We start from the raw sequence: 103,065 nt of genomic DNA on the forward strand, positions 1-103,065 counted from the left end.
GCTGGGAAAGCTTCCTCTGCAACCACAGCCGCTTCTTTTGCAAAATTTGAGGTCCTTAATAACACAAGAAATTAGTCCACCCCTTCAACAAATCCCTGCGTGATTGCAAGGAGCTGCGCTGTGTCTCTTGGGTAACAGGCACCATTTCCAACAACATATATTGTGCTTGCAGATCAGCCGCAGGTTTGTTCACTCTTATGCATTAATTACTGATTCCTCATGGGAATAGCTTTCACTCTGCAGACTGTTCAAACTGAGATTGGGTCGGGGTTTGTGTGTTCGAGCACAAATGGGCAACGAGCAGCCTGGCTGTCTCTTCTTCTGAAAGGTTTCTAGTATGTGCAGCTCTGGCTGTGACAGCAGGAACGTCACTGTTTTAACTCCATCTCGTATCAACAAGGCCCAACTGCTTCTGTGTGTGGTCCTCGGTGCAGAGACAGCGCAGAGAGCAGGGAGCCCCTTGCCTGGTGGGTTCTGGTTGATGAATGATTGTGGAGAAGCAGCTGCTGCCTCGGTGAGGATGCGTGCGCGCTTCCCACCTCTAATCCAGCTCTGCCGTCTCGCTGCAGCATCGCCATGGCACTCTGGTCCTCTCACTGGCATTAGAAGGAACAATCACGTTGCATTTTGCACATAAGGAGCATGGCAAATGGATTTGCCATCTTCATGGACTTTGTTTTTTAACAAAAGCAAAAACTACTAAAAATGTAATCACTTTACGCTGCTGCTTTTACAAGACAAAGCCGAGTGTCCTAGCGAACACTCAATCATTCACCTTTGTTCAGGCAGAGAGGGGATCGTTAGGACAGCAAATGCCATCAGGGAAATCCTTCTATTTGCTTTGTTCTTCGATAGACCCCGAGGTTGCAAGAGCATCCCATTAGTTACATGGGAACTAAGGGCTTCAATATTTGTTTGAGGCACAGGATGAAAAATGTGGCAGCACCTCTGGACCTGGGATGCTGTTTTCTGGAGTGAAAGACCTTGGTGCCCTGGCTAGAGGCAAACCTCCAAGAACAGGTAAAGCCGCTGAGAAACAGGCATTTCTGATGCTGCTTGTGAGGGGAAAATGACATAAGCAAGGCACTTGTATGAGCAGTATGGTGAGTTCCTGCAAAACCGCGGTGTAAATACGGTCAGACTGTTTGCTGCTGAACAGGCACACTCAAGCAATGCATCCCTCCCTGGGGGAGTTTTACAGCCTTCAAGCTACGGGAGAGCTGTAGCTCAGCTGTAGTTAACGTTGAGAAAACGGTAAAAGAGTGGTTACATCCTCTAAAATACACGTCTTGTGCTGGATTTCAATAGCATTTGCTGAGCTCCACAGAAGGCAGAAACGTGGGATAGTTGTCCATCCTTGGGGATATTTCAGAGAGATACAGCTGCTCTAAACCACAGTGTTCTTACAAAAGCCCACCTGGTTCCTGTAGCAGCGTGGGGAGGAAAGTGCTGCCAGTTTTTAAGTGTTTTTCCAAAATCTACCCGCTAGCGGGCAGCAGGGCGAGAGGCTGTTTATGGGAGAAATGAGATGTCACCTGAGAACTGCAAGAGAGGGATCGTTTGTCTTAAAAACATTTAATGTGATGTGCAACAGTTGTGGCCCAGAAGAAAACTGCAGATGCTTCATCCTGATCCTGTGCAATAACCAGCTGAAACCTCTATCCCAGCAGGAAACCTGTGTGCGAGCTGATGGTTTTCTCCTGCAGCCTTAAAGCCCAGGTAGCTCCCACAGTGGAGCAGAAGTGACTTGCCCAGTATTTCAGTTGGTGTTTGTGGCAGAAGTGGGATGCGGTGTGATCCCCCCTCCCCGCAGCGTTTCCCACAGGGCAGGAAAGGTTGCAAGGTGAAGCCCCAAATGTCGCCAGGTGCCCGGCGCTTACCGCTGTGTGCTCACAGCTTTTCCACCGCTTCCTCATGCCACCGGCTCGTGCAGGCAGATTTTGGAGGGGAACCAGGAGCAGCGATGCTGCCCCCAGACAGGTTCAGCAGCTCTGCCACCCCAGGCTGAGTTTTTGCACGCCCCTGTGTGCCTGCATGTGTGCACACACGGGCTCCACCACCCCAGGCTGAGCTTTTACACGCCCTTGTGTGCCTGCATGTGTGCGCACACGGGCTGGAAGGACGTTGGTTTAACAGACCATGGGGCTGCTTTAACTCCTCCTCAGCCCTGCAGCAGCAGGACAGCCCTAGAGAAGTCTGTGCTTATCCTATGGGATACTCCAGTGCTTGCTGCTGCCCTGGGAAGCCCGGGCTCCGCTGCCTGGTGCGTGCATCGCTGACAGGGTGGTCTGCGCTGCCAGCAGCACCCAGGCAGCGCCAGGGCTCAGCAGAGGCAGTGGGTACCCCAGTTCAGCCTGGCTGAAGGCAGCTGAGCAGAAAGAGTGGCATGGCCTTGTTTCTGTGCCTGTCTCAGCTGGGTTGCATGGGTGTAGCCTGGCATTTCCCAGCCAGTCGTTTCTCCAGAGGACCACGAGGTGGAAGCATTTTCCAAAAACTCCTGTGATGGACCCCAAAGCACGGGCACGACCTGCCTCTAGTGTGAGCAGGGGGGACAGGACCGCCAAGTTGCTGCGGGGTGGCTGTACCCTGGAGAAAAGAGCTGAGAAGGGATCCAGTAGGAGCACAGGTCACAGGGGTAAAAGACCCTTCTCCAGGAAAAGGCTCCTGCAATTATCCGTGATGTTAGTTGCCCGCTACCCAGGGAAAAATGTCTTGTATTCAGCACCTCAGAGACAGAAACGCAGGAGCACACACTGCACAGGGCCGTGCACCATGCTCTGGCCCCCCCATGCCTGCTCCATGCAGATGGCCCGCCCGGTAGTTATTTGTGTGTAACTCCTGGACCCCAGGTGCTGAGCCCAGACATCCTGGAGAGATGACTGCGTTCCTCTTTTTCCTCCTCTAAACAGAACTCTTGGACACCTGGGTTTGCGGCAGCTCAGTGCAGCCCACTCCCCTTTCCCGAGAGGGCCAACGTTGGTATCCAGATGCCTCCCCACACACCACGTCCTGCTGCTCAGAGCCAAAAAGTCCAACCAGTGGCCCCGAGGCTGCGAGCCCAGCAGGACCTGCCTCTGCCTGCCTGGGAGGACCAGTGCTTCCCTGTGGGCTCGGCAGTGGCCAGGTAACACAGCCAGGAGCAGCGCTGGCCACTTGGCATGGCATGGCACTCAGCCCTTGTTCCTCATGCTTGACTGGGGCTCGGGGTGCTGAGTCACGGCCGATCAGCTGTGCCTTATCTAGCCGGGTGAGCAGACAGCTGCTCGGTCCGCTCAGCCCTCCCAGCCGGGCAGGAATCACTGGCATGCGGCTGAATGCCAGGCACCAGCCTGCTGGAAGGTTGTCTCAGCCCATGGGAGATGCCGGCTGGTGCTTCCCAGCCAAGAGAGCTCAGCCCCTGTCAGCCAGGCTCCAGCACAAAGCGGGCTGGGGACAGAGCCCCATAAATACCATTCCTTACCACCATCCCTACCACCATCAGCCTATCAATGGTACTGCGCTCATTTCCCTGAAATATTTTATAAGTGAGGCACGGAGAGGAAAAAGGACTTGACAGCAGTGAAACATCACCCAGGTTCACCTCTGCTGTGGAGAGCTCCTGTTCAGTGCTCCGCTCCACCACACCATCCTACCAACCTCGGGCAAGTCCCTTCACCTCTTCACCAGTCGGACATTTCCTTGATAGCTGTGGAGGGGTTAAATATGATGAAATCCAGGGAGGAGATCGTATCTAGAGCCAGCTAAATGGGTACTGCACTCCTTTTACAGATGATCCCACAGTCAGGAGGTGCTTGGCTTCCAGATGTTTGGGGCAGGGGGAGGAGGAGGTTACAGCAGCACCAACTTCTAGGCAGGACCCACATTCCTTGGCTGGCTCCGCTCCACCCCCAGCTCCAGAGCAGAGAAGTAGTTTGGTCCAGCATCCCTGTATGTGACAGAATAAATGTGCAGAGTCCAGCTCAGTATGTAAAAATGCCTTGACGTTTAGCCTTCCCCTGTGTTTGTTTACTAAGTAAACAGCTAAAAATAAGTTGGTTATACCCAAGGGGCTTTTGAGTGGCACTAAACCAAGAGACTGAAGGCTGTATGCTGGGTAACAGAACTGGTATTTTGCTCTCACTCTCAGTTCTACATCAAAGTAGTTTTATGGACTTTATTCCTGACTTGACTCAGCATGAGCACAGGGAGGATCAGCCTCATCATCTGCAAATGCAGATCTCTTCTGTGGTGCTAATTGATTTAATCTGTGAGAAAACAAGAGCGCAGATTTATCCAGAACAGTCCTGCCTTAAACCTGTATTTTGCTTTTTTTTTTTTTTTTTTTTCTCCCCTGGACGTGCCTTACGTAGTCAAAAGTAGTGGCACCAGTGGCTGGCCTACAGGAATGCCTGTGCTGGCAGATGGTGGGTGGGTGCTGGACCTCCCCAGGGCATGGCACGGGGGAGGAGAGCGGCAAAGCACAGCACTGGGGTTACTGTGATTTCTGAAACCTCTTGAGGGCTGTGCTGCCAGTGCACCCTTACAAGGTCATGCATGTACCATCCCACCCAGCACTTCAGCCCGCTCCGCCTGGCAGAGGAGATGTCGAGCCCTTTGAAGTCCTGCTGTGAGGCCTCTTAGATGCTGCTGGAGCCTGGGGAGAGGTGGGCTCTCTGCCTGTATGGAGGGGCTTTAGATGGCCAAGTGCAGCCTCCAGCCCTAAGGCATCCTGCTCTGGTTCAGAGCGTTTAGGTTGTATGAAGCACCATGACTAGATTGAGCCTCCAGAGTCCCTTTTCTGAGCTTCAGGATTTGGAAAGGCTTCTGGTCAAGTTATATGGTACGCAAGGATGGTACACGATGGAACGACCCCGTGCTTTTCCCCAGAGCTAGGAACGACTGCAAAGACAGTGTTTCCCTACAGCTATAGGCAGAGCGTCAACAGTGCTGGGAGCCCTTTGGTGATGCTGTGGACGGGATGCTGAGGTGAGGAGCCCTGGCTCCCAGTCTGCTGTGGAGACACCGGGGATTTCGCTACACTGTGGAGGCTCAGCGCTCAGAAAACTAGACCAACCGAGGGCAAGATCAGGCCAAGACCAGTAGAGTGTGCTGGGCTGTGACCACCCCATCCACAGAGCACTCAGCACCTGTCAGAATGGATTTTGAGCCTCTTCCAGCCAGAAGTCAGCAAGAAAGTTTCTCCGCAGCATGTCAGGGAAGACAATTTCAGGCTGTGTTTATAGCACAGGTGTGCAGCATGCGAGCAGAAGAGGGAACTCAACATGCCATTAGAGACGTATTGGCTGGGGAATTACAGTGCTAATAAAATAATAGGTGTATTCAGCTAGGAAGAGGCTTGTGCTGTAGATTCTCCCCAGAGACTGCTGGTGGTTTTCTCCTGGGCAGATGCCTTCAGCACCAGTTAAAGCACGTTCTGGGCCACCCCCTGAAAGCCCTTCCCCAGTGGGGGAAAGCAGCCCATCTCCCCTCCCCTGCACAGCCTGGAGCAGGACCTGTGCTGTGCCTGCACAGTGCTGTATGCTGTCCCTGGGGTGCCTGGGGTTTTCCCTGGGGTGCAGGCTGTCCTGCAAGGCTTTGCCACTGAGTCTTACCTCCAAAAATTTCTCTCTGCCCATCACAACCTTTGCTGCTGATGCATGTATGTTTGCTAGCTGGGAAGGAGGGGACAAGGTCCTTGTCTGCCCTGCCTGTGCCAGCCAGTTTTGTTTTTGCCCAGGGAAGAAGCAGCACAAAGCAGCATGCAAATGTTTATTGTGGAGGCAGACGACTGGAGCAGTGTTGTATTCGAGTGCACGTTTCCATAAAGCCTGCTGGGATGAAGACAGGAGCTGACACTGAGGCGCACGGACTTGCAGGAGCTCGCACAGCCCCTCAGGGGCGGCAGGGAAGAGGGAGCGAGCCCAGGGGTCCTGTGGTGCCACTGCTGCCTCGTCACTGACCACGCTGCGGTTCACACCCTGTGCCCGCGGTGTTGGTGGGTGCCCTTCCAGCAGCCCCCAGCCCAGAGCTGGGAGAATTTTGGGGATGCTGTTGCTGCAGCACCCTGCCCCGGCAGCTCCCCCTCTGATCATGGGAGCTGTCATCCTCCTGACCTGCCCAAGAGGAAGGACTTGCACACAGCAAGTGGCAGCTGTGTATGAGATTTTCCTCTTTTTAGCTAACTCTGCTGCCATCTGCTCCAATTCCCTAATTATAACAGCAGAGGTGGGGGATGTCAGACTGGTTAGCAGGCGGTGTGGGGTGAACATCAGCTCCAGCAGCCTCGATAGATCCATGTGGGCCGGAGAGGCTCCCAGACACCGCAGGCTTGGCTGGCACAAGTGCTGGCATATGCATGAAGGTGGGACTGCACCCACTCCACTCCCAGCTAAGCCAAGTATCTTTCTTGGGCATATCCCCACCATTCCTGCCCTCTCAGGGATGCTTTGCCCTGTGCTCCACCGTGCATGTGTCTGCCACTGCAGTTCAAGCCCTTTCTTGGCTCTCTTTTTTGGAAATGTTCTCGCATTTATCATCCCTCTAATGCCTGCTGAAGTTTCTGCCTGCATCAGTGTTTTGGGAAGCCAAAGCTGGGTTGGATTCCTCATTTGGGCTGAAAATAGCTAACAGACTGTGAGGCAAGCAGCAAATCCTGGCTTAGCATCCTGACGCTGTCATAGCCAGCAGTGAGGAAGTCCCTTTCTGGTGCCACCCAAGCTGTTCCTGCTGAATAGTGCCAGCCCGCTGCCACGGCTCCTCCCTTTCCATCCATCCATCCATGTGGCCAAAGGCTCAGAAGAGTCCTTATCCTCCAGCCAGACCTCCTGCACTGCCTAGGCCAAAGGATTGCATCCTGCTAATAGGGGTCTTACTGGTTTGGGCTGGAAAACCATGTCTGATGCTCTGTTCTTCATCACAGGGTATTTCTTGTATGGCGGGTCTCAGTCCGAGCAGGGACTCCCACTTTCTGTCAGCAGGAAAGCACCAGACACTTTGCTGGTGTTCCTGGTGTAGGCTGGCAAAGAGAAGAGTCTGGTGTGTTACGTTTGCCTGGGCACATTCTCCTACAGTACTTTAACCCTGATGCTCCTTGCTCCCAAGAGGAAGCAGAGATTTAAGCCCTTGGTGCACTTACTCACCTCTTTCCAGTGGAGAGGACTGACTGTTCAGCCTACAGCTCACCCCGTGAACTGCCTTGGAAAGGGGAAGCTTGTCAGTGAGTCACTCAGAGACAGATGGATTGTTCTCTGAAAAAATAACTTATCTCATCCCCACACTTGCTTCACACAGGGTGATGAGGGACAAGGTCCGCTCACAGGAGCAAACTCCTTTGGGGACGGCGTTCTGTTACTTTTGAACTGCAGCGCCGGCGCCTGGGCTCCTCTCGGCAGAGCTGATGTGCTTTAACCCCTGTGAGGCAACTGCTGAACCCAGCTGGAAACCTTCAAGCGGAGCAATCTTGCTCAGTTTCTCCAGGTCCCATGGCGGCATGAAGATCACTGTTGTTAGGGGGTGTCAGCCCTGGTTCTGCGTGCCAGCCTCACCTTTGCGTTGAGGCTTCCTCTCTCTGCTGTGTAACAGAGAGGAGGGTGCACACAGCCGTGAGTGAAATGCCAAAAACAAAGGCCAAACTCACCTTCCAGTGATACCACTGGCAGGGCAATGGATGCTTTTGTTCCAGAGCTGCTTGCCAGGGGGAGAAGTTTTGGTATCCGTCGTATTTCATGCATTTTTCTGCTTTGCCCATTGTGCTGCTAGAGTTTTGTACGCTTATAGTAGAATTGTGGAGGAAATACTTTGTGTATAATCCTTAATTTTTTATAATTTGGCAGCTCCTGGTTGCTAAGTGCATGAATCTCTGGTGTGGATTGGTGGATATGTTGTTATGGCGATGCTCCATGGGCAAAATTGAGAGGAGATGCTGCTGGATTCAGCGGTTTGCAATTGGCCTGATGGTTGCCATGGTCAGCCATGCTTTGGCCAACTGTACGCTGTGGATGGTGACTTTATTTTGTCGTGCAGCATGATGGCTTATACAGTGATTTACACTGAGTTTAGTTTCAGGGTGGTTGGTGTTCACAGAGAGTCAATTCTTGTGTGGGACAAGAGTAGACTGCATGTCATCGGGGCTCGGTTATATATGTTGTTGGAGGTTTGCAGTGAGACTTTGAGGAACTCCCTCAGCTCTGGGAACAAGCACTTGTCTGCATCAGCAAGGATATCTGAACTTGCCTCCATTTCTCCTGCTCTTCAGTTCACCGGCCAGTAAAACAGGAATAATTATATTCCTGTTGTCTTGCCCATTTACATTTTTGGAGTCAGTGGAGTTGCAGGCGCCCACCAGAGATGTAACTTGAGGGGAGGGGGTTATTAAATGAGGGTGATCTACAGCTATTGCATCCCTTGTTTGCACCGTGCACAGGCACAGGCACACACTGAGCCTTGTGATGCAGCAGCAGCCACCCTCCCAGTAACAGCAGTGGGTGCATTTGGCCTCTCCAGCACTCTCCGGGAGCAATCCTGACACACCAGGCTGGGCAGTTAAGCACGGGGCCCATTTGCCAGTTTTCCTTGACTTAGCAGCCAGCCTTTTCACTAAAGCGCTCGGACTGTTGCTGAAATGCAGCGCTGGTCTCCGGGCAATGATTTCCACATGCCTGCATGTGCACAAGGGAGAACGGTCCATGAGCTTGGGAGGCATTGAACAAATTTTCTTTCCATGACTCGGTGCCTGCATTACTATTGAATGTCAGGGCAGTGGGGAAGGGAACTGCTGCCTGGATGCAGTGACTGTAAAATATTCCCTGCAGACCTACACAGAGCCGCTTGCCTTAGAGCAGCACACATGCATGTCCATGTGAGTTTAATAGTGGAGAAAACGTGCCTGCGAGCTGCTGGGGATCTGGAGGGATCTGCAACTCAGGCGCTGCTCTGTGTGGCAGGGGAATGCAGGCAGAGGAGCTGCAGGAAGAAAACAGGTGAACCCCCCCTGGAGCTGACCTGCGTTTCCTTAAGAAGTGAAGCACATTCGCGTTGCTGCTGTTTCTCTAATGCCCCAGTCTCAGCTGTCAGGTTTAATATACTTCCTACATTTACTGGGATTGCCAGGACTCTTATGTGTGAGCGCTGGGTGCAGACTGGAGCCCCGGATCTCTCTCTAGGGAGACAGAGATGCCTATGGGGTCGACAGACCAGTGTTCAGAGGTCCGTACCTTTCTTAGCTGGCTCTTCCTGGGCTTGGCTCTTCATTGCATTTTGACATCTTTGTCCCATTCAGCTCCCTGCTAAGCACATCCACATGACTCCCACTTCAGTTTTAACTCCAGTCAAAGGATTTCATTTAGAGACTGCCATCACCTCTGCTCAGCTTTTTGCTCTTAAGACTAAACACCTGAGCTGCCTTGGTTTCCTCCTAAGGCCGGTCTGCCAGCCCTCTGCTTGTCCCCCACAAGCTCTGGGCACTCTCCCTCCTCTCCCCATAAGCAGGTGCCGAACTGGATGGAGTGTCCCCGCTGGGGCCTCACCATGTGAGGGAAGAGATGGAGGATTTAATGTGTCTGGCCAGGAGCCACGCCGGGAGCATGCCTGGGGCAGGGCGCAGTTTTACAAGACAGGCACTGCCTGGGCTCTAGCTCCGTGTCAGCCCATACGGTGCTCCCGTAGCCCTCTTCTCAGGCAGGTTTGCACAGGGACAAGGGGTGCACAGTGGAGTCTCACACCCTGCATTTGCCCGTGCATGGGCTGTGGGGCTGGAACTGCTGCTCCCATTGCCCCGAGGCTGTGCTGACTTCTCGGCATCCCTGGTCCCTCTCTTACATCTCTGCAGTGGTGTTTGCTGACAAGGAAGGTTCTGGAGAGGAGCAGCCCAAGCAAACCCCTTGGGTCTGTGATTAAAATGCTGCTCAGGATGCTGCAGCCTTCCCTGCTGCTCCTGAAAATCATTCCAGCCTGCATGCCACTTGCAGCCTGTGAAACAGAGGTACCGTTCTTGCCTTGCTTAGCAAAGGAGCCCAGCTCAGCAGCTCTGGCTGCTCTCTCTCTGGGGGTAGCTTTTCAGGAGGGGTGAAGAGGGTGAGTGATCTCCTGGTGTACAGCAGAAGCAGGATTGCTTCTACCTGGAGGAAGTCCTAGGACTGTGCCGACGGCATGAACAGCTCAGAGCCATCAGCGCGGGTTATACACATGGCAGCCCTGCTCGGCCGCAGCACCGCGCCAGCTGTGCCCCTCTGGATGGAGACAGACGTGAGCGTGCCTGACTCTGCTGGCTGCAGCCTTCTCTCCTTCACACCTCCCCCTTCCTTCCTCTCTCCAGCCAAATGCACAGCTGGGCTGAGGTGCTGTTTGCAGGAAGGTGACAGCAGACGGGCCCCGGGGTGAGGAAGCACAGCCTGTGTATCTTCAAAAGATGCAATTTATATCAAAGGGGAGAGCAACTGTGGGCTGCAGCCCAGCACGCCCCTGGCAAGGGGACCAGGCCAGGGACACACTAGGAATTGCACAACTGGAGTAGTAGGAGGAGAAGGATTTGTTGAACAAAGTCTCCCCCACCATGAGCTGAGGTGATCACAACAATGGACTTACACAAAGTCTTGTAGCTTCCCAGCCAGACCCATTTTTTTAATGAAATACTCCTAACTACAATGAGCCCATTTTCACACCTGATTTCCCCTGGAACTCCATGAGGCTATGTGATTTCACTGTGACAATACAAAAGCGAAAAAGCAACCCCAGAACCCAAAGTAATTTTAGAACAAATTCACAAAAACCAAGCATGCCTGCCTCTTGCTCATCCATTAAGTTGGCATGTTTGAAAAACACCCTGCAGGCACTGCCTTGCAAACGCACTGCTCGGTATTGCAGAGGCATCCGTTGGTGGGTGCCAAGTTCAACAGCGGCGACCTCAGCCCATGTTGCCCTTCACAGAGCACACATTAAGGGACAGTTTGCTTTGGGCTATTATTGGTGGAACGGACCCAGCCCCGCTACACAGTGTAGAGTCTCATTAGCACCACATCAGTCTGCCAGGGAGATGTACTGCGTTCTTGTCCCACGTGCTGGTGAACATCCACCACACCATAATGCAGCTCCCCTCCCATCCAGTCTTTGAACATGCATGTCTAGGAATCCCTGCTGGCTGCAGCAGCTGGGTGCTTTCCCTCTCCACATCCTCCTCCCAAAGCCATCCCTGTCACGCTTACAGCAATCCCTTCCTCAGCATGTTGATTATTGTAATTTATGTTTATGAGGAATGTTATGCGCCAATAAGCAGCCTGTCTGACGCTGCCACCGAGCTAATGTCTCCGTCCACTAATTGCTTGTAACGTTCTTTTCCCTCGCACCTCGCTTTCTTTTAGAGCTGGTTTGTCTGTCCGTCTCCAGTTTGGGGGCTTCCTCTCCTTAATTAGCCAGAGCTTTTGCTGGGGATCTCCTTTTTTTTTCTGTCTTAAGATGGACTTGCAGTGCCAGGTGGTCTCATGGCTGTGGTATGGAGCATGTGGCAGCAGTTGTTATGCCAAGGGCTGCACTGGGCTGGGAATGGCACAGAAGTGTTTGAGACATCTCCCCCTCCGGAGATATCCCCCCTTTAAATAGAGGAGACGGGTGAGCGTGGAAGTCAGAGGCATGCCAGCGCCTGGCTGGACTGCTGGGCTGCAGGAAACGTTCCAGTTTCTGCAGCCAGTGGCATCAAGGGAGCGTGATGGCTATCGTCACATGGAGCTGCCGCTGACTTTGCAGCCCACATGACCAGGTACTCATTGACCAGGGGTTAGGGGAGGGCAGTCGTTCACGTGAGCCAAGAGCCAGCCTGCGCATCGTGCCTCTGGGTCCTATCCTTTGCTGCTCCTCCCTGAGCCCTGCAGAGCAAAGGATGCGAATCTCCGTGATGCGGGTGGGAAACAAGCTGCTCGGGGCAGCAAGAAACAAGCTGCTTGCCCTGTGTCACATCAGTCATCGCACCCCAACCGGGGCAACGTGCCTCAAGCTTGAACTCCGCATCTGCTTCTGGAGGGGCAGTTCCAGTTCCCAGCCTGTGGTTCAGCCCTGGGTGCTCAGATGGCTCTGAGCTCCTGTGCTCACTAAACAAACTGATGGAAGTGCTGGCGTCGAATGTTTTACCCCACTCACAGAGCAGACAAGCATTACTAAGGGCTTCAGGTCTCAGCAGGGTGTTGCCATGGGGCAGGCTAAAGTGAACAAACAAAATGGATCCTGGTAAAACATCCCTTTCCTCCATGGGGGCTCAGCTTTTACACTTCTGCAATGCCATCTGTGAACCTCTTCCCTGTTCCTTGAAGCGTCTCCCAGCAAGCTCGATGGTTCTAATATAAGATATGAGAGTCAGCAAGTCCCCCGAAACTCCCACACTGAAAAAGGAAAAGGGAAAAGGGAGTGCTGTCAGCAGCAGAACTCGGGAGGCCTGAATGTGTATGTTCTGGACAGTCTTCTTTGTGGAATCTCAGGTATCTGGAAAGGAGAAGATCCTGTATGCTTCCCTGCGATAGGATTTTCCCCCAGAGAGCTTGCACCCCCTTTCCTCCTCCTCACCAGCTCTGCTGCATCCTCTGGGTTCACGCTCTCCGTACTCTGTGTAGATGGATGTTGTTCCTTCCCTGGCCAGGTCTCCTGCTGGCCTCCCTCTGCCTTCCCCCGCCACTTAAACCTCCCGCACATCCCCCAGATTTAGGCATAATACCCGCTAATTGCAAAACCTCTACTGACAGGAGGGATGCTCTGTAGAGGGAAGACAAGGATTAATATAGCTGGGGATATAAGAAATTAATTAGTTTCAGACAGACAATGTTGGCACCTCCAGTCAGCCTGATTTATTTCCACGGCTGGTCTATTTTTGGCAAACTGAGAATGTTTGGCTAAATATAAGAAGAGAAATAGCTGGAACGGGTGGCAAAGCTGCTGCTAAATACATAACGCCACCGGGGTGACGGAGGCTGAAATTCCCGAGGCGTTCGGGTCCCGGGCGCGCCCCCGGTCCCACGAGAGCCCGCAGGACAGCGGGAAGCGCCGCGGGGGGCACGGGGCGCCGGGGCGGGATCCGTGCGGGGGGGTGCGCGCCCCCGCCCGCAGCGCCCCCCGCCCGCAGCCCCCGCCGCGCTCCCGGCCGTCCCGGCGCGGCCCCGCCGGGGCTCCTTATCCCGGGGCTGCGGCGGGGAGGAGCCAGCGCCGCACCGAGCGGAGCGCCGGCACCGCGCCGGGTCCCGCACCGCGCCCGCACCGCTCCAGCCCCTTCCGGCGGCAGCACCGGCCCCGCTTCTCCCCCGGCAGCGGCAGCGGCGCCGCGCCCGCCCCGTGCCCGGTGCGGCCCCGCAGCACCGCCCCTGCCCTGCCCGGGACCCGGCGTGGCGGCGGCAGGAAGGAGGAAGGAGGGAGAGCGACCTGCGCGGCGGCCGGTGAGTGCGGGCTGCGCACCGCGGCGGGCCGGGACCCCCGCCGGGACCCCCGCCGCCTTTGGGACGCTTTGGGCAGGAGTGCCCGGGGAGGGGATGGCTGAAGTTGGACGGGCGGCGAGGGAGGGCTCGCTCTGCGCCAAGCACAGCGAGAAATAATACCTGCCTGCGCCCCGGCGGAGGAGATCCCTGCGCCTGCTTTGCTCCTAAACGTAGTTCAGGGAGCCCTGGGCAGTCCTTCGCTCGCTGCTGACTTCTCCAGCACCAGACACCCCGGCATGGTCTCCCTGTGAAGGACCTGCAGGGGGTCTTCTGTCTGCAGTGTGAAAGTTGGGGGGCTTGCAGGGGGGCTGACACGCGGGGTCGGTCTGTCTGGGGGGTTTCCCCTGCTCAGGCTGGAGTCCTGCTGCTGGATGGCCGGCAGCATGGCATTCTCCTTGCGCTGCGTTTTTTTGCAGCTGGCTGTATCAGCTGCATCTCTCCCAACACGCCTGTTGCTCCGACAGTTTCCCAGGGGCGTGAAGAACTCACCCCAGAGAACACCTGTCCTGGCAGGGAGCTCCCCAGGCCGCCCGCGGAGAGCTGCTCTCCCTGCCGCCCCAGCACTAGCTCCTGCCCAGCCGGGCTTTAATAACTTGGCTCTTCTCTCCATGAAAACAAACCGGGATGAGCATGCTGGCTGGTGGGCACAATGGTGGCATTAGCTGTGAAAAGAAGAAAAGCATCAGGGTCAGGCCTGGGGCTGCTGGCGTTGGGTTTTTTAGTGCTCAGCATCAAGCGAATGAATGGTGCGATGTGTGCGTGCTGAGGATCGGAGAAGGCGCCTGGAGGGGAAGCGCTTTGCTCAGGCGGCAGGCAGAAAGTTAGTGCCTCTGGATGAGATCTGTGAAAGGGCAAGTGCCTTCGGACAGGACCTTCTTCCTGCAAGGAAACAGGATTAATTTCCTCCTCAGTGGTAATGGGGCAGCGTGTAGATCTGCAACATGTGCTAACACACAGAGCTGAAATGTGGTGAACGCAAGCAGAGTCTTGTTTTCCAGCCTCACGAGGCATTGACAGGGCATCTGGGTCACCCCGTCTGTGGAGAGGTCACGAAAACCAGTTCCCACGATCCTGAAAAGATTCCCTTTATGCAGGCACCAGCCCATTAGATAATTGGTCAGTTGGTGTCAGCGGGAACACATCAGTGGTGGCGCGCTGAGATCCCAAATTGCTTTTGTAGTCGAGAGCATCCTCTCCTCCCTGGAGAAGGTACAAGTACGTCGATGGGATGTGACGTGATGTGTCCAAGAGCCTGACGTAAAGAAGGAGCAGAGGCAGGAACAGAAGGGAGGGCACCTGGTTCACCAGCTGGCACCTTGCCCGTGAAACTTCATCTCTGTGTGTATATCTGAGGCATTCCACTCGCTGTTTACTGGTTTTCAGACTCTCTTTGTCATGTCAGGGGACTTCTGTGCAAGTTTCGGTGCCCGTTCTCTGGGTGGGACCACTTTGGACGATAGATTTCATAAATTTGTTTCCAAGGGCCCAGACTTATTCACTAATGCAGGAACGTATTGGGACCTTGTCCAGATGAGGGCAATTAGTAAATGACCAGTGGAACAACCTCTCCAGCAATGGCTGGGAGTTCCTCCTGTCTTATCCTGCTTGGAAAAGAGAGGAAATTTTGTAACTCAAGAGCAGGACTCTCGAGATCTGACCCTGTCCCTGGCCTTGCTATGGATTCTGTCTGACCTTGGACATGCCACCGTATCCCCATGTCTGAGTTCCCCCATCTGTTAACACTTGACCTTGCTTTGTTCTCTGAGATTTGCTCCCTGAGATCTATAGAGCTTTGGGATGCTGGCAGAGATAGGCGTGGAAGCACGAAAATCCTTGTCTCAATGCTGTGAGGGCCCCTTTCACTAAACAAGCAGTCTTTGTGGTCCCCTGAATGGACCCTTCAGACAGGCTTCACTGGCAAGCGAGTGACAAAGAGCGAAGTGATGGTGTCACGTATTTGTATGTTACAGGTGACTGAAATGCAGCTGACATGCCCGGCTGCCTTTTACTGGCTTCCAAACTAGCTGCTTTAAATCTTTAGCTGCTGCCTTGCGTGTGCATTTATTGCCATTGTTGCCGTCTCGTTTATCACAGGCACGGGCTGGGGTTCAGCCCTGCTGTGCCAAGAGCACGGGGGCAGGAGGAGACCGTTTTTACCTTCTGCTGCTGGCACGGTAGCTAGGCAAGATAGATGAAGGCAGCTGCATTTTGCGTACGGGAAGGTGAAGAGACAAAATGGCTTTTTCAGGGTGCTACAGGGAGCCTGTAGCCTGTGGTCGCGCGGGGAGTTGAGTTTTGACCTCCCAAGTCCATGAGGATCCCTCAGTTCTCTCTGTCCTGCGCCCTGCCACTTGGTGAGACGGGAACCTGTATATATGCACTTTCCCTATGTCCTGTATGCATTAAAATATCCACATTGCAGTTTCCACTGGGACCATCCCCTTGGTCTGGCCTTGTGGAGAGAAATGAATGTTTGGTCAATCCTTGTAAACCCTGAGACATTCCTCTGGCTTCCATACAGACCTGAGGTTTGGGCCAGGAGGTCTGAGAATTTCCAGAAAATCTGGGACACATGTTTGGAGTCATGTCCAAATAGTAGTAAGAGTTTCCAGGAGAGTTTATATTCAATAAGAGCCTCCCAAACTCTCCGTCCATGCTCAGGGAAATTGAGGCAAACTTAAAGCAGTTTCTCCCAGGCAACAGGACAGGGGGTCTTGACTCTGGGACCAGCTACAGAACTCAGAAAATATCCCAACCCAACCTGGCGTGAGTTCCGCTCTGCATAATTAGCGTACTGAAACCCTGAAAGCTCAGCTCTGCTCCATGACATGGCCTCAGTTTACATCTTTACAGGTAGAAAAACAATAGAAGGTCTCTATTTAAAAAGGCCCTTCAACCTGCTTTCAGCAAACTTTGTCCATGCAAAGGGTTCAACCTGCTGGGTTTGCTTTTTCTCTAAATTCACTTGCTTCTGCTGTTTGTAAAGGGAAAACTGATAGCCGAAGCAACCTGTTGATTAATGTAGATGCGAAAGCCCAGATTACAATCTGGTGAAACAATTAACTTTGCAGAGTCGATCTGTAAGCAGAGGAGCATCTTTTGCTCTCTCTCTTACGTTTCTAATCAAGATTTCTTTTCAGGTAGCATTTTGCCTGCAGCCAGTGTGCTCATCAGCTTGTTTGCTCATTGCTCACAATCTTAGCTTGTATCTTGTCGAGGGCAGCCTGGCTGGAAAAGAAGCTGGTTGTGAAATTATTTTCAAGCCACAGAGCAGAACTAGCAAGGCTTGAGAGATGGCTGGGGTTCATCTGGGGCCTTTTGACACTGCTGCAATCTCTCATTTGTCTTGTTCTTTTCTTTGCCTCCCTCCTTTCGTGCCTCTTATTCTTGCGTATCTCCAATCACAACTTGAGATCTGTATTCTCTTGCCTTCTGGGGTTGCTGCTGTTTTAGGAATGAGCTCCAAGCCACCACAAATTAAGGCTAGATTTTTGCAGGCAGGCTAGGCACCGCGTTCCCGCTGTCAAAATATCCACATATATTCAGCACAGCGTGCCTGCCCACTGGGCTGATTTCTGTTGAAAATCTGACCATTTCTTTTCACACCTGAGCAGCAGCTGGGCTCTTGTTAAAATTCTCACTCGTGCTAAATCCATAATGCACCCACAGTTTCGAGTGCAGGCAAGACCTGCGGGAATACAGCTTGTGAAGTGGAAGGTGCTCAAGGCTTTGGGGCACTTGCTTCAGAGAGTTGGATTCAGATGCCAGCACCAGCTCTTCTGGTTTTGCTTGTGGCTTTTCTGCGCTCCTGTCTTACGTCAGGTACTGTCCCTGCCATGCCAGGGTGCTGGGAGGATAAATAACTCTTAAAAGTGTTCACACGGTGGAACAGAGGGGTGTTTGACCTGCTATTTTCAAAGATGGATGCTCATTGCTTTTTGGGAACCAGGCCTTCCAGAGCAGCTCAGGTGGAGACATTTCAGAACATCTCAGGCTGTGCACAGACAGGCTGGATCAGACGCTGACCCGCTGTGAGCCTGGTCATTTTGGAGCAGGGACAATCTCTTACTGCTGCCTTTTGCACGGCGATCCTCAGTCTCTGAGGCCAGCAGGCACTACCGTAACAAAACCAAATCATTTGAGTAGCAGATCCTGATACCGAGCTGTCAGGGGCCCGGTGCCAGTCACCTCTGCCAGCCAGCATTGCAGGAACACATGGTATCATCAGAGCCGTTACCGCTTGTGATGCGCAGAGGAGGAAGCAAACAGGATGGTGTGGTGTTGGGTTTACTGCCCTGCCGTTATTGCACAAGGAAGGGAAAGTGCACAGCTTCTGTGTGCACCTGGAAGGACGAGCGCTGCTAATGAAGACACTTCATTGCCAGTTAATGGTGCATTCAATCCAGTTATTTTGTGACTTTCTCAATTTTGTTAATTACACCCAAACAATCCACCCTCGCGCCACCCGTGAGCTAGTGCCATCATCTTCATTTACCAGGTGGGGAAACTGAGGCAAGGAGCGTATTCCTGGTGTTAGCAAGCTTCTGTCACTGGTGGCACTGGATCTTAAACCTGAGGTCTGAGACTCTCTCCAACATGTGCTGTTTTGTGCTGTTTGTAGCCCGTCTCTTGCTGTGGTTGGGGGTGACGTGAATTTTACTTGTCTTGTGGGCACCCTTTCAGTTTTGGCTCGTGCCTTGCCATGTGGTAATGTTTTTATTACTGAAGACTTCTACGTGAACCCTCTTCCCCTCTTTCATCCCCAACCTCTGAAATGCTCAGCTGTTTCCTTCAAAACAACGCAAATTTCCCCAGCTGGGGGCTCTGGGGTGGGACGGGAGGCTGGGTTTGACCAGTTTCCTGGGGTGCTGCTGTTCTTTTGGTGACTTTTAATTGAATTGCTAAATTAAAAGGGAGAGGCTGTTGAAGCTGGCCATAAACACTGAAACCTCTGAAGAAATCAGAATGTGCCTTTTTTGGGAAGCAGAAACATTCCAAACGTTCCGTTTATTTCTGTTATTTCTCTATTTTGATTTAAATAGTTTTACTCGGTCTATTTGATTATTTGGGAAGTGTTAATGTGCTGGTCACTCGGGGGTTAGGATTCATGATCCCAGTTAGATTTAGCTGCAATCTCCCCCCGGGCTGTTGCTTTTTCTGCACACCCACTTTTCCCCAGCATTGCCCACACTTGAAGCTGTATCTTTTTTTAGTTGCTAAATCTGACAAGGTTTATGAACGGGAGCTTTAACTCTGTGTTTGTGAACATGCACAGGCATATAAATTCATCAGTGTTGGATTTTTTCTGTATTCCAGCATGGAACATCACCTGGAGCTTGGTTTTACGCCTTCTAGCATGCCTTGAATTATTTGGTGGAAAGCCTCTTAGGCTGGCAGCTCATGTACCAAGCCTGTGCTGCAGCATGTGCTGCTAATTTATAGATACCTAAAGATGCAACCAGGGACCTATGGAGATCTTCAGTAGCACTTTGGGTTGGGTTTGTGGTTTTTTTTTTTTAATTTATTTTGGGTTCTAAAAATCTGGTTTGAAGAGTATAATAGCAGCTGAAGCGATCGCTTTTCACCCAGAAAACGCATCCTGCTATTGTATCTGCCCCTGTTGGTAGGTGGGTTAAATCCTACTTTCTGCCTTACTTTACCAGATTCTCAAGTGGTGTAAATCAGCATTGCTTGGCTGAAGTCAGCAGCCCCAGACACGGCAGTTTTGTCACCAGCCAAGGCTGTGAGTGCCACAGATCCTCTCTAGTTTTGTAGTAGGATCTCTTCTGTAATGTGTGCTTGTCTCATCTCTGCTGCCACCCAAGAAAACACAGAGAACTAGAAACTGCACTCATTTCTGCTGTACCAGCATCGCCAGTGGCCTGCTAGAGAGCTTCAGAAATTCAAGATCCAGTCCTGATACAGTAGATCTGGGCAGCAGCGATCTGTAAATGACAGACCACAGGACGAGGTGCTGCGGTAGTGATCTGGAGGTAGGATCCAGGGCGAGATCTCCTGGAGTTTTCCTGGCCGTGCCGTTGGCTCGCTGTTTGACCTTGGGCTAGTCCCATCCCGTCTCTGCAATTCTGTACTTCCCATCTTGGAACTGGGGGGATATAGCCAATTCACAGCTAGGCTGAGTACGGTTTGGTCTTCGTGAGATGCTGGCTATCCTTGAGCGAACAGCGATCACAGAAGGGCGAGGAACTGATTTCTGTGTTACTGTAGGCACAATCACCTTCCTGGCATCTGTTCTCCATGCCTCAGATTGGAGCAGCAATTGAAGCGCAAGGGGGAAGAAGCAGTAAGGAAATCTGCATTCAGCCTAAAGTGTAATATTGCTCCTGCTACAGACATTCCCGAGGGTGGTCAGCTTGTAATTATTAACCGATTATGCACAGTAATCACCGTGCCACAGGATGCAGGAAGCAAGGCGTCAGGAACAAACCATGTCCCACAAATAGCAGCCTTTTCTTATCTGTCCTTTGTATTTTGCTCGTCGTGGTGGTATCTGACTACAGCCCTGCCCATCAGGCTCGCAGTCAGCCTGTGGCCGGACACCTCTGCGTGCTGTTTGCTTTTCGTGCTTGCAGTTAGGGGACTGAAGGCCAGTGTTAGCCCAGAACAGGGAACAGCTACATCCCGAACTGTGGCTGCGAGGAGGACCTCTTTTGCAGGTCTGCCAATGTTCCCTGTCCTGCTTGAAGAAGACCACATCTAGGGGCGAGCCTTTGGAGCCCTCGCAATCTGCCCCTACAATAAAGGCATTGAGATTGGGTGTTTCCTGAGCAAGGCACTGGCCAGAGGAGGTGAATTAGAAAGTCTGGAGACTGAAAGCCTCTGTTTGTCCCGGGAGCAGGTTCGGCACAAGCGAGGAGCTGATCTGCCGGCAGTGCCAGACTGGAGTGCCACGGGCTACAGGCGCCTCCAGCGCAGGATGCGATGGGGTTGGTCCCCATGGCCCACCAGGGATGGGTGTGCTGAGCAGAGCTGCATGTCATTAGGGGTCTGTGGGAGCTGGGGGACAGCGCAAAGCCCACGTCACCCCTCACAGCAGCTTCAGACAGAGCAGGGAAAGAACCTGTGCAGTGCCTTAGTACGTCAGCTGGCATGTTTTCTTTTTCGAGGAAGAACTGGAATCTGAAATGCTGCCCAGTGCAGAGGAAACCTCCGCGGGGCCAAGTCTCACTGTAGGCTTGTGTGGTCGAGGCAAGAAACCTCTAAGGGATACCTCAGACTGCCCTGGTCAGAGGAGCCGAGGGGTTTGTTTTTCTGCCGGTTTGGTTTTGGATTCAAGGCAGAAAACTTCTCTGACGTGGGTCTGAGGTGGGGGAGGATGGGCTGTTGGGGCCATCAGACATCATCGTCAGCATCGAGAGCTGCTGCTATGCCTGTAGCTGGAGACAGGGACACAGGGACCTGAAGCTGCCGGAGTGGTAGCATGAGCCCCGCAGCCCTTGCATTGACCAGGCACCTCAGAGCCATTTCTGCTCTTTGGAAAGCTCTGGAAAGGCTGCGGATGGTCTGGTGGCACCTGGGCTTTTAGACAGGGATTTGCAAACACCACTTGCAGTGTAAATCGGTGCGTGTGGGACAGAGAAGCAACATTTGCTGCCTGGGAGTCTGAGGAGGAGGCAGGACTAGTGGTTTTAATGCTCTTTTTCATCATAGCCAGGCGTTATTTTGTGTCTCGTCCAAAAGACAATTAAAAATGTAAAGAGTGCCTCTGTGTCCCCAAACTTCTCTCTCCATTAAATGAAGCATCCTACTTCGTTTAATGTAAACAAAGCACACACCTCCCAGTACCACCTTCACGTTCCTCCTTTCCACCGAGATCCTCCTGCTTTAGCAGTAGCTCTCAAAGCCCCTGGAAAGGGCAGTGGCAGCGAGGACCTTTCCCATCGCTTGTTGCTGCCCTGCCCCTGGAGAGCCATGGCTGGGGCGTGCAGAGGTGCCGTTGGATTCCTCTCAGCCGGGAGCGGGTGCTTCCTCTGTGCAGGGGGTGCAGAGAAAAGGTCCGACTGCGTAATTTTAATTCCAGGAAAACACCACACCGTATGGGGGGGAGAAGGCGTGTTTATATAAATTACCATTAACAGCATGTGTTCTATTTAAGTACTTAATCCCTTTCAGTCCCTCCTTATTAATGATTAATTGTGCAACTAATTGCACTATGATAGTACCATTGCGAGTGCAGCTAGTTGCAGTGTGTGCAAGCAACCCCACCAGTATTAAACCAGATAAGAATTTCGGGGGGGGGGGGGGGGGGGAACCTGGGCTCAACTGATGCTCTGCTGTGTGAACATAGGCCAAATCTCTCGTCTCTTTGGGTCTCAGGATTATAATCCTTTCTTATCTTGAGTGTTTCCTATGAAGCATACAGCTTATCGGCTCGCGAGGCAGGAGAGGAGCAGAATTGAATGCAACCCAGCGAGCTTTGAACAGCCCTGCTTGATGTAGTCCCTTTTCATCTCGCTTTCTGAGCTTTAAGTCTCCTTGACTCTCGTGGCCTGTTACTGAAAACCACATGGAAATACATCTGTGTTTTGATTGGGGGGGTGGGGTGTTATATTTGAAATTATTTCCAGACGTGCTTCTGATGTCTTACAAAAGGGCAGTGGACTGCAGGCTACGGGTCAATGCGTGATGCAGCCCAGCATCTATCTCTTCCTGACCGTGTCCAAGGGCTGGTGAGTCCGACCATGTGTTTTCCTGTGAGAGATCGCTCTCCCTTGCTCTCTTTCACTCTGGTTATCTCGTGCTGGGCTCTGTTATCTCCCCCAGTTCCCAGGGCTTGGGCAGAAACCATCTAGCTTGTCAAGGACGCCAGAGCTGCCGGCAGCTGTGTGGGGGACTCAACCAGTGTGCCAGGAGAGTTGTGATAGTTTTTAAAGTGTAGGGGGGAAGGTGGGTTGGGAGGGAAGAGAGAAATGGAAAAATGAGTTGTTTTTTTTTAAAAAAAGAGGTAAATACTTTAAACCCACCAAATAGACTTGCTTTGTCTGCCATTCCCATGACTGACATTGCAACTTTCAGGACCCTGAGCAGTGAGCTGGGGCTTGGTTTGGCTTGGTGAAACAGATGTTATTTACAGTTTAACAAGGAACAAGGTTTATCTAAACAGTGTGCGCTTGCCGAGTTCCCAGATATGCATGAAATGTTGCCCTCCATAGGGAAGTGAGCAGAGCTTTGCAGGCACTGAGGCGTGCTTAATCTGTTTATACATGTTTCGTCTGGGATATCTCTATTTGATAGCCGGTTGTGTCTGTGTTTGGTTTAACATGAAAATGTCATAGTCGCGGTGGTGCTTAGCTGTGGTGGGGTGAGGCTATTAGGGAGGTAGGCGTCCCCAGGCAGCGCGGAAGGATGGCTGAGGATGCCCTGCAAGCATGTGCTGCTCTCTCGGGAACAGAGGTTTCCTGGAAGGCAGCATCTCACTAGGTTTTGGATCCTGGAGAGCTTGCACCATCACAGTGCCTGGGCTGGGCTCTTGGGCAATCCCACAGCCTCCTTGTAGCATCCCTGTACTTAAGGAAAATGGTGCTGCTGGTACAAAATACCTGATAAACAGCTTTCTGAGAAGAGGAGATTCAGCACGGACATGGGACAGTCTGATGTGCAAGCACATCCGTGTCCTGGGCAGCCCAGGGGGATGGAGGTACACCAGAGGATGTCAGGAGTAAAGGGGAAGAAATGTCTCTGCATCTCAGGCCAGCCTCCTGTCTTTCTGCTCTCCCAGCTTTTTCTAAGGAAGCTGATGGATGAGGCAGGACAGTTACGGAGGAAGTTTTTGCTGTATAGGGCACATGCCCAAGCTGGTTGGCAACCCCCAGATCTCAGGAGCTGCTGTATACAAGGGGAACCCCGCAGTTAATGTCGGTTGTGCTAGTCGAATCCTAAGTGGAGAAGGACTGTTTGAGAATCTGCTTCATTTGCTTTCACTACTTGCTCTCTGAGGCATTTGCTACTGTGAAAATCCCTTTTGCTGTTTGTTTCTGCATTATTCCTTACCCACAGGTGGCCCAGACAATGTCTGGTTTTCACTGTGTTGCCCAGCCCCTGGGTCTTTGCAAAGTGGAAATGCTTCATGTGCAGAAATACGGCGTGTAGTGTTACCGGCAGCGGTATCGGCGCTGAGATCTGAGAAGCCAGGGAAGGAATGGCCGGGGCACTTGGCTCCCTTCAGATTAGGGAGAAAAACTTGAACGTTGAGAGGGGAGAGAGCGTGGGGGACAGGAGAGCAGGTGAAATCTGTCTGTGCAGGAACAGCTTGAAGAGTTTGCAGCAGCAGGGCACAAACCGTGCGTCCCCCCGGGGGAAGCAAAGTGCTCTCAGCCTTCGAGGTGCAGCATGTGCGCGGGCCAGGGGCGAGGGAGAACGATCGCTGCAGACTGCTCGTGCTGATGCAAGGGTGTCTCAAAGCCTGGCATCTACTAGGCAGCAGCACAGAGCCCTTGCCAAGTTCGCTGCCTCAAAACAGTGCTCTTATCACACTGGGATCCCTGGCAGCCACCTCTTGGCTCAGGAGGCTTTTTAAATCTTCTGCCTTCCTCCAGCCTTGACAGCAGCTTACTGGAGCAATCCTTTCTCTCATCGTGAGGATGAGGTGTGGGCTCTGGATCTGGGAAGCAAAGCCAAGCCAGAAAGATCACATGGATGCCCACCTGCACATCTCACCCCTGGCTGGGGCTCTAAGCCCCGCTGCGCTAATCGTGATAAGGAAGGGTCTGGATAAAAGATATCGCAGCGTTGCTCTTTGCATTGTGGGGGAGAGGGGGATGCCAAAAGTAATTACAGTTTGTGCTGTGCTTTGAAATCCTCTGATTCCTCAAGCGTTGGCTTGTCATGCTCCCTACCTGTGTGGCAGCTCCCTGCCTGTGTGGCTGCATTTCCCTCACATCTGAGGGAAAAATACACACACACACGTGCGCAAAGCCCTCCAAGGATGGGTGCACAACTGGTTTAAGATTAAATACCAGATTAGTGCAATCCTTGGCAGGGAAATAGACTTGTAGTGTTTGCTCACCACCTTCCTACCATGTGACTATTCCAGAGCTTTAAATAAAACAGATTTGAAACCCTGCTGCAAAGAGTTTTATGTGCCTAATGCCAAGCAGTGGTACTGCTGCTCCAGAGCGCGGTCCTGGGGAGAAACCCAGTCCGTAGCTGGTACTGTAAACTCTGCTGGAGTGGGGAGAAGTAGGTCAGGAACACCGTCCCCTTTCATTCTGGGCTTTTCCAGTTGCTGCAGAAGGATCTGTCCGAGGGCAGTGGGGGCTGGTTTAGCAGCTGTGTCAGCTCCGAGGAGCTGCTGGATCTGAACTGGGAGCTTGCTGGGGGAGGAAGGAGCATGAATCCCGTATGGTGGTGTTGTTTGTACAGTCGCTCCAGTTCCTACTCCCATTGCCAGGGCTGGGTGGCATGGGAATCCAGGTATCTACAGGTTGTGGAGCATAACTGGCAGAGGTCTCTGTTTTAAGTGTGTTCTATCTGGGTAGGACAAGGCAAGCTGGACTCCTTGCATTTCTAGTCTCCTAGAAAATGTGTGGCAAAGAGCCGAGCTCTAAATTGCTTTGAGTGCTTGTGGTGGTGCTACTTCTTATAAATGTTGTGCTTCTGTTTATATTAAAACTGTTTTCTGTTTTTTCTGGGAAATTTGGTCCTGTCAAGATCCTTTGATACCAGGGTCCCTCTGGTAAGACTTTTCATGAGGATCTGGATTTCATTTGTTCCCTTCACCTTTTTGTTGTGCACTGGTTGCTGCCCCTCTCCTTTTTTTTGCACCAGAGGTAGCTGCATTTCACAAATTCCACACGACTATCGGGTGTACAGGGTGTATTTTCTGTTTCTTTAAATACCCTCCCTGGGAATGCTTTCAGAAAGGGGACCCGGGCAGCAGGGCTGTGTGATCCCTCTGCTCAGCTGTCCCTGCGGAGCTGAGGCATCGTGATGCCAGCTGAGCTGTGATCATACCCCTGGGCAGCAGGTCAAGGCTGACTCCTGTGTCTGCCTTCCACACTGCTGAAGAAATTATTACCCCCAGTCCTCATTTCGCACTGATACCTTCCTTTCAGCCTTGATCTCACACGCCAGAAAGAGAGCCCTTGGGTGGAAGACGAAATCATGGGTCACAGGAGGAAAATTCCAGTATTTTCTGTTAAAGAGAGAGGGAAACAACCTCTCCTGGCGCCTCCTGACCACTGCAGGGAAAGTGGATCCTGGCTTTCGGTGAGCTCTTGTCTGTGCAGCAGTCGCAGGCAAGCTTGCAGCTCTGGGAGCTCTGTGTGGGCTGGGGAAAGAACAAAAGCTCTAATTTAAAAAGAAAAAAAGAAAAAAAAAAAAGGAAAAGGAGGAAAGAAAATAGCAATTAAGAAGGCAGCAGACCCTACATACCCCATGCTGCGTGAGGGTTTGGATGACAGCATTGCACAGCTTTATCCGGCGGGATGGAGCTGCAGATGTGCTGAGGGAGAGGCTCGGTGGGACTTGGTCTCTCCTGCACCAGGGGTCTTCTCCTGTAACGTGGATCATCCTTCCCACCCCGTAGCAAAGGGAAGGGCAGGTGCTGACAGCCTCAGCCACATGTTAAACACTCCTGGGAGAGAAAGTAAGAGGCATTGTGTTACTGAGAATGACTTTCTTTGGCAGCTGGAAGCTGGCACCCTCTTCGCTGTCTCTCCCAGCCACCTGGGAACGCTGGCCACCAGCTGCGGGGATGACGGGGTCTGGTTTGTCTTTTTGGAGTGTCTTCAATTCGGCAGGTTCCATGAACACTTTCTTGGTTGTGCTTGTATATTCAAGAGCCTCTGGCACTTTTGGGGTGTGACATGACAGCCAGGTGACAGGGAGGTGATGCTGGGAGAGGGCAGCACAGGACATCAGGTCTCCAGGGGGCTCGAGAGGAGCAGGCAGGCTTTGCAGCAAGGTCCCTGTGGCAGGAATTGCCAATCTGTTTTGGGATGTGGCTTGGATTGTGTTAGTTAATTGTCAATCAACAATCAGTTGAGTGTCATAAAAGGCGAGGACCAGGCTGGCTTTTGCTAGTAATGTTCCTCTTCAGTAATTACTTGTGTTGATATTGCAGTAGCTGCTTGCTGTGCTGGAAGCTCGGTATGCACATCGTGCAATGCTTGTTGTGAAGGACATGCCCACGGTGTAATAAAAGGATGCAAGGAGAAAGTGAGTCATGGAAAAGGGGGGAGAATGTCTAAATATCACACAGCCCATCGGCAGCACCTCTGGGAGCATACCTGAGCTGTAAAGGGCTGCTGCCTCGGCAGCCCCAGCACGGCTCTTTGTTCCCAGGCATCACACTACAGCCCAGGTCTCCTGGATCATGGTCTAGCAGCGCCGTATAAGCGAGGCAGCGCTATCGTCACGATGAGCACTGCCAGCGGGACACGTGCCCTGAACTCCCGAGCGACTGTAAATTAAGTCTCAATCTTAGATAGCTGCCATAGCAAAATTGAGTATCAAAGGGAGTGTCTGTCTTGGAGCCAAAAGCGGTTGTGTTGGGCTGCAGGGGGAAAGAGTCGTGCACTTTTGCTGAGACTCATTTCCTGCTGCCTGCCCTCCTGGTGCAAACCAGCCGTGATGGATGGGTTGGAGCAGGGGATCCACTGATCTACAGCGGCTGCGAGTCTGGACCGTGCATCCGCTGAAAATGATGAACGTACCATAGAAGCACTGACACGACCACCTTCAGGGCAGCTCGGCACAGCAGACAGTGTGAGCACTGAGCTCCCACCCATGACTGGCGTGTCTGTGGTGGACAAACTGGCTATTAGCAGTCAGTTGTTGTTCCAGCTGAACACTGGACACTTTTCTCAGGTTAGCATCGGCTGAGGAATAAGTGCCTAGTGTTTTGAGGCTGCTGGAATAATGACCGTCATTTTAATGCCTTCCTTGGTGCTGCCCTGATCTCACCAAGGGCTGGGAAGAGAAGAGCCAAGTGAGAACTGCTGACTGCACCGCACAGGGCTGTGGACACAGAGAAAGGCAAAATATACAAAGGCAGAACAAACCTTCTTTGTGTGCTCTTGTTACTGGGCTCATTGTCAGGGTTGGGACAAACGAGAGTAGAAAGGCGCATCCAGCAAAACGGCTTTCCTTCCCACTGTCATCCATGCATCAAATACAGGTTATGTAGTCCCCAAAGGCTGGGCTTGCAGGAAGTTTTCCACAGCGTTCACCCTTCCCAGGCTATCTTCATGTCTGTCTGAGTGATCTGTATGTGCCCAGTGTGGCTTGTGCTTTACCTGTGTCATCGTCTCTTAACAACAACGGGCCAAAGTAATTGCAAGGCTCCCACTGAGGGTTCTACACCCCACAAACCAGGCTTCTGCCTGCAAGGATCTCACAGCTGAGGAAAATACAAACAAACTGGAAGAGAGGAAGGATGCGTCATCGTTCTTGATTTATAGCTGGGGAAACTGAGGCATGCTGAGAGGGTCAGAACCGGAGCGGGAGCCAGTCTTACACATTTGCTACGGGATCATCTTTCCTCCCAAGCCTTCTCTGAACTGCAGACATGAGAAGGGAGGACAGCAGTCTCCTGGCTGCCATAATCACGTTCCTGGTGCACTGCATTTGTTGTAATCATAGAAGCCAGTAGTACAGGAGAAAAAAATCTGCAACGTGAGGATGGACCGACTCCCTGGGGACCCCAAGTTCTCTTTTCAATCACGCCTAGCACAGCCACTGCCCTGGGATGATGATCTTGCTGTTTGCTACAGGGCTCCTGTAGATTAATGGGAATTGATTGCGCTCCCTTCCCTGCAGGATCTTGGCCTCCTGGCAGGGGCTTTGCTCCCTCGGTAGCAGGGAAATGCCAGCCCCCCTGAACAGCAGGGCTGAGCCTGGCAGGAGGCAAACGTGGAGGGAGGAGAGGCCACTTGCCCTCTCCCTTTATCACTCTCACCTTTCGGGGAGAGTAATTGCTGCAAACCACTCTGTCTGATGGGCAGGACCGGCTGCCCGTCCCAGGGCTGAGCGGTATGCAGCCCCAGCTCTGCGGGGCCATGCCGGTCCTCACCGCAGCTCGGAGCAGCCTCTGTCTGTCTGAACTAATCGCCCAGGCGGCTTTGCAGCATCTGCCATGGGGAGGGAGCGGCTGGGGGCTTGTTACCCCGGGGAGGATTTCATGCCAACAGCTGAGCAGCGGGGGAGACGTTCATTTGGTGGTCAGGGGCTGATATCCTTCCCTGCCCCTCCGCCCTTGCCCTGGTAGGATTCCCAGCTGCTGCAGAAAAGTCAGCATTGCCCCTGGTGTATGTTAGGGTCACCCCTGCCCCCCTCTGTATGCCCCCTGAGGACCCTGCGGTGGCCCTGCTGAGGAAATGCAGAGTGGAGGAGGAACTCGGGTCGTGCTGGGCTCAGGGTTGCACAGGAGCGTGCGCCGTGGAGGGGCCGAAGTCTCTCCCGTCACCTGCACGCCCTGGTCTTGGCAGCTGGTGCAACTTTGCCTCGGCACACGGGCTGCACTGGTGAGCTCCTGGCGGGTCTGACTTCTGCCTCCGTGCCTTGCGATGTATTCAACTGGCGCCTCCATTGGTTTTTTGTTTAGCCCTGTAGCCACATGCGGCGTTGCATGATAGCTGCGTTTGTGGAGCAAATAAGGCTTTACAAGCGGAATTCACCATTTTTCTGATACTTGCAGGAGTGAATCAATGCCACCTAATAGCCAGAAGCATGAGCCCTAACTGCTGAATAGGACTGTTCATTTTGCCTTGTAAACACAACTGTTAATCTCTCTGGGGATAAAAAAAAAAAAAAAAGGCTTAAAAAAAGCATACTCTTCCCTCCCAGCCCTTCTACCCTTTCAGCTGGGAAATGGGGACAGGAGTCTGTTAAAATGGTAAGAAAAAAATGGAGCCACTTATCATTTGTGAAAAGCAATGAAGTGGTTATTGCTGGAAAGCCTTGCTTCCAAGCCCGTGCAGTATGCTGAAGGAGAAAGGGGACAGTTTCATACGTTGATGATGGCTTGTCTGTGCCTAAAATACCTGTCTCCGAATTCCACAGCAGAGAGCCAGTGGGTTTTGCTGTACAAATGCAAGAGATTAATGTGGATAGTCACAGCCCAGATGCCTGTGGGAATACTTCACTGAAAAAGAGTGAGCGCAGTTATTGCTAGTGCAGCACATACAGCTTTGAATGCAGTGTTTAAAGAATCGTTAACATCTTGTCTTGATCATGTGATGAGCTTTCCTGACGGGATTCAGCTTTGGGCTCTTTGAAGTGTTTTAGCCAAGTATTTACTATCTGACAGTAAATGCAGATCATTCACACTGCTGGCTTTAATCCCTGTTCCTTGGCCAAATTCCAGCCTGAGTGATTTCATTTTTGCCTGTTGATGCCTAAATTCTTTATTGCCATTTTAGACTGCTTCTTCCCCTTCATGTCCTACCGTGCAGCGTCATGTTTCTGCATGTTGTTAATCAGCCGACTGCTTCCATCCCAGGGATGACTGCAGTTCAGGGGTTGCTGTGGTTCCCTTCAAGATCCTTCAGGTTGTAAAACAAGTGATGTCATTGCTTTGCTTAGCAAGTGTCACCTTCTCTCAGAATGTCAATAAATGCCTCCACTTCCTTTAGTACACTAAACGTGGTAGAAAACAAAAGGCAGTCGCTAGCAATTCTTCCTTTGAAATCCCTGCCAGGGGAGAGGGCTGGGCTGCTGTGTTTAGCTGTAAAAGGGAGCACCTTCTCTCAGAAGAAATGCAGCCGGAGGGTGGACAAAGCCCCCCGCACTCCGGGGTGCTGCCCAGAGCAGTGTGCAGGGAGGGGTGCCCGCCAGGGACCCCATGCTTCTGCCCCAGGTGATGTGCTGCAGCCTTCCAGCATGCGGGTTGCTGGATGCTGTCCTTGCGGGAGGGGAGCAAATCCCACCTTTAAGGGCACCTGGATCCAAATGGCCAGTCAGGGCAGGAAAAATGCCTCTCTGGGAGGAGTGTAGGGCTGAGGACAAGAACAGTCCCATAAATTCCAGCTGACAAACACTTTAACGTGAACTCCATCACCAGATGCCAAGTAGGTCTATGTCTAACTGGAAAAAACAGCCACAATTGCAGGGATCCATAAAGATAACGAGTACAGGGCAGGCTTGTGCATAGCAGGCGAGGTAGCTGGCGATGTCGGTGCTATTTTTACCCCCACCCCACTTCCTCTCCGAGAGCGTTTATATTTAGCAGCCTGTAGCTGCTGGCACTCCGGTAGGTAGCAAGGGAGGGAAGGATTTGGACTGCAATTTGTGGAGCACAAATTTTTGTCACTGCAAAGCTGTTTGCCTTCTAAACAAACCATCTGCCCTGTTTTGAGGAGGGTGAGTGGACAGGGAGGGAGATGGAAAGACCGCTTCCCCTGATCTGCTGCCTCACTCACCTGAAGATGGAGTTTATTCTACATTCCCTGTATCTTTCCCCGTCCTGGAGTCAAGGGCGCTTCTGGAGGTTATGGGCTGGCTTGGTGGGAGATTGTCAGAGCAGGAATTGCTCAGCAGCTCATGCTGAGCAATTCCTGTGACCTTCTGGTCCTGCGGTGTGGCTTGCTGTCCTGACCATCATGTACCGCTCCCTACCAGGGTGGGACTTTGTCCCCAGCACAGTGGGGTGACTGCTGTCCTTTGGGCATGGCAGGATGGGGGGGTGTGTGGGGCTGAGCGGCTCTGCAGCAGCCCTCAGCCCTCCAGCCCAGTCCCTCCCGGTCCCAGGCAGGGTGCCATTCCAAAAGGGCAGGGAAGGGGATGGTGCTCATGTTGGGATCTGTCCTCCTTGGTGCAGGAGTTAGATACGCTTCTTTCATCCACTGTTAGGGGTGCACAGCATTGCTGAATCTCTCTTGAAACACGAGCCTTCCTCTCCAAGCTGTGATTTAAGCATCTGGGGGGACTGGCGAGGGGCAATCTCATGCGACTCTTTCTCCCTTCCCTGCCAGTTTCTGGTGAGGGCAGCCTGATGCCTTCAAGTGGATTTGAAGTCAGATAATTGCAGCACTTGCTGCTGCCAGCGTGTCCTTGCACTTGCTGTGGTATGGACATGTGCAAGCATCGCTCGGGATGCTACCAGGGTGCAGTTCATTATTCTAACCTTCACCAGAGATGCGTGGGAACTTGCTTATGCTCTCATCTGAAAGAATAATCACGAGGGCTTATCTGAACATTAGTGTGGAAAGATTGCCTTTTGTTTGAGCCTCTGATTGTACCTGCTGGGAGCATCACGGATTTCCCCTGAGCTCCTGTTTCCTGTTGGGGAGTAAAACAGTGCATAGCACAGGAGCCTCTGGAACTTTTATTAGTGCCACTTTAGCAGTGTCGGCGTGCACAGCTGGAGCGAAACACTTCAGGTCGAGTTGGTTCCTTGGGTGCCTGCAACACTAGCGGCATTTCCACGCACCAGCAGTACCTCAGTTCAGACTTGCTTAGCGTGCAAGGTAGGGAGCCAGATCAGAGCCATGGCTGGGAAAATGGTCTCCAAAGCAAGTGTCAAGCTTTGCCTTCCCTTCAGAAAGAACAGCACTGTTTGGAGATTTTATTCTTGGCCATGAGGAAAGCACCAGCGTGGAGACTTTGTTAACGCAGCATCCACTACTGCCAGCATCTTTGTTGTCAAAGCATGTTTCTGTAGTGCTGAGAAAACATTTAAATGTCTGAAGCCGAAGTGGATGTGTCTTGCATCCTCCTGCCTTGATTTGCAACTCAAAGCAGCCTCCCTTCCCACCCGCAGCCAAGTACTGGAACCCTGATTCCAGGTACGAAGGCATCATCACCGGCAAGCCTTCAGCTTTAGGTTTTTGCAGCATTAAAGGTGGGAGACCAGTGGGGATGGTTGAGGGGTGTGAGTCCCCAGGATTCAGGTGAATCCCAGGGATTTTCAGGGGATTGCACCCACAGCAGGGTGCCACACCTCACAGCAGAGCGTGGCAGACACCCAAACGGAGTGTTTGTATTGCTGACGGATAATCTTTTAAGCTTTCAGATGCAGGCATGTCAACCCAAGTGTTCCCGTTGCCCTGGCGACGTGATGCATTAGCTCCCGGATGCTGTGTCTGATCGCATCAGTCTGGAATGTGATCACCGTTTGTTTGTGCTGATAAGCCCCCTAGGGGGCCGGGTGGGGGGGAGTGGGGAGAGCCAGAGGAGAGGGCTGTTCAGCTGTAGCAGGGACACCCAGGAGTAGGAGGGCCGACCTGCTCTAGGGATGCAGGAGCAGTCGCAGGATGTGTGTGTTGGTGCAGGAAAGAACCGTTCTGTGCAGCTTTTGGTGCCTGTTTGGTACCAAGGGATGATTTTCCCCCTTGGGCTGGTGGGTGAGAGTAGTGCTAGAGGAACCCAGTGCTGTTAATGGAAAAACCCTGCCGGAGAGGTTAGCGTTGAGAGGGTAAAGGCTGGTGGATGAGCAGCCCTACACTCATCAGACTGGGAAGGGGAGAGAGACAGACCCAAACCTCCTGGCGCCTGGCACTGGAAGGGGCAGGAGGAATAACGCCTGAGGGCAGCAGGGCTGGTGCTAAAGACCAAAGGATGCACAGACAGCTCTTGCAGCCCGGTGCCATCCGCACCGCTGAGCTACAGACAGGCCCGTCAAGAGCCCAGGTAAGAAGGCAAAGCAGCGTGTGGCTCCGAGGTGCCCACAGCGAGGTCCCTCAGCCTGCTCGCGTGGCTGCTCACACTCAGCACACTTTGCCATGTGCCCCTTGAGGGTTTTCTTCATTTAAGGGGTTTATTGCTTTAATCAGATCCCTGGCTAAGGCGATTCTAATGCCCATACAGGATGAGTCATTCAAGAGCTTATGAGCAAGCTGTGAGCTCAAAGCATCTCCCCTCGCTGTGGCTCTTGGGGATCCCCCCGGCTGGTACTGGCTCCGCTCAGGATTTTGCTGCTGGCTCAGGAAGTCTTTCCTGCAAGGGCAAAGCAGAGACCAAAGTGCCAGGGCAGGGGTGCCTCTTTGTACAGAGAAGAATGTGGTATTGAATCTTTTCTGTCGCTGTTTACTCTTTCTTGCTTTCCTTCTATTTCTGCCCTGCTTTTCCCTGTCCCAGACATTCCTGGAGTTTCCAAGGATGCTGCAAGACGCAGCCTGTGTTGGTACTCGTGATTCAATGTGCACAGCCCTGGCCTGGGCTCATCTCTGATAACTAGCTCAGAAAAAGCCCCCTGCACCTCTTGGCCACAGTCAGCCCTTCAAGACATGAGGAGCCCAATTCCCCTGGTGACCACAAGGCTCCTCTTTTGCTCTGACACAGCAGTGGTGCCTCGGAGAAGAGGGTGCCCCCAGGGACCCCTGCACATCCCCAGCAGGGGAAATTCGGGTTGGGGTGCTGCCAGCCCCAAAGAGCAGGAGCTGTGGGGCTGGGGGACCGTCCCATGTATCATCCAGCCCTCTCAGCCTGCTCTCTCCCCTTCCCTGCAGGGCTCTGCCGTCCCTCGCAGGACAAGGTAAAATGAACAGGATGAAAAACTTCAAGCGGAGGTTTTCACTCTCAGTTCCGCGAACGGAGACCATCGAGGAGTCACTGACGGAGTTCACGGAGCAGTTCAACCAGCTCAACAACCGGAGGAATGAAGGTAAGGAGCCCCCGGGCCCCTGCCACAGTGCTGGGGCTGGTCAGGAGTATCTGGGGTCAGCACTGCCAGCAAGCATCTCCGCTCCAGCCCCCCCGGGCCTGTCTCTGGGTGTGTTGACATGTGAAAAGTTACTGCCCCTTTGTGATGCTTTCCCGTCTATCCAGCAGGATTAATAACACCTTGTCATTAAAGAGAGATCTGTACTTGCATGAGGGAAAGGTATTTGCCCAGAACAGGGAGGAATGACGCATCTGTGGTTATGGTAGAGAGTGGGAAAATGTGGGGTCTTCTCCTGCCTGCCCAAAAGCGACGGTGGTGTTTAAGCCCTCTCCAGGGCTACAGGCTGACACTTACACCGAGCCAAAGGGCTGCTCTCTCCATTCAGGGGAGCATCCAGGGCTCGCTGGGCCATCCTTTGCCCCTGGACCCACAGCTGCTTCCTGGGGTACGGGTTTCAAGGTCCCAGGGAGTTGAGGGTTAACACCTCCATGCACCGAACAGAGCATATCCCTTCTGCAAACAGAGCAGCCGCCTCTCAGCAGGCTGGGGCAGGCTCTGCTGTCTCTGGCTATGGGCATATGGAGGGAGAGGCAATGCTCGAGGCAGAAACTGGGAGCAGATCATGCCAAGGCGGCCGTGCATGGGCAGGCAGGCAGAGCCGCTGACAGGCAGGCGTTTGGAAACCTGATAAAGTTAGGCTTGATTTGTCCAGGGGTGAATTTGTTGCTGCGGGTGCAAGGCTGAACCGCTCCTGGCAATCACGTCATGCGTTTGCTGCTGCCTCCTACCAAAACAGCTCCCTTTGCCACAGGCCAGCCCGGTCATGTGTCGGTGCCCTCGGCTCCACTCAGGTCACGTTCAAGCTCTTTCCCCCCTCACCCTGCAGCCACAATTGCTAGAAACGTTTGCTGCAAGCAGGGGCTGAGGCCATGATGTAATTGCCTGGCACTCGCATCTGCCCCAGCAGGGAGGGATTGTCTCCCTGCCAGCTAACCTGCTTTAAAAATGAGATGCAGTAACCTAATTTAGAGCTGGCTTTCCTCACTGCTGGAGATCCTGACACTCTTCTTTATCCCTCCAGATACCCAGGGTGCCCTGAACAGCATCGCTTCATGGCCTCCTTCCCTGCTCCTCCACACACACACACACCCCTCCCCTCACACCCTAGCAAGCAGCAAGGGCTATAATTAGACTTGAGCCCTTAATTAGTTGTGCAGAAGCTGTGGGGATAAAATGGTGCAAGGCTAAGAAAGTCCTGGGCACTGACAGCTGCTCCTGCTGTTGCCTTCCTTGGGGGACCTCTGCTCTGGGATGTCTGAGCCTGGGCTCGTTATCTCCACTGTGCAACCGAGGCTTTGTCGGAGAGGCGATTTCCCCATTCTTCTGCTTTAATGAAGCATTGGTCACAGTTCTTCCTTTGCCCTTGAATGAAAAAGCAGTTCAAGCAGTGTCTGTCTATTCCCCTCCCGGCTTTTGGTCTTGCTCCTGGAGTAGCCGGGAAAGAATAAGAGCAAAGTCAGAGCGGACCGAGCCCGGGGCCAGGACCGAGGGTGTTCCTGACCCCGTGGGTAGAGGCTGGACCAGTACTAGACTGTGCCATGGTAGGGTTAGGAGATCCTCCTGCCTGGACGTGGGAATGGATCAGGGGCTCAGGGTCTGCCGTGGGCTATGGCTCCTCATGTGCTGCTGCAGGTCACGCTGGTGCCAGCCCCCACTGGTGGATACCTCCCTCCCCACGGGGATGTAGCACGTCCTGCCCCCCCACCGCAGCCTTCCCTCCCTGGTGCCCCCTGCTCCCTGGGGCACGGGTCCCCGTTTGCACCCGAGCCCTCTCCCACACAGCACAGGCGAAACACCCTGCCCTCGCCCAACCCACCACCCTGAGCCTGCTCCCTTCTGCCCGAGATATCTTGATTAAGTTTCCCTTGGGGATTGTAAACAGCCCTGGGAAGTCACCTCCACGGTGCCCTTAATCTCCGGCTGTGGCTGTTGTTTATGAAGAGCCCGAACAGCCACATTTGTCTGAGGCATCTCTTCAGCTGCTTCATAAACCCCTCCTGGTTGGGAGCTCTTGTGCCAGAAGGGCTTGGGGGGCTCAGCAGGGAGCAGCTGGAGCATCAGTGCCAGGGGGCAGAGCTGGGGGGGGACAGGAGCCCCAGCACCCTGGGGGGAGGTGGCATTCGGGTACAGTGTGATGCTTCAGATGTGTAGGGGGGGAGGATGGTTTTGGTGGTGCTGGAGGGGATGAGAAGGGGGTCTGTGTGCAAGTTGCTCTCTCGCAGGGTTTGGTGGTGAGGTTCGGACCTTGTGGGAGATGCCTGGTCTGGAAAAGGCTCCATCTTTATTTCTGCCTGAGGTGTTGGTCTCCTCCGTTTTACAGATGGAGCAATCAAAGCGCAGAGAGGCAAAATGACCTTGCTACAGTTGTGCAGCACGCTGGTGGCAGAGCTGGGACTAGAACCATGGCAGTCATGCTTGTGCTGCTTCTCTTCCCCACAAAACAGCCTTGCTTCAGGTGGCACCTTCCTTGCTCAGGACCTCTGACTGTGCCCCTGGGGCTGGCTCTGCTGTCTGCGTGGCAGGTGGGCTTGCCTGCGGTGACCTTTGCTCTGCTGGTGAGCAGATGACCCATGACAGTTCAGGCACTGTGATCACTCGCTCCCGAAAAGAGTGCTAATCACAGCAGAGATCAGCACATAATTTTTTTTTCTTTCATCACCTCATATAGCTCCTCAGGGAATTGCTTGCAGTTTTTACTTTCCCTCCAGCATCAGAAATCGCAGGTTACCAGCATTCACAGGTCGTGGCAGCCTGCAAACCCTACACTTCGGTGGCTACGAGTGCCTCCGCCTGTCCTTGGGGGAGGAGGGTGATGCAGAAAGGCAGAAGACCTTCTTGTGGGATGCCCCAAGAGAAAGTGCAGAGCTGCTCTGACCCTTGCAACGGGACCGGGCAAGGTTTTCTCATGGGTACAAACCTGCCTCGTCTGTTGGTTGTGCGGTGGGAAATCCCCAGCTCTGTCCTCTTCATCCCGTAATTCTCACGACTTCACCCACAGAGGCTGATAAAACAAGGCCTGAGAGAAGCCGAGCTGGCAAATGGAAAAGCAAACAGCTTTCCAGCCTGGACACATCCCGTCACACAATGTCACCTTGGTGGAATCTGACAATGCAGAGAGGAAAAGGGGGTGCCTGTTGATCAGAGCCTGATTTATTTGCAGCCTGCCTCGGGGTGTCTGATGCCCCTGTACCCTGCCTGCATCCCTTCCCTGGGCAGCACAGCCTTTGCTCAGCCATGGCAGCTGCTCGGCTGCAGAGGCAGAGGTGGAGGAAAGCCCCTTAGTTAAGAGGAGCCCAGGCTGGGCTCTGTGCAATATCTGATGTGCTTGACAAAGGCCAGCACTATCTCCACATCTTTGGAAACGGGGAACCTTCTCCATGGCTGCTTCAGCCTCACATTAAGGCTGAAGACAGGGAGGCTCCTTCCTTTCCTCCTGGCCTTCCCCAGTCACACATTCCTCTCCATACTCCAGATTTTCTGAGGAATCAGGTCTTGGTGTCTTCCATTTGCTTTGATAAGAGCCGATGGCGTTCACCAACAGCTTGTATCTACGCCAAGACCTTGCCCCAAACCAGCTCTGTCCTCCGAGCCCAGATAAGCTCTCGGGCTGCGGGCTGCACAGCCTGCGTGACTCCCAGTTTGCAGTGGCGTAAATCAGAGCCAGATCTGGCCTCTGGAGCGCAAGGCCACAGAGAAGTGATGATGAGGGGGAGGAAGGAGGATGAATAATCCAAGATCTGAATGCAGCCCTGCCTCGTGAGTGTACCAGAGCTTTGAGAGGAGAGTTCACACTTAGCAAAGTAATTAAAAGTTGTAAGTCAGACAAGCAGTGAAGGGTTCTGGCCCCTTTCCTTGGGAGATCAAAGCTTGCTTTGGCAGAGGCAGTGTTTAAATATATTTATAAAAAAAGGCAGGAGGCTCGTCAAAGGCAGCCGCCGTGTCTGCGGTCTCACTTTAATTTGCTTTGATATCCCATGCAGCCTCATTATTTGCAGTGTCAGGGCTCACCGTAATCCACATGAAATGCCGAGCAGAATCAAACAGGCCCTCACGTTTGCACACCCACAGCTTCACATCTCCTCCCACAAGCACCCAACAAGGTCCTCCCTGCCTGGGGGCAGCCCCAGCCCCGCGAGAGCATCTCTGCAGGACCGGGTACCCCTGGGTGCTGTGGGCATCTCATGACAACACAGGAGGAACTGGGCTGGCCCATCCCACCTGCCCTCTCTGGCCACAGGACAGCCAAAACATCTTTCCCCTCATCTCTGCAAGTCTTCTGTGTATTTTTCTGTGCTTTTTCCACCCCGTGGTAGTTTACGTCTTGTGCGTATCCCATTCCCCTTCGCATGCGCTAGAACATCCAGGTTGTCATTTTACCTCTGGCTTTACATCTGATGCTTTTGTAGATGAGGAGAGATTGACACTGGTGGGTTGCTGGTTCAGAGACTGTGCTACTGGTTTGCAGCTTTCAGGGCAGGCTGCATCTTTGACCAAGACTTTGGGCTTGTTTACCTATGGGAACCAGCATAAATTCACCCAAACTATTGTTAAAAGTGGATTAGTTGAACTCCGTTCAGTCAGATTTTTAAATGGCCTTTGGGGTTTTTTTCAGATAATTTGCTTAGGAGGTGAGCAAGTTAAAAAGATTTGATCCAGTTTAATTGATCCACGTTAATTTCATACCTGTGGTTAATTCAGGGTAACTTTCCTAACTGTTCCTGTACAAACAGATGGCCAGGAAGGGACGGGGACCGGAGTCCTACAGCGGTCCTGGGAGAAGGGGCGACTCTGTGCCTTGTTCTTGCCTGTCTGCCCAAAACCTCCTGGCAGTGTTTCAGATGCTCCTGAGCCCAGTGGCATGGGCTGAACCCATCCCTTAGGTGTGGGCTGTCTATCGAGGACATCCTACATTCCTTAGCCCGCAGGTCCCCTGCTCCCCCAGTGACCATGGCACGAAACCGCATCTTTTCCCAGGTCACTTGCCTGCCACCTCTCATCCATCAGACGAGCAAACTGCAGCCAGGTCCCAGCCCTGCTCACCACCCCGTGAAAGCCAGCCCTCCCTCTCCAGTCTTCGGCAATGAGATCATCGCTGGCTGCCTGAGCACGTTGGGATCGCTGCGCTGAAATCTGCATTAGGCATAGCAGGGGATTGTCTCTGTGCAGCTCAGGGAAAGGGCTTGGCCAGGGACAGGGCTCAGTGGCTCAACCTGGGACACCGCAGGTCCTCCATGGGGGGGTTTCCCTCCTGCAACGTTCCTCCTTGCTCTGGGGAAATAACTGGAGGGTGCCTGGATGCACAGAGGACACCGGTGCTTTATGGCAGGGCCCTTGGACCCTGGAGACCTTCCTGACCTGGAGCATAGCTGCAGAGTTTAGAGGAGAAGGGAGAGAGCTGCGTGACCACTGGGAAGGGGACAAAACAGTTGTGCCTGCTTGGCCCCACACCTTTGCAGAGGGAGATCCGTCCCTCCCTTGGGGAGGTGGTTCTCCTCCATCCCAGCACACCCAGTTAGCCCTGCCTCCTCCGTCCCAGCACGTGCGGTCAGCACTGCCTCCTCCTGAACTTCCCCTTGGGAACAGCATCTGTGCGAATCAGAGAATCCTCTTCGCTGGGGTCCAGGCGACCTGCATTGAACTCGTCTTGCTGTGCCGCTGTCTGGGTCTGTGCGTGCCAGAATATTCCTGCCGACCAGCTGTTAATTACAGAGTGAGGAGGTTTAAGTGCAAGCCTCAAACTGGAGACCAGAAAGAGCTCAATGGCTTATTTTGTTCTGACTTCTTGCTCCTTTCGGGGTTTCTTGGGCTCAGTGAGGCTTCACACCTGGGGTCCCAAGAGAAGAGGTGTTTTTCTGAGCTGCTTTGGGTTTCAAGTGAGCTTTTGTGCTTCTTGGGACTGTGACTCTGGCTAAGTGCGGCAGGCTGGGGCAGGAAAGCCTGAAGTGTTTTGTTTTGCAGTAAGTGACTGCAGCCTTTAATTCCAAACACCTCCTGCACAACAGTCACATCCTCAGGGAAGAGTACCCTGATGTCTGTTAGTTTTGGTGGTTCCTGAGGCGGATGAGGTACGTGTGCGCTTGTAAGCTCCCCAGAGGCAGGGCTCTCTTTCTGTTTGGCTTTTGTACAGACCTAGCACAGAGGGATTCAGAGGCATGGTCAGGCCCCTGATTGTTCCTAAAATGCAAATCGTGTTTTGTCTAAAGTGACATTAGTGAAGATAAGCCTGGGAACTTAAGATGAATACTCACCCGTGCAAAACTCATGCAAACAGCACTCGTGGTGCTGCTGCAGAAGGGTGAGCTGCCGCTGCAGAAGGGTGAGCTGCTTGGCAATGCTGCCTGGTGGGTTGAGCACTGGATTGGGATGTGGGAGATCTGGACCTTGGGTGTGAAGCAGTTCCCCTCTCTGCATCCCCCTCTCTGTCTGTCAAGAGACCTTCATTGCAGGGGGCTGCTTGAGGGGGCTTTGGGGGTGCTGCTGAGCAGACCTGTGTGGATGGTGATGCACCAGGAGTCTGCAGCAAAAGGCAGGTATTCCGTCTGCCTCTGGATACAGAGAAGGAAGAAGACTTTCCCATGGCCCTAGAGCACCTCTGGACCTCCCTGCCCCACTCTCACTCTCTTCTCCAAAGCAAGTGCCTTGGGCCTTAGCAGCTCTGCTACCACTCCAGCAGCTTGCTCTGCTTTCTCTTTGTCCTCAGACCTGGCTCAAGGCCACCTACAGCTGGGACACCTGGGCAGGGACTTCCAAGCAGACACCAGCCCCATCTCCCCCTCCGAGGCGGAAGGGCAGTCCCCGATGGCCGTGCGCTACCGCAACAGCAGCCAGCGGCGCTTCTCCATGGAGGTAGGTACTGCTGCAGGCTGGAGTGAGCTGAAGGGACGTGGAAAGTTCCGGCTGCCACCTACCTGCTGGCTGGAAGAACCAGTATTTGATTCACGGGGACCTGGCAGTGTCAGACAGGAGCCCTGTTGTCCTTTTTGGTGTGCTCGGCGTGACTGCCATGGTCCCTGGCAAAGCCCGGTGCACATCCCTGTGCATAGACACACTCCTTCCCCTTTTCCCCCTTTTCCCCCTTTTCCCCCTTTTCCCCCTTTTCCCCCTTTTCCCCCTTTTCCCCCTTCCCTTTCCCAGTCCCACAAATGCTGCCTCCATTGCTCTGCCATTGATACCAGCTCTGGTTAGAGAGCACTTCCCCTCGAGTAGCTCTGTGTAGTCCTCCTTTCATCAGGTGCCTTCATCACCTGCTCTTCTGGCCCTCTCCGCAGGATGTCAGCAAGCGTCTCTCCCTGCCCATGGACATCCGCCTGCCCCCTGAGTTCTTGCAGAAGCTGCAGATGGAAAGCCCAGAGTTCCCCAAGCCCCTCAGCAGGATGTCCCGACGGGCTTCTCTGGTAAGTCTCGGCATGCAGAGCAAGCAGTGCCGGGCACAGCATCTCACTTCATGCATATATATCCCAGGCAGCAGATGCGTGTGCTGCTTGCCACCCACCCATGCAGTCATGCCCTGCTGTGCAAGCTCCCTTGTACCCCCTGTGTGTCACTGAGATACACCCCCCCATTCCTGCCCATGCGAACCCCTTTCCGCAGGCTGCCCGCAGCACACGTTCCCCTCACCTGCACATACACATCTCTTCCCTGGGTCACTCCTACACATGCACGTCTGCATACGACTGTGCAGATCGCCTGCACTCACCTCTGCACATACCTGACTTTCCTCTTAGCCTGGCTCCTTCCAAGTGGGAGGAGGTGGAAAGCCTCTTGCGGTGTAGCAAGTGATGGAGCCTCTCTGCTAGTTGAAATGCAAATGCCAATAAATAATGAATTAGCCTTTGCATTAGTCTTGGCATTTCAGTTTCTTTACTGCGGAGCATCAGCATATGTAGGAGCGAAAAACCAATGCCCTGTTTACAAATGTGCAAGCGTGTGTCCCGCTGCCCAGGGTGCTCCGTGCTGTACAGACACAACAGTGAAGTCTCAGCAGGCATCTTCGGATCTGGCATGCCTGTTCAGGGAGAGTGGGGAGAAAAGGAGAGCTTCCATTTACCTGCCTGGTCTGTCCAATCAATGCAGTAGATACAGCCAGAGCAATGTGTAATTAATATTCATGATCCTCTCCCGGAATAAGACATGCTCCTGCAAAACTGGCAGTGTGCTCTGGGGGGTGTACGGCACCTCAGATTGCAGCGGCTGCTTCATTTCCCTGCTCGGGACGTGTCTGTTTGCAGGGTACACAGAGGGGTTTGGGAAGGCAAAACGGAGTAAAAATACTGTGCCCACCTGGGATTTGCTGGTGGCAGATCCAGCCTGCGTGAGCAAGAAAGCAGCTTCCTCGCTGTGTGTGGCAGCTTGTGGGAGCTCGGTGGTCTGGTCGGTGCCTGGTGCAAGGGCAAAGCCTTCCCGTGGGGCAGATCTGGTGAGCAGGGCAGGCTGCGAGAGCACCCCAGACCTGGGGCTGCTGGTGCTCCAGGCAGAGCCCTGGGCACAAGCGCAGGGGGCTCCTTCAGCGCCTCCCCCAGGGTACCCTTTCCTTGCACGGCCCGCGTCTTTGCCCTGCTGATTGACAGCTGTCCATCCAGCTCCATCTGCTGCTGGTGAGCGGCACGGCATGAGCCCTTGGCTCAGGATGGGGGCCAGTGCTGTTGGGCTGGGGAGGCTTTAGCTGGGCTGCTGGCCTGGGACTACGCTGATGCAAACATACCTTGTGGGACAATGACACCGGTTTATTAAGCTTAACGAGCGGTCACGTGCCCCGGGCCGCGCGCGCTACGTGCTGGGACCCATCCCCTGCCCCGGCACACAGGTAATCCAGACTAACCAAGGAGGTGTCTCTGTCCCCGCAGAAAACTGCACTTTCAGGGGTCTTCTAGGAGTGACACCTAGACCTGTGCCCTCGCAGTGATTGCCCTTCCTTCACTGGGTACACGAGAGCAGGTCTCAGCAGTACGTTAAAGAGCTACTGCTCCGAATGGGAAAATGTCCCTCTCACACTTCATTTGAACCGCACACAGAGAAACGAACAGAGTCACAGTCAAGACCAGGATGCAGGAAAGCGCTCAAGAAAATGCTGGGCATCAGCAGTAGGATCCCGCAAGGCTTCTCCGACAATGAGGGCATCTGCTTTTTGCAAATCACTGCTGCTGTTCAGCTCGACTGCTACTGCTACTGCTGCTGCTGTTGTGTCGGGGTGGTGGGTGAGAGAAGGGACCTGCAGGGGAAGGGGCAGTGGTGCAGGCTGTGGTCGCTCGGGGGTACGCGGTGCAGGTGCCATCCGTTTTGCTTAAGCAGCCAGCGGGTTGTGAAGGTTTTTCTGATCGATTGCCTGGTGGCCCGCAGGGTTTCTCCGGGAAAGTAATGGGCTTTGTGTACTTAGACCAGCTGGGCTTCTGCGTGCAGACACCTGCCTTGATTGATCTGCCACCACAGCTGCTACTGTCCAGTGTCCTTGACCTTCCCCCCACAGGTGAAGCCATCCCTGGGTGAGATCCTTCCCAGTGATGTTTTCCTTTCTTTCTTACAGTCAGATATTGGGTTTGGAAAGCTGGAAACCTATGTCAAACTGGACAAACTGGGAGAGGTGAGTAGACTGTGAAACCCCTGTAAGGATTTAAATTAAGTTAGAAGGGCAGCCTGAAGTGCAAAGGGCAGACTGTAGCCAAATTTCTTCAATATTCAGCAATTTTTAGACCACATCTTTCTGTGAACTTCAGACTTGGCCCTGCAGCTTCCAGTGATCCTTCTTCCAAATGTTATGGAACAGGTCGGTGTTGTACAGCCCTGGTAAATGGTCTGCACAGCTTGTATTTTCTCTCTCCCCACCCAGGGCACTTACGCCACTGTCTTCAAGGGACGCAGCAAGCTGACCGAAAACCTCGTTGCCCTGAAGGAAATCCGCCTGGAGCATGAGGAAGGGGCACCTTGCACGGCCATTCGGGAAGGTGAGGGCAGGAGGGGCTTTTGCCCATCCCAGCCCTCGTGAGCAGTGCTGGGTCACAGGCAGATCTGGGATGGGCGTGCGGGTGGATGTGGTACCCGCAGTCACGCAGCCCCAGGTCCCGCTGCCCCAACCTGCCGCCTCCTCTCCTTGCAGTGTCGCTGCTGAAGAACCTGAAGCACGCCAACATCGTGACCCTGCATGACATCATCCACACGGAGCGCTCCCTCACCCTTGTCTTCGAGTACCTGGTGGGTCTAGGGGGGCTTTCTGCAGGAACAGGGGGATGGCTCCCCTCCTGCAGGAACGGGGGGATGGCTGCTGTCCTGCAGGCATGGGGGGGACGGCTGCCGTCCTGCAGGAATGGGGGGGTGGCTGCTTGCTGTGGGTGGGTGATGGGGCCAAGGGAAGGCCAGGCTGACAGCTGCTTCCTGCTGCAGGACAACGACCTCAAGCAGTACCTCGATAACTGTGGGAACCTGATGAGCGTGCACAATGTGAAGGTGAGATGGTGCTGCCTGGGACCCTGTACCCCTGCCCCTCACTCGCCTTGAGTGCAGTCTAGGGTCTTGCAGGGCTGGGTGAGTCTGGATGCCCCTTCTCTCTTCAGTTCAGCCTTGTTACTCTTCTTTGACCTTTCTCAGCCTGCTTTTATGGTCTGCCAGCATTTCTCCAGTCATTGCCACCCTAAATAAAATCACTGTGCATGCAGACTTTGTTCATCCCCTTTTCTGGAGTGCTGACAATGAGCCTGAACACTTGTCTGCATGTGTCCCACCCCAGGCCAACTTCGAGGGGTCTTTTCTGGCCATGAGTTTGAGAGCCCTTGAGGCAAACCCACTTTTGGTGCCTGTGTCCCCATGCTAAATGCAGCCCCCTCCTGTGCCCCACAGATCTTCATGTTCCAGTTGCTGCGTGGCCTGGCTTATTGTCATGGGAGAAAGATCCTGCACCGAGACCTCAAACCCCAGAACCTGCTCATCAACGAGAGAGGAGAGCTCAAGCTGGCTGACTTTGGTAGGTGGGTCTGTCTGGGGAAGATGCAGCATTGCAAGGAGGCGCAGCTTCTTGATGCCCGTCCCTTTCGTCCGCAGGACTGGCCAGAGCCAAGTCAGTTCCTACAAAAACATATTCCAATGAGGTGGTCACGCTGTGGTACCGGCCCCCTGACGTCCTGCTGGGATCTACCGAGTATTCCACACCCATTGACATGTGGTGAGTCACGACTCCAAACCGAGCTTCCTGGGCTCTCCGAGATGGTGGGCTGGGGTTTTCCTTCTGCCTGCCAGTGCAGCACCAGACGTGCCCACACAGAGTTGGTTACACCAGGGGGTGGTGGGCTCCCCCAGAGACCACGCTGTTTTCTGTGTCCCCTGGGGCACAGGGTCTTTGGAGCGTGCTGACCACACCGGGGCAAAGGGTTACCCGTGGCAGAGAAGTGCTGCAGCTCCTGGAGCTCATTTCCTTCTCCCAGAACCTCATCCCTGGCCAAGGGGTGGTGGAGCATCCACAGGGCTTCTCCCTCACTAATCCCAGGGTCCCTGCCGCTGCTGTAGGGGCGTTGGGTGCATCCACTACGAGATGGTCACGGGACGGCCCATGTTCCCGGGCTCCACGGTGAAAGAAGAGCTGCATTTGATCTTCAGGCTGCTGGGTGAGTCTTCTGCTGTGTCCCCGGTCCCCACGCGAGGGCAGTGGCTGACTGCAGCAGCCTCGGGAGCCCGGCGGCAGCCTGCTGGCTGGCACAGCCTTGGCAGCGTGGGCAGGCGTGGGCAGAGGATCCCGCAGCCCCCGCCGGGCTGGCAGGCAGCAGAGGGGTGAGGGGTCCTCGCCAGCTGCCCCTGGGATGCGCGGTCCCAGCCTGCGGGGACATTCGTGCCCTCTCTCCTGGGCTGGGCACCCACCGGTTGACCACTCCTAGGTGATGCACAAAGGGAAGGGGAACGTCAGTTGGCTCCGTGTTCAGGGGTCTCTGACTCCATGCGTCATTTAAGGCACGCAGAGATGACCTGACTCAGAGCTTTTCATGCCCGTGTCGGTGGCAGACAGCTCACTGCAGCCTCTGGTTATGTCTGACCTTCCCTGAACTGCTCTAATGTTCTTGTTGAGACCTCCGTAAGTTCTCCCCGTAAATCCAGGGAGAAACTCAGGACTAAGACTAAGGACAGAAGCAAGTTCTGAAATCCTCACAAAACAGCACCAAACTCAAGGGTTTGCAAACTCAAAGACTACTCCCTTGTAACAGATACAAGGAAGTATCTACTTACCTCTACCTGGCGCTCGCATGCAGGAGGCTCTTCCCTCTGCACCGAATAAGCGTGACAGGTTTCCATCTCTCCCCCTTCCCAGGAACCCCAACAGAAGACACCTGGCCTGGAATCACATCCAACGAGGAGTTTAAGGCTTACAATTTCACACAGTACCGAGCCCAGCCGTTAATAAATCACGCCCCAAGGTACCTCTTTGAGCAGGGACACGTAAGGCATGGTGGGCTTGTGCTGGTTGTAAAGGGGAGCTTGGGCAGACCAGTTTCATTTTCTCCTTGTGGTGCTGGCAGCTTGTGAATGCAAGCTTGTCCCTTGCATTGACTATTGCAATATCTCCAGGGTGCAATAATGCTCCATTTTTTATTTCCTCCTTCTCTCAGGCTGGACTCGGAAGGCATTGACTTGCTGACAAACCTCCTTCTGGTGAGCGGTAGAGCAGTCCAGGGGCATGGCAAAGGGGTTTTCTGAAGTGAAGGTACTCTGGCTGCCCTCACACTGATTTTGGAGCCAGGCAGGAGAGGAGCTGTGACTACAGAATAAGCCATGGCCATGTAGATGCTATCCCAAACCACCTCCCATTAAGGATGGTGAACCATCCCCTACCCTGTGTCCTCTCACGCACAAGTGGGAGGACACAAACCTGATGATCTGTAAGGTACTACGTGGCCGGTGCACTGCTATGGTCGCACAGTGTGTGCTGTGCCTTGTGCACGTGCAAATGGCACCGGGAATTGCCTGCACACCCCTGTGGTGTGCACAGCGTTTGGACACACTGTCACCCACGCAGCATATGAAGTCGTTGGGGCACTTAGGTGTGCATAGGTGCCCTCACCTTGTGTGGGGCCTCTGTGTCCACTGAATGCCCTCTCACGTGTGCAGACTGTATGTAATTGCCTTTCTCTGGGGCTTTGTGCAGTACAAAGCCAAAGGCCGGATTTCGGCGGAGGCAGCCCTGCGGCACGCTTACTTCAAGAGCCTGGGAGAGCGGGTGCATCTCCTGCCTGACAGTAAGTGCCTGCCGTCCTCTTGCCTGGGGGATGTGGAGCAAAGAGCTTCTGTGCAACCCCAGGGTGGTGGGTTGCAGCCAGGTCTCCTTGGATGCCTCTTGTCTTTGCTCACTCAGAGGTGCTCCCGCAGCAGGGTGGGGTGGGAGCTTGGCGGCTGCAGGAGCAAGAAACAACTTGGGTAGGAAGTGTAGAGGAGGAGGAGGAGTGGGAGAGGAAAGCTGTGATGAGGTGCAGCGCTGCACTTGGGCACTGCCATCCGTCCTGGATCTGGGTTTGCGGGCTGCTGGACTGACCCCTCTCTCTCTGCCCCCTCTGCCTAGATGCTTCCATCTTCTCCCTGAAGGAGATCCAGCTTCAAAAGGACCCTGGCTACCGTGGCTCAGCCTTTCAGCAGTCAGGTAGGACTAGGGAAAATCCTGCTGGCATCTCCCAGAATGGTGCCATGGACCATGCTGGCACTGGGGTTGCTCCAGTGGGTCCCACGTAGGAAAAAGCCAAACCTGCTCCCTGCTTCAGTCCCCAGATTACCCCTGGGCATCCTTGCTTGTCACCTACTCTGGTACCAAAGTCACATCTAGATGTTGTGAGGCACAGCTCCCCTCTCCATGGATGCCATGGGCTCATAACCTCCTAACCCAGAGCACCACAGGGCTCAGCCTCTGCAAACTGCTGCTCACCACCTGACCTCTCCTGACCCCCCTCTCTCTCTGTTCCTCAGCCCGAGGCAAGAACAGGAGGCAGAGTATATTTTAAACGTGGATCTCATGTTCCCCTTGTCACCATGGAGATCGAAGCACTGAGAAAGGAGACGGCAACACGCTTCCACCTGACCCACCGCAGAATTACTGACTCGAGCAGGACGATGCTGAAGCGCCCTTCGCCACAGACTCCCCCCTGCCCATCCCCACAACCACAGCCCCTAGCAGTTCATGGACCTGTGGCCTTTCTCCCCTCTTGTTTTCATGTTGCCCCCCACCAGCTGTGAGCTGCCACCCCCTGTGCAGGTGCTCTAGCGAGGAGCTTCCCTGGGCATTGCCCAGAGTGCAGGATCGTGTGCTGCCCCAGGGAGCACTCGCTGCCCTCGGTGGGCGAGCCAGCCTCGGGGGGGTTTGTGAGCAGGGAGTGGTATTTCCAAAGCTGGGCTGTGGATCGTAGCGTGTGGCCCAGGCAGGCATTTCTGGAAACATACCTTTGCTCAGACAACCTGCTCTGTACCCCTGTTTCTTGGGGAGATGTTACAAGTCAGGGGTATGACCCCGCCTGGCACTGGAGTGACTGCACCTGAAGCACAAAAATCAGGGCAGCCCCCCATTACTTGCCCTTGCCGCTGCCCACATAACCCCTTTTTCTCTCCCCATCTTTGGTACCTGTGTCCTGACAAGGATAGAGCAGCTGGGAGGAGGGGGCTTCCCATTGCTTCCTGCAGCATCTCCCCCTCCTTGCCACCATTGCGTTTGCAAATTCGGTCAGGCGGCTGCTCCCCAGGGATGTCCTGAGCTGAGACCAAGGGCTGGCTTAGGGGTGCAGGTACCTGCTGGTAGGGCTGTGCAGAAGCGGGGCCAGATGAGCACTGGCTCCGTGCTGCCTCCCGCTGCGGTGCCCAGCCTTCCCCAGACGCCGATGGAGCAGCCCCTTTCTCGTCGCCGAGCCTGCCATCCCCCCAGCCTGTGACCCTCTCTGCCACCATCACAAGGGCAGGACACGGTTCTCAGCCGGTGTCTCAGGAGCGCATCTCCCCCAGTCCCATCGCTGAGCCCCACGCGATGTGGCAGAGCCCGAGCCGCGCAGCCTCTCCGTACCAAAGTGTTGCGCACACCCACCTCAGTGCATTTGTACCCAGAGGAGGGGGGAGAGGTGCCAAACCTCCCACAGCTCAGCTGTGGGGACCAGAAATAGACCCGCAGAGAAGCAAATCATCCCTCAAACCTCGTTGCCTGGCCTCTACGTTTGTAGCTGATGCCAGATCGTGCCAGCCCTGACTCAGATCAATGCCATGGGACTGAGGTGCCTGCTTAGATCTGAGCGTGCTTTGCTGGCCGAGGACTGCTCCTGCTGCGTTTTCCCCTCCATACACTTCAGGAACGTGCCAAATGCATCCTGAGCGAAGAGGCCCTGCTGCACCTCGCCCCCACAGCCTGCAAACAGCCTGAAACGTCTTCAAGCGTGTGAGCGTTGCAAAAAGTCTCTCTACTGTATAATACTCAAATCCTTTTCTTGGCTGTCCCAGATGACTAGTCCTCTCACCCACCGGTCCTCTAGCCCATGGATGTGGCCACAGAGACTCTGCACTTGGCAGGTGCTGTGACTGTCACCTGGCACTGGGACTGGCAGGGCACGCTGATGTCTTAACCCCTCGCGCTCCCAGCCCGGAGGCATTGTTCAGGGGCCAGTAACTCTCCGTGCTGCGGTTTCCCCATCGAGCAGAGAGCGAGGACTCTGCTTTCTGCTTTGCCGTGTGGCATTCTGTCTGTGATCCTTGGAAAATACAAAGCATGAGGTATAAACGTGGAGACCCCGGAGCTCCCCAGAGCTTCTGGGGTGACTCCTCCCTGTGCCAGTGCTCGATGCACCCTCTGAGCTTCCCCCATCAGACCAAAACTCTTAATTCGGGTTTGTCCTAGACAAGCATCCAGACGTCTGCATTGTTTGAGGTTTGCCCGTCCCTGCTCCGTTCCCTTCTCGGTATGTCCAGCATACAGCAGGCTGAATAGCTCATTAATTGTTTCCATTTGATAGGGAAGAGCATGAATAGCCATCAGCCACCAGTGACGCATTTCACCCTGATGTCAGAGTAGTGTTTTGCCTGTTTCCTACACCCGGCTCCTGCTGCGTGGGGCTTTTCAGTAGGGAGGCTCACAAGGGGAGGTGTTGGCTGGAGTAAGTCTGAACTCTTACACTCTCTTCTTTCACAAAGGCGTTTTATGCAGGAATTTCCTTGGCATGGCAGGGGTCTGTGGTGCAGACTTGCACTTCCCAGGGCAGCCAGCTCCCGTCAGGAATTAGCTCAGCAGGCAGGCCAGCTCACGGATGGATGGATGGACGGTCTCCTGCGCCCCTGTAGCAGCACTTTCAGGTACATGGGGCGAGGAGTGCTGGCGTGCCCAGGGGAGCAGAGCTGCCCCTGCGCTCAGATCGGGCCAGGGGGAGCAGGAACCCCCTCCCCTCGCTCTTGGGAAGCCCGTTCAGGACGTGTTTCACTGGGCTTTGTGCAGTTTTCTTGCTTGGTGTTAACCATCACCATGCACTGAGGTTGTCTTGGGCGTAAAGCTTGCTGGGGCACAGGGCGCCTAGCTGAGCTGTCCCGCTTCCCGCTGGGAGGATGGAGGCAGACCACACCAGACAACCGGACTGGTCTGTGGGCTCGGCGCTCCCCTCATAAGAGAGAGATTCCTGCTGAAGGTCAGGGTCACCTACAGAAACTTCTGGGGAGAAGTGTTGGGGAAAAGACCTAGCAGTGACCGTGTAGACAGGACTGCTTTACCCGGGATCAGATAGCAAAGACAAAGGGCCTGTTGGCTGTTGTTTATTCTTTCGTAGCCTTTGCCTTTCCTCCTACAAATCCTCCCTAAAGGAGACACTATTATTTATTAGCCCTGTGTGCCACTAACAGCCCGCATCTAAGATAACCCCTTTTGTTCCACTGCTTTTAGTAGATATTTAATTCCTATTCAGGAGGGCAGTAGCGTGTGTAAATATTTGGTGTCCTGCTGAGCAAGATTTGATTTTCAAGCTCCCGTCGCTGTTGTGCTTGCACGTGTGGGCTGGCAGAGCCCCGAGCGCCTGCTCTCCCACGGCGCGCTGCCCGCCTGCGGAGGGAAGGGAGTAGCAGGATGGCAGGGATTAGAGCCTGGAGCCAAACCCCCCTTCTCCATCTCCTGGATGCTGTTACAGCCCCCCTGAGGGCCGTGGGGTCCAGCTGGGTGGATGAGGACAGATTGCTCTGGGATGCCCCCGTTTATGAGTCGAGCACGCAAGGGGACAAATTCTGCAGCGGGGCTTCTGCCGCCAATGGCATCGCTCCCTGCTCCGGCAGCTCATCCCCGGGCAGGCTTTCCCCAGCTTTTGGGGTGCCAGCCAGCTCCCAAGTTGGATTTTTAATGTCGTGCTCATGAAAATGCTGGGAATGTCTGTGGCTCTCCGGCATTTTTTTTCATTTTGTGGGTTCTCCCATCCGCCGCTTTGCGGAGTAGCTAGCACTCCTCGCAGATGGGGAGTTTTGACAAAAGGAAACTGTTGCTTTGTCTTCCAGACATTTTTCTTGCAATTTTTTTTTGTTTGTTTACCAGTTCCGGTGGAAGATGGGATTTTTGGCTGTACCCTCAGGAAAGGCTGTATTCTTTCATCTTTCTTGCTGATAGCTACTTAAAGAAATGTAAGTAAAGTAACGTGTAAAGCAAGGTCCACGATATGAGACAACAATAAAACTTACAGGCAGAGAGCTATTTAATTTCACTGTCTCCATACACACATGCACACGCCTTTCCTGGCTTAGCCCATTGCCAGATCTATGTTAAGATTTTGAATAACAAAGCTACATTGTATCTTGGAGACTAAGGACAAGTTAAGTGGATTTCCCTCTCCCTTACACACGATGAAAAAAAACCCGGTAATTAGAAGGCCATTTTCCCAAGCTTCTCAAATGTTCTGTTTTGGTTTTTTTCCCATGACTTACCTTCAGTCAGAAATTAGGCTAGCATAAAAAAGGAGCTCCCAGAGCAGGCTAGGACCAATTAGATGGGAAAACATTAGAGAAAGAGTCTAACCCATGGGACTGAGCAATGTAAAAGGTTTAGTGTGTGTGTCCCAGGGCACGGGGAAGAGACTGGACCTGGGGGTGGGCGCCTGCCTGGCTTTGCGTGGCCAAACCGCTTGCACTAGCGCGTGTCTGGTGTCTTGAAGCCACGCAAGGGCAGGTTTGCTCAGAGCTGCTCAGCGATGGCTGAGCAGGCCCTGCGAGAGCCGTCACGTCTCCATCCTGAAATACAGGAGGTGAAAAGCAACATGATCTCACCTGCCAAGAGCTGTGGCTCTCTGACCGTGCGCGTACCGCACCGCTGTCCTGTCTCCGTACGCCGGAGCCTTGTAAGAAATGCATTTGGATGTCCCCGTGGCCCTTCCCACCGGCGATGTCTGGGCACAGATCCGACGAAACCCACTTTCTGGTTTCTCTAATTGCCTTCTCTCATCCTCAGCATCATGCTTGTCTTACAGCAGGAAAAATAGATTCAAGCGGCCAGGATACACATACTGTGAACGTTCTCTGGTGTGATTCATTTGCAGAATACCAATAATATATTTAACTAGTATTGTACAAACGAAAGATGCATTTTAAAAGAAATGATTTTAAAGATTTATTCCAAAAGAGGCAATGATTTTTTAATAGAAAGTTTTTCTGGAACAAATGGAACGGTACAAAAAAAAATAATAAATAAAAAATAGGAGACTGTATCCATCTATCAATCTTGTGTCTGAATGTTTCATGAGAATATTTCAATTTTTGTATTTCAGATGTGACATGGACTATTTTGTGGATGTGCTCACTTTATTGCTAAGGCTTATATTACAGTTGTATTGCAAATGCTCCAAAGCCAAGATTGGACAATAAACTTTATTGAATACAGGATAGTTTTGTACAGGACATAATTTTTCTCTTTTCTCTTTTTTTGATAGGAGAAGGATCTGCTTTGTTTTTGAATTTCAGCTAGTAGGTAGGACTGACGTCTCAGGTGTGCAGGTCCCTTGGCAGGCTCCCGAGCGGTGAGTTGCTCCGTGGCAGCGTGCAGGGGAGGCGGGCTGCCGCGCCGTGGCAGGCGGTGTGCCGTGCCATGCGCTGTGCGTGCCATGCTGTGCTGTGCCATGCCACGCTGTGCCATCTCTCTGCTTTCCTGCGGTCATTCCCCACAGCTGCTTTCTGTGCAGCTCCAGGGCGCCTTTTGTTTTCACTCCTGCTCGCAGGGCATTTTTTGGCCGGCTGTAGTAAACTCCCAGGCACGGACGTAGCGCAAAAGGAGTTTTCCACTACCTGACCTTTGCAGGGGGTTGAAACACAAGACCTCAGGAACTTGTGCGCAATAGGAAAATGTTGCTGTGGTCCTTTGCGTGGATCTTAAGGCCCTAAACAAATATTGCCATAAGCCTATCAGGCAAATAAAGCACAGAGCTGACATGCCCAGCCCATGATTGCAAAGCAACTGAAGGGCAGAACTGGCAAAGGGACAGGGGAGCCTTGCTTCCCACCTCTCCAGCAGCTGAAAATCTCCCTGAGATCAGAGCTATTCAGCACGGCAGTTGCCATCCCCTATTCCTGCTCTTTGGCCCGTCAGTGCTGAAGAGAAGCTACAGCCACCAGGGTCCAGGGGACCTGGGAAGAGCCAGAGATCGGGGTGGGGTGTCTGTGGGATCTTTGGGGCCAGACCCAAGGTGTGAGCCCACGGCGAATGGGTGGCTGGTTTAGGGAAGGGGGCAATGCCCTTCATCCCCTTCCTGGGGCTGCACCTCCAGGCAGCGCCCAGCCTGCCTGAGTCACCTTCAGGCACTGGCATGGGCAGATCCCCAGTAACAAGCTGTTTGCTAAACCAGTTCCTCCATCTGCCACTCTCATTCCTCCAGTCTCGCAGCAGCAGCAGCTGCCGGCACTGGGTCCAGGGGAATGCTGCCAAGCAGCCCCAGCCCGCATCCCCCGCCTGGGGACCCAGCCAGCATCCAGATGTTCCCAGCTGCCCAAATAGCCGTGACCTCCCCGCTCCATTAGGTATTCCTCCTGCCTCACAGGGCTGCTCCAGCCAGGTCACCAATTGCTCCCCGGGTCTCTCAGCAGACCTGTCTGCAATGCGGGGGTGATACCTGCTGCCCTCAACAAGATTATTTATGTGTCATTAAATTACAGGTGTGTTTCGGGAGGCTCAGCCTGATTGTTTCGTTGCAGCCCGCCCTCCTCTGCCGCTGTTTTAGTGCAGTGAAGGAGGAAGCAGGTTGATTCCAGCGAAATGGGAGTGGGTGTGTGAATTATTTCGGTTGGGTGGTAGGAAAACGTGTAGGTGAGTGCTTCCTTCTTTTTGACAAGTGTTACAGGATCTGTAATAACTGGGCCAAGATCTCAGGCTAATGTTTGACCTAGAAGTGGAGCCGAGCATTCCAAATCACACGCGTGTTTTGAAACTCTTGACCCCAAAATACATGAGGTGAACACCTTTCTCGTGTGCTGCCGTTCCAGCTGCCTGCCCCATTTATGCTGGATTGCCAAACTTCTTACGTGCAGCCTAGAATAATTCAACCCATAATATGAAGAGTTTAACCTGTGTTGTGAGAAGCATCACGTCTTTTCTCAGTAAGGTTCGGTGATTCAGGGCGGTTCTTTCCTTATCTGCTCAAGCTTCATTGGTGGTGGTTTTTGGGGGCAGTTACCGCTGTTAAAAGGCACCAGTGCTCCCATCTCCAAATGCGCGTGCAGGTCTTCACCCCATCAAACCAGCACACGGGGTTGCGGGGATAACATGTTGGGATTTCTGAGGGTGTCAGCCCAGATTTGCCCTTTGCAGGCCCTTGGCAAAAGGGTGACGGGGAAAACTGTCCGACAGCATCTCAGCTCCAGGCTCTTGGCCAACCCAAACACTGGCAAAAGCCCTTGACAGAGCCTGTCCCCAGGTGCCTGCTGTCCCCAGCCCACCCGTGGAGCCTCAGCTGGTTCCACCCCAAGGAAACCTTTAGAAAACCTATTACTAGAACTGAATTTCCCCACTGTGTTGAGGCTGGGCTGAGGGAAGTGATGCCAGCGTCACAACAGCAGATCTGAGCGACATCTGGCCTCTGGGTTGAAGCTCTACGGAGTAGTCGCTGCAGAGCAGGACCAATTATGTTAAAGAAGCAATTGCACCACTGGCTGAAAAGTGTAACTGATACAGTGTGCAAAAACCCTGCTGTGCCTCTTGCTGCCCCAGGAACGTGCGAGGGCACAGGAAGCAAGGGGAAGGTGTTTTTCAGGTGCTTGCGATCTTTCTGAGCAGCAATGGCACACGCTGACGCTGCTGTCTGTAATCACGCTGCTCTGCTATTCCTCCATTCATGGTTTCACTTTGCAGTTTGCAGCAAGCGCAGAAATGTGGGTGTTTAATTCATTGCAAGTACAACATTGATTTCAGTTTGGAAAACAGCCTAAAGTGCCTCCTCGTGAAGCTAATTCTGGTGTTGCATATACTCATAGTCCTGTGGCTTGCATTTTTATGAGCTACCTCCAAGGATCTGGATTTCAGTACATGGAGCCAGAAAGGATCTGCGTGTTCTTATGCTGACTAACCCACCTACGCTTCGTTTCTTATTTGCAAGCAGATCTTGCATGATTTATGTTATCCCTGATAAAATGGCCAGATATTCCTGGAGGCAAGTGTTCTAGCGTTTAGGCCATTGCTTAGCAAACAGGGTCAGCTGTTGTAGCTGGGTAGGAGTTAGCACTAACATCTGTAACCTCTGGTGCCCGGATGCTGCTTTCTCATCTGGGGGTGGATGCAGCAAACCTGCAAAGATGGGGAAAGCATTGCTCAGCCTTTTTATAGTTGGGGGAAGCCAGGGCCCAGAGGGCTGATGCTGTCAAGTGATGGTGATGCAGTAATGGGAGCTAGTAGAGCACACAGGTCTCCTGGCTCCCTGTCTGGTAAAGGGAGAACTACAATCAAAACTGAGATCAAGAATGTGGTCGAGGGCAACCACCGGTAGAGCCCTGTAAGCCCTTTTCCTGGGGCATGGCTCCTGGTGCGTGGAAGATAAGGATCTGCTGTTTCATCAGGTAACTCCAGCTCCATGCGCAAGAAGATGGATCGATGAAGAGGCTCAGGAGATGCATTTTGATGGAAAGGCCTTTTCTGTCACAATCCTTCCTCCCTCCTGTTGTTTTGTCGCCGCTTAAGGCTGGGGATGGAGACGCTGGGGTCACCTGCAGTGGCATGACATCTCAAAGCTAGTGATTGCCTGGCAGGGAGAGCCCGAGGCACCCAGGCCTCCGCATCAGCCTCCCCCTCCCCCTCTGGCTATTAAGGAAGACAGTCTATCATGTAATGATAAAATCCAATTTCCGGCCGTGCTGTTGACTCACTCCATGTCCATAAGCAAAGTGCTTCATTCCTTTCTGGCCCTCAGTTTCCCCATCAGTAAACCAGGATAACAACATTGCCCTGTCCCCCCAGGCGGCTGAGCTGTTTCTTCAGTTGCTTAATGGTTCCAGGTGCAGGTCCCTGACGGCCCCAGAGTTTTCCTTCAGGGCAATCGGGAGTTTATTTTGCCCACCTGCCTGGGGCTGTTGCCCACAGCTGCTTTACTTGGTGGTGGAAGAGGCCAAGATCCTGTTCTCCTTACTGTGGGAAGACTCCAGTAGATGCCACAGACAGGGAAGGACAAGGACTCAGATGTAATTTGGATTAGCTAAACATTAAGCCATGTCCAGGTGGAAATGGGTGCCTACAGCCCCGGAGCAGCATTCCTGAAGGACGGGTCACAGGACGCGTGAGTACCTGTGCGGGGTCTGCTGGCACGGGAAGGGACCTGGTGCGTGGGCCCGGGGCCAGCCCCCTGCCACGGCTGAGCTCCATCGATTCTGCTTTGCCTGGAAAGAGTGTTCTAAAAATTGTCTTTCCTAGCTAAAGTAGGTGAAATATTTATAAATCCATCCTCTAGAGGAGACCTTTTGCGTAAGCATCAACCACTCCGACTTTAAAACATGCCCTCCCCGAGCCGTCTTGTGCTCCTCATCCAGAGAGGGGGCAACTTTAATTGCATTTGTCTGGAACGGTCACACCTATTTACCGGAGAGCACAGGGATGGTCCGCAGCAGAAAAAGGGGATTCTGGGCTCCCTTTTGGGAAGGGGATTCTGGGCTCCCTTTTGGGAAGGGGATTCTGGGCTCCCTTTGGGAAGGGGATTTCTGGGCTCCCTTTGGGAAGGGGATTTCTGGGCTCCCTTGCTTGGCCCTGCTGTCTGTCGCATGGCGTTTGCTGTGGTGGCCCTGGTTCAGCACCGCGAGGTGGGGTCGCGGCGGGGGGCTGCCCCGCTTCTGGCAAGGCGATGCGAACGCCGCGGGGTGCCGGGGAGGGCGGCGGGGCTCTCGGCCGGGCCCCCGCGGGATGCGCCGGAGCGCGGCGGGCTCGGGCGGAGCGGGGCGATGCGGGGGGCTCCGCCCCGGCCCCGCAGCCCCGGCCCCGGGAGGCGGCGGCGGCCCCCGGCCCCGGAGGCGGAGCCAGCGCCCGGCGCGGTGCCGCGGGCCCGGGAGCCACATCCTGCGCGGGCGGAGCGGAGCGGGGCGGCGGCGCGGCCGGCAGCGGGGCAGCGGGCGGCGGGGGGAGCCGCATCGCCGGGGCCGCCCCGCGCCGCCCAGGATGTGGTGGGACGAGCGGGTGTCGGCGCGGTTCCGGAGGAACCTGCAGCCCACCCTCACCTACTGGAGCGTCTTCTTCAGCTTCGGCCTCTGCATCGCCTTCCTGGGGCCCACGCTGCTGGACCTGCGCTGCCAGACCCAGAGCTCCCTCTCCCAGATCACCTGGGTCTTCTTCTCCCAGCAGTTCTGCCTCCTGCTCGGCAGCTGCCTCGGAGGGGTCTTCAAGAGGACGTAAGGCGCCTGGCAAACTCAGCGCACCTCCCGCGGGTGGGCTTAGCGCTCCGCAACCCCCCCCCGCCCCCGCGCTTTACCTCCCTGGGTGGGGGTGGGCGACGCCAGCCTCCCCCCCCCCCCCGCGCCGCGTTCTCCTGCCGGGTTTGCATGGCTGAGCTGGGATGCTGTGGTCCCCGTGGGATGCTGTGGTCCCCGTGGGAAGACCCTCCCCGAGGGGAGCGCTCCACGCGTGTCCTAGGGGGTCCGCAGCCCCCCTGCCCAAGCGGCTCGGAGAGGGGGGGCTTCCCAGGAGGTGCGGGGCTCTGCGGGCTGCTGCTCCCTTCTGCACGGCTTCGTACCCTTGGAGAGATGCTGCTGCTTCTCCCGGAGCTCAGGACCGAGGGAGGCTTAGCATGAAGCTACAGCCAGAACTTCTGGAGGGTATTTTCCTTCACCCGATTGTTCATCACAAAAATATTATTGGAAGCCTGTTTGAATAACCTGGGTGTCAGAACTCACAGCACTGCCGTGCTCCCTGGGAGTTTGGGCAAACACGAGGCGAGATGCGAGCGGTCCTCGTGGCCGTGCCGCTGTGAGGGGCGAGGGGGGCGGCCGTGCCACGCACTTCACGGGGCAGCCAGAAAGCTGGGTACAGCCCCATGGGGATTTGCGCTGAGCCTCCTGTCCTGGATGTGTTTCAAATAAGTAATACACAATGGCTCAACCCTGAGGATTGCCAAACAGGCGTTTGATCTGAGGCTCGATGGCAGCCATGCTCTGCTAAGAATCAGCTGATTATTTACATTGTCACTAATTCTTCAGGCAGTGATGTAACGTGTCAGTTCCACGTGTGGCTCAGACATACACGTCATGTATACCTTTAACATGCATATTAGAGAATTTTGCATGAATCCTTCACTGCTTCCAAATGCCCTTTTTAAAATGGTTTGTTTAACTCTTTGTCTTGTGAATTGTAGAGAGTGTTGGCTAACAAAGATGGCATTAGAGCACCTGTTTAATTGCCATCCTGGTACATTGAACTGTCCTGACCCCCTGTCCGGACAGAGCCTGAAGGCTCCATGGAGCAGCAGGAGCTGCCGTCTGTCGGGCTGTGATGGGAGAGGTGGGATGCACGGGAATGGGGCTGGCACAGGAGAGGTGGGATGCACGGGAATGGGGCTGGCACAGGAGAGGTGGGATGCACGGGAATGGGGCTGGCACATGGGAGAGGTGGGATGCACAGGAATGGGGCTGGCATGGGAGAGGTGGGATGCACGGGAATGGGGCTGGCACGGGAGAGGTGGGATGCACGGGAATGGGGCTGGCACGGGAGAGGTGGGATGCACGGGAATGGGGCTGGCACGGGAGAGGTGGGATGCACGGGAATGGGGCTGGCACATGGGAATCTTACTCTGGGTCTGACACGGATCCGCGGCTGCTGGGTCAGCAGCAGCGCCTTTGCCAGCCCCTGGTCTGCTTCACATATGTTTGAAGGAGCAGTGAAGGAAAATGCAGAATTGTTTCCTGCTGTCAGCTTCCTACCCAAAGCTCCTGCCCTGGGCCAGTGGGTTACACAGACTTGTTTGGGGGTTTGTGCTCAGAGACTCCCCAACTTTGGCGTCTGCAGCGCGTTGGGGAAAGGAGCGTGTTTGTTGCTCTCTGTGGTTACGGACCAGGATGGGTTTGTGATCGTGGGCTCTCGGAGCAGTGGGCTTTTGCAAAGCGCCTGCGAGCCCCACTGAGGAGCAGCAGCCCTGCCAGGCAGGGGGGCATGTTTCGGATAGTTGTAGCTTGTGAGCATTGTGGGGGGTTACTCGGAGCAGTGTGGTGTAAAAACGTGTGGCTTTGGATGAGGATATTAACTGTTCAGACTCTTCAGGGGCGGACAGATTGAGCTGTTCTGCCAAGGATTTCTGCTTCTGGGCCGTGCTGTGGATTTATAAATCAAATTATGCTGGCCCCAGTGCTGGGCAGGGAGGAGCACTGGACAGGTCATCTTTTCCAGTTAGGAGATGGATAGCTGCTGGTAGGGGAACCCAAAGCGTCGCCTTCCTGCAAGCCAGCCAAGCCAAGATTTGGCTGCGAGCTGCGTTTCGTTTCTAATGCCTGAGGAACATAGAATTTGTTGCTTGCTTCTGATTAAAATATGTATTAGTCTGAGCTGTCTGCTCTGAGTGATGGGCTCGCAAGGGAAAGCACTGCTGTTACTGGATTCTGCAGCAGAAGTGGGTGGTGACACCTAAATAATGGTTTGGTTCCTCTCACCAGAGTTGTTGAATGCTGGGTCATAGTCTCTGCTCTGTCAGCCCAGCTGGAGTCCTGGAGCACGGGGAGGACAGAGCATAATGGTGGCATCTCTCCCTTGCGTAACTCGGTGTGAGCCAGAACGAGCTCCAGAATTCCCTCTCGTGTGAGATTGCAAGGGAGGAGAAAGTTTGTTGTTGCAAGTAATGTAGAAATGCAATAGTTGCCCGCAGTGCTCTGCGCTGGAGACCCACGTTTGCTGCGTGGTCCTTTCCTGGGCTTGTCGGGAGGTGCTGAGCTGGAGCCAGGGGACAAGCGGCTCCCACGGAGCTGCACGGCGCCTTGTTTAAGCTCACGCTCAAGTTCACGACAGGCTGCTGCGCTGTGGTCGCTCGTGCTTGGGGTTTGCTGGGTTGGGATTACAAGCTCTGAAATCCACCCCTGGATGCCTGGCACTGCAAACTCCAGGGGTGAGCTCTGCGCACCCGTATCCCCTGCCGCTCCCTCTCTTGCTTCCCTTTTCCCATTTTGTTGGATTTTAAGCTTGAAGTTAAAGCCACGCTCCCTCTGTGCTGCTGTGCTACACACGTTTGTGACAGAAACACCAGAGTAACTGAGCACCCATGCCCCAGGTTGCCTTTTTTTTTTTTCTTTTTCCTTTTTTAAAATTCAGAAACCGCATTTTTGTGTCCTGTATTTTTTGCTTTCGCTCCCAGCGTTGGGGTCAGCCCTGAGCTAGTCCTGCCAGTGTGAGCGGAGGAGGGGGCTGGTAGGTCTGTTGCTGTGTTGGAGCCCTGAGCAAGCTCTGCTCAAAGGAGTGACCCCCACCGGGACCTGGAGGGCTGATGAGATGGGACCCTTTTATCTTTCTTTCGTCTTTATCCCTGGGCACCTGCGCACATCGCAGCACATCGGCTGAGGGTGGATGACCCTGTTCTCTCCCGGCCCTTCAGATCCCCATCTTGTGAAGGTTTCTGTTCAAACACGTGGCTGGTGCATGCAGGACACTTTTCACCACAAAGGAAAGAAGCTTTTTGTTGCCGAGAGAGCAGAGAGCACGGTGGCTAGAGCAGGAGCACCTCCGGGGAGGCGATGCTCCCCAAGCCTGGCCAGGAGGAGACAAGGGTACCTGAAGGCAGCTGTGGGATAATCCATGCCGCCTCCTTCCTCCGTGTCCTCACCTCATCCCCTTAGGGCTTTGGGTTTTAATTATCAGGTTTGCAAGTCTGAATTAGCCTGATTGTCATTTTTCTTCTTGATGTGAGTGACTTAGAAAATGCTCCCTGGGGTGGGGAAAAACATAGTTGAAGAGTGCCTGCTGCAACAGGAACGTCGAGGTGGGGGTTTATATGTGTTGGTGGGAAGGAGAGGGGCAGCTTTGCTGGCTGTGACTACAGGGCAGCGTTAACCATCCTAATGCTCTAGGGGAGATCAGCCTAAACCTTCTGGGGGAGCTGCAGACCTTCCCTCAAGCCTTGTGTTGGAGCCCGGCCGTGCTCTGGCTGGTCCTAAGACGGCATCCATGACATTCCCAGACTTGTTTCCTACGCTACTGGAGCAGAGCCTGCCCTGGACCTAGCTGCAGCTGGCACAGAGCTGTGCTGTGCGTCTGCTCAGCGGGGGACACGGGGACCAGTTCATGATGGGGAGGGCAGCGATGTCAGAAACCGGACGGTGGCAGAACATCAGGGTTGCTTTTGAAGCCCTTTGGAGGGGTGCATTGGTTTTACATCATCAAGAAGTCCCCTGGAACTAATGGGGTACCTCATTTAAGGATGCTTTCAAAGAGGTTTGTTTCTGAAGAAATCCCTCAGGTCGTTGTTCAGTGCCTCCCTGGGTGCTGAGCAGTGTCCTTCGGCTGGATCTTGGGGATCTGGCATTGGAAACCAGCAATTTCTTGCCCCCCGCTAACGCCAGAGCCAGAGGAGGGGGCAGCAGTGTTGCATGTCACCCTGGGCTGTGGGCTGCTGGTGTTGGCGGGGGATGTGATTGTGTTATTAACACGTTGTGTCTGGAAGCAGGAATTTTTGCTCATTGGGGAAAAGTGAGGTGCTCCTTTTTAGAACGTAACATCACCTGCAATTAATGTTTAACTCTAGTAATGAACATGCTCCCTAGCCGAGCACAGGTGGTTGTTTTGCTGGGGCTGCAGAAGAGAAGAGGCGGTTCTGGGATGTCTTGTTGTGTTTCCCTGTCGCTCCCGGCCTCGGATTCACCAGCTGCTGGTGCCTCTGCCTCTCCTCCTGCTGGGCTCCTGCTGTACCCTGGAGAGTGCTGCCTTGTCTCTCCAGGCTCGAAGCTGCTTCTCTCTCGTTTGCTAGTTGTTTTTCCTGCCGTGACGGCGCACATCTCGCTTTGCTCCCTCCCTCCCCCAGAAATCCCACGCTGGCTCCCTGTTTTGCTGTCAGAAGCAGATCAGTCGTTACGGCTTTGCAAAACACGGGCTTCTCCCACATGGTCTGGCTGCTGGGTGAGCGAGGCTGGGCTGGGAGGTGCGAGCACGCCGAGGCTCTGGTCCAGCCAGGTTTGTGCCACCGGGCAGCAGAATAAAGGAGCCGTGCCCTTGGCCCGTTTTTCTCCCTGGTGCTGTTGAAGTGCGGTGTAAGCACCAAGCAGGATGCAGAGGGCCAAATCACTCTGGGCTCGCAGATGAATGAGGGCCACACAGAAACACAGTGACATGCCCAAGGCCGTTCTGGATGAGCAGGCAGGGCAGGAAGGCTGGCAGCACGGTGCCCAGCAGCTGCGGACACTCTCTGCTCCACCGCCAGCCTGTGCCACCTCAGAGCCTTCTCCTGCCTCTGGGCAGAGCACAAAGCAGAGAGCTGTCGGTGGTTTGCTTGCTGGTTATGTGCCTGTGCTGGGGATGTACCTGTGCATTGCCAGTCCTTCGCTATGGACAGGTGATGCTGCCCCACATCACCCAGCAGCAGACCCCAATTGCTAATTAGCAACTCATTACAGCAAGCTGCTGGCCACTGCAATGGGCTGCGACTGCAGTTTGGGAACCCCGGTGTGGGGGGGAGCGTGCCTGTGCTACTTAGTCTCTGCTGTGGCTTGCTTTATAGTCTTTCTGCTAGTTTCAGTGCTTCGCTGTCTGGTCCCTGTTTCCTTCCTTCCTTCCTGCCTTTGGGCTTGGCAGCCCCGGCACAGCGCGGTGCCAGCCTGGGCGCCGTTCTCCAGCAAGCTGGCTAGTGCCTGGCTCGCACCGAGAGCTCAGCCGGGCTGCTGCCAGGCTCGAGATGTGCTGCACCAGCTTTACCTCCACCACACGCATCCCTTGGGCTTCTCCGATGGACCATGTGGGTTGGAGAGCGGCTGGCCGCATGGAGAACAGCAGCGGTGCTGCATCCCACCCTGGTGTGCTGGGGAAAGGGATGATGGTGCCAGAACAGAGGCAGCACAGGGCATGGAGAGGGAGCCAGGAGTGCTCCCTGTGAGGCAGGACGGCTCGTGCAGGCAGGTCCGGGATGACACGGTGGTGTGGATGCCAGCAGCTCTGTCCCTGCTGGGAGCTGGGATTGCGCAGCAGCTCTCGTGCCTGCTCAGCCTGCTTGTGTGATCCAGCCCTGCGTGAGAAATGCCCTGGAGCTGCTCGGAAGTCGTGATGTGGCCTTGCCAGTGTGGACCTGTGTCCCTTTCCGTTCCCCAGGTCTGCCCAATGAACAAGGGAAGGTTGCTGGGCTTTATTCTGCCTTGGAACGTGCAGGGTGCTGGTTTGAAGGGATGGTTACTCTTCTCCCCAAAAGTTGGGTGGAAGGAAGATCTGCCTCCCTGAGGCATCGCCCTCCACACAGGAGATGGCGGTGCCCTGGGCTGTACGGCTGTGGAGACGTGGGGGTGCAGGGTGTGTAGCATCCCCCTTGTCTTGTCAGAAGAGCATGTGCTGGAGCTACAGCCGGTGGGTGCATCTCCTGCTAGTGCCTACACCACCGACTGACCCGGGGCTGAGAACAGGAGACGGGGCTGCAGTGTGGATACTGCTCTTGTGGTAGTAATTCCATCCTGTCTTTCCTCTTTCCCTGTCTCAGGTTGTCTCAGTCCTTGTTTGCACTCTTCGCCTCGTCGCTGGCGATCTCCTTGGTCTTTGCCATCATCCCCCTGTGCCACAATGTGGTGGTCCTGGCTGTGGTCATGGCTGTGGCAGGACTGGCCATGGGTTGCATCGACACAATCTCCAACATGCAGCTGGTGAAGATCTACCAGAAGGACTCGGCCATCTTCCTGCAGGTGAGCATGGAGCCCACCTCCCCCCTCTGGCTGTGCTTCCTCCTCTGAGGAAGAGGAGAGAGGGGCTGAGCCACCCTCCCTGGGGAGAAGAGCAGTAACCTCCTCTGCTCTGCTTGCATGTCTCATCTCCTGTAGGCTCTTCATTTCTTTGTGGGCTTTGGAGCACTGCTGAGCCCGCTGATAGCTGACCCCTTCCTCTCGGACACCAACTGCATCCTCTCAAACACCACGGCCAATGCCTCCAGCAACCTCCCTCACATCCGCAAGTCCCTGGTCCCGCACCATCCAGGCAACCTGTCCCATTATGACTTGCCGATGAAAGGCATGGTGGTCACACGCGTCTCCTACGCCTTCTGGATCATGGCCCTCATCAATGTAAGTGCTGCAGCCGGCGTGGCCCACGTGGTTGCCGGGGACATCCCTGCTTCTCGGTTTTGCAGGTGGCTGGGGGGCGTTGGTGCCTGTTAGGTGGTCCCAGCGATGGAAGGAGGCATGAGGATGGTTGTGCTGCTCCACGGGGAAGGTTCATTCTTTGCCAAGTGCCCCGTTTCCAGCAGGTGCCTGGGGAAGGAGGGCAGGACCCTGTAAAGCTGAGCCAGTGGTCCCTGCACTGCCAGATGTGACAGGGTCAATGTACCATCCTGCAGGGATTTGTCTGATCTCTCTGGAAGCAGGTTGTATCTCCAGCACCCCCTGGGCAGGAGTTACACCAGCTAACTGCACTCAGAGCCACAGGGTGTTCCTCTGTGATCGGTGCGGGAGGGCGAGTTGCAGTGATTCTCGTAGGAAAGTGCCCGTCGGTGAACTGAGTTACTGTGGCTGGAAGCTTGTTCGGGGTGTGTCTCCTCTTTGTCATGTTTCCCTGGTGATTGCAGCAGGTGTAAAAGCCCTGTGGCCCTTCTGTTGAGGGAGAGAGCTGGGGTTTAGTGCCCGTCCTCTTTCTCTGCCCTGCTGAGTCCCAGAGCTGATCTCCAGCAAGCCACCCTTGTCTGCAGGCTGTGGGCTTTCTTGGAAATGTAGCCCTGTTCCTTCCCCCCCAGTTAAAACCCGAATCCCAGCGTGGATAAGTCCAGCTGTTCCCCTGCGCAGCCTCCCTGGGCAGTGCCATCATCGTGCCCATCCTGGTCCCCCTGCAGCAGAGCTGGCTAAGCTGCTGCTGTCCCTTCCCAGTGGCAGGAGCCCTGCGAGCGTGTGTGTAATTGTCCGTGTAGATCCGGAGCGATAAGAGCAGAGCGTGTTGCGGCAGCGAGCGGCTGCCCTGGCGAGCGGTGCTGTTCCTGCTGGGGTTGATGCTGAGGCTCTGCTCAGCACCTGTAGAGCGCCTGGCTGCGCTTTGTGCGTGGGAACTCTTGCTGGCAGGGGTCCGGGGTCCCTGCTGTGAGCAGAGCCAAGCCCAGCCTGTCAGCCCTTGCCATACGGGGCTCTGTGTCCGTTTGTAAGACGCGTGCCAGGGCAGGGGCTGGCGAGCTGGTGCCCGTTTCACTCGCCAGGAGACCTCCTGCGGTAGGGGTGAAGGGTGATGCTGCCAGGAGCTCTCCCTGCCCTGCAGCCCCCGTACCTGCTGCCCTTCCCTGGGCAGGTTGAGCCATTGCCCCTCTGCCCGAACATGAGGATGTGCCGGTGCTCCCTGTCCCAGGCCAGCGAGCAGCCCTTGGTCTTCCACCGCGCCGGCTGCCCTAGGCAAAGGGAACAGGTTTCTCTCTGCTTTTGGCCTTCCCGTGTGCCGAGTAACTGAAACATCCCCCCGTGCCCCTCATCCAGGGGCTCTCCTCGGACCTCGCTGGGGCGAGGAGAAGGGGCAGCTGAAATAGCTGGGCAGGAGCTGTAATGAGTTTCTTTGCAGAAGTACCAAAAAGAACGTTCCCTGCCTAGGAGGAGAAGCAGCTTTAATTACCTCTGCGTATGCCATGGGAAATGTGCTTTTAATTACACCCGAGCGTTACCTATTTTACCAGTCAATCCTGAGCAAACTAATTGAGTTTTGAAGGCGGCGTCTCATATCTGCTTTGAATACAACCGTGTGCCTGAAATCTGGAACACTGATGGGAGGGTGGCTGCCAGACCCCTCTCTGTGCCTAGCGGTGTCCCACGGACATTTTGGGAGCAGGATGGGACCCTCGGCTGAGTCCCAGCAGCTGATACGTAGCAGGTCGTGAGCTGGGCTCGTGCATCACTGCATGCTCCAGTGCTGCTTGCACATGTGGGTGGCTCGCCACGTGTGTGTGCATGCTGCGTGGGATCAGCAGGAATATGGCAGGGAGTGCCGGGGTGCTGGGTGCTTGGGATGAGGGTTAGGTAATGAGCATGAGAGGAGGGGGCAGCTCTTGGAGCGTGTCCCCCTGCCAAAGCCGAGCGGTTGCTCTTTCCCAAAGCCTTGCTGAGGGAGCTGACTTGATTCCTTGTTTAAATTAAATAACTCAACCCACTGTCTGGAGATACTGAGAGTAGCTCAGCTCAACGAAAAAAAAAAAAAAAGCTCCCAAACTCCTTTCTTCAAGGTGTAAATGTCAGAGAATAGATGATGATAATTGATATTTAAAACCCCAGGGAAGTGGATGAAACGAGTAAGCTGTAGAAGTGGAAACCAGGACCAGCAGCTTTGTTATAAAATGGTCAAAGACACATTTCCATCCCGGTTTTCGCAGAGCTGTGTGTATTCTGACAAGACACAAGCTGAAATGATTCATTTCAATTTCTTGCTTTGTTTAAAGTGGAGATGTCTCAATTTAACTTTGGCATAAATGCAATGTGTAAAGCTGACAGAAACATAGTTGTTTCAATGTTATTGAAGCAGAATGTTTTTTGCTTTAGTAAGATTAAGTGGTTCAACATTATCAAAATGAAGTGCTTGGATGACTCCCGGCCAAAATTTTTCATTCTAAGAGAAAATTTTTGGCTTTTCATCCAGATTTGGAACAAAAACATATTTTAAAATTTGGTTTCCCACAGAGCGGAAATTTCATCATGCAGCCTGTTCCAAGGGGCTGGAAATCAGGAAAATGTTCCTCTGAGAGAGATGTGTTTATCCGGAAGGTGGTTTCCCAGGGGAAGTGCGGGACGCTCCATTGTGCTTAGGTTGCTTAAAAGTAGCTGGGATACAATAGCAGGGAACAGTCCCCTGCTCCTGGGGGGAGAGACCGAAATAGAAACTGGAGGGAAGGAGCCTGGATTATACCCACACTTAACTGCGTGATGCAGCAACTCGTTAAGTTTATAATAACGGTTAAAAGCTGCCAGGGGAAGGGGAGCATCCCTGGCAATTAGAAGGGCAGAGCTGGAGCGCTGGGGCCAGGCGGGGAGGCTCTTGCTGCCTGCACAGGCTCCCAGGGGATGCTCGGATGCCCCTTTCCCCCTTGCAAAAAGAAAAGCCTTCCCCCGCAAAAGGCAAAGCCGAGTTGCCCTGGTAAGAAAGCCCGTGAGCAAATGGTTATCACACCAAAATCTCTGCCCCCTCAAGAGGGAGGGCTGCTCGGAGGTGGGGATCCATCCAGATCCCCTCCAGCTTGGCGCGGGCAGGACGGTGCGGGGCAGGGTCAGTTCGGCCGGGCAGGGCAGTGTGTGAGCACCCGGGTCCTTGTGTAGGGGCTGTGGCTGCTGCTCAGCTCTGGTTCTGGGGGCTCCCCCAGGGTGGGGAGCTCTGACGGCTCCGGGAAGGCTCTGGCAGCTCTGTGCCTCGTGCCAAGCAGCCCGGGCAGCCGAGGCGTCAGCCCCCAGAACACTGAGGCTGTGCCGGGAGCCGAGCAGCAGGATTCTGCCACAAGCACGGTGGCCCTGGGTCTTGGCACGTGGCTCATCATCACCACCCGACCTCTCCAGCTGGGACACGTAGGGGCTGTGGATAGGAAGAGGGGCTCAGCGCCTGCCTGGCACCTCGTGGCACCAGCCGTGCTCACGTGGGCAGTGGAAGGGACATTTTTCCAGTTATTTTGTAGCTGTTCAAAGTGCACCTTTGCTTATGTGAGTCATTGAAGGTATGTTATAAAACATACTTTTGATCAGGTTTCACAGAAAGTAGTAAATGCTAACTTACATTAATTAGCAATTTTTTTATTTATTTTTTTTTTAGTAAGCGGAGTTGCATATACTTGAAAGTAATTTTTGTAGCTTTTTCTGGCTGATGAGGAAATAAGTGGAAGGGACAGTCCTCGAGCTGTCCTTGTCCCGTGGTTGGGGTAGGCTGCTCCTCTGGGATGGGTTTGTCCCTTTGCTTGGTGAAACATGCCCTGGCAGGGCTCTGGTGTTCGGCTCTGTTTGCTCCTCTCCATCTACCCACGTAATAACTGATCTGCTTGTGTGGATGCTCCGTCCCCTGCACCCACCCCAGATTTACAGCCACCCCTCCTGCGGGCCAGGTGGCCACAGGTGACCGTCCCCCAGGTGGTTTGCCAGCTGCTGTGCAGGACACGAGGCTGGCTCAGGATGGAGTCCTGGGAACCTGCTTTCTCTTGAGCTTGATCCTTTGCTCTTCCCCGCGTCCCTGAGCTCGCTTTGGCATGGTGACAACCTGTGGGCGAGGGCTGCTCTTGGGCATGGGTGAGTCTCCAGCTTTTGGGCATTTCCTACCAGAAACAGCCAAGGCTGGTGAGCAGCTGATGGGGTCAGAGCACTCGTGCCCCTGAGGCGCTGCCAGCTTCAAGCCGGTACAGCCTGGATAAAGCCAAAGCGACCTGCTTGCTTTAGTGATGAGGATCTGGGGAGCAGGGGTATGCCTGTGGTTTGACTGGGAATCGGGAGTCGGGAGCTGGGGCCCTTTGCTGCGTAGGCACCGAGTGCTGCTTAAGACTGGAATTGCCCAGAGACGTTTATCTGTACGGCCGGTCCCTCTGCGTCAGTTTGTTGTTGGGTTTTGGGGACTTTTTTTTGCAAAATCTGCAATTTGGAAGAATAAAATCTGGTCCTGACCTCCGGAAGGATTAGAACTATCAAGCAAATGCGTTTTTCTTCCATGGGACCGAACTAACTGTTCCTATTCCCATTGTTCCCAGAACAATGAAGTCCTCATAAATGAATTCAGGCAAGAGAAGCAGGGGTGGGGGGGGGGGAATTCTCCATACATTTAAATCATGCCATGAGCCAACAAAAGGCAGGAAATTGGGAACTAGAGCTCGCACTTGCTCACAGACATGTAGAAAACAAGCGCTCAGCGGCTGGAGAGTGAGCTGTCACTTAGGATTTCCTGGCTTTCTCCCCCAGTTTGCTGCAGAATAAACACCACTTGCTTGCGGCGGGAGGTGAAGGGAGGGCTGGCGAGGAGCAAACCCAGCTTCATTTGCTTCCCTCTGTTTTCTTTCCCCAAAAAAGAGCAAGTCCCTCCGGGCTTGGAGGCACCATGGCAGCGTGGGTGTGCGCGGGGAGTGGGCTCGTCCCCAGGCATGTGGCAGCGCGGTGCCAGGGGGCCTGATGCTGCGGCTGCCACGTGATGGATCCGGTGGGCAGGTACGAGCCCACGGTCCCTGTGTGCATTAGCAGCAGGCAGAAAGCCCAGACTGCGGGGAACGGTGCTGGTGGGACTGTGTGTGCTGGGAGCCTGAGGACCTACGGGGTTCTCCAAGGCACTGACAGCTGGAGGCTGCTCTGCAGCCCCTGGTAGCCGCCGTGGGGGCTGCACCAAAGGGCTCTTTGAAGTCGCTGGGCTGTAGCAGTTGGCCTGGGAAGCATCTCATCTCTTACGAGATGCTGAGCAACCTCTGCTAATGGCTGGAGATGGGCAAAGCTGGTCTGGGAGCAGCTTGCCCTTCCCCCACACAGCATTTTGGCCACAGAAGCTCTCCCTTTAAAACCGTCCTGCTCTCCGCAGGCTTTATTATTCTACTCTTCAGACAGAAGCGGCCAAATGCTTGGAAACCAGAAAGTTATGGTTTTGAAGGGCTGGTATGGTGCTTTGTGAGGTTTGCATTTAGGTGCCGTCTGTTCCAGTGTCCCTGTCCCCCACCCCAGGTGATGGTCCCCAGGCCACCTGGCATCCCACAGAGACTGGCAGGATGCTCCAGCTGCACTCCGGATCGGCGGTCTTTGCTCTCAACTTGATTTATTTTTTTTTCCCCTCCCCACTAGCTCTCCTAACAAGCCTCCATCCCTCCTGCAGTGGCTCCTTACCCCACTGCCAGCACCTGTCCTTGCTCTTTGAGGTCAGTGCAGGCACATCCATTGCAGATGCTGAGCGCAGCTTCCTAAAAGGCTGTTGTGACTGGGGAGCTGGACTGTATGTTGTGCCAGGCTTGTCACGCTTACCTGCCCTTCTCTGTTCCTCCCCAGCTGCCGGTGCCCATCGCGGTGTTTTTCTTGCTCTACAAGGAGCGGATGGTGCCGTGCTTCAACAGCAGCAGCCACCCGCTGCTGTCAGCTGACGAGCTGGCAATGGAGACGCGGCCCGTGGAGAAGGACGATCTCTGCGCTGCTGTGCAGAGACCCCAGGCAGCAGGAGGTGAGCTGGTGGCATCTCTCTCACGGGCTTGGAGGAATGGGGGGTGAGCAGGGGGAGAAAAAGCCGAGCTTTATTTCTGAGCTGAGTTTACCAAGCGAGATCCATCGCTATTGCCTAAGGAGGAAGCTTGCCAAGAGGCACACGTGAACGTAATCCAGAAATACCCAAACAATCCAAACAGACAATTTGGTGCCCAATTGCCCTCCAATTAGATGGGACCGTAATCCCTGAGCAGAGATTAGCAGCCTGCTGGTGGCACTCAGGGCTGCTTTTCTCCAGGCTGTCCTAAAACTAAACCTGGGCTCCCGAGTCATTTAAGCACACGTGGAAGTTGTGCCCCTTAGTTTCCTTCTGGTTTTCAGTCAGGTTTTGAGCTGGCTCTGCTGACTGTTCAGTTTAAAAGTGGTCGTCGTGCTGCGGAATGCTGCCTTTTTTTTTTTTCTTTTTTCTAATAAATCTGAAAGGAATGAGGACAGTGCCCTTGTTTGCAGGGAAAAGTTAAACACCAGCAATAGTTTGCTCTTGGACTTGTGACTACACCCTGTTTTGGGGACAATAGTAACATTGTTCTTTGCTACCCAAGAGAGACGTATCAAAAAGCAAATTCTTCAGCTAAATAGTGAATCTTGGAAGTCATTGTATTTTAGGGTTATCAGAGGAGTGTGTAGTGTTATTACAGGAGAGATGGCTTTACCTGAACGATAAAAGAAATTTTAGGGACTACTTGAAGGTGGAGGCAGTTGGGATGTGGGGAGGATGCTGTAGGGAAGGATCATAGGTGTCCCTAACGGAGTGGGTTCTCTAGTGTCTGATAAGGTTGTGCTCATCTGATAGCATTTCCCTTAGCTGAGGTGCTGGTGGTTTCTTTCCTCAACCCAGCTGCCCGTTTTCATACAACCCCACTGCAGCTTCATGTTCTTCAGCTCTCCATCTTCCTCTTAAACGCAGTTGAGATTAATCCTTTATAGAGAATCAGGAAGGCTGTACGCTGACTGCTGTGATCTTCGGCAGGCACGTCTGTGCTGGCAAAATCCCTTCTTCCCCATAGAAGTAGTGAGAATCTCATCTTTGCCAGGCAGGAGCAACTGTCTCACCTGCACAGGACTCCAGGTGCTGCCACCAGCCCTTTGTACATCCCAGAGTGGTGGGATATAAGCAGGAGGATGGGAGAGTAGGGAATTCCTGGGGTCCTGACCCCCAGCTTTGGCAGGCTGTTGCTCCCAACGCTCTGTTCAGAGGAGGCAATGCTAGCTGTGTGGTTATCACTCTCTTTCCCAAAGCTGGCTTATTTGGTTAACTATCGTTTATCCGAGGAATGTGAGCTATCCTGGGCAGGACTCTCCTGTGTGGTGGTACCAAGGATGAGGGGCTCCGAGCACCAGTGCTATGGTTGAATGGGCTTGTTTCTGTTGACTGTAAGAGCAGGGCCAGCAATTGGAGCTCCTAAATGGGAAGAGGAGCACAAGCAGCTACAGTAGGAGAAGTAACAAGTATCCTGGACAGCTAGGATCCCAGTCTGTGGACAGCAGCCCATAAGCATATCCATCTTCCTTCTGAAAGTTTAGAGGTAGGTAAAGAGAGAGGCTGTGCCAGCAGAGGTTAGCAGTGCTCCACGTTGTTCACGGTCCTCTATGAATCTCTGTCGTGCAGCTGAGCGCAAAACAAATCCCCATTGCGGGCTGGCAACCACCCAGCCCCAGGGGGACGTTCCAGCTAAGTTTGCTTTGCATTGTTTTTCACCAGGTCATGATGACTTATTTAGCTGCTGCCAAAGCAAAAACTTCAGAGGGGCTTCTTACACCTACTTCGCAGTCCACATCACTGGGGCTCTTGTTCTCTTCATGACTGATGGGATTGTGGTGAGTTCAGCTGATAGAGGGATCTTGTCTGAGCAAAGCTATACGGCTTTCTTCCTTCCAAATCACTTGTAGCAGCCCAAACCCCAGCCCGTGTCCTCTGCGTGCAGTGGGCTGGTCCTGAGGCTCTGCCGGTGCAGCAGGATGCTTCCCGAGGTGGCTCCTTCACAGCTAAGCGTGGTCAGGCTGGCGTGTGCCCTGCTTCTTGGGAGGGTTCCCTGGCTTCTCCTAGGCTCCGTGTTGTTGCAGCTAGATCGCTGCTCACCTAGCCAGCGTACAGCTGGAGTTGTGACATTGTCTACTTGTAGGTCTCTTCTCGCTTCAGCCAAGAACAGCTTCATTTTATTTCATAAGAAACCATGGCTCTTTGATGAAGCCGCCGGTCACACGGGCTTCGCCGTGGGTAGCACTTCTGTCCGGGCGAGGAAGGCTCGCTCCTGGCTGGCACCTTGCTGTTCTTTTTCTTTCAACAGTTTTATCTCGGTCCCCTCATGGTAAAATACTGCTGGGTCTTGCTAGGGCATTCAATAGGGTCCCGAGAGGCGAGTGGGGTTACACAGAGCAGCTGTCAGCTACGGGAACTTTCCAGGGCCTCCGTCTTCAAGGATGATCAGCTCCAAGTTCTTAATGTGATGATAGGTTTTGAGAGGATGCAATTCCAAAAGGATAAGACAGTCCCTAGGGAAGAGAGCATCTCTGCAGATAAGCGCTTAGCACGTGTTTTACCCAGCAACGCTGTGAAGTCTTGCCCTGTGAGGAGAGCTTAAGTCCTGTGTATCTACTTCTGGTGGAAGCCTGTCTCCAGCTGCCAACCCTTGGGAACGAGGTTCATTGAGACATGGTAGCAAATCCATAGGTGGGCTCTCCGGCACTGTTGCGATATTGTGAATAACTGAGGGTCAGGCTGAAGCTGCAAAGCCTGCAGGCAATCCCGTCGGTGTGACGTGCTGTTTTGTCTTCCCTGCAGGGAGAGTACTCGGGCTTCATTTACAGCTACGCCGTGGAAGAGCCTCTCTCCGTAGTACATAAAGTGGCCGGTTACCTGCCCAGCCTCTTCTGGGGATTCATCACACTGGGCAGGCTCATCTCCATCCCCGTGTCCTACCGAATGAAGCCGGCAACTATGGTCTTCATCAATGTGGTAAGGCTGGGGTTTTACTCCGTGGTCTTTTTTTCTTTCTGCTTGCCTCCAAGATGCTGTCCAGCTCTGGTGTGCAGAGCTGCAGCTGCTCTCATGCCAGACCTGGGGCAGACCTCTGCACCTCTGTTGCTGCATGTTTGCAGCTGGCTCCGATGCAGGAGCTTGCTAAGACTTACAACCTGGTTGCACTGCTTTTCTGAGCTTGCTCCTCAGTTACCTAATGCCACATTTGTGAAAGTGCCTAGTCAAGTGTCTGCCAACTTTATTTACTTTGCACGCTGTCTTCTCCGGCCTCTACAGGGAAATTAATGCCTGTGTTAGCCACGGAAAGGGAAGGCAGGTAGTGCTGTAAATTCTCTGCTTTGACTGTAGCAGCTGTCAAAGAAACTGATGTGATCTGAGGTTGCTTAAATTGATAAAACACATTCGTGTGAAGAAAGGGGAGGGAATCCTTTTAGGATATGTAAGAAAGATGCATGTAAGGATGTGGCAGACAACAGGAAGGGAGTTGTTCCCATTCACAGTCCTTACAAAAAAAGGAAACCATACAAAAACCAAAAAGAAAAGAAATGAGCGAGAAGGCAGTTGATTTACCATTTATTTAAACCAGAAGTTATTTTGGTACCAAGTTTCACAGTTAATATTGCGAGGCCAAGAATAGGTAGCAGGGTGGTGAAAGAACAGGAGTGATGGTTCCCACTGGGATGGGTTTGAGGATTTCAGCCCGTGTCCATTGCGGGCCAGAGCAGGTGAGGCAGACGGCTCCAAACCTTCTTGCTGGTCACTTTACGAACCCAGCTTTGAATGCCAAAAGATACAGCCGAACAAAACACGACTGTTTTTTTAAAATGAGTGCAATCTCTTCCTTCGGCACAGAGCGACTGCTGACAGGGGAGCAAGGAAAGCTCAGCGTCAGCAGATCTATCGTACGGACAGGCCCATGCATCTCCTTGATGCACGCTGCTGACTTCATCCCTGGTCCTAACTGCACCATTAACAAACCCGAGGACAGGAGTTTTGCTTTAGCTGCTGCTAATATTTGGAGAGAAGCAGGAACAGCCTCCAGCCTTGCATGGAAACCTTCTCGCTTCCCCTTAAATGCAAAGGGGGTAGCACCATGAGAATAAAAATTCACTTGACCGACACAGAACGCTCTCTGAAACGCTTGCTAGTTGGTGCTGCTACTTACGGCAAGATACACCGGCTCCTGGCGTCGTTGCAGCAAGCTGCCGTTTGAATTCAGCTGCTTTAGAATCCAAATGGCTCTTGCGTACATGCACATGCTCACAATCAGGGCCTGAACAACTAAGACAAAATACCTGGGGTCGGTATTGCAGAGCTGCCTCCGCTGCCGTGGTGCCCTGGCGAGCCTGGGGCACCGGGGGGATTTGCTGTCGCTTACTCACTGCAGCACGGCAGAGCCTGCTGGATAAGGCTGAGCAGTGACTGGGACATGAACATGTTGTGGAAGTAGCAGTACTCTTGCATGAAAGCTGCAGAGGAAGAAAGTACTTTTTTCAGATATAATCTTAAGTCTCTACCTAATGACCGTGAGACTTAAGTACCAAGTTATGTTACCGAGTCCTGTTCTAAAAAGTACCAAATTCTTCACTGTCAGGGCAGACGGATTTTATTTGGCTAGCTGCTTCAGCTTTTCAGAGATTGTGGTCTTTCTTCCAGTATAACTTATTTTCTTTTCCAGACCATTTACTGCAAAAAAAGGATAAAATACAATCTAGAGCCTGTCGCAGCTTGGCGTTATACCCTTCTACTGACTCTGTGTGTGTCGTTCACAGGTTGGAGTCCTGATAACTTTCCTCCTGCTCCTGATTTTCTCCTACAGCGTCGTCTTCTTGTTTGTGGGGACAGCGTCTCTGGGGCTGTTCCTCAGCAGCACGTTCCCCAGCATGCTGGCCTACACCGAGGACATCCTGCAGTACAAAGGTGAGCAGGGATTTGGGCAAACCTTTGGAAGCAGGTGGGTGTTCCAAGACTAGAGCTGGCATACAGTCACACCTAGCGCCTCCCTCCCTCTTCAGGGATGCCTGGGAAGAAAGACCTACCTTTGAATACCATGTTTATTCAAGCTTATGGTCAGAAAACCAGCACAAATCCCAGCTTTGGTGTACTAAAAATTTCTCCAGGCAGGGATCCAGACTGGTTCTTAGCTTCCTGCACCTTTAGGGCTCTCGGGCACTGACAGAAACGTCTGCTTTAGAGGCTCACAGAGAGCCAGTTTTGAAAACATCATCCAGATTATCAGGGAACTGAAAAGCCCAGAGTTTGGCCAGCTCTTGGAGGAAGTCTCTGCTAACCTCCGTCTCTGGGGCAGTGATACTGAAGAATGAAAATCTTTCCAGCAAGAAGCAACGTCACCTCTGCCAACAGAGAAAAGTGACAGGAGAGGGCTTTTTGACTTAAACTTAAACCTTTCTGCACTATCGCAGGTTAGAAGAGATGTTCTCAACACTAGATGGGAACATACATTAAGTATTTGTAAATCTTGTATGGAGAGATCCATAAAAGAGCTCCAGGCTGATCCTGCTGGCTGGTTCACCTGTTCCGTGCCACATCACTTGCACTATTTCTTTGCAGGCTGTGCCACAACCGTGTTAGTGACTGGAGCTGGAATTGGTGAGATGGTGCTACAGCTGCTGGTGGGATCGGTGAGTGCGGACAAGGCATGCCAAAACCTGGAACTTCTCAGTAGAAACCTTAGTCCTGGGTTTGGACAGCTGCTGGGAAGAAGCACTGCATTACCCTTGAGCTATCAAACAGTGAAGCTCTTACTGAATGTTAATTAGGTATTTTAGTGCTATGATGACACGTCTGCTCCCTTTCCCCCCCTCTTCCAACTGCAGATTATACACGATCAGGGCAGCTACAGTTTCCTGGTCTGCGGGATGATCTTTGGAGGCTTGGCCTTTATCTTCTACGCTTTCCTCTTGTTTTTCCACAGGATGTACCCCAAGCCCTCATCAGGTAAGAAAGCACCGTCACTCAGCCCCGCTTTATAATGAGAGGAAGAGTGGCATATGCATCAAAACCTAACCAGGGTGCAGGACTTCAGCAAAATGCAAGGAAATGTTTATTTTACTGCTGCTTCCTGTCCCCTCTTCCTGCTTTGACTTACCCACAAAGCTTTGGCAGCCACAGCTCAGGGTTTGCTTTCTTTTCTGTTGGAGAAGCAAGGGAAAAAAGTAGGAATGGTCTGTGGATCACAGGGAAACTGCAGCCCACATTCGAGGCGAGCTGTGAAAGCAGCAGCGTGCTGCTGCAGGGCTATGTCCTCCCAGCACCGACTGCACAGGCTTCCCTGTTCCCTGGCTAAAATCCAAGGAATGAGCAGGTCTGCCATGCCATCCAAAGGCAGACAAAAGCCTTGCTGATAAAGGATTTATCTTATCTACCACCTCAGTCCGTATAGGCTATTTGGTTTTACAAGCACCTTCTACGAAAGGAGCACTGTGTGACAGGTAAAAAACTTGTCCAGGTTACTGGGAATAGCAGCTCTTCCTCCACGCCCAGCGAAATAACCCAGCTGGTGTGGTGGGTGACGGAACAGCAACAGTCACGTCTGGGAGAGCTCATGCACATTCCCTTAAAGCTCAGCAGAATTTCATCTGAAGTATCTAACATCAATTTTGCAGATCCGGATGATGCCTCGCCCGACAAACCAGCAGTAACGGATGACACCGGACAGTATCAGCGCTAAAGAAGTGGCCAAGCCCTAGACAAGCAATAAAACAACACACAATTAAAGCATTACTGTTAAGGATGATTTCACAATTAATGACTGAATCATGCAAGTTTTCTGCAATCAAAAGCACATTAGATTGGGTAAGTCAGAATCAAGACAACATCCTAAAACACTGCATCAAGCTAAGCACAAGTTGCCCGTGGCACACGTACCAAAAAGATGACTGTTGCCCGTGTCCGAAAGGGTACGGTGTATGGCAGGGATGGTGGGAGAACAGTTACTCCTGCAAAGGAACTTTCTTACCGGTCCAGGATGGAAGGTGGGAAGGAAGAGGTTCTCTCAGTCTTACATATGGAACGCAATTGTTGAACTGAATGGTTTTTTTCGTTTGGCCTGTAACGTACAGAAGCCCCTACAATTTACAGCACAATACAGGATTTGAATTCATTTTTGTGCAACACTGCCATGAGTAGATGTCACCTCCACGTATACTTCCAAAGGGGAAAAAAGTACACGATTAGTAGAACCCACCGAGTGCACAGTGGTAGCAGGACCTATCTATATTTGCACAGTTGATTCTTGTATATGACACAGTATCAGACGTTCACACAGCCAGTGTCTTATTCCGCATGCTAGGGCCTCTTGATTATTAAAATCATTAGCTTTTTTGTTTGTTTGTTTTTGAGTCAGGAATGAGTTGTGACGGTTTGTTTTGCTTTCAGTCACCGGTTTAGCTGCTACAGTTGCAGTGTCTTTTAGGGTGGTTTTATTTCTAGCTTCCAGTTGAAGCTGAACCAGAGGTATTTGGGAGCCAGCCTCCAGCTGCTTTAATCTGTGCAATACTTTATTAATAAACAGGTGCCTTCCCTAAGGTACTCTCATAACCCACGCATGCCCTATTACAAGCTATGAAGAAAGGACTGGCTTTAGAAGAGTGTAAAGCTATATACATCTATTTCTTCAGTGACTGATTGGACATGTACTTTTTGCTTTAACTGCTGTATGTGGATGTACATATGTACGTGTGTATATAAAGCAGTGTTTAATTAAAGGTGATTGGTTGCTAGATTCTCGGCACGACTGGACTGAGGTAACTTCAGCTGTTTCTGGGCAAGACTATCAGCTGCTCCCTTCACCAGTTCTAGCTTTCAAACTCAGACTAAGGGCTGTTCAACTTCAAACTGCTTTTAGCATGTCAGTAGATCTTACCTTCCACAACGTATCTTCGCAAGCTCCCACGGGCGGTTCCGTAGAAAGCCTCAAGGGAGTGAACTTGTTGCATTTACTGTGTGCACCTAAAGCTGAGTGCAATGCAAGAAGGGAGTAAATGCAGTTGAATTCTGGGCTTAACTCATCCCTGGACTGCAGGAGGCCCCCCGCCTCCCACCCAGGGCAGCGCGTGCTGTAATTCTCGCCGAGCACCACAGGATGCCACTGTTACTCTCCTTGAGACACCCAAACCAAAAAAAAAAAAAAAAAAAAAAAATGGATACTGCAAAACCCGTTTGCAGCAATAACCCCCCCATCTGTCACTAATAGAGCCCCTCCCACCATGACACCATTCTCTCCATCCCTCTACGGAGGAAATGAGCATGAAACAATACAAGAAGGGAGTTTATTTTGAAAGAAGGCTGCTCAGATTACGTATGTATCACATCAGGGACTGTCCGCTATTAAAACAAGTCTCTTCTTATGATGTCCTTGCAGACTGGTAATACAGAGCTAAACGCTATCGCCAGAACAGCGTTTCTCGTTAGAAGCGTACTAGACAATTCAGATCTCCACTTTGCTGTCGGCACTATATATAACACAGAGCTACTCACCAAAGGCAGTTTTCACCAGAAGAGAATAGTTCCTGGTTTGGCGACGAGATTGTGCAGCCAGCTAGCACGAGCAGCTCCACCTCTGTCTCCGTGCAAGCAAGATGCGGGAGAGCCCGTGATGCTGCAAAGGGACAGGGTTAGCTCAGGGTCTGATGAACTCCCTCATTATCACAAAACAAGCTGCCCTGCAGCTGTAACTTTCAATTTCCTCAACTAAAAAAACCAAACCAGTCAAAAGATCAGCAACTTTGTTAAAAATATTTATTTAAAAAAATACAATTGTTTTGCATGTCTGGTTGCACATAACTATTAACATATGATCGACTTGAATAATTTGCTACAATGCTTTTTTAAAGCCAGCTTGCATTATACAAAGCAAATCCCTCTGTCAGTTCTTACATAAAATAGTTTTCTTTAACTATTCCCACCCCATTTTTAAAAAAGATTGCAATACATTGATTTTTTTTAAATTTTTTTTTTTGCACAAAAATCGAAGCAATAGAAAAGTCACCTGATTTCTCAGGAAAGACCTTCACTATGTTTGAATAACAACTGCCAATACGCCACTATTTAAAAGCAGCATTTGTTGCTTTGAAGTGTCATTACAGTGCGCTTCCTCTAAAGTAAGTTTTGCCTCCAAATTGTATTCAAACCTGAAATGTGCTCAAATAACTGCATATCTGCTAGAATCTTGTTGATCGGACTTTTTTTTCAAAATGCTATCAACATGCTGAAGGTCTTCCTAGTGTGTTATCTTGGAAGGTTAAACAAAAAGCAAATTTAGTAACACTGAACAATTACTGAAAACTTTGGCTATTTATGTACTTGCATTACATACCAGCATTTATTTTTTTTTTAACACAATGGCATTAAGATACTCTTATTATAAGGTATTACTTTCAAAAAAAGTTAGACTGAGAAGCTATTCTCTCCCAGGCAAGTTTACCCAACTGTAACGAGAGCACCAAAGCGGTGTGAGATTACAGTTGTCTCTAAAAGACTGTGTCTAGAAAAAGTCTCCAGTGTAGGAAGTTAAGACACTCACTACAACATAACTTGCTTTGTCTCTTAACTTGGTACTATATATATATGTGTATATATAGAAATAAAAATGCAATTCTGTTCTGGAAAGAGTAACTGAAAACATCTCTCCTGCTGCTTTCAATGTAATTTTTACCACTGACAGTTCTACTAAAATCACGGGAAAGTAAAATGGAATCCATTCCAGAGGTCAGGAGTAAGTTAGTTGACACGAACGTCTGCCCCAAGCAGAGAGGTCAGAGCTGCTGTAGTATAAAAAACATTGCAGACATCCTCTTGCTGATTTGCAAAGAACCCATGTTAACCTAAAAATTCAATCGGGAGTAAACACTGAAGGCGTCTGAAAGTCACTTTCCAGAACAGATGTGCACTTAAAAACAAACAGAGTAACAACTGTCACACATTACTAAGCTGATTAGGTTGCTAAGTTCTCTAAAATGTAAACTTCAGCTTCCCTCCCTTGACTCCATCTGAGCCAGAGGCAAGACGCTGCACAGACCAGATTCTCAGCCGCTGTAAGTTAGACCAGTCGCAGTGAAGCCAACGGATCTATCCTGATTTACAAGCTTCTGGCATACGATTCACATCTGCCATCAGCTCGTGCAAAGATTCTCAGAATTCCCAAGACAAAGTCTCATGCTGGTTAACGATCCCTATTCAGAGTCGTTTCAGTCCCAGATTAATTCCAGCTGCCCTAATATACATTAGTGGAGACAACCACTCTCCTTACCGTACATGCTGCTAGAATTTTCCCATTTATTCACCTCTATTATTCAGAATATACTTCTCAGCTATAAAAACAGAGGGGGGGGGAGGAGATAAGCATTAAATGTGCTACTGTACTTATCACAAAACACTGTGACGTACATAAGGCCATCTGGTAACACTGCAACAGAATACAAACAAGATTTTTAAAAGGGAGTTTTAGAATACAACTTTTTTTTTTTTTTTAACTACAATGAATAATCTCAACCCTGTTCACAGAGAATTAACGTTAAAACTAGTACATCATATATATAAAACTCTGTGCAACTGAACAACAGCAGAACAAAAAGTCAACACAATTCTATAAAGCAGTTTCAAAGCCTGAAGATTTAAGACATGCTAGCCAAAAAAACACAACACATCTCAAGGAGTCTAGAGCAAAACCCAGGTATCGTAACCCCCCCCCCCCCCCAGCACACAGCACACACTAGGAACCATGCAGAGGCCATCCTCAAAGCCTTCCTGTGTTAAGGAAAAAAAAAAAAAAAAAAAAAAAAAAAGGAAAAAAAAAAGAAAAAAGAACCCCAAACAAAATAAAAATAAACCCCAACGGCTTCCAGTTATTAGTACAGCACTGCTGCGTGTACTGCTCAAGGACTGAAATGGGCTCCGAACACAACGCCTTCCAGCCTCTCCTCCCCTCTCTGCTCACAGTTCATTCCCCGTCTCCATTAAAAGACCCCCGTCTTCCAAAGGTTCGTAAGTTATCCTGTTACACCCCCTGCTAAAAAACCCTACTTTGAGATGAAAACCTTCTGCAACACATGGTCTCAACAGAGTGTTTGAAAGTAAAAAAAGAAGTCCAAACTTTTGTTCCATGAACACAAAACGATTCAGACACATTTAAGACTTTTTTTTTTTTTTTTTTAGATGTGGCATACAACAACGTCAAAGATGCATTTAAAAATAACCTTTGGCAATTAATTAGTCCACACTGTGGTATAACTGATTGAAGTACTACATAAAAAAAACAAACAGAAAAGCCCCCCAAAACCTCACCAGCATGTGCAAAACATTTAAAAGTGGCAACTGCATAGTGCAGCATTTGCTTTGAGTGTACACGGGAAGCGTGACTGATACACGTCTAGAAGGCAGCCTACGTAAGGAACACACATCCTCCGAGGCAGCGAGCGTGTGCACACACGGATGTTCACGTGGAGATAGCCATTCCAGCCTCCATCAAACACTGCATCGAAAACCCAAGTCCTCAGCTCTCCAAGTATGTTTTTTATCAGATGTCTGGAACAGCTCCACAGTCCAAGTCTTCTACTACATTCTTTGGGAGGGGGTAAATAAAAATAAATTCTAGTCCGTTTTACTTTTTTTTTTAAAAAAAAAACTTTTTTTTTTTTTTTGGTAGAATAATTTATAGGAAGCGGACATCTTGCAATCTCCAAAGGGAAATACATTAACATACACATTCAAGAAGAAACACCGGGCCCTGCCCAGCTTTCTTACCTTGCGGGTCACACGGGCGTTTTTTTGGCAAAGCATGGTTACGGCCAGCAATGCTCTATCCCTCCAAAAAGAATCAACATTCCACGGTGAACATATTCTCCCTTATTTTTGTTTGTTCTTTGTATAAAAGCAAGAATACTATCCCTCAGTTCAGGATCCACCAGACACCCAAAGCCAAAGCTTTAACCCTTCTGCTTAAGACGGGACCCGGCCAGTCGGGACATGCAACAGAAGGGCTGTTGATAACGACGGATCGCAGAAATACGGTAGCGCTGCCGTTACTGCCGCTTGGTAGCTCCTGTATTACATCCTTATGACCAAAAGCAGGCTGTGGAGACAAGATGGGTGGTTCTACCATCAAAAATTCTTTGTCCTGAATCAGCTCTTAGGAAGGGCTCCTACACAGTCCATACTAATGCCACATCCACGGATGCTGATCCACGACAAAGCCTTTTGCAGTAATAGCCCTAAGGACTGTGTAAAACAACCACCACCGCATTTTATCTTTTAATCTTCATCTGACAGCCTCTGATTTCAGCAGATCAACTTTAGCATGTCGCATATTAACCACCACTCAACTTGACGGCAATAGCCACAGGCTTCCACGTTAAGCAGATCTGCTAATACTGTTCAGACTAAACAGCAGCCATTGCCAATTACTGTTTAATTAAATTCAAATCAAACCATAAAAATTCCTGTTTAGGCAAGACACACTATACCTCATTAAAACATTCTGAACAGCTTCTAAGCAACACGATTGCAATTCTAATGGATTTTCAACTTATCTGCCAAGCGTAAGGTCCTGTGGGGCTGGGGCTGTTTGTTTGCAATGCCGTGCTACGTGATTACCAAGAGAAAATAAAATATCCATACCATGACCTCAGAGGCCAGAAGTTACGTCTATTTCTTACACAGGAGAACTAAGGAACAAAACAGAACAAAATCGTTATGGACACCCAAAACTCAAGCATCAAGTTTTAAAACACTTGTCGACTTTGACAATGTTCCTTAACTACTGACGTAGTTTATTTTCATAACTGGCAATACCAAGATAGCCTCTTGATACAACACTGAGATGTGTCTTGTAAACAAATATGCATTAAAAATGGAAGAGGTTAAATCGTATAGTAAAACATGAGTACATACAAAAAATGCTATAAAACAGTAGCAAAAGGTAACTAAAAGATACATGAATAAACCACGGGTAGCCTGCAGACTGTCAGAACTGTGGGCTCTGACCTCAGCACTAGAAAAACACTACAGAAGCGGATCAGAACTCTGCGTGCCTGTGCTCACCTGAGAAACTGCACCAAAGCGCTAGGCTAGCTCTTTCATCCCATCTCAACCTGCAGAAGTTCTCACGTGAAAGTTGAACTCATGAGGGAATCTGACATTAACGTGCCTCACTGCACTTTGAAAAGCTGTGTAAAGGAAGATACGCACATAAGCAGCCTTCACTGTGGTTAGAATAAACACTATAAAAACCCAAGAAGAATCTATTTGCTAGGTATCTGAGGTTTGAAAACATATCAGAGGGAGAAATTATCCCAAACAAACCACTGAACTGCCAAAGCCTCTCGTATTAGAACGCATGCTCCATTATACCAGAGATTGCATGGACACTGATGTCTTAGGATGCTCTAAGTTGAAACAACGAATTCTCAAATTCAAGGAACTTTATCACTTCCTGACCTATTGCAAAATGCAACTTGAATGTGCCAAAGACAGTGCATAGGAATTACATTCAGCCATCGCTGCTGAAGACCAATTTCTGAAAGAAGAATCTAGACCTAAGCTGCTGTTAAGAAAAAAAACCCAACTCTCCTCCATCACCCTCATTACTAGGATCACATTCTCTGGAAACAGGTAAGACAGAACAAATACGGTTCTACAACCATAGGTATTATTAACACGTTTCTGCTTTCCGTGGATTACTTCTGCTAGCAGCACGTGTTGCCAGTGGCATCCTGACAGTTCAGGATGTCAAAAAAAGCCAGACGTAGCACACGCAGCACCAGCAGTGCAAGCTTTCCAACTGCAGTACTATTATACAGCAGCAGTGACATAGAAATTTCCAGAAGCAAGACAGATGTTCAGCTTCCATGCTCATCCAGTCTAATTCTACCACCATCTATGAATTAACCGATGCAAATATTATCAAGCATTCAACAATACCATGGCTACTTCAGCAACACAAATTGTAACAAAATGTTTCTGTAATGCTGCGGGTTTGTTTTTTTTTTTTCAAACCAACACGGTACTATACCCATATTACAGACTGCTACCATGACAATTAAAAGAGCCTATATTAACCCCTACTTCCCTACACTAAATTAAAAACAAGTTGTAACGAGCTGCAAACTGCTTCTGCAGCGAGCTGGTAGAGTACCAGCAATTCACAGAACCAAGCTCCAAGAAGTCACAGCGACGCTGTGCTGTCAGGAACGCGATCCAAAAAAGGTGGCTGTAATATACTTGTCAGTAAATGCGTGTTTAATGAGGCAGCATATATACAAGATAATATTACCTTAAGTGACCTGAAAGTTGTAATGGAGAAAAGGCAGCAAGCCGCTCCTCTCCCACCTCCCCTCCCCTTTCAACTCGCTTTCCCAAGTGCCTCCTGAGATTATAATCCTACACGGGACTGTTATTTTCCTAGCCAGGTGCTCAAGAAGCAAAAGCAACCATCTCCTCAGCGCTACCTGTCAGGAAGCTGGATATGACCCGACTGAAACCAACACGTACAGGCTGCATTTCATACCAGCTTTCTCTGAAGAAGGCATCCCCGGTGGCGAACGCGCATCTCCCCAGCCCACTATGGCCGTGCAATCTTCCAAAGCTACTTGGAGAAGAGGCATGAAACCAGGCCAAGCACAAGTGACAAGCTACGTTAGCATTTGGTTCTCTTGCATACCTACGCTGAAAGTGATAAAGTTTACAAAGAATTAAGTGCACGTGTGCACATACACAACTTTTAAACAAATAAACTTGGCTTTTCTCCATAGGGGACAAGGAAAAGGAAGCAATTAAATTGCAAGTCTTTAGTGCTCAGTAATTATTTTTAAATTCTAATCCTAGTCTGCAATGTTGCTCTCAAGTCCACGCACTTGGTGGGCATAAAATTGGCCATCAAAACCATCAAAACCATCAAAAGTGCTGCTATTTATATATAGCTATATATATATTTCTAGAGCAGACTCATAAGCCATCATGCAAACCAGAAAATTCCAGATGCCTGCTCTTAATTATGATCTGCAGCTTTCTTCCTGCATTTTAAAAAAAATAATAATAAAAAGGTCAATATTGCACATTGTCATTTTAAGAGCTGCTGGCACAGGAACTTTTATCCTGCATCTGCTGATGTCTAAAATGCAAAGCAGAATTATGCCTCTGACATAACCGGGCAGGAAGACGGTTCAGTACGTGAGCTTACTCCCTGCTACATCCACCTAAAGAAGGCATACTCTCCCACCTCCCACCTGGCAGGGGATTTTCTGGATGAACAATGCCCAAAAAGCAACTCCATCACACCCACCTGCCTCAGGTGTCATGTCAGGAACATACATACTAAGTGGTTTACATATTTCAATGCTAGAATATAGAAAGATGACATCACTGCAGTGAATGAAGTCTTGGGTTATTGTCATACGCTTTAAAGTGAATTCAGAGCCTGCACAAGTGGCAAAAGGAGAACTCTGCAAAGCTCGAGTTCACCGCTTACCCATAAGACAGGTGCAATATATACAGCATACACTGTCAGCTCCTCTTGCTGTAAAGGTACAATCTTCCTCTGCTCATTAAAACTTTGAAGACAGCCAGTGAGGATGCCAAAGGAAAGAGACGGTCTCCACCTGTTTTCTAGTGGGTATTTTATGGAGAAGATTATCTTACGTCATTGACTCTATGTACAGAGTAGCAAACAGAAGCTGCTGCCTGACGTCAGATGCCCAAAGTGGAGGGGCACACCATCCAGCGCCACCAGAGCGAGACATCCAGCCTCCGAGGGGCCGTGAGAGGCGAGTCTCTCTTCTTTCATTCCTCAGTGTTCTTAAAAGGCCTCCTGAGGTATAAAAATCTAACTACAAATTTCATTTCGTCAGCGTTTCAAACAGCTTGGGAAACTAACCTTGCGTTAATCCATACAAACATGGCCACCAAGAACAGGAATGCAAGCGCAAATTTACCAGAAGGTTGATATGCCGTGATACCCCTCTCAGCTAGCTGTTCACGCTGAGCCTCACTTATTTTGGGTCCGGTGCTTCCTCAGATACTAAAAAAATAAAGCAACAGACCTAATGCGAAACTTGAGATAAGAGCTGGTAGAAGAGGAGCGTCTCCACTTCAACTGTGGGAAAAGAGCAGTAACGTTAACGGTGGGACGTTAGTGTTCTCGCCCACTGTTTGGGTCTGAAACTCTAGCATCAGGCAGCAACCTCACCAAAACGACACACCCTCAAAACCGCACGTCAAATCCACCATCCTGCTAATCTTCTAGCAGTGAGATTACAGGCTTTGTAACAGGTCTCTGGCACAAGAAATGTTTGGACTTCAGCATTCAAAACTTTCTGAGAACTGAAAGGAACTAATCCCACCATTCATTTGTCTCCAGACCTCGCCTCCTCACCGAAGGGAGGGCAGGGAAGCATCCAGAAGCTAGCCAGACAGCTTCTCCGAGGGGCTGGTCTGGCGGTATACAATGCCATTCAAAAATTGTCCGTTATCTCAGTAACACAATCATTGAATATTCCTTGAAAATTTCTCCCTGCAAAAAGACAAGATGTTTTTACAGCAGAAGAGAGGCGGGCTGTTTTGTCGCTGCAGAAGTTACTAGCCCCCAAGGCAAAGCTGAGTGCACACACCCCTTTCCCAAGCATTTCCTGGAATGCCAGCTTCGATCACCGTTAGATTTCTTCTTGCCAAGCACAGGAAGCAGAACAGAGGGTTTTTCCAAGAGTCACAGAGAAAAGACTTCTCTGATACCGTTTACTGCCATCGGTGCAGACTCAGTTACTGCCACACCAACCGAAACTCCCTTTAACCATAGCGAAGTCTTCCAAACCGAGGAGGGAAGAGAAGAGACCGGAGCTTCAGCTCCTATTAAGGCGTTTGCATATACATTCCCAACCTGGGTCTTCAAAAAAGGGAATTTTGCAAAAAAGGCATTTCATTTGGGAATGGCAAAAACTATGATTGTTGATAATCTCTGTAGAATTATAAATTGCTCGTTTAAAAAACATGGTTAAATACAAGTGTCATATCTTTCCCTTGCTTGCCAATATGTCCTTTCCATGAGTTCATGTGCTATGTCTTCTGTAGGTCAGGGGAAAACGGGCCAGGGGTAGAGGGTCCATCCAGTCCAGACAGAGTAAATGGGCCATGACTGTTCAGCACGGATGGAAACTAAGAGACAAAACAAAAATGATTAGGGAAGAGGCCGTTATTAATTTACTGTTCCTCTCGTATCTCTGCATGTAGACGCTCCCCCCCGGGGAAACAAAAAGAAAACCAACCAACCACCACCACACAACAAAGAAAAACCCCCAAACTTTCAAAGAAACTTCTTGGCTTCCCCCAAGTAATTTACTTCTTAAATGCCACTGTATAACAGACTGCAACAATCCATCTGTCACAACCAGTGCCACCAGGAGGACCCAGTCCGTAACCTCTGCACTGAGCGCTGCCTGCATCCTGAACCGGTAGGTGACTTTAACAGGCTGTTGGGAAACCACGGTCTACATTGTTCTTCAGTTAATTATCACCTATTTATAGAGAAAAATGTCCAGTGCATTTTCAGACCTACTTGTTTAATTCCTATCCTCACATATAAGCTCCTTCCTTCATCTCCACAGAGATGACAGACACAAACCCAAAAGACAACTTGTTAAATTTTACCCTTTGCCTAAGCAAACTCAGGCAACAGACGCGGGTATCCCAGTTCCAAAGTGGAAGGTGAAGGAAGAGCGTGAGTAATTACAATTAAAAAGATACATATATTTTTTTAAAAAACAGGGGACTTATTTTCTTATATATTAGTTAAACAAAAAAAATTTAATAAAAAGAGTGAAGCTGAGAATTTCCAAACAACAGAAAACAGCAGAACACAGATCTGAAAGAACTGTGCTATATATTGCCACACAGATTGCGCACAGTGTCTTCCTTCTCACTAGTGGCAAGATTTAATGTCTTTCAACAGAAGAGACTGTTACCAAATGATTAAAACAAGCAATACCGTAGCAAAATGAAATTTCCAGGAAAATCTCAACCAGTGAAGTTACAGGAAGGCAAGTTTTATGGGAAGGACAAACCTAAAATAAAAATGTCTAACTCCAACACAGCCTGTTATTAACTTAACGCATTTCTGAAATACCAATATTTACAATATACTTAAATAAATCTGGGTAAACACTAAAATTCAACGCTCTCAAAAGCTAATATAGGGGGTAGAAAACTGAAAGATCACTGTTTTGTGTCTACGTGAGATATCTGGGCTGATTCCTGTGGGTCTGCTGAGGAAGGCACTGAAAAGCACGGAGAGCCTGGCTAAACCTGCTGGCACTTACCTGAAAGAGTGTATTAGCACCTTGCAGCCTTGCAGGACTGAGGGGAGCAACCGGGCTCAGAGTACTCCAGAAGTGAATACTGGAGAGCAAGGGACTCGGGGTCAGCAAGATGGGAGTCTGCAAAACACGCAAGGAGTCAGCTGTGGCCAGTAAGGCAGAGCACGTGTCAATCCGGCCCCAACAATCCCAGCTCCTGCAGCTGCAGAGGGCTGGGTCCCAATTTCAGCAACTCCCATTCCCCCCTTCCGCCTCCTCCCACCTCCTCCTCCTCCTCCCTTCAAACCCCAGCAGCAGCCATCCAGCTCTGGCTGAGCAACCAGCCCTCTTTTCCCAACGGCTGCCAGATCCCATCCCGCTGTAACCTACAGCGGATCGGCTGCTCCTGCCATCCGGCACACGACTTTGGAAAACTCAGCCTACGAATTTCAAAAGAGCAGACAGCGGGCACCCGCGTGGCCTGGGTGACACCGACAACCTAAGCCACACCAGAAGACATTTCCATCTGGCTTCTGAGTATTTGGGATGATCTGGGTTCACAGGCCAAGCACTCTGAAGGGTGCCAAAAAAGCGACTCCACTTGATTTTTTCCCCTGTCTTCAGCCATTTCAGTGTTTAATCAGCAGTTTCCCTACAGTTTCACTCAAATTCCTATTTATTACAGGACAGAGATTAAATATATACAGAACAATTTAACAGCCTGGTTGGATTCAGTTCTCTTCCAAATCTTCCATGAGGCATAAAAGCTTTCCTTTCCCACACAAAGATAACAACCAAATTAAGCAGCTGTTCTTACTCCTGTTAAATCCCAATACTCTGGTCTTAAGTAAATGCCTACTGAACCAAGTAAAAGCTGCTAAACAGACACCTCCGTGGTTCTCTATTTTTAAAGTATTTTCAGATTCAGCCTGGAGGAGAAGGGCAGGGTTTAGGGTTTTTGAAATAATTCAGTATCACCCTGGCAAGCTGTACAAAGGATCCTGCTGGTGCTGGTCCGGGTTTTGCCTCCACATGCTAACACTGTACAGACACGTACGGCTGACACACCGCTTGGGCACACTTGCAAGGGGAAGCTCATACCGATTATGAATAAAATTTATGTTTTATTTAAAAAAAAAAAAAAAAAAAAGGGAGTGACATCCTGAGTTTCAGAGCTCCAAACACAATCTACTGACTATTCATTTTCCACTCGCCTTCCCTTACTGTTTTAAAATATAACATAACCACTATTGTTACTTTAAGAAAAAGCAACAAAAAACAGGAAGGGAATTAGGTTACCTGAGAGAAAAGTGCTGGAGTAAGAGAAGCAGTGGGGAGAGAAGGACTCAGAATTCCCAGTGGACTTGGATCGCTGCCTGTAATGACGAGAGTAGGAGCCAACTCCAGCCCTTTGGGTTTTTTAGATCTGGAGAGGTGATTGGCAAATTCCTTCTCCAGCACAGATGAATCCTGCTCTTTGGACTCTGGGGATTGATGCTGAAGGCTCTGAGCTTGCTCCAGCTGCTGAGAAGCCACGGACTCTATGTCCGTGTCAATGTCCAGGTCAGGATTAGAGCTCAGGGGCGGCGACGGGGGCGTGGAAGGAACTTGCAGAGTGGGAGAAACTGAGGATATGGGTGGAGTTGGGGTAAAGCTGGTGGTTAAGTTTGGCAAAGGTGCTGGAGCTTCAGGGACAGTTAACTTGGGTAGAACAAGCGTCTCCAACGTCTGGAGAGTTTCTTCCGATCCCATGGGAAGAGAGGATGCGATCGAAGCGGGAGAAGCAGTGGAAGTGGCAGAGAGCGTTGAAGGGGTAGAGACCAGGGGGGCAGACGAAGGCTTTTTGGAGGGCATGGTTACAAACTTGATGACGGAGGGGGTTGGATCCTGAGCGGGTTTCTTCTCTGCCAGTTTCTCAGCTGGATTCTCGATCTTGATGGACCTGAAGAGTTTTACGCTGGAAGAGTTCAGGGAGTTCAGAGTAAAAGAGGAGTACAAGCCTGAGTGGATATAGTCATTGCGGCTGGAGGATTTAGCACATGACTGAGCCTTCTCCTTCCCACAGTTTTCCACATCCTTTGGAGCACTGCTAACTTCCGCAAAACCAGTCATTTCAGGGTCTCCTTCTATACGGCCCACGACAAGTGGATCCATATTTAAAATCTCCGGATAAGAAACAAACTTGTACACAAACTTCTTACCATTCACTTTTTTAATGATATTCTGTGGGTAAGAAGATACATATGTTTAGACCTTCTTCGGATTAATTTTCTCCCTACCAACACTGCCTAAAATAGACAGGAATTGGATAGTCCGTAATCTTTCATCAAAAATGGTTTTTCTTTTTTAAAAACACACTGCATTCCCGCAGTTCAGTTACGCTCTCAAAGTATCACCTCCAGACAGAACACCACAACAGGTGAGCTTAACCTGAGGTTAAGTACACTAAAAGCAGCCTTAAAACTGCCAAGTAATTCTGTTTAACATGTTTTAAAAGAGCAGCTATGAAACAAAAATGACCCATTACCCCCATCAAAGAACACTGACCCGGGTGCAGTAAGCATAACCTAACAGGAGAACCTGCAGAATTCAAGCTTACAAGTGGGCAGAATTGAGAGCTAAGACTTCAAATCAAACCACGTTTATTCTCAATAAGATGAGAATAAAAGAAAGTAAGTAGCTGAACTAGTCAGCAGGCTATGTAGGCTAATCAGCTATTTCAATACCACAAACCAGCATGTCGAACTTGTTTTGCTCCCAAGTGAAATGCCACACGCAATTTGGACCTAAGAAGATTCTAATTTATCATACAATTATTATTACTGAGTCCTCAGTAAAAGTCAGATTTGTGCTACCCAATAATAAACTCCCAGCAACACACCACCTGCTACAAACTGACAGGTTCCTCAGAAACAGTGTTTTATTTTTTAGCTGGTACACCCACACAATAACAGCTGTGGGATAAACGGCTTATTGGAACGAAGGTGAGAGCCTCCCACATGGTGGTTCTAGTTCTGCTTTTTGACGTTACCTGTGCACTTACAAAAGGCCCTCGCAAGTTATTCGAAGACAACAGCTAAACAAGAAAAGCGCCTTACTCTGCTGGAGAGGTGCAATTCTGAATACATGGAGAAAAAGGAAAATACTTCGGGCTGCTTCACTGAAAATCCTCATTTTGATGGCCCCTTCATAGAGGCAACTGCAGAAAAGATCTCAAGGTGGTGCAATATTCACTATTCTCAATCATCGGCATCATTCTGTTGCTTAAACTGGAGTGTTGAGGATTTTAACACTTGCAAGGGTGTGTGCTTTTGGAAAGGGGATTATCATTCAAAGACAGACTGGTATTAGCAAAGACTTAAATCAAAGAACGTAACATTGCGCAAAGCTATCTAGAGCCTTATAAAATAACCGCCGGGGAGGAAATGCAGCACAAATGATAAACAGAAGAAAAAAACACCTTTAAACATAAACTGGTACACCTTAAGCCTGGTGACACCTATCCCCTTGAAGAGAATGGAAAAGGAAACAAAGCTCATTAGGCAGAAGCTGTAAGATGGATAAGGATTTGAGGTGGATTTATGGACTTTGTTACCTTCACGTAATAGTATCTGAGAGCACGGCTGAGTTTATCATAGTTCATACTGGGCTTGTTCTTGCGGATTCCCCAGAGTCTGGCCACCTCCTCTGCCTGCAGCAGTTTGAACTCCCCGTCGTTGGAGGTCCAACAGATGATATTCTTGTTCTGAGGCTCTTGGAGGAGTTGGAGGAGGAACTGCCACAGGGTGATAGCACTGTCCATAGCAGTAAGCTGAAATTCAGAAAGGCAGACAAGAAGCAACAGATTAGGAACGGCGCATTTTCTTCATCTCCCTAGAAAGGGGTAATGGAGCAGAGATGTTATTTCCAAAGCCAGCAAGAGTAAAAATTATTAGTCACCAGTCGTGAAAGATGTTCCCTGCAGAACAGAGAGGCTGAGAGCCAACTGCTGTCGTCTCCTCCCACATGTCAGTACTTTTCACATGGGTTATATTTAGCCTCATTTAACTAAATCAGGTCACTTTGGGTAAGTTGCAATGAGTCACTATCCCAAAAAAAAAAAATAATTTTTTTCTAAGTTGTTCCATGTTCACCCACTCTGACTTGTACTGCTTTATGAGAAACAGCTCAGGTGCACCCAGGTAAAAATCAAACCTCCCACTCGCCCCCTCCTTTCCTTACCTGCGCCCACCTCCAACCTCGGTATCTTTAAGAAAATAGAGCAGATCAAACAACCGCTTAAACTACATGAAGATGCCAGTGCAGAACAACCCAATTTTCCTTCAGTTCACATTTCTGCTGCCTCTTTTGTAAGCAGCCCTCTCAATCACCAACCAACCTCCTCTCTTCCAAATCTCCTTTCTTTTCCAGGTATCGTCCCTGTCTCTCCTAAGAAAATAAACATGAAAGTAAATACAACTATTTCAAATGCTGCCTTTGCTTTTCCCTTGACTCCTGCCATGTCTTACCTACATCCGTCATGTAGGCTGAGACTTCCTAGGGCTAGTACCTGGCAGCCGATTCACGCACTTCCAGTGTGGTTTTCTTGCAGGGAAACTGTCGATGTATAAATCCAAGGACAGACAAGCAGCAGAGATGACGTTTTTCCTTGCCCATATCTGACTACAGTACTTCCACCGATATTTTTAAACAGAACACTAATAATCCTGTCTGCACAAGGGAAGTATAAGATACACTGTGAATTAAACCAGATAAAACTACATTAATTCAGTATCCCATATGGATTCTCTTATTCCAGAACAGAACAGTTCCATCAGTGCAAACTTAAACTCCTTCCAATGAAAAAACCCCACACCCAGACACCCTGCAATAAGAACCATCACGATGAATTACACTAAAAATGTAACTAACTGCTAATTTGCTGGTTTTCCCCCCCACACGCACAGTCAAACCTCAGTAAAGGCAAACCTAAAGAGGACAGGGATTTCCATCTGGGTGAATCTGCAGCCCAAGCGAACAAACGCTATTCACAAGCAGAAGGTCCAAACCCGAGGCATCAAGTCCAACTCCAGCAAGCAGGATCCACGCCCACGTTGTTTGAAGTCCACGTCTACGCAGGGATAAGTTTTAAGATACAGTCGGGACAGCCAGTTCATCTTTGCTACCAGAGCCTTTTATTTCAATCTCATTACTGTCCAGCATTTATCCAGCCCTATATAAGGAAGGGAACATCTACAAGTCAGAGCTTCAGAATTTAGTCAGCCCAGTAAAAGGATTACTGCTGACAGTTTACACAGGACTATGCATTCTTATTTAAATAAGGTGCCCTAGGGCAGGTACTTTTTTGGGCACAGCCCACTGCATTTAACCTATTTTTAAGAATACCTGCCTAATGGCATGCTTACATGACTACACAGGGATGTTACATTGATCAAGTCAGCTAAATTGCTGCAATTACACAGAACAATCTCAAAATGAAGGACACCCACACCACCTTGTTATGCTGGCCTAAGGTGCTTTCCTCGTTAATTACTGTATGCATACAACTCCATGCTTGCCCAAATTAATTGCACAGTACTCTAAGAAAATACCAGCTGCTGAATGCTGCGCTTTGAGACTCTTCCCACACCGTACTGTGGCACGCCAGCTGAACCGTACGGGAACTCGGGGCCAGGCAACCACACTCAAACTCTTCCAGGACTTCTCCTCGGACTTGTGTTCACATTTGCCAATAACATTTCACATCTGCCTACTGGCTCCGCAGAGGGCACACGTGCTGCGGAGCCTCCTCATTATCCCATCGGGATGATGCACATGCACGGGGTGTTGTGTAGACATAAGGACTTGATTCTACCGTTCTGCAGAGCTGTCAATACTAGTGATATGTGTTAACAGAGAAAGAGCAGGAAAATGAAGTTGAGTGATTATTCCCACGCTACATTTATCTACAGCACTTTCAAAATCCATAAGCAGCACTGCACCAAATAGCGCTGACTGATGCAATGGGAGGCAATCACATAGAACTTAGATTAGCAGCAGAATTTCACAGTGGCAAAGGGGTTCTTTTCTCCTCCTGAAAATCCATGCAGATTTCACCCCAGACTTTAAATGCTATTATTTCACTGGGCTGCTTCCCTTTATCTCAAAGCTCACCAACATCTACCGCAGTCAAGCGCTATTGCCTAGGTCAAAGCCAGTTTTGAATCAAGCTGGAGATGCACAATGCTGACAGACCCACACTCTGACAGCACAGAGTTCAACAAGACACAGTCCACATGAGTGACCAAGACGATGGAAGGCACAAGATTATTATTTTTATTTTTTTAAAAAAATCACCTTTCCCAGTGATGAGCTACGTTCCGAGGAGCACTTGCCAAAATAAGAGTTCGTGCTGCCTAAATCCCAAATACTGCACCTTTCCAGCTGGAAGGATCCTTCTCCCAGGGGCAGTTACAGACCGTACTGGAGTGTTAGACCGATCAAGTTACTACTGATGCTTCTGGTATTTACAGGCTTTAGGGTTGTCATGATTCAGTCCATCATCTGGAGGATACATCGCATACCCTCAGCACCCTCTACCTCAAAGAGTCTTTCTTACGTTAGACACATGAACAAGGTGAAGTTTTACTTAACTCCCTGGCTGTTGTAGAAAAGGAGCAGAGAGCACTCTGGAATTGTTAATGGACAGGTTATATTGCATAGGAGAGAACAAATGTCCCTCTATTAAATATTTATTGCATGCCTATACAGGAAACAATGGAGAGCTGCCTCAATGGAACCAGGAGTATACAGTTTTTCTGAAGATTATGTACAGGAGGAAGGGCAGAAAATAACCCTCCAATCTGGTCAAAGCAACAGGATGACAGGTGGATACTGCCCCTTCAGGGTCCAGGAAGTAAGCTGTAACTGGGAAAGTATAATATGTATATGGGAGATAATGTTGTGTTATGAATCAAGGCTTCTCATTTAACATTTTTTATTAAAGTTGCTTTGATATGGCATAAGAATACATCAAAGAACTGTTACTTCTCCAGGAAAAAGGAGAATGAAAAAAAACCATCACACAAGATGTAAAATTAAAACCAGTACAGGCAAGATGAGCACTTCTCTTTGTTTAAGAACAGGCTAACGCACTAAAAAGGTTCTCCCTTCTTCAGCACCTGGGGCAGAAGGCAGCTGATGCCCTTCACGAGCCTTTCCCTTGCAACCGCAGGGACCGAGCAGCGGTTCAAGCTCCTTGTGCTATCCACATCTTCCAGAACACCTTCAGCTGCCCTGGCACGTGGGGACCAGCTGTTACAGAGGCTCCCGTCCACACCAGGTCAGGGCCACGTACTCAGAAGCATCCCCCTCCTGCACTGACAGTGGAAGAAATTCAGAAGACCCTCTTGTCCTTTTTACCGAGATATACACCAAACCCCCCACTCCCCAGAGATGTTACAGGCCCATGTGTTAGAGAAACTAAAGAAATCAAGATAAGGACAGGAGCACACCATCCCACTCCACACTAACAATGGTGAGATATTGCTTCTTTCATGATTTATAAACATTATTTCAACTTCTTTCAAAACTACATCTCCTTTCATGAAAAGACATCAATCTCCCAGTACAGCTCCCCGTCAGCATAAAAAAGCCTGGTAGTTTGATTGCTTTTTCTTCAAGATGAATATGCCAATAATTACAAGCACACACCACTGCAAAGCATCGTTTTGCTGAAGGTTACTTTCCTTGCTTGGAGAAAGAAAAAGGTCTCATTTGAAAAGACGACGAGGGAATGGGGCAGAGAGGCAACACTGCTGCTTGCAACGACGGCCCTTCCACTTCTGCACCATTTCAGTACAAGGAAAAAATAGTTGCTAGAGGCAGAGGGCAGTTATACTTTGTAATGAGTATGCTAAAATAGAGCACTATTATTGTCTTGAGATCTTCTCTGACGCCTACGGATGACCCTTGAAGTATACTGAGTAGCTGACAGAATTTGGCTGCAGTACTCTAAATACAAGCGCTGCAAACTTGAGCTTTCTCATGTTGCTGCAGCTTCGTTTGAGGTTGCTGGAGCTCTGTTTGAGGCCTTGACTTTACAAAGCTTTGAGTTTACAAAAAAAACCCCAAAACACAGGACAGGAGATATGTATCTTTTCCAGCGCCTTCTCACGCACTTGCACCACAGCGTGCTCCACACGATCCGTTTGATTACAGAGCCTCAAGGCTTTGCACCTTCTGTGGAAGGAGAGTGCGCAATCACTGGGTGGCACAGCAGACAGGAGGAACAGTTTAGGAAGTGGCATATGGTAATCTCTCCCTGGCCAGCAGCTATACTTACTGTTGCAAAACAAACTCGAGCGTTCATCCCTTCGTGCTCAAAAAGGAGAGGGCACCTCACTATGCCCCAGCGGGGCGGCAGCCAGCTAGCCCCTGAGGGTAGCAGAGGCAGGACCGGGGGGGTCTGGTCTGCCCTAACCCCCGTCTTCAAGGTCTTCTGGCAGATTTCCTGTGCTTTGACTCAACACCAAGAACAGCTCAAGTAATCTGTCACCTCAGTTTGTTCCAACAGTCTCTTATAAACATCTGCAGCCTGAGGACTTCTGCAGATGGACGGAATAAAGCCGTCGGGTCTACACCCCGCACAGAACCAAAGGATGGTGCGAAGGAAAGAAAGGATGTCACACAGACGTTACACAGGGAGGACAAAAATCACCACTGCCACGTATTTAAGTGTCATGGTTACAGCTGCCCAGGTATTTACACAGAAGTGACACCTCAGAAGATGACCTTGGAAGCAGCCCAGAGCAGAGGTAAACACATAGGGTGACAAAGAAACCACTTCTCAGATCACAAACACTTTGTTAAAAAAACACCACCACCAAACCACAAACAGTCAGCACCAGTAACTTAAGAGATGGTCTTGGGGACCTCAGACTTCATGGTGCTTGTCAGACCTTCAGCAGGCGAGCAGATCGAGCCTTCACACCGCTCCAGGACAGCTGGGCTTGCTGCACGTACAGCACATGGCGCTCCGCACCGCTGCACCAAAGCCCAACTGTTTAGACATTACTACGCAAAACTATTTGTCTGGTTTCTTAATAGTTTAAGACGGCCATGGTGTGTGAACAGAAGGAATTCGTAGACAATAACTCCCGCTGCATTGTGCAATATTCCTGTGGACACAAGGCCTTGACAGTTGTTCCCAGAAAATAAACAACAGAATAACTCTGGTTGAAGGAGATTTCTGGAGGTCACAGGCCCAACTCCTTGCTCAAAACAGGGCTGACTTCAAAGTTAAATCAGGTTTTTCAGTGTCTTTGTCCAGGCAACTAACTAACTAAATGGCCGCCCTATTCTTTTTTATTTTAGCCAAGGGACAAAGAGGTGTAACACTGCTGACGAAGTACCTAATTAAGTAACAACACACAACCAAGCAACAATTTCATTAGCACAGCACTTAAAATATCCCATTACTAATAAACCTTTCACGAAATATCTTCAAGCTCCTGGGGCTGCAATTCACCTGAATTAATACTTTTAGGATTTTTTCCCATTTTGATTTATTTTAGAAAGAGCCTGCCACCCAACGCATATGAAACCTACTGCCCCAAAAGCAGCCTGTTCAGGGTGCTAGTATCGCCCCATCACATACTCCGACGTGGTGGGAAGCATGTAAGGGTATTTAGTCCTTTTCCAGAACACACAGAGCATTGTAAAAGTACTTATAACTACTGTCACTATCACTTGCTTATTAGCATGCTTCCCAAAGACAGGTGAATTGCCTGTTGAAAGCCTGTTCCACGTGTAAAATAAAGTTACTACTTAGAAGGAATTTAACTATCGATGCAGACTTCTACATCTGCAACACCACCGTTAAAAAATTCCGATCCCTGGCAGCTTTCCAAGTAGTCGCTGAATTAGACCTTCCCTAGTAAATACTAAAATCAGGCAAGAACAAGAAAAACACATGCTAGCCTCCAATAAATGCTTGCCTTCCTCTTGGCTCTGGCATTCACTGCACCGTTGTTTCCAAACCAGCCAGGAAAATCAGCTTGTTCTGAAGGAGAAGCCGTGGTTATCGAGGCAGGAAGCTCCTTGGAAGGAAACGCTGGAGGATGTCCTTATGATAAGAGCTGCTCCAGTTTACATTCCCTAATCCCACTCCAAGTTTGACAGTTTTATCTACTTAAAACAAACACTGCAATAAATTTTGGGTTCTTGGCTCAAAAATCATTTTATACGAAATTAAGGTGTGAGCAAATATTTTGGGTTTTAACAACAAATAGTTTCAGCTTTTCAACTCCTATCTAAGAAATAAGTATATCCCTTTCTTCATGTCTTCTACTCTAGTAATAGTCAACTAGAAAACAAGCCATGAAGGAGAACAGCGGCATCGGGATGCCCATCGTGCTCACGGCTGAAGACTCGAGCTGGCAGATGAGCCAAGCAGCTCTCTGGGCTTTTTGAATCTTGACACAGAGATGATGGTGCCCCCTTTGTTATCTAACACTGTTTTGCCTAGCACACTCTGGCACTGAAAAACGTTTAACCTGTTCGAACCAAGCCAGTAAGGGGACTTCAAAGCACAGACCACGTTCTTCCTCCAGCTGCTACAAGCGTTCTGATCCTCCACCCCTGGCTAAGGGTGACTGACATCCCAGTGCAGCCAGTTTTAGGCACAGCAGACCTCATCTCCCTGCTTTTCCGTATTTGAGGAAGAGTCTCTCTTTTCTACCTCTTTTTTTATAGGGTATGAGACCTAAGAGAACATGGGAGGGTTTAGGCCAAACTGGGAGTGAACTTCAAAAGCAAAATGCCTTTGATCAGCAACCTGCTTGTTTTCTGACACTGATGCGATTGTTTCCGAGCAAAGGCATAAAAATACTTATTTCCGTGGAAGCTCCCCTCTAAGCTGATTACGTTTGCTTCCTCCTTATCTGCCACCACAAAGGGCTGAGGGGAATGTTTACCAACAGCACATCAGATTAGCTTCAATAGACACACCGCGTCTGCTCAAAGTAGAAGCATCCTCGTTTAAAAGTAAAGGGTCACGTCTCTGCATCACGCTACGGAGTAAACCCCAAACAAAAGGTTAAACAGTTTATGTCAATCCTAACTAACTTTATTATGAAAAGGAAGTCCCATTTAAGACAGAAAAGGTTTCCTTTAATAATGTTTATAATACACTCAGCCTGGTTGCTATGACAATGGAACAGCTACCCTCTACAAACAGGCACGAAGACCCTAAAAATAAACAGGCCGACAAAAATCACGCACACGCAGCTCTGACAGGCAGGCAGCGCCTGGTGCGGGGATCGTGTTTGTTGGGAATATGATGAAGATAAAGAAATGTTAACGCCTCGATTTCGCACCCACTGCAAGAGCACTTGCCTACCAACGCCATTCCCGTATTTCTCTGGAGCTGCCACTTCCAAAGCGACACCACCGGAGCCAGAACTCTGGGTTCCACCCCCCCGCGGGGAGCAGCGCAGTGGGGATGATGAGAAGTTTGTGAAAATAAGGTAAGGACGGTGGAAGTAACGCACAGGTACGCGCAGAGGGGTGTGTGTACATGTAAACAGGCATAAAAAAAAAATCATAAAAGCCTAAGAGCAGGCATTTGCATACTTTCTCTGTGGATGCGCTTATTGATGTGGGCAGGCACCCACCCATCGCACAAAGCACTGAGTGCACAGGTATATAAAATAAATATAATTAAACAGGCGCAGAGTCAGGAAGGAGAGAGCCCGGCCGTTCGGTGCCAGGCGCGGGCCCCCGCCGGCGGAGAGGCCGGGCAGGCAGCACCGAGCGCGGGGACACCCGCCCGCTCAGCCCCGAGCCCCGGGACACGGGGGGCGGCCCTGGCTTCCCCCCCTCCGCCCCCGGAGCCGGGCCCGGGCCGCCCGCGGATCAAAGCCCCGAGGCGGGCTGCGCCCTCCGGCGCTCCCGCTCCCCGGCCGCCCCCGCCCGCACCCCCCACTCCGCCCGGAGACGGCGGCCCCCCAGCCCCTCCGTGACCGCCGGCCGCGGCCCCCCGGCCCAGCCCGGACCCCCTCAGCCCCGCCGCTCCGGACCCGGCGTCCCCCCCGCCGCGCCGGCCCCGCTCACCGAGAAGGAGCCCCGCCGGTCCCCGGGCGTCGCGTTCCCCTCGCGGCGGGCAGGTGCTAGGAGCGGCTCCCCCGCCGCCCTTCATGGCCGGGCACCCCCCCGGCGGGCCGGGCGCCGGGCCCCCATCCCGGGCGGGAGGAGCCGGGCGAGCAGCGCAGGGCAGCGGCGCGGAGGCGGCGGTGGCAGCGGCGCGTTACATGGCGGGACGCGGAGCGCCCGTCCCTCCGCCGCCGAGCCTCCGCGGCCGCCGTACCCCACACTTCCGCCCACGGCCCCGCAGGGGCGCGGGGCGATCGCGCCCGCCGGCCAATCCCCGCGCGGAACGCGGGCGCCGCGGACCAATGGGACGGCGCTGCCCACCCACCGCCCGCAAGGCGCGCTGGGAAGTGTAGTCCGCCGGGCCTAGCGCCCGCCCGCAGCCATGTGCCCGCGGCCCGGCCCCGCCGGGAGCCCGAGCCCTGCGCGCCGCCGGGGGGGGGCCTTTGCGTCGGTGCCACGAACAACACGGACACCCCCCCCACCCCTCGGCCTGCGGAGCACGGGGGGCCGTGGGGTGAGCGGGGCTGCACACTGGCGGGGGCCCCCAGCCACAGCGGGGCACCTCGGGAGAGGGGAAGGGGCTTAGGCTGCAGTGAGCTGCAGAACGTGACAATATTTGTTAAAATCGCCCCCCCCCCCCCCCCCAAAACAAACAAACAAACAAACAAACAACATCAACAAAACAAAATTCAAAATGAGAACTCCTGGAAAACCGGGGATGTTTTCAGGCAAGGTGAAGGCAAGGGTGTCGGGGCTGGCTGGAACAGGGCACAAGCCCACGGTTGGATGCACCCTCGCAGGTGCCTCCTACGCCGAGCAACTCGCACATAAAAATATCCCTTCTCTGAAGAACAGCGCTGCCACACGCTCATGTCCTTCTGGGGAACAAGGTGGCACTGCGCTGTCAGTTCAAGACACCCACTTGGGTGTATTCCCCATGGAAAGCTGCAGGGTTTGGCTGCAGTCTTACAGCAGCTCCACATCACTGGGTCCTTCCCACACCATCCCCATCCCTCCATCCCCATCCCTCGCCCAGCACGCTGGTGGCAAAGGGACAGCACCTTCACACTGCCCAGGCTGGGCAGGAGGTGAGGTGACTCCGGGCTCGCCACCAGCCAGACACCACACAGGCAGCAGCTGCCTTCACCCCACCATAGCCCGTCACAGCGACCCCTGCACACAAAGTCCCCAGGAAAGTGCTCATCCGTGGTCAGGTGGAAGGTGCTGCCTTGGCCTGCAGACCAGCAGCCCCAGTCCTGAGGCACCTACCGAAAAAAAATCACTCCTCTTACCCGCTGGAGAGCGAGGCGCGTTCCATTGGATCAGGCATCGGGAGCAGGAGGTGAAGCGCCGAGAAGGCAGTGCTCCCGCGCTTCCCCCCCGTGAGCAAACAGCCCTCGCTGCTGCACCACTAGATTCCCACCCATTGGCAGAAAAGAAAACAAAACACAAACAGCGCTGCACTGTCAATGACGGCACATGCCAAAACACGCAGCTTTCCGTTTCCTAGGCACATGCCGGTAAAAGGTTAGCTGCGCCAGCACCACCTCTGCTCGGTGCGTTTCATCCGTCGCCTTCGAACAAGCGTGAGTCCTGCTCGGTACATGGGCACGAGCCAAAGCACCGCGCAGCCAGGTATGCTGCCGTTCGGGAAGCACCGCCGTCCCCCAACGCAGAAGGATCCTCAGACCCTGGGGAAGCCTGAGCAGCTCCAGCTGCCATTAATGCCATTGCTATAAAGGCAAATTCCAGATCATCACTAGGTCATCCCCTTCAGCTGGTCCCATTTCACAGAGCCAAATGACAATCAGAGGAAGTGTAAGGAGGTTTCTAAACTTGGGAGCAAGGCCAGGAAGGCAGTGTGGCATTTGACAACACCCTTAAACC

General features: G+C 51.7%; 3 protein-coding genes across 10 annotated transcripts; 2 read left to right on the plus strand and 1 right to left on the minus strand.

Moving 5' to 3' along the window:
* Positions 1 to 12,968: 12,968 nt before the first annotated feature.
* On the plus strand, positions 12,969 to 52,878 carry CDK18 (cyclin dependent kinase 18). 2 transcript variants are annotated; one of them, XM_037410368.1, is made up of 16 exons: positions 12,969 to 13,385; positions 33,833 to 33,987; positions 40,748 to 40,893; positions 41,316 to 41,441; positions 43,568 to 43,624; positions 43,871 to 43,985; positions 44,138 to 44,232; positions 44,422 to 44,484; positions 44,875 to 44,998; positions 45,076 to 45,196; positions 45,538 to 45,635; positions 46,331 to 46,436; positions 46,629 to 46,671; positions 47,165 to 47,255; positions 47,576 to 47,653; positions 47,974 to 52,878. In XM_037410368.1, the coding sequence occupies exons 2-16, from the start codon at positions 33,864 to 33,866 to the stop codon at positions 48,006 to 48,008; spliced, it is 1,422 nt and encodes a 473-aa protein (XP_037266265.1). In that variant the 5' UTR covers positions 12,969 to 13,385; positions 33,833 to 33,863; the 3' UTR covers positions 48,009 to 52,878. The 2 variants fall into 2 exon arrangements, with proteins under 2 accessions (XP_037266265.1, XP_037266264.1); XM_037410367.1 differs by lacking the exon at positions 12,969 to 13,385 and adding an exon at positions 21,871 to 22,114.
* Positions 52,879 to 57,512: 4,634 nt separating this feature from the next.
* Positions 57,513 to 81,539, plus strand: MFSD4A (major facilitator superfamily domain containing 4A). The gene is made up of 10 exons (XM_037410704.1): positions 57,513 to 57,846; positions 64,104 to 64,302; positions 64,438 to 64,677; positions 70,558 to 70,726; positions 72,470 to 72,585; positions 73,550 to 73,723; positions 75,520 to 75,667; positions 76,319 to 76,389; positions 76,585 to 76,705; positions 77,374 to 81,539. Exons 1-10 carry the CDS (start codon positions 57,617 to 57,619, stop codon positions 77,436 to 77,438), a joined length of 1,533 nt encoding a protein of 510 aa, XP_037266601.1. The 5' UTR covers positions 57,513 to 57,616; the 3' UTR covers positions 77,439 to 81,539.
* On the minus strand, positions 79,717 to 102,514 carry ELK4 (ETS transcription factor ELK4). 7 transcript variants are annotated; one of them, XR_005107909.1, is made up of 6 exons: positions 101,140 to 101,380; positions 92,642 to 92,857; positions 90,346 to 91,269; positions 89,071 to 89,187; positions 86,232 to 87,910; positions 79,717 to 86,101 (listed from the first exon to the last, which is right to left on the minus strand). XR_005107909.1 is itself a non-coding variant. In XM_037410706.1 (6 exons), the coding sequence occupies exons 3-6, from the start codon at positions 92,846 to 92,848 to the stop codon at positions 87,812 to 87,814; spliced, it is 1,347 nt and encodes a 448-aa protein (XP_037266603.1). In that variant the 5' UTR covers positions 92,849 to 92,857; positions 93,596 to 94,258; positions 94,638 to 94,728; the 3' UTR covers positions 79,717 to 87,811. The 7 variants fall into 7 exon arrangements, 5 of the variants coding, with proteins under 5 accessions (XP_037266603.1, XP_037266604.1, XP_037266606.1 ...); XR_005107910.1 differs by having other exon boundaries at positions 79,717 to 83,931; positions 85,272 to 87,910; XM_037410706.1 differs by lacking the exon at positions 101,140 to 101,380 and adding exons at positions 93,596 to 94,258; positions 94,638 to 94,728 and having other exon boundaries at positions 79,717 to 87,910.
* Positions 102,515 to 103,065: the final 551 nt, after the last annotated feature.

This window comes from Falco rusticolus, chromosome 17 (assembly GCF_015220075.1).
Source record: "Falco rusticolus isolate bFalRus1 chromosome 17, bFalRus1.pri, whole genome shotgun sequence".
NCBI lineage: Eukaryota > Metazoa > Chordata > Aves > Falconiformes > Falconidae > Falco > Falco rusticolus.

What these genes read in the sequence shown, in the direction of transcription:
- CDK18 (XM_037410367.1), top strand. Translation starts at nt 22,071, where the DNA reads ATGCAGCCCAGCATCTATCTCTTCCTGACCGTGTCCAAGGGCTG. An exon ending in TTTGATCTTCAGGCTGCTGG is followed by an intron (nt 45,636 to 46,330) that starts GTGAGTCTTCTG and finishes CCCCCTTCCCAG; the next exon opens with GAACCCCAACAGAAGACACC. An exon ending in TGCTGACAAACCTCCTTCTG is followed by an intron (nt 46,672 to 47,164) that starts GTGAGCGGTAGA and finishes GGCTTTGTGCAG; the next exon opens with TACAAAGCCAAAGGCCGGAT.
- MFSD4A (XM_037410704.1), top strand. Translation starts at nt 57,617, where the DNA reads ATGTGGTGGGACGAGCGGGTGTCGGCGCGGTTCCGGAGGAACCTGCAG. An exon ending in CTATGGTCTTCATCAATGTG is followed by an intron (nt 73,724 to 75,519) that starts GTAAGGCTGGGG and finishes TGTCGTTCACAG; the next exon opens with GTTGGAGTCCTGATAACTTT. An exon ending in GTACCCCAAGCCCTCATCAG is followed by an intron (nt 76,706 to 77,373) that starts GTAAGAAAGCAC and finishes TCAATTTTGCAG; the next exon opens with ATCCGGATGATGCCTCGCCC.
- ELK4 (XM_037410709.1), bottom strand. Translation starts at nt 92,848, where the DNA reads ATGGACAGTGCTATCACCCTGTGGCAGTTCCTCCTCCAACTCCTCCAA. An exon ending in CTCCAGCACTTTTCTCTCAG is followed by an intron (nt 89,188 to 90,345) that starts GTAACCTAATTC and finishes CGTGTTTTGCAG; the next exon opens with ACTCCCATCTTGCTGACCCC. An exon ending in GTGCTAATACACTCTTTCAG is followed by an intron (nt 87,911 to 89,070) that starts GTAAGTGCCAGC and finishes TTTGTCTCTTAG; the next exon opens with TTTCCATCCGTGCTGAACAG.